This window comes from Rosa chinensis, chromosome 3 (assembly GCF_002994745.2).
Source record: "Rosa chinensis cultivar Old Blush chromosome 3, RchiOBHm-V2, whole genome shotgun sequence".
NCBI lineage: Eukaryota > Viridiplantae > Streptophyta > Magnoliopsida > Rosales > Rosaceae > Rosa > Rosa chinensis.
The window spans coordinates 4,960,964-5,079,299 of record NC_037090.1 but is presented as its reverse complement, the minus strand read 5'-3'; the positions used below and the strand labels follow the sequence as shown (position 1 = coordinate 5,079,299).

General features: G+C 37.8%; 12 protein-coding genes and 2 non-coding genes across 24 annotated transcripts; 4 read left to right on the top strand and 10 right to left on the bottom strand.

Moving 5' to 3' along the window:
• Nucleotides 1-11,156: 11,156 nt before the first annotated feature.
• LOC112192430 lies at nucleotides 11,157-16,170 on the bottom strand. Of its 2 annotated transcripts, XM_024332169.2 has the most exons (4): nucleotides 16,010-16,170; nucleotides 15,786-15,835; nucleotides 13,952-14,797; nucleotides 11,157-13,502 (listed from the first exon to the last, which is right to left on the bottom strand). In XM_024332169.2, exons 2-4 carry the CDS (start codon nucleotides 15,789-15,791, stop codon nucleotides 11,523-11,525), a joined length of 2,832 nt encoding a protein of 943 aa, XP_024187937.1. In that variant the 5' UTR covers nucleotides 15,792-15,835; nucleotides 16,010-16,170; the 3' UTR covers nucleotides 11,157-11,522. The 2 variants fall into 2 exon arrangements, with proteins under 2 accessions (XP_024187937.1, XP_040372481.1); XM_040516547.1 differs by lacking the exons at nucleotides 15,786-15,835; nucleotides 16,010-16,170 and adding an exon at nucleotides 15,309-15,722.
• A 2,750-nt stretch (nucleotides 16,171-18,920) lies between these two features.
• On the top strand, nucleotides 18,921-22,319 carry LOC112191712 (probable methyltransferase At1g29790). Of its 3 annotated transcripts, XM_024331114.2 has the most exons (4): nucleotides 18,921-19,115; nucleotides 19,300-19,396; nucleotides 20,128-21,612; nucleotides 21,886-22,319. In XM_024331114.2, exon 3 carries the CDS (start codon nucleotides 20,193-20,195, stop codon nucleotides 21,600-21,602), a length of 1,410 nt encoding a protein of 469 aa, XP_024186882.1. In that variant the 5' UTR covers nucleotides 18,921-19,115; nucleotides 19,300-19,396; nucleotides 20,128-20,192; the 3' UTR covers nucleotides 21,603-21,612; nucleotides 21,886-22,319. The 3 variants fall into 3 exon arrangements, with proteins under 3 accessions (XP_024186882.1, XP_024186881.1, XP_040371846.1); XM_024331113.2 differs by lacking the exon at nucleotides 21,886-22,319 and having other exon boundaries at nucleotides 18,922-19,115; nucleotides 20,128-21,813; XM_040515912.1 differs by lacking the exons at nucleotides 18,921-19,115; nucleotides 21,886-22,319 and adding an exon at nucleotides 19,178-19,196 and having other exon boundaries at nucleotides 20,128-21,813.
• A 13,096-nt stretch (nucleotides 22,320-35,415) lies between these two features.
• LOC112194863 (nuclear transcription factor Y subunit B-4) lies at nucleotides 35,416-36,136 on the top strand. The gene has a single exon (XM_024335109.2). It carries the CDS (start codon nucleotides 35,530-35,532, stop codon nucleotides 35,992-35,994), a length of 465 nt encoding a protein of 154 aa, XP_024190877.1. The 5' UTR covers nucleotides 35,416-35,529; the 3' UTR covers nucleotides 35,995-36,136.
• Nucleotides 36,137-39,820: 3,684 nt separating this feature from the next.
• LOC112191556 lies at nucleotides 39,821-42,030 on the bottom strand. The gene is made up of 3 exons (XM_024330919.2): nucleotides 41,906-42,030; nucleotides 41,557-41,617; nucleotides 39,821-40,203 (listed from the first exon to the last, which is right to left on the bottom strand). The coding sequence occupies exons 1-3, from the start codon at nucleotides 41,966-41,968 to the stop codon at nucleotides 39,980-39,982; spliced, it is 348 nt and encodes a 115-aa protein (XP_024186687.2). The 5' UTR covers nucleotides 41,969-42,030; the 3' UTR covers nucleotides 39,821-39,979.
• A 419-nt stretch (nucleotides 42,031-42,449) lies between these two features.
• LOC112191554 (cyclin-H1-1) lies at nucleotides 42,450-46,649 on the bottom strand. Of its 2 annotated transcripts, XM_024330916.2 has the most exons (14): nucleotides 46,491-46,649; nucleotides 46,029-46,079; nucleotides 45,546-45,615; nucleotides 45,274-45,392; nucleotides 45,096-45,169; nucleotides 44,698-44,818; nucleotides 44,548-44,616; nucleotides 44,388-44,429; nucleotides 44,100-44,177; nucleotides 43,674-43,732; nucleotides 43,405-43,489; nucleotides 43,040-43,128; nucleotides 42,870-42,945; nucleotides 42,450-42,692 (listed from the first exon to the last, which is right to left on the bottom strand). In XM_024330916.2, the coding sequence occupies exons 1-13, from the start codon at nucleotides 46,548-46,550 to the stop codon at nucleotides 42,873-42,875; spliced, it is 990 nt and encodes a 329-aa protein (XP_024186684.1). In that variant the 5' UTR covers nucleotides 46,551-46,649; the 3' UTR covers nucleotides 42,450-42,692; nucleotides 42,870-42,872. The 2 variants fall into 2 exon arrangements, with proteins under 2 accessions (XP_024186684.1, XP_024186686.1); XM_024330918.2 differs by lacking the exons at nucleotides 43,405-43,489; nucleotides 43,674-43,732.
• Nucleotides 46,650-46,752: 103 nt separating this feature from the next.
• On the top strand, nucleotides 46,753-50,376 carry LOC112193821 (cullin-1). Of its 2 annotated transcripts, none has more exons than XM_024334067.2 (9): nucleotides 46,753-46,888; nucleotides 47,396-47,576; nucleotides 47,744-47,840; nucleotides 48,398-48,583; nucleotides 48,721-48,768; nucleotides 48,846-49,049; nucleotides 49,131-49,208; nucleotides 49,442-49,528; nucleotides 50,123-50,376. In XM_024334067.2, exons 2-9 carry the CDS (start codon nucleotides 47,452-47,454, stop codon nucleotides 50,228-50,230), a joined length of 933 nt encoding a protein of 310 aa, XP_024189835.1. In that variant the 5' UTR covers nucleotides 46,753-46,888; nucleotides 47,396-47,451; the 3' UTR covers nucleotides 50,231-50,376. The 2 variants fall into 2 exon arrangements, with proteins under 2 accessions (XP_024189835.1, XP_024189836.1); XM_024334068.1 differs by having other exon boundaries at nucleotides 46,824-46,888; nucleotides 47,409-47,576.
• A 653-nt stretch (nucleotides 50,377-51,029) lies between these two features.
• On the bottom strand, nucleotides 51,030-51,452 carry LOC112193971 (serpin-ZXA). Its single transcript, XM_024334237.1, has one exon. The coding sequence runs from the start codon at nucleotides 51,450-51,452 to the stop codon at nucleotides 51,030-51,032; it is 423 nt and encodes a 140-aa protein (XP_024190005.1).
• Nucleotides 51,453-56,863: 5,411 nt separating this feature from the next.
• On the top strand, nucleotides 56,864-62,672 carry LOC112193569 (sucrose nonfermenting 4-like protein). The gene is made up of 13 exons (XM_024333759.2): nucleotides 56,864-57,679; nucleotides 57,813-57,900; nucleotides 58,170-58,352; nucleotides 59,154-59,261; nucleotides 59,368-59,427; nucleotides 59,617-59,706; nucleotides 60,207-60,341; nucleotides 60,673-60,817; nucleotides 60,889-61,062; nucleotides 61,434-61,497; nucleotides 61,603-61,672; nucleotides 62,096-62,213; nucleotides 62,309-62,672. Exons 1-13 carry the CDS (start codon nucleotides 57,555-57,557, stop codon nucleotides 62,404-62,406), a joined length of 1,458 nt encoding a protein of 485 aa, XP_024189527.1. The 5' UTR covers nucleotides 56,864-57,554; the 3' UTR covers nucleotides 62,407-62,672.
• Nucleotides 62,673-63,225: 553 nt separating this feature from the next.
• On the bottom strand, nucleotides 63,226-73,516 carry LOC112192434 (protein ALWAYS EARLY 2). 6 transcript variants are annotated; one of them, XM_024332172.2, is made up of 20 exons: nucleotides 73,307-73,516; nucleotides 72,590-72,690; nucleotides 72,403-72,501; nucleotides 72,217-72,279; nucleotides 72,038-72,115; nucleotides 71,420-71,585; nucleotides 70,729-70,970; nucleotides 70,269-70,641; nucleotides 69,809-69,886; nucleotides 69,127-69,428; nucleotides 68,949-69,011; nucleotides 67,783-68,100; nucleotides 67,513-67,691; nucleotides 67,121-67,403; nucleotides 65,875-66,075; nucleotides 65,381-65,539; nucleotides 64,715-64,849; nucleotides 64,387-64,599; nucleotides 63,895-64,185; nucleotides 63,226-63,728 (listed from the first exon to the last, which is right to left on the bottom strand). In XM_024332172.2, the coding sequence occupies exons 2-20, from the start codon at nucleotides 72,671-72,673 to the stop codon at nucleotides 63,564-63,566; spliced, it is 3,492 nt and encodes a 1,163-aa protein (XP_024187940.1). In that variant the 5' UTR covers nucleotides 72,674-72,690; nucleotides 73,307-73,516; the 3' UTR covers nucleotides 63,226-63,563. The 6 variants fall into 6 exon arrangements, with proteins under 6 accessions (XP_024187940.1, XP_024187942.1, XP_024187943.1 ...); XM_024332174.2 differs by having other exon boundaries at nucleotides 68,949-69,005; nucleotides 73,307-73,515; XM_024332175.2 differs by having other exon boundaries at nucleotides 69,145-69,428; nucleotides 73,307-73,515.
• A 1,296-nt stretch (nucleotides 73,517-74,812) lies between these two features.
• On the bottom strand, nucleotides 74,813-95,187 carry LOC112192063 (DNA polymerase zeta catalytic subunit). The gene is made up of 29 exons (XM_024331586.2): nucleotides 94,985-95,187; nucleotides 94,712-94,794; nucleotides 94,475-94,532; nucleotides 94,098-94,147; nucleotides 93,861-93,973; nucleotides 93,741-93,783; nucleotides 93,105-93,173; nucleotides 92,841-92,996; nucleotides 92,542-92,713; nucleotides 92,364-92,455; nucleotides 91,925-92,281; nucleotides 90,270-91,722; nucleotides 89,773-90,000; nucleotides 89,212-89,561; nucleotides 88,904-89,046; nucleotides 88,094-88,685; nucleotides 87,560-87,706; nucleotides 86,990-87,265; nucleotides 86,756-86,863; nucleotides 86,083-86,288; nucleotides 85,541-85,844; nucleotides 84,842-85,456; nucleotides 84,556-84,714; nucleotides 82,464-82,470; nucleotides 78,389-79,013; nucleotides 78,028-78,145; nucleotides 77,586-77,938; nucleotides 77,035-77,133; nucleotides 74,813-76,544 (listed from the first exon to the last, which is right to left on the bottom strand). Exons 1-29 carry the CDS (start codon nucleotides 95,082-95,084, stop codon nucleotides 75,137-75,139), a joined length of 8,484 nt encoding a protein of 2,827 aa, XP_024187354.1. The 5' UTR covers nucleotides 95,085-95,187; the 3' UTR covers nucleotides 74,813-75,136.
• On the bottom strand, nucleotides 82,663-82,853 carry LOC112195553. Its single transcript, XR_002934611.1, has one exon. It is a non-coding gene; the product is annotated as a U2 spliceosomal RNA (small nuclear RNA).
• On the bottom strand, nucleotides 83,458-83,619 carry LOC112195545. The gene has a single exon (XR_002934602.1). It is a non-coding gene; the product is annotated as a U1 spliceosomal RNA (small nuclear RNA).
• Nucleotides 95,188-95,934: 747 nt separating the features above from the next.
• Nucleotides 95,935-99,789, bottom strand: LOC112192269 (probable linoleate 9S-lipoxygenase 5). The gene is made up of 9 exons (XM_024331925.2): nucleotides 99,246-99,789; nucleotides 98,847-99,136; nucleotides 98,517-98,763; nucleotides 98,066-98,404; nucleotides 97,863-97,948; nucleotides 97,645-97,752; nucleotides 97,261-97,562; nucleotides 96,896-97,162; nucleotides 95,935-96,814 (listed from the first exon to the last, which is right to left on the bottom strand). The coding sequence occupies exons 1-9, from the start codon at nucleotides 99,634-99,636 to the stop codon at nucleotides 96,061-96,063; spliced, it is 2,784 nt and encodes a 927-aa protein (XP_024187693.1). The 5' UTR covers nucleotides 99,637-99,789; the 3' UTR covers nucleotides 95,935-96,060.
• A 3,003-nt stretch (nucleotides 99,790-102,792) lies between these two features.
• LOC112192081 (probable linoleate 9S-lipoxygenase 5) lies at nucleotides 102,793-108,075 on the bottom strand. Its single transcript, XM_024331613.2, has 9 exons — nucleotides 107,766-108,075; nucleotides 105,904-106,193; nucleotides 105,573-105,813; nucleotides 105,124-105,462; nucleotides 104,908-104,993; nucleotides 104,629-104,736; nucleotides 104,243-104,550; nucleotides 103,885-104,148; nucleotides 102,793-103,764 (listed from the first exon to the last, which is right to left on the bottom strand). The coding sequence occupies exons 1-9, from the start codon at nucleotides 107,962-107,964 to the stop codon at nucleotides 103,011-103,013; spliced, it is 2,589 nt and encodes an 862-aa protein (XP_024187381.1). The 5' UTR covers nucleotides 107,965-108,075; the 3' UTR covers nucleotides 102,793-103,010.
• Between the last annotated feature and the right edge of the window lie 10,261 nt (nucleotides 108,076-118,336).

The following is a 118,336-nucleotide window of genomic DNA, read 5'->3' as shown; positions in this document are numbered from 1 at the left end:
ACCCGACATGACCCATTAATAGTCCTAATTTTAATTAGCATCTCATTTCATCGAAGGCTGGAAGTCAAGCATCTCGACTTGTTATTTTCTATCTAAAAGTTGTGTTTATATTAGCAACGTACCCGTACAACTCAACTTGTTCAGGACTTTGGGGTTTCATCTTTTTTTGTATGTTTATGAGACGGTGGTGCTATATAAAGCGGTTTCAAGATTCTCAATCTTCAATAAATTTGTTATTTTTCGATAAAACAAAAGTAATTAGAAAGAAAAAGAAAGGGAAAAGCAATTTCGTAATTACAAGGCTAATGAGGGGTTTAAGGTGAGTCTACTTATGGTAATATTCTACCAATTTGGGTATATATTTGCTGTCAAAAGCCAGTGGCAGACAAGGGCTTCTCGCCGGGGAATTTGTCCGTTTGTGACGAGATTTTAATAAAGGAATTCTTGTTCCAAAAAGGTCACTTTCAATGAGACAAATTCACAACATTGCCACTGTACAATTTTTATTTTTAGCCGCCCCTGAAGCGTGGGAAATGACCATAGTAGCCTACCAGTCACGGGTGGGCACTGGCCGGGTCGCCGTCGAAAGGGACCCGACATGGATGGAGCTCGTTCTATACTTCACGTGCACTTTGGTGAAAACTGTAGACTGTAGACCACAAAGGTCAATTTACCCAGGGGTATTTTTCATTATTTGACTAATAATTGATGGTCATTTTGGTCATTTTACTCCAGCTTTGCTTCAAAATTGTGATAGGAATCTAGGATGATGACGTGTCGTCAACCCACTAATTGTGATTGGTGGGAAACATAGATCAGGGAAGATGGTTAGTCCAAATAAGAGACTAAACAGAAAATCCAAGATATTTTAAGATCTTTATTTTGAAATTTTTTTCTCTTTTAAACATGTTGGCCCCTTAAAATTTGTTATTGTTTTTTCTCGGTCGTTTGGCACACCATTGGTTGGCTGGCTACTGTTTTTTTTTTTTTCAATGATAAAAAAATAAAATTATAAATAGAAGCCTCTAAATTATACCAAATATGAATCTCAAATGACGTGGCAACTGCCACATAATCTCTTTTAACTTAGTAACTTCCAATGTGTAAATAAAAATTAATTTATTTGAGAAACTAATATAATTTTTGAATTAAAATCCTAATATTAGCAAAACAGAAGTGGAAATAAACTCTACACACAAACAATCAAATTCCAACAATCTCAGTACTGATAACACCGATTCTTAAAATCACAAGTTATTGTCATCAATTTTTTAATGCATGCAGCTCCTCAATTTGGATTCCATTTAATAGAAAGTGATAGCACCAAAAATTTCACTTGATCTAATTCAAGGAATCATCTAAGCTTTTTAATATTTTGAATGGCAACATGCACAATTGTAAATGAGACAGCTCCATTTCAAATGAAGATTCTTAATCAAAACACTGTTTGTATAATCTTAAGAAACAATTATTGGAGTTGGTCGGTTGCTAGCACGTTGGGGGATTTGGCAAGAAGCTTCGTGGTCGTTAGGGTTTTGAAAGCAAACTTATACATAGACATTAATATAATTCCATTTCTTTTAAATAATTCCAATGATAATCTAATTGTTGGGGCTTCAAGAAGATGGGACCTGAGTTAAAACCATATGATCGTAATTGGTGTGGTTGAGGTTCTTGAGGGTCTTAACACACCAAGGAAGGACGTACATCGATTGAAAATACTAGTTTGATTGCAGAGATTTTGTCCAAATTGGAGAAAATAACCCTAAAGGTTTCGCTCTCTAGCTAAAAAATGGGATGCAATGGAGGAAGTTTTGGTTGCAACTACTGTTTAATAACTAAACACTTTTTTTTTCTCTTAAGAAAAATATAATTTTACAAAAACATATAACATGTGGAAATTATAGGGTGATGATATGGCAAGTGCCATGTCATTTGGGATCTTATTTTGGTACAAATTTTTGGGATCTCTAGCATTTTTCCTCTAATAGTGATGGTATTTTCATTAGTAACATGTAAATTGAATTAAATTTTATCAATAAATTAGCGTGTGACGGTATAACTATCTTATCGTAAACAACGTAATAATTCACGAGCAACAAACCAATACATTGTAACATTATAGAGAATGCCGAAATTTTTTAACTATTTTTAATAAGAGACTAGAGTGGAAAAACTCTCAAATGCAAAATGACTAAATTTAGTTTGCCCCCTCCAGCTTTGGGGCAAACATCAATTTAGTCCATGGTCTTTTTTTTTAATCAATATCGTCCATGTGCTTTCAATTTTCACCATCCGCGTCAAAATCCTCTAATTGTGACGTCACAAATTGAGTTGGCCCCGACCTAAGGGCCCACTTTTCAGACTCTGACCATTAATTTGGACAAAATGTCTAAACTACCCTGCACTCCTCTCTCCTCCTCTCCTAAATCCCCAAACCTTTTCTCTAACCCCAAAAACCTAGATCCCTTCGTAGCTCCGCTCAATAGCCACCATGAGCGCAACCCAACCCTCCTTTCCTCTCCTACCTCACTTCCCGCTCTCAATTCTCTTCACCATCAAAATCAGTCTCCAACTACACTCTCCCTCATCTCTCCAAACCCACTATCTGTACTCTCCAGAGGCATCCCCACCACCACCCAAACCATTAAAACCATATTTCACTTCACCTTCGCCACCCAAATCATCAAAACCAGAATCCAATTCGCCTTCACCATTAAAACCAGATTTCTCCTCTACCTCCAAGAAGCAATGCGCCATACATGCCCCACGCCGACAACTCAACTCAGTCACTGGCCATGTCCACAAAAGTCCATAACCCAGATTCCATAGATGAGCAAACCTACACAAAAAAAAAAAGGCCAGAACCAAATATTGAAAATTTGGCCAAAATGAAAGAAACCCAGAAGAGAGATGAAAGCTTTAGAAATGGTTTACCTTGAAAAATTGATTGGGGGAGTTGTTGGGATTTTCGAGGCGAGCATCATCGTCGATCTAGGTCAATTGGGGCTGCTTGAATCTAAGAGTGGTGGAGAGGAAGACAAATATGAATCTGAGACCATCTTCATCTTCTTCATCTTCTTGTTGTACTGCCTGTACAACCATGGCCGCCTACACTACCACCCAGGAAAACAAAATCCCGCTCATAGAATAGGGCTTGGCCCATGCCCAGCTCGGTGGAAACCAACTCCTTCGCGTCATCTCTGCTGCGACTTCTCTGCTGCATCGTTTCCGCCGACAACGATTCCAACCACACAGATCGGATGGTCCTGCTCCTGGATAAGAGAACAAGATTTCAGTAATTTTCAGGTGTAGGAGAGAAGAGAAGAAGCTGATCATCGGCAGGGGAGAAGAGGAAAGGAGACAGAAAAAGTCGATTTGATCCAAGACCCATATATTATGGAATTTATTATTTATGATTAAATTCAGTTTACCCCCTCTGAGGTTTGAGGGTAACTTCATGTTAGTCCTTGTCTTCTCAATTTAATTAGTTTACCCCATGAGCTTATCAATTTTCCTCAACCGTGTCCAATTTCTCAAATTTCGTCTAAATCGAACGTCAAGTCTGATGATGGGCCCACTTTCAAGGCTAAAATGGTCATTTCAAGACAAGAAAAGTGAAAAAAAAAAAAAAAAAAACCTCGAAAAAATACTCATCTTCTTCTTCCTCTCCCTCCTTCTCTCTATCTCTATATCCATTCTCGCTGCTCCCCAACCCTCCCACGACCTCCGCCAGGCTTCACATGCATCTTTACATGTAACCTCCCATTTTTGGATCTGCCCTGGCAAACCCGTTAACCGCCCTAAACCCGCCTGCTTAACACACCTCGACGGAGAGGTGCTAGCCAAACCCAAGAAGTTTTTCCTCACAGACCGCTTTGGAACAGGACTGAGATTCAAATCAGAGAAGTCGACACCGACGCTGCCGAGATCGAGTATCTCGGACTGAGCAACCGTAATTAGATGGGTACGAAGATTGGACCGAGTCAACACCAACGCCGCTGAGATCGAATACCTCCGGCCGGGCATGTAACCATCGATATGTTGCTCCACCAATTTACCCAATTGGATAACAGGGCCGAAAGATTGGATGACCGCTGGCTTCATATATATATATATATATATATATATATAGATAATAGTACAAAAGAAGAAGATAATGGAGGCGCTAGTCTCTATGAAGATCTCTCTGATTCCAGTCAGTGTTCTGACTCCGACAGTGAGCAGCGTTTACTTTGTTCCCTACAGGTCTCTCTCTCTCTCTCTCACTTATTCACTCTCAAATTTCAGTTTCCGCTCATACTATCAATTGCTCCAATTTTCTGCAATTTTGAAATCAGGAGATAAAAGTTTGATTTGGATATCACAAAAAATTCAAAAAAAAAAAAATTAATGATGAGGTTCCCGAACTCTATTGGATTGATTTTTGGATTTTAGATTTGGGTGTGGCTGTATTTTGAATCGTTTGATTGAACTTATGGAATTGGATTTTTCAGTTGGTGGAGGGATGCACAAGATTCAGTTATGGGCGATTCAAATGGGAACAAAGGGGTTTTGTGTGTGGCATCCCCGACCGCTTTGTCTTTAGATTTAATTGGGCGTTTGATGTAAATGTGCACTGGAGATATTGTTTATTCGATTCTACTTGTGCATTATAAGTCTTATTGTTCTACACCAGTTTCTCTATGACCTCTTTTGAAACTTTGGTTCTGATTTTGGAGAGTCAGTTACATTTCACTGCATATGAGGTGGGTTTTGGCTTCAATTTACTCAATTGAAACATGTATGAGGTGGGTTTTGGCTGGGCGGTAAGGGGGTTCCTGGGATTGGGTTTTGTGAGGTTGAGGCAGCTTTGGGGAGTTTGGGGATTAGAGGAAGAAGAAAGAATGTTTATTTATTTATTTATTATTATTATTTTTTGCCTTTTCTTATCCTGAAATGAACATTTTAGCCCTGACAGTGGGCCCCATCGTCAGACTTAACGTTCGATTTAGACTGAATCTGAGAAATTGGACACGGTTGAGGAAAATTGACAAGCTCGGGGGGTAAACTGATTAAATTGAGAGGACATGGACTAACATGAAGTTACTCCCAAACCTCAGGGGGGTAAACTGAATTTAATCATATTATTTATTAATTTATTTATTGAGATTATTGGGTTTAAATGTCCATTATGCCCTTTTAAGGGGTTCAAAATATGCAAAGTGGGTCCTCATGTCGTGGCCAACTCAGTTTATGACGTCACAATTTGAGATTTGGACGCGGGTGATGAAAATTGAAAACACAAAGACGATCATGATTAAAAAAAAAGGTCAGTGACCAAACTGATGTTTGCCTAAAAGTTGAATGGAACAAACTGAATTTAGTCCAATACAAAAATTGTAGTGTGTTGCGTTTAATTATTTTTCATTGTCGAAAGAAATGAAATATTTCATTTGAAAGTTGAAGCCTAGCTAGTAGCTATGTATGAGATATTTTGAAATTAATGTTGGACACAATAATTGGAATTTGGCTACAGATCCCTAATGTTTGAAGTAGTCAATGATCTACTTTTTTTTTTTTTTGAATAGGTCAATGAGCTACTTAGGCTAGGCCAAAGAAATATTCTCAAATCTGAGAAATGAGCTAGTTCCAAAATCCCTTATATGTTGAAGTACCGACCAACAAAAGTTTGATTAGAAATTTTTGGAGGCCTCGTTTTCAAATGAGCTAGCTAGGCAATCCCTAGGGCTTTGTTTTCAAATTTATGTATAGATTGAGTAGACTCTGTAAGAATTAAAAGTTACCATGTATTATATGTATTTTAAATTTCTTTTTATTTCTAATACATATAGAATGTAATCGTTTGAACTCGAAATCTCATTCGTAATTATAAAAAATAACTATTAAATTGAATAGATCTCGATATATATCCATCTTTCAAAACTTGAAACTGCAGAAATATATGTGGTCAATGCGGCAATGCATGCACGTGAGTCTCTCGATCTGTGATACAGTAGAGATTAGTACAGTCTGAAAATCAAGGTTCGAGGGAGCAGGCCATATGATAAAAGTCTGCATTTGGCTCTGTATATTACATATTTACATTACATTATTACTGTTACTTCATATTTAGGGTTCCACATTTCTGCATGCATGTCATCAATATCAGCTGCAGTGCGTTCAGTAGTACATTTTACCATCGTACTAATTAGAGAACACTAATCCCTGTGATTTTTTTCTTTCTTGTTTTATGGGTCATGAATTCACTGTAATTCTAGCTACCGCAAACCCCAAAACAAATTTCACAAACTCTATGATTGATATTACTTGCTTAATTAGTATTCTATGCATGCATGTGGATAATTAATGTGTTTGTCTTTGACCTAATTATAACAGAATTTTATCGTGTATTTGTCTTGCATATATGTCTGTAATGTAATCTGGTAGAAAGATGAGTCGAAATCAGAGGAAGAGAGAGAGAGAGGGAAGAGAGTACCACGGTGTTTCAATTTTTATATAAAAATGGTGGTGACTAGGAGTACTGATTTTTATCACCAATAATTCTTATACTTTAGTAACTGGTAGCTGGTAGCTGGTAACTGGCTACCCCTGAAAATTTTTATGTTATTTAGTTAACGATTCACAGATGTGGATCTTTTCACTTTTCAACTTTTCACCTTTGGTAAATTACGTCCGTACTATATATTCATTATTCAACCTTTTTGTTTAAATGATTGCATGTGGATGATGAACAATCTTGACATGGTGCTCAAAAGTGTAAGGCATAATCAATCCCTCGATCAGTTTTGATCATTGCCCTTGTTTTCTTTCTGTGTGTATATATATATAAGTTGGTAGGTGCCATTTCAATTTCTAGGGTCGACTGCGTCAACCTTTTTGAATCATTATCTATCACAGAAGAACAGCATATGTAGCAGGCCAAAGTGCAAAGAAACTTTTCCTACCTAATTAGTTAGCTCTATATAAAACAAACCATTGTAATTAGGAAAAATTTCGCAAATAGTACACCAAGTAAAGACCACTAATAATTTTTATACACAAAGTTTCAAACCAAACATTTCGGTACACAAAATCTAAAACTCGACCCACTATTAGTACACGACGTCAATTTTTGACACCAAAATGTCCTTTATGCCCTCAGTTCTTTTTTTTTTAAATAATTTTTTTTCCTTCGTTTATAAATGACTCGAGTCATTTTTTATTTATTTTCTGTTATGCGAGGTGAGGAAAGCGGCGTTGGAAGCAAGGGAGTGAGCCCGGAAGAAGGAATAAGAAAGAGATAAAACGAAGGAAAAAAATAACAGAAAAAAAAAATTATTTAAAAAAAAAACTGAGGGCATAATGGACATTTTGATGTCAAAAATTGACGTCGTGTACTGATAGTGGGTCGAGTTTCAGATTTCGTGTACCGAAATGTTTTGTTTGAAATTTTGTGTATAAGAATTATTAGTGGTCTTTACTTGGTGTATTGTTTGCGAAATTTACCCTTGTAATTATATATACCAGTCTCTTCACACGTTTGAATGAGCTTTTGGATGAGTTGTTACACTGCAACACTGAGACAGACAACATTACTACAAACCCCTCTTGTATTATTATTACTTGACAATGAAATTTGGAGAGCTTCAAAGTGAAAATTACTGGTGATACGAAAGGCTTACTAGTATAATAAAGTTGAATCATAAATATTTAAAATTCATATAGTTTGATGAAATTTGTTAATATCTCGGAATATGATAAATTTTGAGTCATTTTATCGTTAAATTAGATGAAAAAAAAAACATATTTAACAACATAAATTTTTAAATATGCCAATTTCAAAATATAGTAGAAGATCTTGTAAACAATTATAGAGACTTCATAAAACTTAAGACACATTACTGCCCCCTAGTAAACAGATTATTACCCCCCAATAATGTAGTCAGAACTACCAAAACACTTCAGAAAATGTAACAAATTTGCTCTGAACACAAAGGAAAAAATTAAAAACCAACAATTATAGAAACTGAATAACAATTAAAACACATTATTGCCCCCCAATAGATAGATTATTACCCCTCAATAACATAGTCAGAACTACAAAAACACTTCACAAGCAGCTCAAAGTTAACACGAATCTCAGATTCACCAAAATCAATTTGAAGTTAACACAGAAATTCAAAACTAACACAATGTACACAAAAAGACCAAGAAATTCAAATTAGAATTACAAAAACACTTCACAACCAGTTTAAACTTAACACAAAGCTCAGATTCAGCAAAATCAGTTCGAAGTTAACACAGCAATTCGTACACAAAAAGACCTAGAAATTCAAATCAAACAGATTAAACCAAGCTAAAATCAAACAATTAGAGATCGATGAAGAAAAGAATCAAACCGCGATGGAGGAACACAAATAAGAGCTCGATCTCGCTCCATGTGATAATCGCAGCAAAGCTTCTCTCTCTAGAAATCGCACAGCTCCTCTCTCTCTCTCTCTCTCTCTCTAAAATGGCAGAGTTTCTCTCTCAAAACCTGGGGAGCTTCTCTCTTTAGAAATCATCTCGATCCTCTCTCTCTCTCTCTCTCTCTCTAAAATCAGGGAGCTTCTCTCTCTAAATCTCATCCGGCTACGATTTTTGAACGCTTGACAGTTACAAAAAGGCAAAATGGTCAACAAATTTGAAGAAAACAGGCCCTCTTTGAAAGAGTTGGGCAATTGGGGTTTAAAATTGTAACATGTTGTTTAAGTTGTCAAACTCTTAGAGTGTTTGGGTAAGTGTGGTTAACTTACCCTAAATTTGGATAAATGATCATTTCCCCTGCTTATACATCTCAATAAATGATATACGTAAAATCAATTTACTTTTATTTTATTTTCAACATTCCAACTTAATTTCTCCTAATGTTTGATCAATTAGTTGCTTTTAAAGTTTCTACCTAGAGGGTAAAGCTATGGTATGTTAACATTTCTCATACATAAACTGTTTTTACCCCTCTAAGGACTCATGTTATTACTTTGAGGACTAGTATTACTATTTTCACGACTCATATGGTAAACTAAGAAAATGTACCACTTTAAGGACTCATGTGGTAACTAAGAAAATTTACCACTTTAAAGACTCATGTTACTACTTTGAGGACTAATATTACTATTTTGAGAACTCATTTTACCACTTTTAAGACAATTATATGCATGTTATACGTTAACACATTGTAGAATTTTTCTCTACGTAGATTGACCTCTAATGGGTGATGCACAACATAAATTGTCAATAGTTAACACCCAGTCATGTAGGAAACTAGGAATTGGGGATGAGGTTTTGGCTAGCTAGGCATTTCACTTTTTCTCCAAAAAAGTAAAAATTGATCTGCTTTTTTGTGGCCTTTTTGGTATGGGAATCGGTACAATATAGCTGCAAAGCTACTTTCAAAACAGATCCCAAGATTTTGTTGTCTCACTATGGGATGAATTACAAAGTGGGGGTCTGATTCAAAAGGCCAGAAAAGTTTGATTTCGATCATTCACAAATAATAATGTATATGGTCAATTAGTAAACACGACGATTGCCTAGAGTCCCTCCATTCATGCATCACTAACAGTTGCAGTCTATGAGAAACTAAACACGGTTAATTAGTTTTTTCTTCTTTTGTTTAATGATATTAGGCGCTCTCTATTTTGACTTTTATTCGTTATGTCATTATCTTGAAGTTTTATTTCTAAATTTTATCAGATCTTCATCATAGAAATTCATTTGTTATATATTTAAATTTGAATTCTGCTTTTCCATACCAAACAAGAGCAAGATCATCTTCATTAACGAGTACTGTGTAAAATATAATCACGGTGCTGTAAATTCTCTTGTACAAACTGAAATCCCTAATTGGTTTTTAACTAGCTAGTACTAGTTTATGTTGCCGACAATTAGTGGAGATAAGAAAGATGTCAGAAGGTTTGGAATCATCATCACATCACTCACATGGTGCCCGCCGGATCGGGATTACTTACTAATACAAGTTATTATTATCAGTATATAAATGATAGTTGTTAAGAAATATGTTTACTCATGAACTATGAATTGGGTCATTTGTCAATCACCTGATTCGCAAATCGCAAGCATATGATCCTTCAGATTCTTTTTCTCTATTCTTCCAACTTATTTAAACTCAAATGTGCATTTTTCTTAATCTTGGAGTGGGAAAATCAACTCAAACTTAAAATCTTGAATTTGATTTTGATTTTGGCGCCTAAATGTGAGGCCAAAGATGAAGGATATCTATATAAGATCTGGGTCACATGATTGCAGAGAAAGGGGAGTTCATCCTTCACTTTCTTAAAAGAAATTACAAAAGAGAATATGCTTGTGGGCCAACTGAAGCTGGGTTTGCTAATCAATCACGAACAAACTCTCGTTCCATGGTTTATGTGTAGAACTATTTTTTCGTTTTTTCTTTTTGTCTAATTTATGTCATGAACGTGCATCGAATATAGGCATCAAAAAATCTACGACCTAAATGTGAACGCATGAAAGGAAAAAGGCACTATTGACGGGTAACTTGTTTCTAGAATAAGTTCAACGAAAAAGAAAATGTTTCTCAATCCTGAACTTGGAGATATTTTATTTTCACTATTTATGAATTTGTGATTCTCAAAAAAGCAAAAATATAAAAGATTTTGAACCTCTCAAATGTAACACTATAGATGGGCTTCTAGCAGGCTAGTGAGAATAGCTTTGTAACCTTATATGGAAGCCAACTCAAACGTATACTTCCATAGCACTGGGCCAATGGGTTAACTAAGCAATCCATTTACCACAAGGCAGGCCCAGTTTCTTTCTTTCTTTCTTTCTTACACCAAAAAGACCTAGTTCAGCTATGTTGGCCTGGTGGGTGTTTCATCTCCCTAGAACAAACTTCCAGTCATGTACACCACAATATACATTTTATGTTTCTTAATGTATAATAAGAATGATATCAAGACCAATTACTGAGCTTCGTTAAGACTTCAAGAACTATGATGTAAATAGAAACCAACATAAAAATGTCATTGTGAGGATATCCTTTCTGCTAATGTAAGGTGATAACAATTTTCTATCAGCACTCGATCCACTTCGGTAATAGGGATCCACTTCGGTAATAGGTAAACACCAGGGACATCCAAACGTGCATGGGATAACAATATCGAATTCCTTGTTCAAACAAAGAAGCAATGTATGATAGTATACCATAAAACCAATATATGAACCACTACAAAGATGATGAAGTCTTAAGAAATAAGAAGAGGCTGTAGTTATATGAGACAATATTACTTATATAAACTATTAAACTTGCTAGATAGCTAAAGCAGGTGCTTCGTCTCGGTATTCCCTCTATCATTGAACTAATTTTGACAATCCTAACATGAACATCTACACCTTAATGCGATCTGGAAGACTTGCAGTTACTGCTTTGGCAGCTTCGAGTTCCACTTTTCAAGTCAAACGGAAATAGTAGAATCTCACCAGGAAACTTCAAGATGAAACAAGTCTTCAAAGATCCGCTAGTAGCTAGTGAGCCACTTATCTGTCATTTGATCAAGAGGTTTCCTGACTGTATCTTTGTTAGCATTGCAAGCTTCATTGATTTCCATTTCTTCCTTTGAAGTCACAATTCCACCTTCAGTATCAGGAGGGCTTGAAGTTGCTTCGACTCTGCTGCGGACCTTGTGGGACTTGCGAGAGGGTCGTGACAATGAGCTTTCTCTCATACCAACATCTTTCTTTTGTCTAGTTTTAATACTTAAGTACCCATTTGCAAGAGCTTCCATTGCTTTAGTGGTTAGCGGTCGGTTCCTGGTGCTTTGCCTCCTAGAACTCATGTTAGAGATTCTCCGAGAATCATCAACAGGCTTTGTTCCACTAGATGAAAGGCCTGAACTATTTGCATTTGTCTCATGGCTGAACTCAACACATGTATCACCATCTGTTCTATCCACCAAATCCTGAGGTTGGCTCAGGTTAGATGATGTGTGGACTTGAGAAGTGTGCACGCCAAAACAATCTCCACTGCGAGTTTCCAAACTGCTCTCCTCTTCTAGACTACCTTCAGCCTCAGAAGTACTTGATGATTCCTTTTGTTTAGGACCCACTAGAGCAACAACAAGCGTTCCTGAATTTAGTTCGGTCAATGTTCCATGGAGTCCCACTTGTTCCGACTCCAACCCTTGCGAACAGTTTTCAATGAGGCAACTTGTCTCTGCCTTAACACAAGAAGTTAATTTTCGCCGTTTGATAAGAGGGCCTATGGAATCCGAATGGCTAGATTTAGCTCTCCGACTGAATTTGCTCAATGTACTCTCCTTTGGCTGCTTGTCATCAGACATGCTGATTTTCTGATCCTGGTGGCTCTCCACTTTTTCCGTAGTAGCAGATGTATCCTCATGGCAGTTGATATTGAAGTTATTCAATTCACCGTTCAGTGAACTATCTATAGCATCAGCATTACCTTTTTGCAGTAGATCCTCAGAGGAAATTGCTTCAGTTTCCCAGGAAGTACGTTTCGACTTGAGTACACATTTATCTACAGCTGGCAAGCATCTTATCTCTCTCACTGTTGATGATTTTCCTCCAAAGACTAGACTGGTATCAACAACGGTGAACCTCTTCAGATCACCGCCACTGCCACCATCCTTGGCCTTATTCTTTTTCAATGCCATTTCACCTCTTTGAGTAATATTATTCTGGTACGCCTTCAGTTTATACTCAGACAATTCTTCTTCACTGTCTGTTGAGGAATCGGATTGTACTGAATTAGTCTTCACTTCAACTGGTAAGTATCTCAGTTCCACTATGCCACGTGATTTTCCTCCATGGACCAAACTGGTATCAACAACAGTAAACTTCATATGGTTTGGATTGCTTGTAGAGACTCGGGGTTTGAGGTAGCAAGGACGCTGAAGATAAGATAGATCTTCCTGGTCTGATGTCACCTCTGGAGCCCACCCAACTTCTTCATTCCCAACAGGATCTTCTTCAGCTTCAAGCTGAATGAGTTTTGGTTCAGATGCCACTTTGTTCAAAACATCACTCACAGAATCCAGATAGTGATCTCCCTTTGTCAATTTTCTTCTTGAGTACTTCTTTATCCCAGGCAAAAGAAAAACCAAATAATGTTCGGAACTGACATAACCTCGGTCCTTGGGTTGCTCAGAGTGCCATCCATTTGCCAGCAAACGGGGCCACACAGCCTCCCAAAAAATGTCGTTACATCGAGCTTTGCTCAACCGAACTCCTCCAGTCAAAAGCTTCACTATTTCAGTAAATGTAAGAGAAGCAAAAGCTTTACCATTTGGTACTCTTGGAGCTGGAGAAATAGGAGTCTCTTGATTATTCTTTCCAGGCTCTATGGCAAAGCCTGTGAGGTCTTCTTCCCCTTTCCCAATTCCCACAGCTTCCACAAGTACATGAATGCCAACTGTAGATTTTAAAGAGGAGACATATTCTTCTAGCGAAGTTCTTCCTTCTGCAAACGACCTATAGCCCTGATAACAGATCAGATGGGAAACGAGAGTGAGAGACATAACGTTTACCTCTCAAATAGATCATGACTATATTTAGAAACATCTGTACAATGTCTATACGTAATTATTTGGGGGAAACACATTCACAACAAAGGTTAATTACATATGACAGAGAACTACTGAGCTGCTGAAAACAAACTTCCAACAGATAAAATCCAGCAGGACTTCTAGTCATCAATTGTTGATTATGTTGGTGAACAGTAAGGGAGCAATGGAGTGGTGAAACCATTGGTGTTCACAATGGTATTAACATATCTTGAGTGCACCATTAAAAGAAATATGTTTATTCCGGCATATATTTCATAGGAACGAAATTCTATCTTATAATTCAACTAGCCTAAATGCATTGCATTTCTAATCATATTCTAGGACAGACACAAAAAGCTGGACAGTGGTGAATTAGTAAGTACCTCCAACAAAGTGATTCGTGATTCCTCTTGGACATGAGGAATCATACGAGAAAACAATTCTTGTTGCCTCCACCCCGTAAAAATTTTCTCGCCAATAATGCATTTCCTTTTTCTACCTTTCTGACAATCTGACCATCTGTAGTATTCTTCAGACCTATAAAATATTCCATAGTAAAATGACATTATTTCTCCTGTGGTCTTGTGCTCCATGAATCTCTTCACCTGAATGAAATTCTTCCCAAAAATGTATAAGCCAAGAAGAAAACTATCAGCTTCAGCATCACTCCAGGGTTCCCTAGATGAATCAGGAACTAGAGAACAGCTTTTGCTTCTAAGCAGCTGATGTAAATGCCTTTCTTTCTGCAACAATGTTCTTAAACTTGCTGGTCTTGAATCTTCTCCCTGACCCAACCCAAAATCCAAGGGATCAGCATTGAGCTCTGAACTTTTCTTCCTTGATCTCTTATGAATCTTTTTTTTCTTTCTAGCTTCCAGAAACTTCTTTACATTAAGTGTGTCGTCAGGGTTAGTTGGAGAGTCCAACCCTTCAGCTTCAATGTTATTCACTCCTTTGACCCATGCAATTGGGATGGGTAATCCCATAAGAAAGGAATGGGAATCATTGGCAATTTCTGTATCAGCGGGATTAGTCAAAAGCTTAAGCTGCTCAGATTCCATTGTCTCCACCGTCATAAAAGGAATTTCAACCTGATACTTGCCACCAACTCGGGGAATAATATGTTGATCTCCAAAAACATTGCTTGTAGGAGTATCTGAATTAATCAGATCTTCGATAGGTGTTTCTTTGGAGGAATTACCCACAAGATCCGACTCAGCTGATTCCATCTGCCAAAGAATATAGAAACAAAGATACACCAATAAGGAATCGAAATGCCACTAAACCTTCTCTCCTTCATCCTAGAAGCTATCATGCAAAGTTTAACCTATGAAACTCATGTATCATAATAGTTAGAAATTACTTTTTTCATTGAGAAAAATATTTATGCATTTGCAATGGTACTTTCCAACCCATAAAATGCACAACCAGAAAAGAACCAGGTTTCTTAGAGAACAAGCTCAATGAAGCAGTACTAATTTCTCTCAACTAATGTACACCAACAATAACTATATCTACAAGATCTTTGTCTGGACAAGGAAAAATCTGCAAGCCTTTATATTTCCTTATTGAAATCTTATACAATACTGAGAAAGATAGAATCAAAATCCTCTCCCAATTAAAAGAAGCAAAACGAATAACTGAGAAGAAATATATTTGATCACCCACAAAAATTCACAAACTGCACGTTAATCTAAAAACCCATTAATTATCTATTCTCAAATAACTGGAAAACCCAACCTTCACTCTAAGCCAGCAAAACCCATCTGTAATACAATCAGAGGATTTCAATACCTCAAAACCAAAATCCATAACTGAACCAGATCCATATTCACATAAGATACAACACCAAACGCCAACCCCCATGTCAAAGCAATAAACCAGACGCTATGTCACAAAACAAAAGCCAATGAAATATCTGAAACCAAACGTTGAGTGTAGTCTCCAAAGCTAAGAGAAGCTAATATGCAATCACAAATTATACAACCAAACCAACACACAGCTTTATGGGATCGAAACCAAACCAAACCAACCACAACTCAAACCCCGACTTGTACATATAACCCAAACTTTGATTCCAAAATCTCATACCAACCACCAAAATTCAGCTCATATCAAACGGCAGAAGCACACAAACCATAACAACAATGCAAACAGTTGCCTCACGATGGAAACAAGCATTGACATAGAGAGAGATAAATTCAGTAATGAACTAACCTCCATTGAAGAGCTCGAAAAACGTCAAGAACCCACGTGAAAGACGAAGCCTGGGCAAATGGGTTTTGGTGTTAGGCTTTGATTCACATCAATTATCAAGCTTTACTATATATGGAACCGCATCGAAACCAAACCAAGTACAAGGCTACAAGCAATAAATACCAACAACAAAACAAGCACTAAACACAAACAAAACACAGAAGAGAGAGATAGAGAGAGAGTACCTGGTTCAAGAGAGTTGAACTCTCATAGGCGTGAAATCACAATCACGAGGTTAGAAGGAAGGAGGAGATGGACAGAGAGGAGAGGGAAGGTGAAAAATCGAAGTGTGTTTGTTTGCATAGAGAGGAAGAGAGGAGACGAGAACATATATATATGGTCTCGTGTCAACAAAGAGTTTAGTACAAAAGAGAAATAAGATGGCAACAACAATAGAATGCTTTTCATGGAAACGATTAGGTGATTTTGGCTATTCACACTCCTAAATTGTTATTATGCAATGCATGATTTATGATTTTAGTAAGAAAGTAGGATTTCCTTACGTTATAATACTTTGGGTGCACACAGATAAGTCTGGAGTGTCGATAGTATTGCACGAAAATAAATGTTACCAACCTCAAAACCGTAGAGACATTAACCTTTTATATGGTCATTGGCAATTACTCTGACATTCGAGAAAATCAAACCAATTAATGTTGTATACCAAAAATTGTTTTTCTACGGTGCATGATTTGTAATTTTAAGAATAAAGAATTTAAAAAGTAGCACTTTATTACGTCATAATACTTGGGGAGCACACAGATAACTCCAGAGTGCTCGTAATATTGCTCAGAAAAAATCAACGCTACCAAACCCCAAACTGTAGATACACTTAACTTGTAGCACTTTATTACATCATAATATTGAGAGCGCACACAGATAAATTTAGAGTGCCGATAATATTGCTCAGAAAGAATCAACGCTACCAACCCCCAAACTGTAGATAAACTTAACTTATATAGGTCATTGACAATTACTATGGTATTCGAGTAAATCTCACCTGTAAGTGTTCCATGCAAAAAATTATTATGTATATGTGATACGTTATTTTTAGAGATGTATTTATTTTCATAATTAAGTATGAAATATAATTTGATAATAATAATAATAAACAACTATCCAAATAATAAGGCAATTGTCGGGTTTGAAAAGAATCCATTTAATCACTAGTTGAAGCTGCTATTAGCAACATCAAAGTGGTATAATACATCTTAACCTCATGCAATTTCAATATTTTCTGCAATTCCTCTTGGTTAGGTACCCCATTAGAGGATGTTGTATACAACTATTTGCATGTACCCTCCCTCGAACTTTGATTTATTATTATTATTAGGTAAGTTTTTTTTAAAACAAATTATGTAAGTATTTTATATGATTAGTTTCAAAGCTACATGCAATGCGACCTTCAAACTTCTCAAAATTAGACTTGTTGGCGTTGGCGTTGGCATTTTAGGACTTTTTCTTCTCCTACAAACTACTCGAATCGCATAAGAACATGTGTTAGTGCGCTAGGGTTTTAAAAATTAATTTGGACGACCATAAGTTAATGCAATGCTAATCTTCCCATGACCCCATCCCTAGCTAACAAAGTGGCTTAAGCCAAAAGGATTAATGACGAGAATTTCAATAAATTTGTATCACTTATTTCCGGTGGTCAAGATTACTCGTGCGTTGGTAGAAATGAAACTTGTTATATGCAAAATATCTAATGAATTTGTCTAATACTTAAATATTGAAGAATATTCTTCTTTTACGATTGTTTTTTGAATTTTCTTATCTCATAAATTTTGCCTTTAACGGAATACTGAAATTTCAAACTAATTTTTTTATGAACTTTAAAAATTGTAAAAAAATAACAATTGCTTCATATTTTGAGTTCCACTAGTTTCAAAAATGTTCAAAAACCATTATATGCTGGTGGGAAAATTTTGGTTAGAAAATATCAAAATTATTCTATGCACCAACAGTACAAATGATCCAACACTTATAAGATGATCTCAACGCTTGATATTTATAATTAATATTTTTACTAATAACCTAATAGTGTATTTAATATAATCTAACCATCCATTTAGATCTGTGCAAGTGCACATCGGTGCACTGAATCCTCCCCCCAGAAAATAATGACATACAATTTTGCCCAAAAATCATCCGTTATAGTCCACAATTTTGGAGAGAAATCATAGTCTTCGAGAAGGTTTTTTTTAATTATTTATTTATTTATTTTGAGCAAGTTATGGGTTTAGCTTTCACACGGTTAAACATTAACTAGTAATTAGTGTAAAGTTTCAATTTTTTTTTTAAGCAAATTATGGGTCTAGCTTTCACACGGTCAAAGATTAACTAGTAATCAGTGTATAGTTTCTATTTATTTATTTATTTATTTTGCATTGAGAATGAATAAATAATGTTATATTTAATATTATAAATTACTAATTAGAACTTGAGTAAGAGTTTAAAAAAATTAGAGTCAATAAAATGACTCCAATTGCTAAAATGATGTTATGGAACGTGGAGCATCAGTACATTAGAGAAAGTATAAAATTTTCTAACACTACTAAATATTATTTATCAAGTGTGAATTCTACCAAAGGCACAAGTTTTATTTAGTGGCTTTAGCCTCTTGTTATATATTTTTTCAATGAAATCAATTACCATTTAAACCAGACTCTCAATCCAATTGGTTTACAGTTCATTCACTTTGACAATTTACTCAAGGGTTCATATAATGAGTCTGGTAAAAAAAATTCTACATATTTAGAATTAGCATCTATATTATTTCTCCATCAGTCTAAACAACACTCTTGTGCATATGTTGAAAGAAGTTAATTCCTTAAATATTACCTACATTTTCATAAATCACCCAAAACTACATCTTAAAATCTGTACACACACACATCACAAACACCAATCTGAGAAGGAACAATTTGTGGATGTATTTCTCTTCAAATACCAATTTGTGTCAAGTACCATCAATTTTTAATATAAAGGACATTGCATGTGATGATGTGAACAAACTCATCTCTTCCTGTCTCGGTGCCAACCCTCCTCCATGGAAATCAAACCCGATCCAAAATGTCACGCTCAAAAAAGTTCATCCGGGTCTGACGACCCGACCCGACCCCTGGTCAGTCACGGTTATTTGAGCTACCCGGCTCTCACAGTCAACGCCTTTCATACATTAAACAAAGCTCAGATTGTGCAGAAGATTTACTATTTTAATTTCTACACATTCATTTCTGATCACAATTCCTTCATGGAGATTCGTGCTTCAAAGTTTCTTACTCTTGAGTAAGAATCATGCTTCTTCATATATTGAATAAATCAAAATAACATAATTTATTGACCAATTTAATCAATTTTGGCAACTTAGTAAGCTTCAAGATTACGAATTTACAGCTCTAAAAGCTCAATTGGCAAGTGTATGTGGAGTGTTTTCCAAGTTTTCACTGAAAGATTCAATCTTTTTGTTTAGGTTCTTGTGGGAGAGAGTTGGAGTGTGTGTTCAATTTTGCACCGGAAGATGGGTTTGGCTCCAGTTTGATGCAAGTTCCTGGAGATTCTTCATCTGGGTATGTCTAAATTTAGATACTTTATGTCAATTTTGGTTTTACTAGTTTGTTTTTACCTCCATTCGCCTATCTTTGATTTGTTCAAGGAAGGAAGTTTGAGTCTTTTACTTTGTGTTTGATTTTGTTTTGGCTTTTGGTATGAAATGGTAGTATTGCAGTAATGTTGCAGTAATGGGAGTTGGTTAAGTCCTGAAATTTTGCAACTCCTTCATGTGTTTTGGCTTTATTGAGAGAGAAATTGGTTGATTCTTTATCTTTCCAGAAATGATTAGCTAATGTGTTGAAGATAGAAGTAGTCTTCATTCGGATTCATGTTGTACGAGACATACAGAGTAGTTTGGTTTCAATATCACTCTAAATCTTGGGTTTTGCATTCTCTGATCTCACATTATATGTCTTAGATACTAGAGTATTCAGAATCACCCTGAATCTTGGGTTTTGTGTGTTCTGATTTCACATTATATGAGTCTTAAATACTAGAGTACTGGATTTACTCCTCATATCTATTAGACTTGTTACCATGAGAATAATCACTTGGTGAGGAGATTTATTAGTCTCCACTCTCCAAACAATAGGACCAGTGCGCTGTCTCTCATTCTCTTTCCATAGATTGTCAGTAACCGAACGATACATGATTGTAGATGTGTAAATTGCAATGTGGCTTGTAGTGACTTTGAGATATTAAGCTCAGTTCATTTCATATAATTGCTGAGAATTATTTTCTTAACCAGGTTGAAGAACTGAGAACAGAGAGGACGGAATTAGAGCTTAGCTGAAGTTTTTTGCTTCATTAAGGATGAGGAGGTCGTGCCTTCCCAAATGCAGATTTGGTAGGATAATGGGATGGCTCCAGATCTTATTGGGAGGGCTTGTTATAATTGTCAGCATATCCAGCCTCTTCAAGTTCTACTCTGCTGGATTTTTCTTGCGCAATGAAGACATATGCCGACATGTTTATGGGGTCAGAGATGAATATGGGGGCTTCGACATAAAAGCTCTGTCTGATCGAGTGGGGGAAGTGCTAAACAAATTGGATAGTTTACAAGAAAAGCTTGAGTCAGCTGTGCAGCAAATGGAGAAGAACAAAGATGTCTTGCATACAACTAATATCACAAAACTGGAGTTCAAGAAGTATCTGGAGGAGCAAGTAATCAGGCCTCTTTATAGTGCTCACATTTCTCTGAGACTGATTCGGTTACCTAACCCAGAAGGTATTAGAAACTCAACAATGAAAGAGGAACCTTTGATTAATACTTTTGTGATTGAAGAGATAAAGAAGTATATAACCCCAAAGGAGAGTAGAATTGGGAAGATTAATATATATGGTACAGAGAGGATATACAATACGATAGGACATGCTTGTGTGTTGTACAAGAAAGAGTTGGAAGAGTACATGAACTATGACATCGGGTCTTATTGTAACGATGATTGGAACTTGGCTCAGAAGCTGATGTTTAATGGTTGTGATCCTTTGCCGCGGAGGCGATGTTTGACAAGGGCCTCAAAGGTCTATCAGAAGCCTTATCCGATCAATGAGTCTCTGTGGAAATTGCCGGATGACAGAAATGTGCGGTGGAGCAATTATCAGTGCAGGAACTTTCAGTGCTTGATGAGCAATAATTCCAAGAGGGGCTATTCAAAGTGCGTAGGATGTTTTGAAATGGAGAAGGAAAAGCTTAAATGGATGATTACCAATAAATTGCTACCAGTTGATTTCCTGATCAGTGAAATTTTGGCTATTAAACCTGGGGAGATAAGAATTGGTCTTGACTTTGGTGTTGGCACAGGAACTTATGCTGCAAGAATGAGAGAAAATAATGTTACGGTAGTCTCTACTGCTCTTAACCTTGGGGCTCCTTTCAATGAAATGATTGCATTAAGAGGTTTGGTTCCGCTGTATGTAACATTGAATCAGCGTCTACCTTTCTTTGATAATATAATGGACTTGATTCATACCGCTGGGTTTCTGGATGGCTGGATTGACCTGCAGTTGCTGGATTTCATCCTGTTTGATTGGGACCGAATTCTGAGGCCCGGCGGATTGTTATGGATTGACCGGTTCTTCTGCAATAAAAAGGATTTGGATGATTTCATGTATATGTTTCTGCAGTTGAGATACAAGAAACACAAGTGGGTTATTTCTCCCAAATCAAAGGATGAGGTCTACTTTTCTGCAGTGTTAGAGAAACCTCCAAGAGCAATCTGATCAATTCATTGTATGGAACTTTCCTTCTATTGGAATTTACTTTTGTCTAGTCATGAACATACTGGGAATAGGATTTCACTTATATGTGACTTGTCTTTGTTTTCCTAATTGACTTTTGGTTGATAGCTTGGATTATGAGATGTCACCTAAATTATGGCCATAAAGTGTAAATCAACATGTCATAAGTTGAATTGTAGTACTGTTAAATGCCCATGGTTTCTTATCAGTCCTTTTTTCTCCCCACAGACAAACATAGGAGTTTTAAATTCTTCTTCTTTTGCAGAATATACTTAAACACTAATTCAACATTTACATCCGGGCCAATTATATTATAACAGCAGGGGAAGTGGGGAACCTCTACTTTTTGCACCCTCACAGAAGAAAGGAGCAGAAAGACTGCAGGAAAATAGACCAAGTAATTGATAATGTATGCTCCACTTATCTTTTCAGTTGTTGATTCCTTTCTTCAACTCATGAGTTGTTTTTGTCATGGATAATACTTGGTGCACAACCGGGATCAAAGCATAATCAATTTCGGAGTCTTGGGTCATGCGTGATCAAAGAAAAATTGTCTTCACATGGTTTGTACCATAATTCAAACTCTCACCAGTTACCACCATGCTTGGTCAATAGTTTGAGCTATAAATTTTCATTTTCCTGAATTGAACCTTCTCAACATGAATCCTGTAAAACTGATAAAGAAATTCAGTTACGGAATTTGGATGTTGTGCTTCATACCACCTAAGAATTCAAGCATATACTTAAAAGAAACATTCTTTTGTTTATTCGCAGTACGTGTTGGGCCCAGGGCCGGCCCTGAGGGCTGCCGCCTCAGGCCACTGGCTCTTGGGGGCCTCTGTAGTTTTTGTAGATATGTTAAAGATAGTATAAATATGTTGTTTGCTTAAATAAACAATGGAAAGCATGTTGCTCTAGTGGAACTCTAATCAGTTTGTGTCCTCCCCACCAAGGTTCGAATCCAAGAATCTCATTCTTTGATTTCACTTCTCTTTTTTTTATTCAATCTCTTAAGTCAATTTTGTTGATTTGAGTTTGTTGTATTTTCTCTAGTTATATATCCCTTTTCTGTTTGCCAAATATATCAATATACTTAAATAGAAACGTTTTTTTTTTTTTTTTGGCTCAAAAAGAGGGATAAGAGAGGCAAAAAAACCCCCTTACCGCCCCATGTTATTAAAAAAAAAAAAGATACAAAAAGAGGGAGACGAAGCCAAGACCTCCATAGTAGAACACACCATTCATTAAAGAACAACTAGCTAACGGAAACGAAATTGTGGAAAACCTAAACCGTCACTATTGCAAGTCGAAACAATGAAAGGAGGAGTCACGTCCCACCAAACTAAACTTACTAATGTAGTACCATGATTTGCCAAAATGTCAGCAACTCTGTTAAATTCATGAAAGATATGTGAGGAACGAAAATGCATCTGAGAAATGGGGTGCAAGCAATTCATCCACTCTACTCTAAGTTGCCATGGCACCAAATGAGGAGAGCGAAGAAAATTAAGAATAATGGTAGAATCCAATTCTAGCCATATGTGATTAATTCCATTCTCGGACTCAATGTTAACTCAATAGCCTTAATAATTGTCATGGCTTCAGCTGCAACCGAGCTAGGGATGTCAAGATTTGAAGAAAAAGCACCAAGAAAATTTCCCTTACAGTCACGAAAGACGGCCTCATAACCACCAAGGTTGGAGGATTATTGCATAAGTGCTCAACCAATATATATGCTTTCTTTGATGACCCTTGCAATATATGAATATAAGCTTTCTAATAGTTGGCTCATATCAAAGTAGAAACTCGTAATCTCGGTTAGTAATCCAATTACTTCATCCCCCGATTGGAAGCATACATTCATGTTTTGGTTTGCGTCAAAATGCAGGTACTGGAGTAGGGTTGAATTATTAGGTACTTGTCTTGTCCACCCTTCAACACGGTAATGAAGAAATTATTATGCTCAAGAAAATGCGACTTTGTTGTCTCATTAGTCACTACTAGATGTCTAGATGGAGCTTAACCTAGGCAAAATAAAAATATATATCAGTAGTAGAAACCATCAAGTTGCTGTTCAACTTTGATCAACAATGCGCGCGAGACTTGCATCTTCTGTATTGTAACCCTAACAATGTAAATTTAAAGGCAAAATAATAGATAAATGCTACAGAGTTAGAGCACGATGACATTAAGGAGCTCTATTACGTACAGATCATCATCATAGGAACACACTTGTAGTAATGCTAGCTGCGGTAAATTGGCTAGTATTGAGCAATCGGTATTGGATTTCGAGAAATTTGGAGTTGGGATTTTCATATTCAAATGTTAAGGAGAAAAGCAATGCCTCCTCCGTCTTGAGAGGCGTAGAATCGATATCTGTGCACAACACAGCAGAGTTATTGACCTCCTAGCTAGATGGACCAAAACTACTTTTAGAAGACTCAGGAGGCAATTCCGGCAATTCCAGATTTTGTTCAGCGGTTGTTGCAAAGTGTCACATCTCTGAGACATGAGGAAGACCAGTGGTACAACGTGAGGTTCAGGTACTCAACGGTGTCTAACCCTAACCTTGCCGCTGCTCCTCTCAATCCCATACCTCAAAATCCAGTCGCTAAACCCCGCCGCTGATACCTAATCTAATCGAGGGTTTCAGAGTCCTGTCATTTTCTGCATGGCATTTCACCGAACTTCTTCCTAGGCAGGTTTGGCAAGCCAAAACGAACCCATGTGAATGCCCTAGGGCATTAACTTTGTGCTGCAAACCTGGCATTTAACTTTTCCTTCTGATGTTTAGTGTAGTAGGGAGGTGAGAAGAAGAGCAAGACAAAAACCCTCATTTTGACTTCTGAGGGAGCATATCAGAATGCATTAGCTTGGTTGGGATAGCACTAATTTTATTGTTACCGAATGCTATTTGAATTGTATCACTTGTTAGGTTGTTAGTTGTTACTATTATTAACTTTTTCCTCAATCACCACTATTATTCCTTCACTGACGAAGCACATCCTTTCTATCTTGATAATTATCAAAGAATGACCATCTTTATTAGTAAAATCTCAATAGTGGAAACCTAATTTCTTTATAACTAGCTAAAGCATAACTTAATCAAAAGATTCATAGAATCATAGCTAATAAAAAGATTCATAGAATTAGTTAATATTGCGCAAGTCATGAGCCCATATTCTTTCTCTTCTAATTAGTCGAGAACATGCAACCTGCGGTTCTAATGTTCAGTGAATTTAATTACATAAGCAACCATATCAATCTTAAATTCTTAATGCAGGTTAATTTGATCCATGCATAACATGCTTCATCAAAACAGGACAAGCTGTTCCATCAGATCAAGCAGAGAGAATAGGAATCCAATCAGGATCGAACATGACAAACACAAACAAACAGCCATGCATGATCTCATTGATCTCTCTTCTTTAGCAAGACTGAACCATTCATGAAAATGGCATATAGATCTCTGCACCTTCAAAGTAGTCTGTCAACATACTATAGTTACTACAATTATTCATTACAGGTAGCTAGGCTCCAACATCGATCCTGTATATCTCGACCGTCAATTATTACACTAGAAAATGAAAAGAGATCCTAGGGTTAGGGGGATGTGGGATAGTACAGAAATAGTTGATGCATAGTGGGAAAAAATCGATTTCTTTTGCAGTTCAATAAAACTGTTCGGTTGTCTTTTGCAGTTTTGCTTTCTAGCTTACAGATATAAGAGAGTACTACTAGGACGAGCACGATGGATACCTAGCCTCTTGGACATTTTAGTGTTTTGTATAATTGGTGATCGACCTCATATACGTCTAAATCTCTCTATAAGATTTAACGTTCATCGCTATGCTATTTCAAACTAACACACTTGACTAATTTTTATATGATTCAATGATGATCAATGCATCCAGAATCCTAGCTAGGTTAGTTGGTAGATTCTCAATCACATAATAGTCGGTATTGTATTATAATCCGTCCAAACACTTATCCTAGCTAGCTAGCATGGTTATATATGTATAATTTCAGAATCTGGATCAAGGAACACTTTATTTTACACATATTCTTACATCTTTTTTTACCCATTATATTTGATTATTTTCAATGGTATTGATTCATTATAAGCATGATGTGGCAAATGATATGGAAACTTTTATACACAGACACACATTTTCTCACACAAAAGAGAAAACTTTAATAAAATAATTTTATAAGGAAAATCAAAAATCAAATATAGGAGATGAAGACGTTTATCTTCTGGAAAATATGAGAGGTCTTGCTCTCTCCTTTCAGCACCATATTCTGTTTTTTTCTTTTTCTTGAATTGAACAATTAATTTTTTTCAATGGTACCTTATTGACATCATTTCATTTAGATTTCACACGATTTACTGCAATAAAACTTCTCACTCAAATCATTTTGTTTTTAAAAAAAAAAAAAAAAAAATTGAAGTTGATTGCATTAGATCAACAGCCATGAAAAGGCTAGAGACTAACAACACTTAAAGGTTAACGATATTGGCGGGGAAACAACCAAACCTTCACCCAAGTATCGCAGCTCATTACAAACCATTCCGCTCGCTTAAAGCAAGCCTAGTACATGTTATAATAACCTCGCCTCCTAAGGAAAAATCAATCATCTACGTCTCGCTTGCCAGGCACGTAATTGTGGTACAAGCGACACTTAGAAGCATCTCAGAAAGCTCCTAGAAGCTACCATCACATATGCTAGACTTGAGAAAATGCAAAGAAAAAAAACTTAAAATAGAACCAACTCCTTCCCCTGAGGGTTGGAGTCGCAAGCAGTTGCCAAGTCCCCATCTAAATTCTTTCGGGCCTTGGCGCCCTTCTTCTTCTCACTACGTGTCGCTGAGTTTTTCGTTCCCTTACCAGCAGTACCATATGGCAGCTTGTTAAGACTACCAGCAGGTCGACCACGCTTCTTCTTATTGGGCTTACTCGTAGCAGTTTCAATTAGACCCATAATGGCAGCATCAATATTGTGCTTACCAATTGCTAAACTCAGCCTTGGCTTCTTCGGAGACATCGAAACATCACCTGTTCTTTTCCTTCCGCCAGTGCCAACGACGACGCCAGTCTGGCTGCCATAGCGTCAATGTCCTCCATGGTACGAAGACTCTTGAAATCTCGCTGAAACTCTCTCACCAAAAGAAACCCTAACCCTAGAGCGTTGAAACCCTAGAGAAGTGAGAGAGAAGCGGCGCTAGATTAAACATATTGCTTTCTTAAGTGTAGGTCTCTACTGCAAAGGGTGTTGATTTTCACGGCTTCTCTCTTCTGCTTCGCTTTGCTTCAGAACAAGAGTCAGATCTCTCTCCAACACATACAACTTCTCTGTTCCTCTTCGCCAAACGTTTCTAAATGGAAGTATTTGATGAATATAGATTTACGTGCACATTTTTCTTTTCTTTCCGCCGATCTTGTATTTTTTTTTTGATGAAAATAAAATACTTAAATAAGGAAGCCTCTTGGGCAACCAATGTTTACAACGTCAAACAATAAGGCATTAGAAGCCTCACTAGGAACCCTATCATTCCAAGACATAGGAAAAGCAGCCCCATGTCCTAAATTTGCAATGGCATCAGCTACAAAGTTTGCTTCCCTATAGATATGTTTAAAGGAAATTTGAGAAAAGGAAGTTGCAATAGTTCTAATGTCTTCAATTAATTTGAGCAGCCTCCAAAGTGGGGTCACCCCTCCATTAACTGCATCGATAACCAGTTTCGAGTCTCCTTCAACTTCAACTCTTGTGAAACCTTTGTCTTTGGCAGCAACCAGGCTATCCCTGAGAGCAGTAGCTTCTGCGACAGGGGTAGTAGAGTTGCCAATAAACTTGGTGGCAACGATAACTGGTCTTCCATCATGGTCTCTAATAACAAAACCACTAGCAGCTAAATCTCTACTAACTGAACCATCAAAGTTGATTTTAACAAAAGAACTAGGAGGAGCAGACCACTTAATTGTGGTTGAAATGTTTGAAGTTTTTGCTCCGCTAGTACTAGTATTACGCCGATCTTGTATATTACAAACTATGTAACCAACATTGAATCACAAAGGCATTCTTGCAATTGAAAATTCATTATTTATGGTCGAGTGTCCTTTCTTATTTCATTATTTATGCTATAACTGATCTCAGTGCAATTACATTAGGTTGAGAGGTTGGTGAGGTTTGGCTTCAAGATTTATGAAGGGCCGGTCTAGCTACCATAGAGTTATTTGATGTTCGCAACTTTATGGCCAATTACTATGCTTATTTCCAGGGAGCAATGAGGTGTTCTGTCCTTGCTCTTACATCGTGTGACAGTATCGAAGACAAAAGTTGAATGAAGACAAAATGTACTCGCCCATGCATTCACTACTACTGTTGTATCATAAGGCTTTTGGATTAAAAAGATTCCCACAACAATTATCGATCGAGCTCCCCAAACTAGTATATATAGGACCCTTTGGTGAACCATTTCCCACACCATTCATCCTCTTCTCTTCTCTTCTCAGGCAATAGAGTTAGCTTAGATATATAGAGCGAGTTGAGTTTAGGAGCTAGAGAGAGATATATATCTCTGTGAGTTGTGAATGGAGCTCCCTTTGGTCCAATTCAGAGGGCTGAGTAGTGGTTAGAGCTGTCATCTCATGCATTTTGGCTACCCTTAATAGTTATGGAAAGTAATGTTAAGGTTTCCCAGTTGCATGATATGGGAGCAACTCCTTCCGCTTGCTTGGACCGCCCATTGGACTGAAGGGAGCTCCTGCATTAATTCATTCTAGCTTACTTTTCTTAGTTGTTTGATCTCTTTAAACATATCTATGCTGGTTAAATAGTTTGCTATTTATGGTATGCATGCATGTCGATCTGTTCTATTCTACTAGCTTCTAGCTAGTTCTAAAACAATATTCATATTTTGCAAGGTTTGGTTAAATTATAACTTTACAGGAAAGATGAAAGTAGGTACTGATATATAGAAGAAATACAACAGTAATATCTTGAAAATTGGAGCCTCTGATTTCTCTTGTTTATGTTGTTGTCAGAAGTTGATCCAAGTATTCCTCATTCAAGTTGGCGAATCGTCGACGGATCACAGATCACTTACCGGCTTAAAGTTAACTTTCACTGCTCCAGAGACTCTCTGGGCAGTAGAAAAAATATTGTAATATATGACTGTAATGAGATTACTGTTTCAATCAAAAGGCTTATGCTTTGAAACATGAAGCAAAATGTGAGATTGAGTGTTACTGTATTAAATCAGTAGGCTTTAAAACAGGCCAGACAATAACCAAGTCATGGGTCTCACACCAAATTGCCAACCCATATATTCTCAACTGGATTTGAATATGGGCCTGTTCAAAACAATCTAGTTACAAGATTAATCTAATTTGTTTTTAAATTACTTCATCAGAGTCATCAATTGGCATCAGATCTGATGCCAATCAAATTAAACAAAGGTATATTATATATGGCCTACAAAAAGAGGAGGCCGGCATAAAGCCCTTACGAGACTTCCAAGTATATATCTAGGGTTTTTATGGAGAGGTCCATTTCATTAATATCATTTGTGTTAGTGCACTGTACTAAACCTAATAAATTCCTATCTTAGATTTGTTTAATTGATAGAAAGAACCTTTGTATAACCTCAATTATTAATAAATAGACTTAAAGAAACATTCTTACTAGCTATAGCTAGGTTGTATAAGCTGATATTCTTATTATTTTAGTGAGTACGAAGATTCTAATGTTTAAAGCAAACCATATCAATTAGGCTCAAATCAAACTATGTTCTCTAACTAGTTTAAAGAATGAGTTTACTAAAGAAGTTTACAGAAAATTCTGGGAATAAAGAATACAGGGTATCTGCATACTTTGATGGTAAAAAGCTGGCAGCGTATCAGATCATTTTCGTTAACTAATAAATGCAGATATGTGATCAATTGGTGGGGGATAGCTTGACTGCAATATTGATATGGACTCCTCTGGAATCTGGATGCACTAGTTAACTACATTAGATCATAAAGTAGAGCTAGAGACTCGATCATGTGCATTAATCTAACTCCTTCGGACTTATCTGCTGTTTTGCATTTCAAAAATACAACTGAAATTAACTGTAAATTTTCAGCAGTTACATTAAAATTACCGTTTTCCTTCTAACTGTTGGTTACATTTCAATCCCAAGAGAGCTAGGTCTATCACTGATGACTAAAAGTTACAGAGAGAGAACCATGCACAAAAGAGAAGAAACCGATCATTGATGAAAATGTAAAAATGATGAATATTCCTCTCATATGATTAGATCGCGACGTTAACTTAGACCGTCAATAATAGAATTAATGTAAAATGGAAACTAACATCAAATTACTTCGTTTTTGTAAACTCTAAAGTAGCTTCTAATTCCTACTTTGTGTTTTACTCAGATGGACAAACTAAGTTACAAGCATATACACAAGAGAAGCATGTTATGAGAGCACAAAGATTGATTAACGAAACTCAATAGCAAATCCCAAACTGAAGAGTAGATCGTTCATACAGTAACATTTGGTCAATTCTAAACTTTCGTACCTCATGTTGAGAAAATATCATAACAGTACATGAGGTTCTAACCCCGACAGAAGATTGGTACCAAGAGCCGTTACCTTCGTTACAAAAACTGATGGCTGACATATTTTGATGTTTTTGTTTACTTTATTTTTTAGAAAATTACATACAACGTACTGTTAATTTGAAACTTAAATTAGCCATAAGGCCACCAATATTTTCTTGTATACATAAGGCCACTTGTAGCTTTAAATTATTTTCAACCTGACAATTTTACCCTTCCACTAACTCCATAATCATCCGGCCAAAATGAATAGAAATTCATTCTCTCTCTCTCTCTCTCTCTCTCTCTCTCTCTCTCTCTCTCTCTCTCTCTCTCTCTCTCTCTCTCTCTCTCTCTCTCTCTCTCTCTCTCTCTCTCTCTCTCTCTCTCTCTCTCTCTCTCCCTCTCTCCTTCTTCTTCTCTTCCCTCTGCAATCACCTGAAAGAATCAATCCCGACCATCATCTCTCATCACCGTCACCATCAATTGAACCACAACACAAACCCGACCAAAGCCCAGCCACCCCCGCCCCGATTCCGACGACCACTGCCTCTGATCTGGTGAGATTCCAATGGATCCAAGCTTACAAAACCTCGAAACTGCGCCGCTATGCCTGAAGACGACGATGACGACGAAGAAGCTCCGATCAGAGCTACCTCACTGGAGTCCAACTCAGATCTCTCTGATTCTATACTCATCTCCGATTCTTTCCGATTCTCTCACTAGAGACGATTCTCTACTCATCTCCGATTCACTCAGATCTCCAATTTCGACTTAAGATGCCTTACGCGCCTCGGCTCCGGCAGCTCCCTTCCTCACCATCTAGCTCGGTTTCCGCAGCACCCTTCCTCCACCGCCACCATCGCCTCTTCCTCCACCTCACCTGCATCGGAAACTTAAATGAGCATTGATTTTCCGGCGACGACGACAAGGCCCGCGGCCTCTTCATCTCCAACCGGAAAGTCTCTCCAACTCTTCGACATGGACTACAGGTCAGACAACGACTACCACTTCAAGGTCGTCTTGATCGACCATTCCGATATAGGCAAATCCGATTTGTTGTCCAGGTTCATGCGCAATGAGTTCAACCTCGAGTCTAAGTCTACCATCGGTGTCGAGTTTGCCACTCGGAGCATCCACGTCGATGATTAGATCGTCAAGGCCTAGATTTGGGACACCACCGGCCAAGAAATGTGATAAGCTTTTCAATTCCATTCTTTATTGTCATTGTATTTAGTTTAGTTATTGAGGTTGAGACCAAATCCTTCTGGTATTTTTGTTGAAATTAATTAGACGGCATGATTAGAATTTGTTTAGTTTGGTTTGATTTGATTGTGATTTATTGGAATAAATGGGCTTGGATTTGTTTGAATTCATCTGTTGTGGAATTTTGCAGGGGAGAGAAAGAGAGTTGTGCTCTTGTGTGATGGGGGGATGGTTTTGTGGTTGAATTCTGTTTTCTGATGGTGTTGTGATGTATTTTGATTAATGAATAATGAACCATTTTTTGTATGTTATTTGTTGCAGTTAGTAACTCTCTATAACTGTTATAGCGGCTTTTCAATATAGTGATAGTATCTTTCTATATCTATGTTAGTATTTTTTCAACATGATGTCAATAGCTTCTATTTTCATTTTCATTATTTCAAGACAGCAACTCTGTGTAATTGTTCTAGTGGCATTTCAATATCGTGATAGTAGCTTTATGTGTCTATGTTAGTATATTTTCAAGCTAATGTCAATAGATTTTTTTAAAAAAAAATCAGTAGCTCTCCGTAACTATTATAGTGGTTTTCCATCATAGTGACTGTAGCTTTTTGTACCTATGTTATTAGCTCTCTAATGTTAGTGAGAGTAGCTCGTTGTTGTTGGTGACATTAACTTTTGTTGTTGGTGAGAGTAGTTTTTGGTGTTGGTGAGAGTAGTTTTCTGGTGTTGGTGAGAGTAGCATTTGTTGCTGATGAGAGTAGTTTTTGGTATTGGTGATAGTATATTTTGTTAGGGGGGATAATAGCTTTTTCTTTTGGGGAGCATAGGTTTTTTTGGTAAGGAGTACCTTTTGTTGTTGGTGATAGTAACTTTTGTTATCTCGCGGAAGGTTGCTGGAAATCTCACCAGAGTAGCTTTTGTTGCTAGTGATAGTAGCTTATGTGACCTCGTCGGAGATGGCTAGGAATCTCATCAGAGTAGCTTTTGTTGCTAGCCACAGTAGCTTTTGGTGTTAGTGACAGTAGCTTTTGTGGTCGTCGGAGTTCGCCGGAGGTCGACCGGAGTTGGTCGGAGACCTCGTCGGAGAAGAGAGAGAGAATGATTGTTAATTTTGTACTCTAGTGGCATTTATGTAAATATGTTGGTTTTTAATATCCAAAATATAACACTTTTTTTAGTCTAGTGGCTTTATGAGGGAAAAAACTGCTAGTTGGTGGCCTTATGGCTAAAAAAAATCAAATATGCACTTATATGTAATTAACTCATTTTTTTACATAAAATAAAACAAGCAATTTTTTTTTCTATTAGTTTAAACTATTTTTAGTTTTGAAAAATTATTTAAATTTTTAGTTCGTCAAATTTTATCTTTCGAGCCTGTAGGATTAGAGAAATTTTATTCACACACTTCTAAATATTAAATACACATCCCTTTTTTCATACACCCAACATCAAATTTTATGAGTACATTAAATTACTAAAAGAGATATTAAAATAGCTAGAAACTATATTCCCTCTAGAAGCTGCAAACTTAGAACCCTATATATATGGCCTTCTTCCTCAATGGTGTCTCCAAGCTCCATTCTCGTCTTGGCCAACAATCTAGTCTCTGAGATTCAGTCAGATGGGTTCTAATGTAGATATCTTCCAATCTTGATCTTCATTCTCAGTTGTTGAAGGGATTGATCCAGAACAACAGGAATGTTTGAAGAAACTGAAGGTAGAACATGGCAAAGTACAATTGGGCACTATCACTGTTGATATGGTGATTGATGGAATGAGGGGAATGACGGGGTTGCTGTGGAAACCACTTTACTTGATCCAGACAAGGGCATTCGCTTAGGGGTTTGTTAATTCCAGAATGCCAATGAACATGTCAAAGTCTCAATAGAGCAATTATGAATAAAAGCTCTTAGTTGTGTTTTGACAAAAAAAAAAAACACTGATAGAGGAGAATTCATGGTTCCAAATATAATTAGAAACGGCATAATAACTAATGATATATGTATTTCTCAATCCTCAATTGAGGTGTTAGTTCTCCATCTTTGACATTTAATCTATTTGTTCTTGTTGAGTTTTGTTTTTCTTTTTGAATTAAGGTGGTACAAAGAAATAGGAGGCGTATTTAGTGAATTGGTATATATGGTGTATTGTGAATGAGGGTAGTTTAGGAAGTTTAGGGTTGTGTTTCTAGTAAAATGTTAAAATAAAAAAGTGATTAGGTGGTGTATTAAGTAAGGGATGTGTATCTAGTATTTAGGGATGTATATCTAGTATTTAGCAATGTGTGAATAAAATTTCTCATAGGATTAAACTAGATGTTGTTATGAGTTCGTATGAATTTTTGAAGGATTTTTCGAACACCCGAGTTATTTTTAATGATTTTTGGAAGTTGGTAATATCTAGAAATATAATTAAAAATAAAATTTTCAAGTCGGATACATCTGGACCGTTGATTTCAAATGGCAAAAGATTGAGACCTAGACCGGGTCCGCGCCGACCTGAATATCCACGATGGTGACCCAGTTATTATTATTTTTTTTCCCGGCCACTCCCAGACGTCGGACCAGCCTAGTTTTCTTCATCTCGATGTCACCGTCATCCTTGTGCTTTTGGTTTTTTCAAACGACGTCTGATGACAGAGAATGAAGGAGAGAAGGTGGCGGCTTCTCCTGCGGGTTTTTCTGATTTCAGCCACGTCATAGTCTCGCACCTATATAAGAAGGATCCTCTCAATGTTACCGACCTATTCATGGTATTTGTTTCATTCAGATGATGAGCCAAGAGACAGAATCGAGGAGAAGAAATTTATGAGTTTTCCAGCAAGTTTGCTATGTTTTCCGGTGAAAATTTGGTTTCGACTCAGGTTTCAAACTTGTTCCCTTATTGAGCTCTACCTCGCTAATACTTGAATTTCAGTTTGGAGGAGATTTGCAGAAATTAGAATTTTGAGGTGTTATGGTCACTGCGGGTTCACTGTTTCCCTTCTTTGTACATTCTGTTGTTGAGGGGAATCTACAATCTAACTGAGAGAGAGAGAGAGAGAGAGAGAGAGAGAGAGAGAGAGAGAGAGAGAGAGAGAGAGAGAGAGAGAGAGAGAGAGAGAGAGAGAGAGAGTAGAAAAAAGATATTTCGAAAGAAAAAAAATAAGGGATTAAGACATGAAAAGATGAAAATATACTCCAACTATCAACTTTCGTAACGGAGCTAACGACTACGGGTACTAATCTTCGGTCGGGGTTAGAATCTCAGGTACCGTTATAATATTTTCTCAACGTGAGGTATGAAAGTTTAGAATGGGTCAAATATCAGATATTGTACGGAAAATTTTCCAATGAGATTAATATAGTGCTTAGTTATATATATTAGCATCTAATCCATAAATAAAGTCAGCTAGTGAAAGAGTTTGGAAGCTAGGCCATGTATATCGACCAGAACCGAACATATACCGCCATTCACAGGGAAAAAGAAAGAAACCAATTAAATGGGACACTATGCCTCCAAATAGAGTGACAAAACCTCATAATTAAACCTAATGGCTGAGCTAATCAAACACTGATGTTGGTCATCAGTTCTTTTTAGGTAGTTCTTGGTTAGATCCATGCCTAAGCATGAGACGTACGTGCACGAATGTCATCCACTCAATTATCTCACTATATTACGAACTACAAGGACACTTTAAGCTTACATAACTATAATTATAATTAATCCAAAGTACTAATCAAGATCAAAGCATTAGAGGTTTAGTGGGGACCATAGTACTACAATCAAGGGATTGAGTCTTTCTACTGTTTGAATTTATTGGAAGATTATGTACTCCATCGAATTAGAAATATATCGATATGACTTCAAAAAAGTGTTTTTGATTTTTTCTCAAACGTTAATGTTATAATAGATCGTAACATTCACGCGCGCGCACATGCGTGTACGCTTGCGCGCGCGTATGCATAAATATACATAAGTGCCTATAAAAACAGGGGCAGGCGTTCTGATCTGAAGCAACGTGTCGGCGTCAGAAAAGATCAGTCCAATAAGAAGAAGATGACCGATATTAGCTAGCTAATCATAGACAATATATAGAATCATATATATAGAGAGAGTGAGAGCTAGCTAGGTATGGTTGATCATGAGGAAGAACAAGATCGGTTGCTGCCAATTGCAAACGTGGGGAGGATCATGAAGCAAATTCTTCCCCAAAGAGCAAAAGTCTCCAAGGAAGCTAAGCAAAGGATGCAAGAGTGTGCAACTGAGTTCCTAAGTTTTGTGACAGGCGAGGCTTCTGACAAGTGTCACAAAGAGAATCGAAAGACAGTGAACGGGGACGACATCTGTTGGGCTCTGAGTGCTCTAGGATTTGACAACTACGCTGAGGCCACAACAAGGTACTTGCATAAGTTTAGGGAAGCTGAGAGAGAGAGATTAGCTGCTAACCAAAGCAATGTTAATATTAATACTAGCTCATCCAGCCCATTAGAGATCAGAGAAGAAGATCAGCCAATCTATTTAAGTGGAACTCAGACTCCAAATCTGGAGTTTAGGATTCTTGAGAAGGGTGACAACTCCTTTGCCAAGCAATCTTGAAGATTAATTTCTGTATAATTACCATGTTAATTATAGGCGTAATTATCAGTACGAACTGACTTAGTATGCTTGCTAGCTAGCTTGGATCTGAGAGGTAATGTTGTATCTTTTCTGCTGGTGAAATGTTCATGCTTTTCTTCAACTTTTGGACCGCTCTCTTTTAGAAATTTCTTAGCTCAGAAGGGATTCGCTTGCTTATGGAGAATGAGATGAATTAACATAAAAATGTGTTTTTGTGTTGTATTTTAGCTCAGACTGTTATGCTATTTGAATTTTGAAACAGATCTGAGTTCATCATTTAGAGTGCAAAACTACAACGGCATATTGCACAATCTCAATTCATTTGAAATAATATTTAAACTAATTCGTATGCAATAGGTATGATAGATATTGGATACATAGATTTCTCACTACTAGAAAAATCTATATATCTATTTAGGGTACTGAAAAATCTGTGTTTCTCTCTTAGTTCAGATCTTAGGTAATCTGGATCAAGACCTACATTACTTGTCTATGGTTTCTTTTAATTTATTTCCTTCATTCCTTCTATTTTCTATAGACTAAAACAGTATATATCTTAATTAATGCAGGTATTAGGAAGATCTAGCTGGTGTTTGTTGTAATTAATTAATTCGATTATGAATGCTTAGCATTTCCCCCAACTCCAAAATGGATATATATATTTTTTTAACAATAACTCCAAATGAAATATATGAGCTTTTGCAATATAACTAGCTAATTGTATTAGTATAGATATACCTAATAATACTTCCAGGCTGATGAGTTCTTGAGACCTAGCCTTGATTAACATGTATAGCGGAATTAATTTCCTCAAACTACCATCTGTAGCTGACTGTCTTAGAATTTGTATGTGTTTATAGATACATTAACAATATATATGATCGATCAATCAGTACCAGGCACATTATTATCCACAAGACTAGCTAAGTTTGAAGTAAGATTACCACCAGATAACAAATAGTCCGGCCATACTAGTCTTATACCACAATTTTACAGGCTGATTAATGATTTTTGATACCTTGATATATATCTGGATCTATAATTTGGTATGCATGTTTTTACTATTAATCGTTTTGAAGTTAGTTTCCTCAAAGTACCATTTTTTTTTTTTAAGAATAGAAATTTTATTCAACTAGAAAAACGATTACAAAACATGAGACTGACCGGTGGTGGACATAATATCCCCACTCTTTTCCCTACTACTAGAACCAGTTACGGGTTTATCATCAACGATGACATCCATGAGCCAAGAGGGCCCAACCCCTAACCAACTATGACGCCCCTCTAATCGGGCTACACTCGTAGCTACAACATGTGCCCCGCCATTGGCCCTCCGAGTTATATAGTCAATACTCTGAGATCCAACGGACAACAACATCCGCAACTTCTCCACCAAAACAATCATCACTGTCATTCATCAATCTCATAGGCCATAGCCTCCAGACAATCCGTCTCAATGCTTTCAGGCTCCCACTCAAAGTACCATTTCTGAAACTTAAGTTAGTACTATATAAGCTTGATGATACAATTACGTACCCTCCCAAGTGTATCAGAACTTCTAATTATATTGGTATATATATAGCTATATATAATTCGTATGTTGTGCCAGGATTTTCTTTTTTTTTTTTTGAGAAAAAGGGCGGTGCGGCAGCCCTCAAGCCTTGATAGCCTTAAATAAAGAAACTGTCGAATACAAGGGGGGGACATAGAGCCTAAACCCCTGATTATAATAAGTAGAAACTCCTGAAATACTATCCTGATTTTCTACCAAATGCTTGTACTCAACAAAGCACCAACTAGCAAAGAGCGCACAACTGGCGACTCTATTTGCTTTAACTGCAGTAAAGCAGCGGTGACACAACGGAAAGATAACTTGGTCTGCAACCCGGCTGCAGCAAAGCATAACTACCATATGCACAGCTTTCCCATTATGATGCCACCGGACACTACATCCAGTGACACTTAAATTCCCTCTGTTACTAAGAGGCAGCGACCATTTGCAAGTGCAAGGAACTCGCCGCCAACCTAGAGCAGAGAAGGCACACAAGGTGCAAAGACTGGCACACAGGCCACTGGCACACAGGCCACTGCCTCCAACCGGAGCACGGTTGGAGGTTATTACCGACAACGCAATAACTGAAAGGAGAACAAACAAATAAGCATGAAATAAAAAACAGCAGCAAAACCATACAGCCGAAGCCCGGCCCATCCTCCATCTCTCCCAAACGCCCAATGCAGACGCCCACCAAGCGAGCAACGATCTGCCAGCGCTGGAGGTGTTAATTGCAAACAGCTCCAAAATTCACTAACCGTTTGTACGTATGACAATAATGGTTAATGGTTAAGGCAAGTTAGGAAATCTTTATTTCGGATTGTAATTAAGCTAATGATCATAACCCTCATATATATATATAAATATGTTTGAAATACATAACCCTCATATTTTGAAGTTAATTATTTGATTGTCAAATAACACTTCAACATTTCGACAACAATTTAGTTGAATAAGAAATTGTTTAATTATGTCATTATCTCATCGTACTAAGACAAACAATATTTATTTTCAAAGTGTACAACAATTCGATGACCAGATGATTTCTGAGTGTTATGATTGATTTTTGTAAGTGTAATATTAGAAATGAGCTTAAAAGATATACGGTTCTGATGATTGAATTATATTGTCACTTAATCGAGATAAAAATGTCCTCGTTTTTCTTAATTGTGTCCGCTCTTTTACTCTAGTATATAAGTATATAGTCCACAAGACTACAAGAATTAAAATATTTGTTGAAGTGGAGACATTATATGTGCTAAAGCCATCAATTTTTTCGACTAGAACACTTGGTTTTACCAAGACAGTTTTACTATACTGCAGGCTGGACAGTAAGACTCAAATGTACAAGTGAATCTTCCGTCAAATTGTAGTAAAAGATATTAACAATGTACTAGGTGTTTTACTAGGGTTTGGTTAACCCTAGAACCAAGGACCACCACAGTTGTGACTCTAGATAACATGAGTTACCATGAAAGTACTACAATATAGAATCTCAAGCATGCTTAAAGTAGATTAGAATAATCTTCCTATGAAGGATTAGTGTACTTAAGGTCTTAAGCCCTACTAATAGTAAACTAGAAGTTGTCAGAGTTAGGGTTTCAACATAATGCAACACATAGGGTTTCTATATCTAACTTAATTAGGTTGTTGCCTCGTTCGGGACCACTTCTCAACTAAGATGACAACTCTGATGAACTCAATTTGTTTTGAAATTTGGTAGAATTGAGAAACAAAAGCTGAAAAAACTCCAAGATTTTACACTAATTAAACCAATGTAGTACTATGTGATGATTTTATTGATATATAATTTCAAAAAAAAACCTTAAGCTTTAGTACCTAACCAACCACAGCAATGTAATGTAGTACCGCATCAGGCTCTTATATATATACATTTCGGATGTCCAAATTTGTGGCACCCCCTTTCCTCATACGGTACTGTGTGAAGGTTTTCTCTCTGGATTAAATAGTAAATGGAAGAGTGTTGTGGCCCCCACAGACATCGATAAGCGAGAGTCACTCTGGGTGTGATCGACCCTAGCATTTTCCAATGTCGAAATTTACTTAAAAAAGAAGTGTATATGTCATGGTTTGGTATTCTATATGGGGTGATATGAGATACAAGTTGTTTCAATGAACTCGAACATTGAATCACGGCATCGAGCTTCATAATAGTAAAACCCAATGGTCCATCCATAGTTTATTATTACAATACAAAGCCATTGCAACGGATCTGATGAACCCATTGCAACCGTCGGTGCGCTGAATAATTCTCGGAATATTAATCTTGTAGCTTACTTAATGGTCCAGATATGGTTATAATTGGTCCACCATAGTGTTAGATTATCCATCAGCTCTTTATTCATTAATATGTTCATAAGCAGCAAGAAAAGCAAGCTAAATAGTGGATTCTCAAGTAATTTGATTAACAAAAGCTTCCACATAGCCATAACCATCATCAATATCAGGTCCTACCCAATAACCAAATATGATCATGTGGCTACAAGATTCTATACTCCTATGACAATACAAGATTTCCAAGAGAGGTTTTGAGGTTGTTGTAAGAAGATGTTGACAGCTTTGATTCAAAGATGATACGGCTCCATTTGTATTGCATGAGGCAGAAGGCTTTGAGGCTGCAAATGTAATTCAGAGAGGTCAGCAATATAATCAAGAACAAAATTATCAATGTAAATATTCCTAATGCATTCAGCCTTATATATTGCATCTTTGATAAGCATTTTCTTGTTTTACTTTAAGAACAAAAATACCTGAGATCTACAGAGAAACTTTAAACGTACACTGAAAAATGAACAAACTTGGACTAAACTTTCAACACTTCACGATGAACTCATGTTGGAACACCCCAAGGTGACATACTCTTAGGAAGCTTGAGGTAATACTAATTCAAATAAAGCCTCACCCTAATGTAATTAATGCAGTGGATCACTAGGTGCGCTGAAAGCCTATAAACATTGACATGGCATCAGATCACTAATCTTTATATGTTGTTTCACCTAAGCATTTCACTAGCTAAAACTTCAACTTTAAGACAACAATGAATATTAGAATGAAGATCATCAGATTCCTTTGTCATAACAAAAAGAAGAGATTGTATCCTCAAAAACAATATGGATTCGACCAATATTAAGTAAATCTGATGAACAGACTATTAGGTTTCTGGTCTTGCTACATGTTTCTTTTATGAAAAAGCAGTCTTTGAATAAGATCATATCAGTATGGAAGAGCCTGTGCTCTCTAATAACCAGCTCATTAGATTTTAGGTTTATTTGTTCTATCCATCCCTTCCTCTTCTTCTTTCTTCTTTCCATTCTCTCAAGCAAGACTAAATATGGGCATATTTTGAGAAAAAAAAACTCCCATTACATCTTTACCTCCTTGTCCACTCATTTGCTTAAGTTCTGTTTGCATTTGCAAGGCAAAATGCATTCTAGACATGTCTTATTTAGGGAAATTATTGTCAAGTCACTAAAAAGACCATCAATCCGCAGTATGCGGAAACTCATTCATATTATGCAAACTTTGGGTCGAACGACGCAATTAAAAGGCAGGAAAACCTTCTGCTATATTAAATTATTAGACCAAAATTTCCATGACAGTAACATGCTGTCAAGTGGAAGAGAATCAGACAGAAAACCAATACGAAAGCATTTCAGATCACTAATATCTTCATAAAAGGTTATCCAATTTTCTGAGTGTAACTGGATAGCAAAACATGAATTGTACAACCTTTTATTCATCTAATAGGTTTAAGTAAACTTCTTTGGACAACCACCAGTATTGCTCTGAAATACGACTCAATGCAAAATTTCAAATGCTTCATTTAGAGCAAACAAAAGCAGTAAATTTCGACGCAAAATCAGTGAGACAATTAAACAGGAAGTTACTGAATACAAGAACTAATCATGTTTGAAGTTCCCTAGTAAACACAATGGAATCTAAGATAACGTAGGTCAAAGAAGTAAAACCTGATCCCGAAACTCTTCGGCTTGAAACTCTAACCAGAGCTGATTTTGCCAGAGGTACTTCCTAAAGTTCAATAATTAGCATCAGTAATACACACATTACTCATTTTACAAAACAACCCAAGCTATGCAATCAGGGCATCATTATCTAAATACCAACAGTTTGCATACAATTATTTCTCATAAACAAGGAATACCCAGGAACCAGATTGAATCATTGGTTGTGTTAACATCAAAACCCAAGTGTTCTAACATATTTCACAGCAGCCCAGATAGTGGTCTGAAGTAAATTTGGAGAACGAAAGCTAGGTTTTTTTTTGTTGGGGAAGAGGTTTGGGAATTGAGGACTTACATTAGTGAAGGTATGCAAAGCAGAGAGAGGTATAGAAAAGGTCATGGCGACGAGGCTCGCCATTCAAGCTTCCAACTTTGAGTCTCGCCCTTTCTGCTACTCGGGGTTTACAGGGTTTAGACTTTAGAGCTTAGTAGGGGACCAAAACGGCAGCGTTTTATGACTTTTACTAATTGAATCCCTTTTTTCTTTTCTTTTCATTCTAAACAACAATCCAGTGAAATTGACTTGATTTTGCTTTTGGGGGTACGTGCCCTTTTAGAGGCAAGAATTTAGGGACATTGTTAGTGCGACTTTACTGTAATGAACAAAATAATCACACCAATTGCGGCTAGCTTAACTCATGTTAATCACTAGAATCGGCCTTGATTTTGTTTTTGAGATGATATTCGATAGTCGAAGATTCGTCCTCCACCAGGAGAGCTTTCTCTTGAAAGATTTCATCTTTTTGCTAATTTTCCTTTGTGGTAATACGGAGGAATGTGATGCGGTGCAACAAAAAGTCTGATAACTTTCTTGGCAACGAAATTGATTTACATCAGTGGGATGTGCATCTTCTAAATGCCATAGATATAAATTATGAGTGAATATATTGCATCCAGAATTCGTTTCTCCCGCTCAATCTTAGCTGATTTAATTGATAGTACAACAAATACAAAAGTGAAATGGAAGTGAAAGGAGAGGTATTTAGAGAATGTTAAAATTTTCTCTCTGCTACAATCAAATCCTTGAGCGTCTCCCCGAGCAAGACAAAACAGTACGATGTGAAAGACTGGGATCAGTTTACCTGAAATAATAAGAAATAAGTCAGGAATCAGGAATCCTATACGACAAGAACAAGAAGTTGCTTAGGAAACTCAGGCGAATAGTATGTAACATATGCTGGTATCCAAAACTGAACCACTAAACAGGGGCCAAACCCACAAAAGAACTCCAATCTAAACAATGTCAGAAACCAACATACATTTTAAGTTACATTTTGTGCTTCATTTGAACCCCTCTTGGACTTGTGCTTCGATTTCTTATCCCGCTTCTTGCTTCTGAAAAACAATCAAAGTTTTCATTAGCACAGAAAGGAAGGGGCACCACATTAAACATCATTATTTCCAAAGAAGAAAAGGGCAGAGAAAATACTCGTCACGCGAACTTTGACCCCAACAAGATTTCAGTTTCCGATTGATGTGCAGGATTTCCTTGTCAGAAGGAAATTTGTATCTCCTTACCTGTACAGAGAGCCGTGAGAAAAAGCAGACTAGTTAATGAAATATATGTGTTTTTACTGGCTTGATAAGTAACATCAGATAAACTCTTTAAATCTGAGAGTTTCTTATCAGACACTTAAAATCTGAGAGTTTCTTATCAGACACTTAAAATCTGAGCTTAATTGTAGAGCTATATCATGAATAATCTTCACAAAATTCTATGCTGCTATATTAAAGTAGAATTAAGTTTTCGTCAATATTTTATGCAGATTGCAACAAAGTTATATGAATTTATACCCAAGAATCAATTGCATTAAGGGATTCAACTAGCTCTGAAATGGTATGTGCAGAACTCTTACGAGAGAGCATGCTCTCCAAGTATCTGAAAACGACGTACATGAAAAAAGGTTTATCAGTATCAAACAACAACAAAATCCAAACCCCTCCCTTTTCCGACATATTTGTTTATAAAGAGTAGAAACAGGGGGAACTCATCAAAGGGAACCTACATGGAAAGTTCAAAATAAGTAAACAAAACTCCAGAGATCCAAGTTTTGATTTAAAACCTGTCAAAGTCAACAACTTTGTGCACCTGATTTGCACTACGCAGCGCAGCCAAGGCCAACTGCATATAATTTAATTGGGAAAGTTAAAGAGGATGCATCTATATTTATCTCTGAGTGTACACATGTCTTTTGTGGGGAAAGAAAGAGCATGAGACAATATAAGTGAAAGAAGAAACGAGCAACAGTGCAGGTCACACTCTTTTACTTTGTCTTTCTGCAATATTATAATCAACATTTAAGACATGAACGACTTATTTCCCAACTTTTCTAAATCACCAACTGCTCCTATTAAGTATCCCTTTCCAACAAAAACCTAACACTCAAAAACCTGAAGGGATAGAGTTTTCCGGTTTAAAGCAAAATTCACCAGTTCAGTTGCAAAACGTTAGATTTTTTATGTTTAAGAAATAAGGAGCCAGGATATACCTGTCCAGGAGGGAATAGAAGTGGTGCATCTGTGAGCATGATTTTATCAACATCCATCTTTGCAGTGTCCCGCAAAGTCTACAAATCATTAAATCATACAGATAATTAGTTGGTTAAGCAAAAGCTAAAACACCCACATAAAACTGAAGTTTACATTCCCAATTATTAAGAACCATTATATTGCACCCACTATCAGATACAGGTGTTGGAACTTTTGTCTCTGACAAACCAACATACAACTATTACTCTTGAACAGAAAAAATTTGAAATCTCAAATACAAGAGTTACCTGAAGCATTGGAAGCTGGTCATCCTCTAATCCGCAGGATTCCTGAAAATCAACATTAACAACTTCGTAAGGAAACTATAATGTATAGGGAAAATTATCAACAATGCACTACAGAAAACCAAAAAAGTCTGTATCCAAAGAGCAGGGACTAGAGACAAACCTCCATATCATGGATAAAACCTTGAACTGAGCGATATGGTGCATAGACAATGAGATCAAATTCCAAACTCTGCAAAATAAGAGCATATTATATTGCAAAACAGGACAAAAACAAAATTGAACCAAAAAGAAATGTGTGGCACATCCATGCCTGATAAACTATCAACTCATTATTGAGTATCATTTGATGATCCTGTGAGATCCCCTTACCAAGCTCCTCTGCTGATACATGGCTTTCTTCTATCTTACAAGCCGCATATATACAGGTTAATCTGTGCAAAAGTGAATTAACTTGTCAATCATCCACTAATAGTAAATTAAATTAATTCTTGTCATCAAAGATGCTGTGAACAAATATAATGAAATGTATGATATCAATATTAATAACAATTATTTCAATGACATGATTTTCTACGATGTCTCAATATCTAACTAGATTTCTACCTTGAAGAATCAGAATTTTTATAGAATAACCTATGCATTAAACAGGGATATTAATGGATACAACCAAACATTCTTACAAAAACCATGGATATATGGAAAACTTACATTATATTTTTTGGTTCATGTTGCATAACTGACCATCTTAGATAAAACCTTTTAAAATATATGAGAGCTGTTGCCTGCAAATAACCCATTGGACAGCGATAATGTCAAAGCTGATCGCATTTCTACTTTTCATACTGATCAATCTATTATTTTTTTTATGTAAAGAGAGACGATGTACCTGAACTTTATGAGGGAAATGAAAGTTGTTACACACTTCTTGAAGTTTAGTTTCATAAAATACTCTCATCAATTGCTCCTCTTCAATGGTAACCGCTTTTGGACGAGAATGCTTGTCAGCTGACAATTAGAAGGGGAAAAAAAAATCAATGCCACTTAAAACAAGTTAACTATACTGAAGCAGAAAAAGCTAACTAACAAGTAAGAACCTAGGAGCTAAACTGAAAGAGAGAAACATTGGGGAGGTCGAACCAGTCACCAAAAGAGCATTACCATTCTCTTTGGCAATTTCGGGGTACGTTAATGACCCGTCATCATTTACCTTCGCTAGTGCTACTCCATACTTCAACAAAGAAAAAAAAAAATATTTCATTAGAAGCCAAGATTCGACAAATATGTCATTTCTAGTCTTTCTATGGAAAAAGACAATGAGGATAAAAAAAATAAAAAAAAATCTGAACCAACTAAGATAAATTAAAGGCCAAAATCAGTAGAAAAGTCTAATGTTATCCTCAATCAAATAACTAGAGATACTTCCCTGATTTCAATATAGCCTCTGCTTACCTAAAGATCATCTCTTCACTATCTATAAGTGGATTAAACGTACAATGAATGCATTATTATTATGCTCTCATTCCAGCAACTAAGACAACAACATAAACCAAATTGGCTTGTTTCAAATAGACCACAATTCACGTGAATGCACGAAAGGATAGTCATCTATACACAGGCAATGAAGCAAGACTCTGAACGTACCTTCTCCAATGTTTCTATTGCTTGCTGATTCGCAGCCTTGTATTTTTCCGCCTGTACAAGAGAAAAAAAAAAAAAACGAAAATTTACCATCACAGACAAGTTTTCAAGTCATCTTCCATCACTTCCAAACATCAAAACCCAAACTCAAATAACCCTCATACCCAAAAAAAAAAACACAAAAACTAACTCCTACACCCAGCTGCTTTTCCCTCTCGATTCACTTTCGCATTCCGCAAATTTTACATGACAATACCAAAACAGTTGCATTTTTATTTTTATTTTTATTTTTGGCTTTGAATCAAGCACACTATCGCAAGCAAGCAACTTTGATAAGCTGTCTATTTGGGTTTTCGTTCAATTTTCGCTTCCGGCTTAGTTGAAATAAAAAAAAGTAACATCTAATAACCTTGCAATCAAAACCCTAACAAACCCGAAAAGCAAACAACAAAGACGATCAATTACCAGCTGTTCGGGCGTGAAGATCCACTTGCTTCGGTGAGTCGAGGTCTGGAAATCGGCCATGGCGAGCGTCCAAAACCCTAGCTCAGTAGCCCTGCACAAAAAATGGGGGAGGGAGAGAGAGAGAGAGAGTAAACAGTGACCCAGAGAGAGAGAGAGAGAGAGAGCCTGGGGTTTATTTATAAATTTCAGCTTTCCTCCAAAAACGACATGTCGTAAATACTCTCCCCTCCCTTTTTCCCGCCCTTAAATTTATTTATTTATTAATTCTTTTTTTTTCCTGTGCGGACCGGACCCCCTTATATAGTAGTAGTGATGAGAGAGGCCCCAAAAATCACAGTAGAACAACAGTAGAACGCATCCTCTTCCCAATTTGGGAGATCCCCGATTTCTGAGATCCGGTAGGTCCAAGATTTCCATTTCCTTCTTCTTCTTCTTCAAATTTTGGTGTTTTTTGTTCTTCAGTTTCTTTGAAATTTGCATTATTTAGAGCTTGTGGCTCTGTAGAATTTTTTTTTTTTTTTAGGGTTTCTGGGCTCTTGTTTCTGTGCTGTATGAAATTCTGGGTGTGGTTTGTGAAATGCCCTAATTGGAAGTTTCTAGGGTTTTGGTTGAACTATGCGGGTTTAGTTTGGTTGTAAATTTCCGGAACGATTTTTCTGTGAAGAACACGGGATCATGTAGAATGTGGTTAGAAATCTCTAATGAAGTGGGTTATCTTGAATACCGAGCTTTATTGTCGCTTGTTAGTGAAAAAAAAAAGTTGGTGGTTTCGGTTCTGAGGATTTTTCTTTGGTTTTACAAGCGTAGAGTGATTTTTTGTTTCTGGTATTGTATGATGATGTAAGACCAGTGACCGAAGAGTGTGAAGTGAAGGAATTTACTAAGATCTTGCTTGATTGATGCAGATTGTTGTGACAGGGTTATTTCTGAAGTATTGGAAGATTGAAGTGAAGTGCCGAAGATGCAGTTTATACAACTTGATGAAGGATTGGTGATTATAGAAGAGGCGTTTCAGAAAGCAAAGAGGATTGTGGAAGGATATCCTGACACAAAGTTCACCTCTGAAGAATATATGAAGTTCCATGCGTATCCTTTATCGCCTGCAAGTTGTAAACCATCATGCAGACACATAGCAATGTGTGTGTGTGTGTGTGCCTGTTTACTGGACATAGTTGCATGCATTTATGCAAAGGAGTTAATATAATTTGAAAATGATGGTTGAATGGTGGATATTTCTTTGACTCGTTCTTTAGATGTGTTTATACTTTGTGCTATAAACCTGGGGATGACAACAAGGTGTTGCTCCACGAAAAATTTAAGAAGAGCTTGGAAGAGACCATTAATTCCACTGTATGTGGTATTCTATTTCTAGTTGATTCATGTTATTATAGGTGTAAATATTATTTGGCTTTATGTTCTTCAGGAGTAGTTTCTTCTTTTCTCCATATAAGATTCCTATTCACATTAAATTTTAATTAGTTTGGATCGCTTAAAATCCCACCAAATTCAAGGCATTAGCTTTAGTTAAACAACTTGTATGGAATATCAACTTTGATCCTTTGTTTTATCTTTTCGAAACTTGTCAGTGAGGTTGCTGAATAGTTAGTTCTTAATTACCTAGGATGATATTTATAAAAAAATAAAATAAAATAAAAAAACCTAGGATGCTGGTGGAGTCCATGAGTACTATTGCCATATTAAAAAGTAAGCTCCAGAAGTTTCTATTAGAATAAATGTGGATAGATACTATTTTCTTGTAGCAATTTCTTTATTAAAAAGACAGAAAAATAAAAAGAATAATTCAGCAACCTTTATATTGATTGTTGTCTTGCCAACTTCTCTGGTTATCACTTGTGCAGTAAGAGACCCCTGTCTATTTCTCTTCTAATTTTTCTCTTCTCTTTTAGGTACTCCCATCTTTAGCAGCCAAAGAAAATGAACTTCTGTTGAGGGAACTTGTGCTGATGTGGTCAAATTACAAGTTAATGGCTAAGTGGTTATGTAGATTCTTTGAATATCTTGACCGCTATTATAGCAGTTTTTGTTGTGGTGTTTCACTTGGTGAGACCTCTATTGATTGCTTCCGCAGTATGGTAAGTACTTACTCTTATACGTTTTAAAGCAGTTCCCTTTTGTTGATGCATAGCATAACTCTGCATACATTCCTTCTCTTTCCTGTAGTCTAAATTGAACTGATTGGATGCCAGAAGTAATTCTCTTTTTCTTTCAGGTCTTCAACGTGTTGCATGGTAGAATTCAGGCAGCAGCAATGTCTTTGGTTTGTTTATTTGCTTCTAATGGTTTAATAGCTTAAGTCATATGTTTGGAGTTGTGTTTAACTTATATTTGCTACAGATTAATGAAGAGCGTCATGGGAAGCAGATTGATCCAAAGCTGCTGCAAGATGTCATGACTATCTTTATGGAAATTGGCGAAAACAGATCAACATCATATTATGAAAATTTTGTACAGGCTATGCTTGAAGAAACTGCCGCTTTCTACTCCCAATCATCTTCTCAGTGGGTGGTTTATGACTCGTTGACTGATTATATTCAGAAGGTTTTTCTTTTGTTCAATCCTTAAGGGTTTAATAAAACTGTTGGATACAGTATATGTGATGGTTTACCCTTTATTCTGCAGGTGAACTGGTGCATAATGCAGGAAAAAGAAAGAGCTGGCCACTATCTACATCCCACATCCGTGAAAAAATTAATACAGGTACCCCCTTTTGCTTTCTAGTGTGTGTTAATTCTGTGTTGGACTCCATAATTGAAACCCCTAGAGCAGCTACTTCATTTTACTATTTGGATTTTGGCATACTATAAATAGTGGTATAGAGTGAAAGCATCACAGGGAACTAACAGGACAGGGTTCATGGTTATGAACTTATGATATTCAGTTGTGGTTATAGAATTGTTGCCATCTTGTGCTTATTCTAATTCCTAATGCAGGTTTTGCAATGCCAGTTGCTGGATATGAACGCACTTAAATTGGTTGAAAAGCTACAGTCTCAGAACTCCAGTCAACTGGATTATCAGGTGTGAAAAAACCTCCTAGAATTTCATTGCCACTAGTTGCTATGATTTGCAGTTAAGGAACTATGCTATATTCTTGTAGCTGGCTTATTGCTTATATAATTTACTATTTGGATTTGCATTGATGTCTCATTTGTTGCCATTTAAGCTTAACAACCTATATAAAGGCCCCAAAAACCATAATAACTGATAAAAGGAAAGGTGTCACTGACCCTTTTGCTCAAGCAGCGATCACCTGAAACAGATAACTAAAGAGCTGCTTGCTTATTTAACCAAATGGTTGTTGCACAATGTGTTAGTATCTGTCTCTTGTTTACTCAGATAATATGCTGAACCTCGATCCAAAAATTTACCACTCAATGATCTGCAATTGATGCTGCTGAGCTTGATTCTATCAGATTGATAAATTTTATTTCAGTTTCCGTGATGAATTTTTTCATCACTCATGTTCAAAATTGAGCATTGTTTACTGTCCTCATCATTAGTTCAAAGTACCTTTTTAAATTTATTTTTATTTTTATTTTTATATTTCAATCGGCGCATAAAGTTCCTGAACTAATTATCTGTTTCATATTTACAATTGGGGATCATTTGTAGGAGATATTGTCAAAATGTGCCTGCTTAAGTATCGGAGAGGAAAGCTCTACACCAACTCTCGCGGAACATCTTTCTGCTTTAATGGCGAAATCCGCTCATATTCATTGAGTTTGTTCAGAATGACTAGGATACGGGTAGAACCGTAGAAGCACTGATATTATGGGGAGAGGCAAATAACCCCTATTCATTTGTCAGATGTAGAATGGTTTTATGAAACTTTTGATCTTGGAATAAATTATAGCTCTCCTTAATCAGATGACAACGGTAACAGCAGGTGGGCCGGATAAATTATAACTTCTTGTTAAAGGAATGGGCCGGATATCAGACTAAAGTCTTTCGGCTATCCAAGACTTTCCCATTTGTCATAGCCCGTGCTTGCCTATTTCTGCCCAACGACATGCCTTTGTTCTGTGATGTTCTGGCCTGCCCAATATGAGGCCCACTATTGTAATACTTGTGCCAATTCGTTCTTAAGCATCCACCTCAAAACCAATGAAAGAAATGAGACAGTGATGATTATTGATGTGTGCGTCATATGTAAGCTCGAATCGTAAGTGGTTTAGATGTTGCATTTGAGATGACACTCCACCTAAATATATCATGAGATATCTATATACTTTGGATACTATTTTGAGTGCATGGGAATCAGATTCCTTAACCGCCGACAGAGGTCTAACATGTAATCCCATCATGTGTGGTAGGTAACAATTGTGAATCATTCTTTCAAGGCATGTATGAAAGCAACAGCGAGTTCACAACGAGATAGTTTCATCATGAGAGAACAAAGTAAACTAGAAAATAAAATATCCCAAACTAGATGAGTAGAAAACATTACGAAAACCTAATTAACATGCTTACAAATTGGAACTACAGTGAAGCTTATCTCCAAATTAATTTACAATAATAATCAGCCTGCAAGAGGATTGAGCACCTGCCCCATGAACATGACCGTTCCGGTCAGGTCTTCCCTTATGAGAAACATGAAGGTGTGATCAGCCACAAAGTCTTCTTCCTCATCAGGCTTAGAGACCTCACCATCGCCAAAATAACTACGAGCACAAGTAGCAGCTGCAGCTTTTGTGCCATTTTCATCGACCTCTATTACAGCCTCATGAACTATGGCCATTAAATCACAACCCAGCCCTAATTTCTTCGTAGCACTCGAAGCTTCAAACCCGGAAGACATCTTAAACTGTGGGATCAAGAATTTCCCAACCCTAACACGCCTGCAACAACCATTAAGATGGTGATCTAGAAACCCCGGCTCCGACCCAGCTCTCTCAACCAGAGCCGGCAGCCAATCTCTTGCATCCGGAAGTAACCAGAACATGGAGAAACTTCGGGGGTCTTATTTATACGTGTTGGCCTTGAAGTCTTCAGGGCATCCTCTCTAAAATCAAATCAAAAGACTTTGAAGCCGGCGAAGGAACCGATGGAGTGGTAATGACTGCTAGTGATGAAAGGCATTCTCTTAACTGAGTCCCCATTCAGAAGGTGAAACTCACTGTTGATTGTTTTCGATGCATTGAAGTATCGAACATTCCACGTTGCTTTGAGTATAAGGCGTTTGCAAAGATGATCATCGTCGCAGTGTTGACTGATCCGGGAGGAAGAATCTGAGGGATATGAGGCCATTGGTCTCTTTCTCCACCCATGAATTCACTTTTTTTCTGACTAGTTCCGGATTGGTTTTGAAATCGACTTGATTTAGAGCAGCCTTGTAAAATCCAACTCCACCTGTTTGTAACATTCTTGATGACAATATGGTCGACCCAAACACTGTTTGTGAAGTTCAAACGTGGCCCATCTCGGCTGGACGAATCGGCCAAAACCGAAGTGACGAGATTGGAGGCGAGGGAGTTGAGGGCGTCGATGGACTTGGACTATAGAAAAGAGAGAAACTGGCCATATGTTCTATGTTCCAGCCACTGATTTGGCACCCATAGTCACTATTGTCCTATGTTCTATATACTGTTTATACTACACACTGATGATCAATGACAGAAAAAAACAAACCCACCAAATTTTCAGATCAGTGTGATACTATTCAGTATTGGCACTGATAGATGTGTGGTGGCTATTGAAGAGGTGCAATTGGGGAAATTTCTAGTAGTGTGGGAATGACTGCTAGGGTTTAGGGAGGCTATTAAGCTCGGGACGATGTGGATAGATAGCGGTCTTGTCCTTGAATTCTGTCTGAATAAGTTGCTTCATTGGCATCAGTGCGACGTCAGTTTGGTTGCTGATGGGTTCTTTTAAATTTAGATCTTTGAGATTCATTTTGGCTGGGACGGGAGCGGTGCTTCGATCGATTTTTGGTGTGAGTTGAGCGACTCTATATATAAGAACCCTAAACTGTTTAAATAATAATCTATGGATATTTCAGTAAGGAATGGAAATAGTACTACGGATTCTCAAAATTAAAATTAACCATTAGTTTTTTTAAAAAGAAAAAAAAAACTTTTCTTATTAGTCACGTAATACATACATTCATATATATATATATATATATATATATATTTTTGAAAATAAATAATGAGGCGACGATCAATTAAATGGTCTCAACCTCTTAGTGTCAAAATGAAACTAAGTTGTCGTTGGAATTATTTTCCGACAGCAACATAGTGGGAAATCTGTGATTTTAGTAATTATGTTTCGTTGTAATCGAGTTATATTTCATGTATGTCACCGTAATGTCAAAACAATTGGAGTAGCTAGTATCTTTGCTAATTGGTGCTTGTTAGAATACATGTATTTTGTAGAGACTCCTGATATTATTTCGGGAAATTCTTTAGATGTTTATTGTAATCAAAGATTTAGGCTCCAAGTCCCCCCTTGAATTCAGTTTCATTAATCAAGGCTTAAGGGTAGCCGTACATTCATATATTATTAGGTGCTATAGTTGGGTCAAAAATTAACATTTAAGAAGTGCAGGGTTGAGTGCTCTTCAACTTCTTGAGCTACTACTGAACTTATAACCCCAACTTTCTTCTTGAGCTATTGAGAAAAGTATGTACGAAGAGGTTCAAATTGATTGAACATAAACCTGAACTGTCATGCCTGTGCCTAAAGCCCTAAATCATGGTGGTGGTTATCCATCTTTGATTGTAAGAGACCAGACCGTTTGCCTCTCACAAATTGACACCTACCCACCTCTGTCATGTTATCCAAGCAAGCCTGTTGGTCTTTATCTTGACAATCCTCAATGATTTCTTCCTGAATAATCAATCCCTTTCGTTGAATGTGCTGCAGATGTAATTTTGGTATAGCTAGCCTCGTAGAGTCAGCATGATGTTCTAAGACGGTGCCAATATTGCACGGTCTTGATGTGTCTAAGGTGGCCGGCTTGCCGGAGGAGTGCGGCAGCATCTTTGTTCTCTCTCGCAACCTCTTGAATAATTCTGTGCAGGCGGATGTAGACATTTGGTGTGGTTGCATTTAGATTGATCTCCTTTTCGAATAGGACTGTAGCCCATATGAGTTGCATCAATAACTTGAGAAGAAAATAGCTAGCAAGCAGAGGAGGAGCAGCATTTCAAGGGAAAGAGGACCATGCTTGACCATTTTCCTTGGGTGAAGCCATTTACATTGAAGTTGAAGTTTTGCAAATGAAAGGGAGACTGTGATTTTAAGTCGGTATTTAAAAATACTCGCGCTACAATTAATTGATGGAATAGTTCCTTCCTGGCTATATTGTTTCTATGCAAGCATTCCTATAATGATCAGGTCCTTCCTATAAAAACATTTGATATCTCTTAAATATACATCAAAGCCTTAATTTCAGATAGCAGCTACCATTTCTAATTGCACTGTTTCTAGCTATATGCATCAATACCTATTCATGGCATCTAAAGCCTGGCCTCAGTATTGTTTAATTTTGATGTTTAAGAATCAAATTCTCATGTAAATTCCAACATTTTTTTATATATATAATTGTATCCAATTTAATTGGAGATATATATATATATATATATATCTCCAATTAAAGAGAGATCAGGTGGTGGTACCATGCGCGCTGAGAGAGTTTGATCTCAAAGAAACATGTTGCGGATGAACTCAATCATTTTCTGTTTTTAGTTTATGAGTAATTATTATATGGTTTAAGATCAAGATCACTAAGCAGCGAGTCAGCAACACGTGAATAGAAGGGTCAAAAATAATTGAGAGGAAAATAGACCAATACTAATCAAAATAAGGTCTTATAGACCAATTAAGTTTATCTCAAAATACAGACACGTGGGACTACTTTTTTGATTTGTCAATCACACGGTGTCCTCAAAGACTTTTTTGATTTGTCAATCACACGGTGTCCTCAAAGGCTCTATAGGATCAGAGACTAATCCGTGCTCGGGGGATCTTGTTAGAAAACTCCCTCCCCTCTGGTCACTAAGAATATATTGGAATTTAACTCCAATAAGCGTCGGCGGGATTCGAACCCGGGTGTGGGGGTTTCATACCTAGAAGCTCTTACTAACTCAACCACCTGTGGTGGTTAATTCTAGACTACTTAATAATTTCTTTGAGATTATAAGCAAACGAAAATGTTCACTTGGTCAGTTATTGACTAAGAAAATAATGCTCAACCACCCTTGCATGTAAATCCAATGGTAGAGAGAATTATTATTAAGTTGAGGTGTTTTGTTTTCAAACCTTGGATGTAAATCTAAGGGTTATTGAGCATAAATTCTTTGGTCAGTAACTGACCAGGTGAACACCACTGTATAAGCAAATAAGGGTAAATTGGGTAAGTTACAAAAGAAACTAAAGAAGCTGTAGTTATACATAATTGCTGACATAAATGCTTTTCTGCCACAAAATCCCAGTACAGTTTTTGTTTCTGGGATGAGTCTTTGTATGGCTAAACTCCACAGATAAATTCTCGGGAAGGAAAGAGATCCTTTTCTTCTTTGGGCCTCTGGCAAAGGGGACTGGAAAGTAATTTCACATGGCGTGAGCAGAGAAAACAGTGTTCAACAGAAAAAAGAAAGAAAAAAAAAAGGGGGGATTCCCACGGTGGCGGAGGATGACTGGCAAATGATTGGCGGGCAGGAATGGACCCAACTCTGATGGCAGTGATTCTGTGGGCCCCAGAGACACATCACCTCAGTCGTCAAATCGGAGGATTGAACCCAATACCCGACGGACGGTCCCGACCCGTCAGATCTCATTTGAAAAACCAGTCCATACTCCTCTTGATTGAATTCATGAAAATAGAACGACACATGTTTCCATGTTTTTTTTTTCTTCTCAAAATTTGTCTTTTTCCTTTTGGTTCATGGTACTGTAGTGTAATTCCGACTCTAATTTGTTACGTAATTTTTTCTTATTTAAAAGTTGTGAATTGTGATACGTGTAATGGCGCGATCTTGTTGTGTGAAAGCGGTGAAGACTTTTAGGCTTATGAGTTGTTTTAGAGTTTCTTTCATTTCTCGTGTAGACTTTGATGAAGTTCTACTAAAATCATCGCGCATTCTGTTTTTATTTTCACTATCTGTATTTTCTTTTTTTGAAATTTAGAAAATAGAAAGTCATTGAAGTTGATATTTGTACAAGTCGTTGAAGTTAGTGGAGAGGCATGACGCGACATGATTGTAAATGGCTGAGCGCCTTTTCATCGTCGAGATTAGAGCCTTATTTTATTATCACATTTCATTGTAAATGATCACAGTTTCTGACTTTTTTTTCTAGTTCTGGCATTAAATTTGACCTGCTAAATAGCATATAAGTAGCTATTCAAAGATGTTGATTGATGACAACTCAATAACCCATATTATTTCGTTAATGAAAATTACAGGATTCTTTTGATACTAAAAGCGATCAAACATGACCTACTTTTACTCATTATTTATTCAATGTAAGTTAAGTGGAGCACAGATCTCGAGAGAAATCGGTTTTTCAGTATATTTAATCTATCCGTTACGTAATTCTCTTAATGAAAAGTCGTGATGAAGAAATAAAGTTGTCACGTAATGTCCCCACAATCTTCAATTTCAGTTTCTTTCCCTTCAATTGCACATAAAAGTTCTCTCTCTAGGCTAACAAAGGTTGGTTCAGTCGTCCTTACGTGTTGGAGCTCCCATCCAAGTTCAAATCCAGCTGCTGACTATCATTTGTGGGTGGGTAATCTAGAAAATGTCTTGCATAATTTCATAACAATGGGCCAGGCTGAGACACTAACCAGTTTCGTAAGTCCTGTTGGGTCAAGGTCGTAAGTTTGCCCTGTCCCTGATAGTGTAGGACTGTAGGGAATCCTCCCTCTTACTTGAACTTTTCTTATCTAGAAAAAAAAAAAAGGTTCTCCCACTAGTCTAGTCTTCTTTCCTCATCATAAGAGAAAAAAAAAAGAGTTGACAACTCAACAAAAAAAAAAAACAGCCTCATTTTGATTACAGTGATTAGTTGATTGTTACCTTTACCCAACAGCAGGGTAAAATCATATTCTTGTTAACTTGAAAACAAAATTTTCAATTTTCAGACAGGTTCATTCTGCAAAACACTTGATACTTGGAGGATGCATTAGCCAATGTTTGGTCCTTTTGGAGTGAAAAAAGAGAGAAAAAGGACGCAATGCTGCTTTAATAATAATGGGTGTAATGGAAAAATTTCCCTTTTTTTGATAGGAAGAAATTTCCCCTTTTCACCACCAAAGAAAAGAAAATTTCTTCTTTTGTGTCACCATCATTAAAAACTAACCTACTGCCACCATAATAATTGTCCTCTCTGTTTTTCTTTCTTTTGTTTTTGGGGTCTGTTTGGAGGTTTCCCGTAAGATTCTTCACTTAGAGGACACTTTTGAAGATCCAAACCAATCCCATAAGGCCATAAATACATACATACCCTCTTTCACAGTCTTACCCATTCCTTCACAATTAGGTTTTCTTCTTCTTGTTCTTCATCCATGTCTCTCTGTTTCTCAAGCTTTTGCACCTCACCCACTTCCATAGTTGGGTTCTGAACCAAAGTTTGAGTCTTGGTTTGGATTTGGTGGTAAAGTTTGAGTCTTGGGGTGGATCAGAGATCGAATTTGGGGGAGAAATCAGAGGCGTTTGGTTGACTTTTTGGAACAGAGAGTTTGATCAGTGAGAAAAGTTTTCAGATTTCGTGGAATGGTGCATGAGGATAATAACAGTGTGTGTGAATTAAAGTGAAAAGCTTTTGGGGTTTTGGGATTTGAAGTCTGGGGTTTTGGTTTTCAGGGGACTTGCATGTGTAAACTTTAAAAGGGTCCTCTGCTCAGCTGTGGAGGATCCCCTATTGTACTAAGCAATACCAACAAAAAAAAACAGGGGTTGGGGATTTGATGTTGGATTTGAAAAGAGATAGTGGATTGTGATAAACAGTAATTGGTTGGTGGAGTTGGGTTTTGAGTTTTCAAGTTTGTGGATTGTTTCTGTGAAAATATTGTAGTAAGGTTTATCTAAATTGGTGGGAAATGTTTGGTTCTGGTCACGGTACGGCCTACCAGAGCAGTGGACTTCCAGGACCCATTTTAATTCCGACCCGGTTCGTCTGGCCTTATGGGGGAAGAAGGGTGTTCCTCAGTGGCTCTTTTACAAGGTGTGGGATTGCAATGGTTTTGTTTTTGACTCAAATTTCACTGTTTGTTCATCTTGTTTTGTTTCCCTTTTCATGTCAGAGTTGAATGTATGATTAATTTAGTATGTGATATGGGATTTGCTGAACCTTACAGGTGGTTAGAACATATACCTATGTCTCCAATGGAGGGGTGCCCAACTGCGTTTCAAGTTGTTTGGAACTTAACGCCTGGATATCACCAGGTTTTGTATATGCTAATTAATTGAAGCTGTTATTACTAGGAGAAACACTGTTCTTACTGTCTTAGGCTACTAGTACTGTAATGATTGGCTTTGCTATGAATGTCATTACGAAACAGGATGCCGGATTCATGTTCCAACACTGTTTATTTGTGTGCTCATGATCTGGTCTTTAAATTCGCTGAAGTGGAATAAGACACTGTCTCTTTACTAGCACCTGATATTTTATGAAGAAGTCTTGTGCTGATATTGGGATCTGTTGTTTGTTTCAGTACAAGTTCTTGGTGGACGGAGAATGGCGACATAACGAGCAACTGCCTTTTGTCACTGGGAATTGTGGAATAGTGAATACCGTCTTTCTAACTGGGGAGCCAGATACAGTTCCTACTAGTTTCAGTCCCGAGACTTCTGGCAGATCCAATATGGATGTAGATAATGAAGTCTTTACGCGTATGGTAAGTTTGTGTTTGCGTGTACGTCAAGGACCTATGAACTGTCCTGTTTCTTACTTCCTTTTCTATTGGGTAACCAATGCTGTCACCACTATAGTGGATGTTTCCATCACCATCACTCATCCACACACGCACAAATAGAAAGATTACTTTATAGAATTTTGTCAAAGATGTGTAAATAGGACATGAATCCTTCCAAATAGATTAATAGGTTATGTGCCCTATTCTCTGATGGAAGTCTCTCATAATGATATTCTTTAGTTCATAGAAATGGATTATTGTAGACAGATTGGCAATGTTGACTATCTTGATAAAACTCGGATATGTGATAGGCTCTCCAATTTCACCAAATAATTAAGGAACAACCATGAAGAGAAGGCCGCATCTAATTAAATGACTTCATTTTTTATAGATCCTTATATTTTTATTTTTTTTAAAAGTAGAGTAGTTACCTCTGTTTGTTCTATAGAAAGTTATTATAGTTCAACTTTCTTGAGAAACGGTACACTATGCAAGAGGTAGTATGAGTTAAGTTCAGTGTCTGATTGGACCTTTGGACAAGGATAGAATGCCAAAATGGTGATTTAAGATTTTAGAAGCATCATCACAATACTTAGATCTCACAGTATTGAAGGGTCCAAAATATTAACCTCTTACAAGACAGATAAAATGCTTTGATAGGATAAAAGACTGATAGGTAGTTACAGAGAACTTCTGATGCTATTGTTGATATTTATCTTTGTACTTTCTTCACTATTGTTTTGCAAACAGAGTGGGTCATGCTTGTTAGTTGGTATCTTGCAGGAAGTAGCTCCAAGGATCTCAGCGGCTGAATTGGAGGTCTCTCGGCAGCGTATATCAGTATTTCTATCCACACATACTGCTTACGAGTTGCTTCCTGAGTCAGGCAAGGTTTGAAAGCTTTACCCTTCTTTAGGCTCTGTTTGTGGTCCTGTATTACGATTTGACCACTTTAATAAAGTAATTATCATTTTTATTTCACTTGTCTTAACTGCAGGTCATTGCCTTGGATGTCAATTTACCAGTGAAAGAAGCATTCCATATCCTACACGAACAGGTGAATGTCTTATGCACAACTTACAGTGCTCCCACACAAAACCACAAAAGACAGGACAGAACTCCAAGTCCCCAGCTGTCCTAATTTAATTGTCTTCTTCTTTACACAAAATTTTCTTGGATTTCTGTGCTGTTTAAAGGATTGTGGCTTGTACTATAGTTTTTGGTTTCTAATTTCATTTATCTTCAGGGAGTACCTGTGGCTCCTCTCTGGGATTTTGAAAAGGGACAATTTGTAGGAGTTCTTAGCGCATTGGATTTCATCTTAATATTGAGAGAGGTGTGTTTTAATTAAATTTCTGCCATTCCTTTTTAATTGCAAATTTATACTTGTGCCAGTATTAGATGAATTCAAGAAAAATTGTAAATACATGTATATGTAATCATATATGAAACGGGCATCGTGGGTTGGTCTCCAGAGTAACTAAGATGCTTCTGAGCCTCAACTATGTTTGAAGTTGAGGATATGCCACTTTCTCTGTTGCAAACCCAAATGACAATTGCTTTGTTGTGAAATTTTCTTTATTGAACCTTCATAAATTCATCTATCATCTGCCTGGCACCACCAACGACTAACCTAACAAGGGATCTATTCTCTCCTTTCCCAAATCTTGCTAGAGTCAAATTATATGAAAACTAAAAGTTAAAGAAGAGTCAGAAAACTAATGCCACCTTTCCATGTACCTTACCTTTTCTCAGTTACACATTTCCTTTACCACATAAACCACTCTTCTCAAGTCTCCTTACCGTGAAAAATGTTTATAATTTGTGCACCTATAGCTTGGGAATCATGGGCCAAATTTGACGGGGGAAGAGCTGGAGACTCATACTATAGCAGCATGGAAAGAGGGAAAATTAAATTTGAACAGACAACTTGATGGAAATGGGAGATGCTATCCGCCACATTTGATCTCTGTAAGTGCTTCTCGAGGTCATATTTTAAAATATACTGCTATCCCCTGCAATTGAATCATTTTTTTATTTATGCCATCGAAAAAAGAAAAACTTATTGCTATATGCTGTCTATCTTTTGAAAAAACTGGAAATGTTGTACTTTATTTTGTCTGGATTCATATGTGGAGCAAATACTTCTTTTGAAAAGTCTCAGATTTTGATATGTGCAACACATATGTATTAAGGCCCTGGAGGGTAGTTAGAATCTGCATTGTCTTTTCTGATTGGTGCTGAATTGTGAAACCTGGAGATCTTTGTTTCAAAACTCATATATGTAGTGCTTTGCATCTAGGCCGGGCCTTATGATTCTCTCAAAGAAGTTGCTGTCAGAATTCTGCAAAACAAGGTGGCCACAGTTCCAATTCTTCATACTTCCTCAGAGGATGGTTCATTTCCACAGCTATTGCATCTTGCCTCCCTTTCGGGAATATTAAAATGTAAGCTTTTCTCCATTACTTTAGTCAAGGATACATGAATATTAATTACTAACCTGTGATATAATTTTCAGGCATATGCAGGCATTTCAGACATTCTTCTACCTCCTTGCCAATACTCCAACATCCTATTTCAGAATTCCGTATAGGTACATGGGTTCCAAATATTGGGGAGTCAAATGGAAGGCTGCTGGCTATGTTGAGACCAAATTCATCTCTTGCTGATGCCCTGTCTTTGTTGGTACAAGGTTTTTTTTCTCTCTATATGTCTTCTATCTTATCGCAGATTTGTTATCTTGAATTGTTATTCTAAATCTTTCATGGCTACTAAAGTAGTTTCTGTTCTTCCCGTCCCTCCTCCCTCCTCATCTGGCAGCCAGTCCTTGTCATTAGCCTGTTATGTTATTAGGTTCTGTTTTGGAATGTGCTACTGGAAATTAGGGAAATCACATCCTGTTGAGGTTGTGATACTTTATGCTATTAGGTAGATGGAATTTTATGAAATGTGCATCTTTATTACGGTTTTTATTACACTTCGATTCTAGAATTAGACACATGTTTTTATCTACAACCAGTCTTGGTTCTACTTGGCTAATACTATTGCATATTCCTTTTGCAGCTGAAGTTAGTTCAATACCCATAGTGGATGACAATGATTCATTGCTGGATGTTTATTCACGAAGGTGATTTGATGTTTTCATTTACTATCTTGACCAAGTCTTATGTACATGTAGTTACTTTGTTCCTTGACTAATTGTGGGATGTGCCATATATATTATCCTCCACAGTGATATTACTGCTTTGGCAAGAGACAAAGCTTATGCACAGATTCGCCTTGATCAATTGACTATCCATCAGGTAATTGCTAAATATAAACGACTGATGAGGCTTTAAAATGTGGGATTGTGGTGATCAGCCTTTTCTGTAAGATAAAAAAGTAGTATACTTGAAAGTGCATGACCAAATTAGGTTTATGTGGTACTGTAAATGATGGAATTTCAGGATGGAATTCTAGTTTAAACATAAACATATCACAACCTACTGCCAGGGACTAGGGAGATGCTATATAAGTGAGAGTTTACAAGAGTCTAAATACCAATTCCAAAGACAACATTAATTGCTGCAAAAAGTTGGTAAACTTTTGCATCATTAGAACTGTGCACACACTTGCACAAACTTTGAGAATATAAGTGCTTGGTGATAATAAACTTTAGGCACAGTATTGAAGGTGTCTGCATTTCACTTCTCTGAGAACTCAATGTGCTTGTCTGCATTTTGTAGACCTTGCAACTTGGGCAAAATGCAAATTCTCCTTATGGCTTCTTCAGTGGTCAGAGATGTCAGATGTGTTTGCGATCTGATCCTCTGCATAAAGTGATGGAGCGGTTGGCGAATCCAGGTCTCATCGGCTTTTGCTATTTTAAGACCCCTATCTTTTGATTAGCCTATTAGACGCAATTTTTTCAAACTCCTTTGTGCTTGAAATGCTTTCAGGTGTGAGGAGACTTGTGATCGTGGAGGCCGGAAGCAAGCGTGTAGAGGGCATCATTTCATTGAGTGATGTGTTCAGGTTCTTGCTAGGTTTAGCTTGAGTCTGCTCTGCGGCGGTGAATTTGGAGGCCATTTTTTTGTCCTCTGGACACTTTTTATGTGTTACACATGCCAAATGGGTTCCTTTAATCCCTCAAAAGTTATGAGGCCTATGTTTCTGAGCCCCACTTTAGGATAGGAATTTCAAGGAGAAAAAAAGAGAGAAGAATCTGTAATTGTGAGATTCAATTTTTTTCCCTTTCATTGGTTTAAACCTATAATTATCAACTTGGGTGTTAATATCTAGTTTGAATGGCCTTTTTCTTTCTGGGCAAAGTTGAAGTTACCCTAAAGAAAAAAGAGATGAAACCAGTGTTGTGCTTCTAAACTAATGTCTTATATTCTTCGATAGTCACTGCAATTGCCACTTTTCAAAAAAGTTGTAGTATTAAAAAAAAAAAAGAAATTTTAGTTGTAAAAGTGTTTCACACAAACTGAAAACTCAACTTTCCTCCTATTGCGTTATGACTTATGAGCAGAAGATAGTTATAGTTGAGGACGGACCTGTGTATTATAATAAATGACATTTGGCGACGAACCATTCGAGGGTAGAAATGATTTTGCAGACGACAACTCGTTGGGACTTGGGAAAGATGCTATTATCGGTAGATGTATATATATTTTTACGTTTTAATAATGAATGACTTTTGCCTACGAACAACCATAGGTAGAAAACTAGAAATGGTCTCATAAAAACACATTTAAAAATGCAAAATTTCCCAATAATAAGACAAAATTTGAAGCACAAGACAAAACACAATATGAGCTTCTGAAGGCTCATATAACCGAGTGACAAATTGAGTGACAACCAAACACCAAGATGAGAAAACCACAAATTTATATTCAAAAGGAAATAATAGATTTCAACATAACTGAATTACAGTTATCAATGGCGGGATGATTGCTCGCATCTGTTGATATCATCACCTTTTTATTTTTGCCCAGGGCATATCGCATACAAGTTAGAGAAGAAAAAGGAAAAAAAAAGTTGAAAACCGAGATGTAAGACCGATATTCTATAGTCATATGTATATACAGGAAGGTGCTTCTAATTCACAGGTTTCTTGGGAATAACCAAGCAATTCTCGAGTTGCTTTTGGCAGCTGGTAATAACTTAGGGAATCAGAATGACTCCAAGGAATCGATGAGAGTCTAATACTCAAGTTGGCACGAGTGCTAATATCTGGGTCTTGATTCTGCCCATGCACATTTGAATTTCTCTGTACATTCCAACATTTTGGGGACAACGAGGATGCAAGCTTGTGACTGCATAATCTAATACTTGAGCCACAACAGCCGGAGGATATTGTCGTTCAGTACATGTCTGCAAATGACAAGTGACAATTTCAGCATAGCGAAAGATAGAAACTTTACCTTTGGAATTTAAAACCAGGTTGTGAGACTAGATTTTTCAGTTAGTTGAGTTTCATGATGAAAAGTGATATATTGAGTAGATAAGGCCAAAGAGAGACTATAATTTCTCAAGTTACCTGTATCATGTGCACAGCCATGACACAAGCAGTAATAACCTCCGAAAGCATCTGTGATTCATTTTTATCCGTCTCGGTATGTAACTTGGGACCAGATGCATCATTACTAAGGTTGGGCTCTGATGCACCAGAAATCAACTGATTGCGATGGCCCAAATTACCATTGACCTGCTCTTGAGTCCTGCTCACTGCTGACCTAGAGTCTGATGTCATATTCTGAATATCGATGGAATCTAGAGCCCTTCTTACCCTTACATAAGCTTCTTCCCCTTCCTTCCTTGATGACATTGCCTGTAATGATTTGATGCATTATTATGTTGAAACTATATTTATTCTCACACCAAAGAAAATGGAAGAAAAGAGATCTAACTAATTACAGCCATTGATACACAAAATAGTAGAGGACCAGCTGAAAAAAGAGTATGGTCCACAAAAGTGGATACACAAACCAAAAATTTTGACATCCAATTTCATACTGAGAGACCCCCATACCTGAACAGCAGCATTTACCAATGTATGTGCTTTCAATCTTGAAACTTCGACAATGTCAGCAACGCTGGATCCTGACTCTTGAGAAATAGATATATCAAAAGAACTAGGAAGACCGCCATAGACAGTGGAGTTTGTTGGGTGTTTCATCGAAGGAGGCAAGGTATTTCCAGGGTAGGTATTACGTTGCCTCAAACTAAGCAAAGCAGAAGAAACCTGCATATGAAATCAATCATTTTAAGACCAATACAAAGTCATACCAGAGTACAGTACACCAAAAAAAAAAAATGCTACACCAAAAGCTTGATATAAATTCACGGAAGCCACATGCCTGGCCACTGGCTTCCTTTAGCTGTACAAGTACTGTGGCGTAATGCTTCTTATCGCAATCTTTTAAAGAGCATTCTCCACTGTTCTGGTTTTCCAGGATGTTATTAATTGTGCTAAGCTCCATCAACAATGCTTTCTAAAATCCAAAAACAAACCCTTTTCGAGCATCATTACTAATGCAATTGAAGGAGTATATTAACAAGATTATCAAAGAGGCTTGATGCGGAAAGTGATTGAGTAAGACATAACAAGAGTAGATCTAGGTGACAAAGGATAAGGCAGTGGCTGATTCCAAATGCTGAATTTTTTTTTTCCAGTGGGTTCATCAGTTTATGCAAAACCACCAACAGACCTAGATCTCTGGTGTCCAGCAGGTGAGTGGTATAAAAGTCCAAAACACTGATGCCACAAACTTATATATGTGAGAGAGGTTTTAAACCAACAGTTTCATTAGACTTGCATTACCCATGGTTAGGGGTGGAAGGCTGATGTGTTCTTAACCAAATGAAAAAAAAAGTATATAACAAAAAGACAGGTTAACCAACTAAAGTTACAAGCAAAGTGCATGGTTTAGCACCATTGCCAACCCAAATCTAATACAACACAAAATTTTAATATTAAAATTTTGCACATTTATAATCAACTGCAGGGATACAAGGATAATAACCTTTTTATCAAGAGCGCGATTCAGGTCTGAAAGAGCTCGTATATCAGCTTCCCTTGCTTGATTGTGTGCCACCACACCAGGTTGACTACTCGCTGTCTGTGCACCAGCAATATCAACAGATGCTGCTTTTGGTTGTGAAATTATATGGTTTGTATCCCCCTGTGCAAATTTAAAAGAAACTTGAGTTTATTAAATGTTTGAAATTAGCATCTAAAGTTCTGTGAATAATCTATGTCACCAGGATCCCCGAGACAGAACCCTTGAGAACTATACATGATCCACCCATTTTTAAACAGTGAGACGCACCAACTATGCAAGAAAGGAAACTTGTTTCAATATAATTTTCCTCATATATATTCTTTTTTTTTCTTCCCCCCTAATCCATGAAGGGAACATGCCAATTAAAAATCAAAATGCACATAGGTAGTACTTCTCTTAATTGCATGTCTATTGAAAAAAAACATTCAAACTTTTTGCTTAGCATGAGATCTGACCTTTCCCTGCTGTAAGGAAGTATTCATGGGGCTGGGTTCTTTCTCCAAATGCCCACTTGAAGCATTCATCACAGGTCTTTCAAAATTTAAATTCCCATTCAGATGGGGTAATGTGAGAGGGAATTTGTCAAAAGCAATATTCTGTCTCTTAAGTGCTTCTGGCATGTTATCCAATGGGTTTGAAGGCATACAATCCACATCCTGCAGTGAAATTTGGTCAGGTCATATCTCAAGTAAGAGAGATTATTGTGATGTAGGTGTAGCTGAGTTTTGCTAGAGTGAAAGTAGGAAACGAAAACAGTTCAGAAAAAATAAATCCATCAATCAGCAGAACAAAGAAGAGCAACCTGAGCTAAACAGTATAATTTAAGTTTGCCTTTCTACTTTTTTTTCTTTAATACCTATGAACCTCCTCAAAACCCTCTTCATGGAGCCCAACAGTGGAACCTCTAACCAGGGTTCACCTTTCTATTTGTTACTCTAAATTCCAGAATCAGTGTCTAACTTTTACATTCTAACATTCATGATCCATAGATAACAAATCCCTATCTATCATGTCTGTACTATATTTCACTTGTTATTTGCATTACAATGAGATAGCATCACCACACAGATCTATTAATAAAAAAAAGAAAGAATAAGAAAGGGAAAAACAAGGAAGAAAAAGGGAGATGAACACAAATGAATCATTAGATATAAGAGTTAAGGGGAAACTGTCTACGTTTTTTTTTTTTGGTTGGAGACGGGCCATTACTGGTAACTATTATAGACACAAAAGACGCTAAAAATCTGATATGTATGTGTGTGAGTGTCACAAATACTGGAGAGAATACAAAAAAATAAGGGAGAATTCCACAAATGGTCACTCAACTATGACTCATTCGACACTTTGGTCACTGAAGTTTCAAATATATCACTTTGGTCACTCAACTATTACATTGTCAATCACTTAAGTCACCCAAAGAGTATTTTTTATATTTTTTTTCAAGGAAAAAAAATTAACAAAGTGACTTAAGTAATTGACAATGTAATAGTTGAGTGACCAAAGTGATATATTTGAAACTTCAGTGACCAAAGTGTCGAATGAGTCATAGTTGAGTGACCATTTGTGAAATTTTCCCAAAAAAGTAAAAAAAAAAATAAAAAATAAAAAAAAAAATAAAAAAAAAATACAGATTGCTCAGATAATATGAATATAAAATGGAAAAGAAAATGAAACGAAGACAGGTTAAAAAAAGCCCAATACCATGACGAATTCTACTCCTATCTCTGGACGATCAAACTGAACCCTGCACTTATCATGATCAACGGTGAGCACACTTCCATCGTGAACTTCTCTTGTTTTCGGATGAAGAGCGATGACACGTTGTCCAACTGATAAAGGTCTTGCCAAATCTGTTGGGAGTCCCTCCCTAACACCACTGCGGAGTTCAGCATAATGTTTTCTCACAGATTCCCGATATTGTTTAAGTTTCTCTCTTTCTTCACATAGGAAATGCTCAGAAAACCTCCGAGGTTTTCCCAGGGAGCTGTATTAACAAGAATTCCAAAAAAAAGAAAAGAGATATTATATTACATGTTTCTCGGTACCAATTTCTAACTGTGAATAGTAGATAGAACAGGGACTCAACAAAGTACCTTCTAATCACACCCCATTCAACGCGAGTTAGCCTCGGAATGTGTCCAAGTCCAACATGATTTAAGTACTCCTCAAACTCTCTTTTGGCAAACCAAGGGTAATCAATCGCACTATAAAACCACTCAAACGTACACCATCTACGTACCAAATGTGATGACAAGCAACAAGACATCTTCTCCTGTGTTTATTGAGAGAACAATATATTGGTTCTAAACTTAATATAGCTGAAAACTATTCATATGAATATAATGAAAAATGCATGTATTTACCTTTAGATAGAGAACTCTGTCCTGCACTGAGTTGGAGTGTTTATGAAGTTGAGTTTTTAATATGTTCTCAGATGACTTGGGCACAGCTGCTCTGGGTAGATACCGTTTACGTCTACTTCTTTGTTTAGTTGGGGAATGAACTTGGTTTGGAGTGGGACCCTCTGCCGTTACTGGCATTAAATCACTCACTGTTTGCCCAAAATCACTATTCAAAGAGCCGTCCACTGGTTTGACCGATTTCCATTGTTTTGAAGGAGTGGAGATTTGACCAGTACGTTTCCCTTTAACCACTGGTTTAGTCTCTTCTTGACCAAAAGCCTACAATTTATCACAAGGAAAATGAAGTAAAATATTAATAATTTCCACTGGTTTATTATCTTCAGAATGTATAAAATTCATGTTTTCTATTAAACAACCACGCTCTGAAACCACAGTAGAATCCTAGTAATTGATGATTAAGGTTATATGCATATTAACAACTTACCAACTTTGGACCATCCAAAGTGACTGTATGAAACATAATAGAAGTGAACAACTTAATTGAAGGAGCTTGACGACATTCGACCAACTTACTAGCAACTTAATATGATATATTAATGTCCATATCCTTATATGTTACTCTTTCAAGAAATTCCATACTGTTTTATCAGTGCCATATTTTGGTCCATCTTCCTACACAGCAACATAGCCACAATACTTGAAAGCAACAGAATGGAGGTGCGATATCAATTTAAATCATCTAAAGTAGATAATCTCCACAGAGTGCCAGAAGTTTTTTTTTTTTTTTTTTTCTTTTCCGGACACACCTAAGGAGAGAGAATAGGGGGTGGAAGTTGAAATTTCTTTTCTTCTGAACATGGGAATGTGAGGAGTGAGGAGAGATAAAGTGAGAGGGAAAAGAGGAGGAAGTGAAAGAAAAAAAAGATAATTAAAAATTTAAATTATTATAAAATTACTGTAATGTCCTTACTTTATTTAATTCATTCAAATGTGAAAAGGGTATGGGATTAAATGGCAAAATTTGGGAGACAAAGTCTGTTCTCTTAATATATAGTAATAGACTAATCTTCAAAAAGACCACCTCCTTGTCATCAACGTATAAGATGATGTATAAATCATTAACAATATTCAATGAGATATAAACATACGTAGAATGATCTATATACCTCGGAATTTGAAGGCTCATTTATAGTAGAATCAACGTTTGCTTCGGCATTTAATATCTGCAACTTAAACAAAAAAAAATTGTTTATCAGCAATCAACCCAAACATTAAACTCAGATTAAATGAGAAAGAGAGAGAGAGAGAGAGAGAGAGAGAGAGAGAGAGAGAGAGAGAGTCAACCTTCATTTCTATGTTTACCTTTGACACTGAGGGTTTCCGCCTCCTTTTCAGTAATTTATTGGTAGGCTGGAGCTGTTCTGATTCGGAGACAACATTGATATCAATGGGTGTCGAGTCCCTTGCAAATTTGGACTTTTTGGCATTAGTACCCTCAGTTCGAGAATCTGCAATGGGTTCTCTATGTTTCCCCCCAGGGAGTTTATTTTTGTTTCTAAATTGGCTGGTAGATGTGGATTCAGGTATATTAGATTTTTCTTCCATTTCAGAAGTTGTTCTTTCATCCTTCAACTGCAAAGAGGATCCTGCATCCAACAAAAAGAAGAGATGTGATGATTTGACCACACATGATAAAAGTGTAAATTAGCACGCATTGAACTTATATAAAAGCATTGAACCCTGAAAAGCAATTGTAACTTACAGGCTGACTATATTTTTATGTAATCATAATCAATTCATCTAATTCAATTTCCTAAAAAAAGATTTCACCTCTCAGAAGTTATTGTGAAAATAAATGTGAATGTGTGTTCAGTACGGTGAAATTCAAAAAGCTGCCCCTTTGTTCCATTTCATTCTATATATATATATATATATATATAGAGAGAGAGAGAGAGAGAGAGAGAGAGAGATTTCAACTGCATTGCAAATAAACCCATATGATAGAATAGAACCACAAAATACTTACCAGATTCCATTGTGGATGCTGGCATCATCAGTGACAAATCAGCCAAAGTTTGCAGAGCATCCAGTTCTGCGCTATCATCTACATGAAGGGCAGTTGCAATATCAATATATTGTAAAATATTGTAAAAAGGCATACAGAGCAAAACCAGAATTCACATAGGAGGTTGTTTACCCATAGCTACAGAAGCTGAAAGGTAGTTCTTGACTTAAAAAAATAAAAGAGAGATGAAAGATAAAACATATTGCTACCTTATCGTTGTTCAATAGTCTTCAACAAAGAAGAAAAGAATATCATGGAAAAATTCCTTAACAAGAAAAGACTCCAAAAAAATAACATCACTCCAATTATTTCAACTTTCAATTTACCAAGAGACAAGAATAAAGGAACAATCATATGGTAATCTCCCTCTGTCCTAAATGTAGGACAGGAACAATACACTTATGTGCAGTACCAACATTACCTCCAAAATATAGTTTCTTGCTTTCATTCCTTTGAACTTGTGAGGAAAACCAATCTCCTTTTGCATCTGAAACTTCAATATCAACTTTTCCCTTGGCACTGACATTTAGTCCTCCTTCAGTGCCACTACATGCTTCACCACCATCATCAAATTGATGGTTTCGAATGTCTTGAACTTTCTCCTTCTTCCCATAAACTTTCTTCCCCTTCCTATTAATTTCTACAGTACCTACACCTTCCATGTCCATCAAGGAACTACTGTCTCTGGCATAATCTCCAGTTTCAGCCCCTCTACTTCCTATACTACCTTCCAAACAGTCTTCGTCCATTGAAGCATCACGAAGGTTGGCTTGAGCTTTCCCTGATGGTGGATGCTACAGTACAATAAAAAAAATTGGTTCATTTTTGCAAGATAAAGTGAAAAGGGTAGTGACACAAGAAGTGAAGGCATAGTTATGTACCATTCTTTGCGAGCTCTGACCAGAAGATCTTCTGTATGGTGTTTGAGAAAGTTGAGGAGAGCCTCCTCTGTGAGAAGCCTCAGTCAATAATGCTGCAACCTGGGCAACATCATAATCATTATCTGCCTCTGATTTCCGACCCCTTCTAATTGGAGAAGCATAATTTTCTCCATCATCTTTCTTAGATGAATATTGAACTGGGAAGCGAGGTGTCCTCTTCCCAACTGCACGAGGCTGATTACCTAATCGAAATTTGAAATCAGACAAGCAGAACTCAGACTTCAGATAATAACCACTTTTAATATGTATAGCACAGGCAGAAAATAGTATCCAGCTGAATATCCACAATCAAAAAAGACATTCAGGTCCCAATTATTATCAATTGTAATACTTGTAAGCACTGATGGTCAAGCATAACTGAACATTTCTATGCTACTCTAAATCGATACGAGTACGATCATAGAAGCCACAGTGAAAAAGAAATAATCCTTTTCCAAAAATCATTTGAATATCAGTTGAACAGCAATAACATGTTCAGTGTGAAATGGGGACACATCTTTTTGCACTCACTCTATACATGATGCTCCTTTTGATTTATGGACATTGCATTATATCAGAAATAAAACTAAACAGAAACATCAGTATGTCATAGAAAACAATGACTGTGATGTCTTCATGTAGAATATCATACCATCAAGTCTTCTCCGTTTTAAGTATGATAGGCATCCATCTACTGAAGCCATTGAATGGGACTGGAACACGTCTTTTGAGACGCTATCTTTACCAAGCTTACGTTTCTGGGGTCTCCGGGAATATCTTATAGCATCATTGCTCTCCCGTTCACTTTCACTGCCTTCCTGTCAATCGATAGACATGGTATCAAGTTACAAAGAGATCCCTGGTGAATACAAATATTTGAATTCATGCTAAAATAGCACTATACATCTATCATGCAATTTTTGTTTTGCCAAGTTTCTCTCTACAGTAGTATCACATGTTAACTCATGTTACCTCAAAAACATTTATATCAGACATACAAGCAAATAGAGACACAGATTCAGTCCGTCACACACATGTGCGCATATACACACACTTGACATAGATTTAATATGTAATCTGAAACAATTGACTTAATACATGACTCCTCTCCAAAACAAGTGCAGAAACACATACAAGCAAATACTAAAAAGGGACACAGGTTTAGATACTAGAACACCATCTCCAAGTACATAGCTCAAAATTAATTCTGGATAGAAGCCAAAAATAATAAAAGTTCAAGGGATGACATGAAATTGTAATCCAATCTCACCATAACATTATAGTGGTCTGTCATCATCGCTATAAGGCCAACAACAGAAGCCGTGCCCTCTGGCAATGACAAGTATGCCTGACATCAAATGAATTAATGATGGCTATAAGTCAGAGATGCTATAAGATCACCTTATAGTCAATGTTCAATAGGGTTAAGGTAGCATAATGGACACATACTCGGTTCATATTGTAAAGAGCCTCCACCATCTCAATATTTCTGTTGCGCACTACAGCAGCCACCTAGAAATCCACAGAACTCAATATTCAAAAACTTGCACTACTTTATCTAGAGGCTAAAACAAACAGATTATAAACCATGAAATGACAAAGCCAACTGAATCAGGACAGCATATAATGGCCTACCTTCTTCCAATTTTGCCCATATTTCCGGTAGGCTTCATAGAATCGCTGAAGCTCTCCCTTGCTCCACTGCGGTCCTAATTGATCGGTAAACTTTCTCTTCTATACATTGAAAGTGGAACAAAACATCAAGCAATTCACATAATACCGATTCACAAATACTAAAATGGAAAACCAATATAAGACTTACCCCTTGCTTATTTTTGCCACCAGGAGAGGCCTCACTCAAATTTGAATACCGTTTCACGGTTTTAGCTTTCCTGGTGGGTGCCATTGAAACTCTTCACCTATCTGAAACACAATAAAACCGCAAACTTTACTACCAGAATTTCCAGGACTGAAATCAAACCAACTACAACACTAAGCCCTAGCACCAACTAAAGCCAAAACGATAAAGTAATCCTCACAACAACAACCCAGAACATACAAAACCGCATTCATCCACCCAAATTAAAAACCCAACAAGATCTATAAACCTCAAACACTGATCAATGACTACACCCACCAAAGCCCCTTCCTTCTGCTCCTCCCTATTCCACAAAACCAAAACCAATTTCCACAGCACCCACACAAGTTTATTCTACTCTCAAATTCAAAAACGCATACCATGAAATTCAAAAATAAAACCTCACACACCAAATTCAAATTCCTCCTAAAACCGCCTAATTCCCCCAAAAACCAGACCACATTTCAAGATCTCACCCCAAATTTCAAAACCCCACTCTCCCTTCAACCACTCCAAGCCACCAAACCCGGCCGCCGACACCTAATTTCCACAGCCACTTCACCAAAAAAACCAATTCAAGCAAAACACAAACCCTCCACAGCAATCAGCACCGAAAACTCAACTCAATTCGACCAATCCCGGCCACCTAAACCCTAAAAACGACAGATCGGAGGTACTCACTCGCCGGTAGGGTTTATGCAAACCCGAATTGAACCATCAGAGGGGGCACAGATGGAAATACCGAAATAGTTGTAGAGAGAGAGAGAAAAGTGGATTTCTAGAGCGAGAAAGGGGTGGAAAGAGAGAGTTTTAGAGAGAGAGGAGGCGTTGCCGCGAAACTTGAATATAAAGGAGAGAGGGTGGGCCAATGAAATTTCACAGAGCCTTGAGCAATGTAGAAGATGAGGGTCTTAGGAGGGAGACTGCAGGGTTTGTAATTTTTGGGGGAGGATCGCCGTACACGTGGAGGAAGGGAGGGAGATGGATGGTGTGAGGTTGGTGGGGGTGTTTGGTAGTGTGGGGGTTGAGCGCAGGGGATTGGATTTGAAAATACTCTGGGATGTGGATTATTATATTAGTGCCCCGTGTGGTTTTTGAAATGTTTTGGTGAATTTACGGGGATCTCCTTTTTGGGTTTGGACTTTGGAGGAGTCGGTTGGCTCGGGATTTGGGCCTGGCCCAACTTGGGATGGTATCACTAATTTGAAATTAACAGAAAGCAAGAACCCAATTGATCGAGAAGAGCAAGAACGTGGCTTTTTACAATGAATGGTGGAAAAGAGCAAGAACCTAATTGATTAGGCTTAAGTTTGGGATGGTATCACTAATTTGAAATTGTTCTGTTAATTCCTACTTTCTTTCATTTTCTTATTTCTATTATTTGTTATTTCACGTGCCACCTTAACTAGTATATATATGGGCCGACAGTGGCGGATCCAGAAAAGTTTCTTTTTTTGAAAGGTTTCTTAGGTAAGGCAAGATTCAAGATAAACAAGAAAAACTCAGTCTAGGTAAGGCAAGATTCATCTGGTTTTGCCATTTTCTGTTATGTTTTAAGTAGCTTCCTTCAGCCAACATATATAAATCAAGGTAAACAAGAAAAACTCAGTTTAGGCAAGTGTCAAAGCTGGCCTATATGTAGCTCCGCCCCTGTGGGCCGGAGTCTTCTTAATTAGCAGCTAAATTCGTGTTTAAAGAGGAGGAGCATTTGAAACTTTGAAAGCAAACATCCAATGGAGGTGGAGCAAGTCCTTCACATGAATGGTGGATATGGGAGAACAAGGTATGCAAACAACTCGCTTCTTCAAGTTACTCTCTCTCTCTCTCTCGTTTTGTTTCTTAAATTTTCTGAGGAGATATAATTAATATCGTAAAATGAACCTTACAATTGAACTCTCTCTCTCTTGAAATGAGGATGTGAACGAAAAGTGAACCTTACAAGTAATTTCTTAAAATAACAAAAAAAAAAAATTAATTTGTGAAAGGGCTACCTATGTTTTATATAAACGCCATTTTACTAAAGAATTCCTTATTTCATATTTCATTTTAATTTTTTTTTTTTTAAACCGTACGCGAACAATCTTTACGTGTGTTCTCTAGGTGAACGCCACTGAAATTGTGCTGCAGATGACTGAAGATGATCATCCCAAAGGTCATGCTACGGAAATTTGGAAATAAGATACCAAGTTCATTTGCAAAAATTTCTGAAGAACTTGGATTGATATTATATATGAGACATAATGCTATAGTCTGAGGAGGCAAAGTCCGGCTAAAGCAAAACTACCAGTTACATATCCCAACCTTGAAGAGATCCTGCCTCGCAATGAAAATGATTTCTGATTGTGAGAATTCAAATTCGTAAAGGGAAATCTGCTCCGACGTGCGCAAGGGTGAACTGACCATACATCCTCGTGTCCTCGGTAACTGTTCCATTAATATGAGAGGCAGCTTGCTGCATCACTGCAGGAACAAACAATGGCGGTTCACCACACAGCAATTCTTATCATGGATCTATCTTTCAATAACGCGTCGACTATTGCTAAAGTTACCAAAGTCCCTGTCCTTGTCCCAATCATTATTAAATCTTTCACGCTGCTGCTTTCCAAATCCTTCTCTTTTAGGTCCCTTAAAATCGTGTTTATCAAAGCCACGGTTACTCATTCTCTGCCCATCAAAGTTGTTTTCCCGAAATCCTCTGTTATTACCACGAGATACTTGTTTAGATCTATCAAAATCGTCACCAAAAGAGTTTCTCCTACCACCATTTCCAAATGCTTCTCTTTTAGGCCCCTTAAAATTCTGCCTATCAACACCTCTGTTACTCATTCTCTTGCCATCAAAATCATTCCCTCGAAATCCTCTGTTATCACGAGACCCTCGGGTTGGTCTATCAAAGTCATCATCGCTGAAAGAGTTCTTCCTGCCACTCTTCATTCCGCTGGATTTAAATTGTGCACCTTTGAAACTGTTTGGTTTATTTCCTCTGTGCCTATTTTTATGAGAATGAAAATCGTCATTCTCTGAATCTGAACCAGACATTGAATCATCTTCACTATCAAAATTTCTTCTCCTCTGAAAGTCTTTTCTCCCAGAACTCAATTTGTTCAGTTTACCTTGTCTGGATCTAATATTTTGATCTAGATCATCATCCACATCAGAGTAGAGCCCAGCTTCATCATCAGATACAAAGCTTACTCTCTTTGATGGACTAGTTGAGTTTCTACCCCTACCTCTTGATCTAGAATCAGCAACATGACTTGATCTTCGGTTGCGAAGAACTGAAAGGTCTTTGTCAGAATTTAAATCAATTTCATCATCATCTGAGACAGATAATGCTGCCCGTCGATGCATATACTTAGATGGCTTATTGTAAGATGGAGAGAGTGTTTTGCGAGCATGCAAATTATTGTCTGGACCTTCACTGTTTTCTGATTCAGATCCCTCCAATTCAGAAAAATCAATTGAAGAAGTGTTCTGTGCTGTATCTTTAGGACGAGTGTCCAACTCGTAATTGTCAATATCATCATCTTCATCATCAAAATCATCAAACCCTCTGCCTGGCTTAATAGTGTCAGCATCAGAATATTCTTCATTGTCAACCCTTGACACTCTCCTATTTTTACTGAAATCGTATTCAGGACGTCGAAAATTTTCCCCTTGAGCCTGGGTGTCGAGAGACCCTTCACTCATTACTGGATCCGCATACTCAAAAGCAGCAACATCTGCCCCATCTGACTCATTGTCATCAAAATCAAAATTCCAGGCATTAGAGGCCTCAGGCCGAATCGCAGTCTTATCCATCCTAGTCCTAGGGCCACGTTGCTTTTCTTGCATGTTGTTCTCAATATATTCATCAGGTGGGCGCTTGCAATCACAATGAAAACATGCCATATTTCTCCTGTAATTTAAAAAGTTGCACCTGCCATATAACGGAAATACATAAGCAAAAGCAAGCATCTTGTAAACCAAAATGAGCTTAAGTAAAGATGTGAATGTGTCTCTAAAGGGCCCATATAAAAGATCATGTAAAGATGTGAATGTGTCTCTAAAGTGCCCATATAAAAGATCATGGGAGAGGCCAAGAACCAACATATGCGAGGTTTGTAAAGGATGTCAGCCTGTGGGACAAGTTTAATAGCCATCAAGTAAACTTCATCTATTCTGCTAAACCAATAGAATCTAGACGTAAAAATGCTTAATTAAATTCCCTGATGAACATAAAATAAAATGACAAACATTACTACTATAATTATAGGACAACAGCACAATCTAAAATAACATCCCACCGTAGGTACTATGAACTCAGTGAAGGCATGAAAACTACAACTATTCATCATCTATTCTTGTCTCAACAGAAAATGAACAATCCCAAGAGGGAGAAAATGTAAAGTACTAGAACGATATCTTACTCTGGGCACTCCCATTCTCCTGGAAGCAGCTGTCTCTTTGGACGCTTGGCATCACACTGCAGGCACAGGCTGTTCTTGGCAAAATTCATGAAGTCGCACCTGATACCAATATTCAGCATGCTCAGCAAATTGTAGAAAATTTCCCAAAATAAAAATTGACTGACAAGATAATGAGCTCTTTAAATTCATCTATGCTTCTTAATTACACAGAAAACTTAACAGTATCAGTTAGTTAAGTATTTCTCAAAGAAAAAGGGGAAAATTGTGGTGGTGGAGGGTAGCAGAGCAGATTTTACAACATATCATAGCCAAGGCCACAATCAATAAATCATTGCTATTTGACACTTAAATCTAAGTTGTAGATACTTACAAGGGTGCTTTAATGCATCATGGGTAGAATAATTTAAGTTTGACCTGGCAGCTAGGAAAGGAACACATAAAACTGAAATGCATCATCAAGTACATTACTAAACACGGTACTAATGATAGACAAGAAAGAAATTGGCCATGAACAGAAAGAAGAAAATGAAAGATAATTAGAAGAAGCATACTTAGAGCATAGCCAGTCCCCTTTTTTCATCTCAATGTCATCACGTCCAACTCGTTTTCTTGGAGGGGGAGGAGGCTGCTTCACTTTTGGGGGTGGCTTTTTAATCACCGGAGGAGGTAGACTAGGATCTATTGGAACTGAACTCAGCTTGACAACCTGATGAAGCAACTTACGGACTACAGTTTTAATGGTTTTTTGTTTTAGAAGTGACCTGTTTTGTACTGATCCATTTATAGGATCAAAGCCATAAGTCAATAAAACACGCATTATATCAATAGTCCGCGCCTCATCCTCTTTGTTAGTAATCAAATATGCTCTTTCACAGGAATTCCTTAAACTGCAGGAACTACATACCTGGCATAAAAAGAACACATATTACTTGAAATGCTAAGTCAAGCAACATAAAACACTAAATACCAGGAATTAGTCTAGGTAGCACTCACATCTCCTTCATCGAGGTGGGTGTGCTTCCTTAACAGCTTCGAAGAGAAAACCACCTTCTTGTCCGTACTCGGGCATCCAAAACCCACCAAAATTTGAATATCCTGTCTCGACAAGGACCTGAAATTAATTATACGACTCAGAATCTACCAACTATACTAACACTAAACACAACCAAATGCTACCCAGCACAAGCATTAGCAACAGCTACTTCGACAACAAAATGAGAAATTACAAAACTCATTCAGTAAATCAATCTAAAACGAACACACTCACATTTTCGAACTACATACATTTCGGAACTACAATGCAAGCTAAAGCGTTCATATTTCATTAGAGGAAACAGTGAACATTTCTACACACCTGAAAATATCAAACCGGTCCTTCCCGAAATTAAGACAGGCAGTATGAACAGCCTTGAAATCCCTGAAATCCAAACCCTGGGAATCATCATGGATTTCAGAGGCATCAAAGCCCATTTCTTGGACCATTCTGTCCTCGTCCTTCCTCCTATGGTCAAAGTAGTTCTGCTGCACCAGCCTCTCCATCAGTTCAATCCACTCCGGCCACGGGTGCACCACCTCCACCTCCTTCTTCACCGCCGCCGCGGGTTTCTCCGGTTCCACGTCGGCGGCGGCGGCGGAGGGACCAATCGAATCGAGGCGGGCATTTTCGAACCCTAATTCTGGGGATTGGGGGTTTTTGGATTCGCGCCAAGCCCGGATCTTTTGGAGGGTTTGGTCCTTGTCGGAGCGGTCTTTCTCAATGGCGTCGATTTGGTCGAAGACGAAGCTGAGGCGAGCGGAGAGAGAGGAAGGGTTTGGGTTCGAGGAGGAGGTAGAGAAGGGTTTTAGGAGAGAGAAGAGAGGCGGAGAGGGTTTGGGGTTTAAGGAATAGCGAGAGATCAAACGCCTGAGGAGGAGTAGAGAGTACGGAGATTGTGCCATTTTAGAGAGAGAGAGAGAGAGTGTGGTGAAGTGCCTATGCTCTTAAACCCTCCTTGGTTCTTAAGGGTTTAACACCCTTGTGCTAAGAAACTACTTTGGGAATTTTGATTAATTGAGCATTTCTCAACAAAAAAAAAAAACAAAGCTATACTTTGATTGATTAATTATAAGTTTAGTCTAATCTTTGTTCTTCTAGCACACTAAATCGTTAAAATGAATTCTCAATAAATTTCCAATAAGGCCAGCTTTTTAATACTAATATCACATAATTGTCATCACTCATCATCTTTTGGAGAAAGAGCAAAAAACAATTACAAAATAAAAAGAAGTTGATTGGTAGAAAAACATGACCGGGGTTTAGCATGGGGCAATCAATTGAGGACGGCAAAAATATTTTCTTTTGTTAATTACATAACGTATAGTTGAAATCATGACATCTCATTTATAAAGAGGATAATTTTGGTGTCACGAAGACACCGATGACAACTATAACAGACGTTGAGATCGACGACCAACAGAGACTCTGACGACGACGACTAAAGAAATCGAGAAACAGTACGTAAAGGCATGCGCACTTTCAATTAGGTACTTCGGGCCAGCAAAAATATTACGCAAACAAATTGGTTTGTGATGACTTCACTCCCGTAAATTAAACGGAGCCAGACTTAACATGCATGCCGACCATTTCCTTCCAGCCATTAGGTCAGTACTATTCAACAATGACGTTTCCTAACTATCTAGTTACTTACCCGCCACCTACCTATAATAATTTCCATCTCCAGGCTTCTGAGTTGCAGTTCTATATATTTAATTCCAATTGGTCCACTGCTGCATTTGCTCTTAGGAACCGTACCTCATATCATTCTGGTCGTTCCCTCCCTCCCTCAATTTCGTTTAATTAGCTCCCTCCCTCTCACTTTTGCCTTTCATATCATTCTGGTTACTCTCTCTCTCTCTCTCTATTTTGTCTAATTATGGTTCGTGTATGTATCTTGATTCGTGGATTTATGGTAGATTTGTATGATTAGGTTATAATTTTTTCAACCCGTGCAAACCCAAAAACAAAAAAAAAAAAATTATTATTGCACGGTCTGTTCCGCTGCATACTTTGTGATTGTGTGATATTCCTTCTATATTATTGCAATGGGTGGTAATGAAAGAGAAAGCCAGAGTTCTAAGATCAATGAGGTCCAGAAAGTTGAAGTTTCTGTCCGAAGTTCAGACGATGGTTCTTTTGAGGGTATGAAACTCAACGGTATCAATTTTCGAACATGGAAGAAGATTATGTCTGTCTATCTTCGTGGCATACACAAGATAGGACATGTGACTGGAACAACCAAAGCTCTTAGCGACGAGGATGTGGATGCCTATACTAAGTGGGAGGATGATGGTGGATCTGTGATGGCAATCTTATTCAAAGCCATGACTGATGATGTGCTACAGTTGGTGGAAGCATGATCGTACTAAGCATGTGGAGGTTGATCGTCATTTTATAAAAGAGAAGCTTGATGCCAAGCTTGTCAGCTTTCCTTTGTTCCTTCTGAAGAGCAACTCGCAGATATACTTACCAAATGAATTTCTCAGAAGGCATTTTATGACTCACTAATCAAGTTAGACATTGTTGATATGTATATGCCACACTAATCAAGTTAGGCATTGTTGATATGTACTTGCTTCCACCAACTGTAGCACATCATTAGTCATGGCTTTGAATAAGATTGCCATTACAGATCCATCATCATCCTCCCACTTAGTATAGGCATCCACATCCTTGTCACTAAGAGCTTTGGTTGTTCCAGGCACATGCCCTATCTTGTGTATGCCACGAAGATAGACGGACATAATCTTCTTCCATGTTCGAAAATTGGTACCATTGAGTTTCATACCCTCAAAAGAACCACCGGCTAAACTTCGGACAGAAACTTCAACTTTCTGGACCTCATTGATCTTAGAACTCTGGCATTTTCTTTCATTACCGCCCATTGCAATAATATAGAAGGAATATCACACGATCACCGAGTATGCAGCGCAACAGATCGTGCAATAATAATTTTTTTTTTTTTTTTTTTGGGTTTGCACGGGTTGAAAAAATTATAACCTCAGAATCAGAACAAAGTGGAGTTCTGGTGCACGGGAAGATGGAGGCAAGTGAAGGCCGAGTCTGGGAACCGGCGAGTGAAGGAGATGGGTGGGTTCTTCAAGGGCGGCACCGGTGAGAGGAGAGAGCGACAGCGGGCTGCTAGAGCGATAGGTGGGCTGCTGGGACAGAGATGATCGGTGGGCTGCTGGGCCAGAGCGACAGCGGGCTGAGCGAAGGAAAGATGAAGCCGATCTGATCTGGGTTGGTCGATCTGGAGGCTTGAGTGACCGATCTGGAGAAGGAACACGACCTGAAGACGAAGACGGCGATCTTGCCGACGATCTGGGTGCTCTTCAGTGACGCCGGGATTGATTGATGGACGATGCCGGACCGGATTGATGAGAGGATCAGCAGCGGTCTTGGGCTGAAGACGAAGCCGACTGGACAACAGAAAGTGATCGATCTGGAGCCTTGAGGTTTGAGATTATGATGGTGTTGTTCTTCAACTGGAGAACTTGATAACTTTTCAGTGAAGTTGCTGAGGTTTGAGATGATCTGCAGGTCTAGGCGGTGCTGCAGTTTGCTGGGTTGGATGAGTCCGATACCAAGTTAGATATCGAGTAAATGGGTATATTCTATTCATCTTACACTGAAGTATAAATAGGATTACAAAAGTAGAGCATACAGCTCACTACACTGATCTATCACTAACACTACAGCTCAATGAATCATTAATCCTAGTTGTAGATTGGTTGTCAATTCTGAAAGGTAGACATAATCATTCCGATCTAGTGCTGCACACGGTTGACAGCTCACGACACTGAGGTCTTGTGCAAGGGTATTCCTAGGAGGGTGGATGGCTATGGCTATCACTTATGGACTCACGGATTTAATTTGTTCTTCTACTTATCTACTACTATATACTAATTAATAATGATTTGTAAGTTGTTTCTCTTCGTTTATGTATTCTGTGAGAATATAACGTCAATGTATTTCCTCAAAAACCAATTCATACAGTCCTAGAGGGAACTTGAGTGGGCGGCCGCAAATCCAATCTCGAGTTCCCTCTCTGAGTTCCACGGTAATCTTCTCATCATATTGCCGAGTGTTCGTTGCTTGTCACAACAACTCTAGGGTCCTCAGCGCTGCATGAAGGTTATTTAATCTCCGCATGTGGTGCAGCTCATAATCCTTGTAAGGGTGTTGTCTCATCGACCGCCAACCTTGTGGGATTTGGTTTCATTAATCTGGCACAGGCTTCAGGTGGCCTTGTGACTCTGCGTTGTGGTGAGGTTCTTTCATGTCCTTGTTCTTATCGGCAAAGTTGGAGAGGTGCCCTGCATATATAGCCTCATGTTGTGCTCAGCCACTTCAGACTCAGAGATTGCGGGTCTAGTGCAGAAAGTTAAACCATGCATCTAGCACCTTACACTTGAGTTAGTTTAAGATATGTTACATTTGCTATAAACGTTAATCACTGTTCAAAATTCTACCATCTAGCACATTACACGAGTTAGAATATGTTATATTTGCTATGAACGTTAACCATGCTCAATTTTCTACCATCTGCATACTTTTTGAGTTAAAGCCCAATATTTGAACTTAATTTGTTAGGGTGCACCAAACCTTGCAATAGTGCAAGACAAGGATGACACATATGAGCCCCAATAGCAAGCTATTACAGTGAACTCACTTTTTAAAAAAATTAATTTAATATTATGTAAATTATTGATCTATCAGATATTAAACTAATAAGAACAGATATTATACTTGATCTTAGCCAAAAAGCCGAGAAAGATATGGTTAAATTTGTGGTGGGCTTCAGTTTTTATCAGCAACCTCGCTCACCTCAGTTCTATTTCACCACAACAATGACGATGTGGGAGGCACAACGTTTACAAAGAGCAAACTGCACATTTGCCTACGTTTATAAACCTGTGTCCCTCAGACCTATTAATGATACTTAAATCTCAGGCAAGCATGGCAATTAATTACTACTCTACCCCAATTCTTAGTCTTGTAAACCAATAGAATCCATGGCTGTTTAATCATCTCCTGTCTGCAAAGAACAGCTGCGGATGTTTGTTTTACTGTTACCATAACACAAAAGTGATTTCAACTCCTCGCTACCGTAGAAACCAGAAGATTGACTTTTCTGGGCAAGCAGCTTAGCAGTTCTTACAGAAACATGAAAAATTACTATTAAGGTTTTCATGTTGCATTAGCTTCGAACATTACACTACCATGCTTTTTACATCTCACTGAGTCACTTAGAATATAGTGTGGATATAATAATATCTTAACAATTGTCAAGATACAGTAACATGTAGAAAAACCAAGTTCATTAGAGCAGTAAAAGGTAATCAAGTTACCAAACCAAGTGAATTTTTGAGATAGTATTTGCGGCAGGGGCTGCGCGAACGCAAGCCCCCACAGAAAGAAATTATGACGTTGGCTCTCCTACTATGAGGAGACCATAGGCGAGCACCCCTCCCAAGTGCAATGGAGGTCACAAACCTAGGCCATGAACCTTCTTGATCGTCCATTGACCCCGTCCAGGTAAGTAATTGAATAAGTGCATCCTTTTGATTTTTATACTCGTCTTTGAACCTTCTCAGTCACTTGACACCGATGTGGAACACAAGCACCACTGACAGAACCCTGTTTGGGCAACAAAATATATGCTTATGTCGCTGGCTATAGACCCCAAATATCGAAAGCTAAAGCTTTGAGTTCATCTTCTTACTTGGAGTGGGATCCCAATAATTGTCCTTTACCTTTTTGGTCACAGATTGAATACCCATGCAGTGATTGAGCCACGTATAATAGCTGTAGAGCCTTGCCATTTCATTCATCACTGGTCTATGCATTCTACTGATGAACTGTTGGGGACGAAATACTCAAATGAGCAAACTTCAGATACTAAAACAGTGGAAGCCTCGGAGAGATTCAGAAAGAAACTGGCTGAAAGGGATCACAGATTTGACTTTACAAGCATGAACACATAAGTTGGACCAGTGCATTTTCTACTAGTGAAGGCGGAGTTATTGCAAGGGGATTCCGAGTTCTCAACTGTCAGCCTGAAGCTACTTTAGTTAGAATTGGAATTGTTTATATAGATAAAACTTAAAAGTTAAAACTATGCCAGCTGCGTATTAAGATGGCTGCATAAATGGATAAACTAAAGCAAGATTGAAAAACTGATATTAAGTTTGAGCTACAGAAAAATCACTGATGTAGGGAACCTTTTCTACAAACTTGTTAGCTGTATTTTGCCAGTATTAGTTAAATATGCACTAGCTCGAGTTAACACAAACTCTGAGCATATCTACTTTGTTCATTCGATTGCATTTACAAGATGAGGGAAGTGGAAGAACGTAATAATGTACATCTATGCTACTATACACCTTTATACAACACCACATTTGGAAAATTTCATCAGGGTAGTCTTCAGATTTCAGCAATCAAGTCGGGTTTAGTTGTAGTCTTCAAAACCACTCAACCAAACATTGAGGGTACAAACCTGTTTCTGCAGCAACAGAAGCAGTTCCCTGCAGTTCTTTCTGAACTTTGCGTCTCTCATAAAACACTAAGCATGCAAGAGAAGTGCATTTGATGCCATTTCCTTCAAGCGCGTCCCCACCTCCACAATGTCGACAGATCTGCAAGACAATACATATCAGTAAAACTAATGTCATAACAGAGCAGAGAGAGTCTGAAAGGAAACAAGTTGCATGATCTAATATCGTTCAGGACTTCAGTAAAGGATAAATCAATCAGAGTGCTTACAGCAGCAAGGTGTTGCATCTCTCTCTCCAGCTTTGAAGTTCTTCCGATTATAGCTGCTGCTGCAGCAGTTTTGTTTTCAGCACATTGATTGCATAGATGGGCTGATCCCTGGACCAACTCACCACACAATATGCAATGCCTTGAAAGATAGTAATAGTCAATTCTGGTTCGGTGTGGATTTGAAGCATAAGAGGGGCGTTTTCCAAAAGCTTCCCTTACTGGGCGGGGCATATCTGAAAACCACTGCTGCAGGTCAGCTCCAACAAGCCCAAACACTCGCTGCAAAGCTGGGATTATCTGCTTTTGGATGTAATAGATATCATTTAGTCTATAGGGTGAATCAGTGGCCAGGAGGTTCAAAGGATCCACAACCACATCAGCCAGACGGGCCCCAGGCTCCCCATGTATTACAACGTAAGGTACTCTCTCTGCATAACGTGGTTCTGCCCTAGGGTCAATTCTCATAGCTTTCGTAGCAACAATTGCAGCTGGTGGAAGTGATGAACCACTAGCACGGTAAGTTCCTAGACGAACCTCTTTTGCAAATACAAAATCCTGAAGGGACACTCTTCCAGAAAGAATTCGCTTCCACTGGCGCTGTAAGTATGCTTTGACCTGTGCACAAAAACATAGGTGATCACCCAAACTAGTAAATGAAGCATGTACCCTTAGAAAGAGCCTTAACGCATGCACCTGTACCTCAGGCATGTTTTGATGTTCAAAAAAAAGTCTCAGAGACTGCTCCATTGTCTTGGCAACAGCCCCACATGTATCCCTGCGAACTGTCTCAATGCCTTTAGCATCAAAAATAGGTTCACTCTGTCCAGGGCTTTCATAACTGTAACCAACATATCGCTTCTTGGTGAGGAGGAAGCATGGCTGATAAACTTTTTCCATCTTCAAAGCAACTGGAGTCGGACTCATAGCACTGATTTCAGATGCAATCTCCTGTCCAATCTGAAAAGACTCTTCCCTAGTGCGGCCTTTTAGAAGGACAAACATGCTGCAAGGCACAACGCCAGTAACAAATTTACTAATCATCAAAAACGTGCAAGAGCAAGAGAAACAATTGATTAACAGAAAAATCACCCAAATAGACCACACCCAAAAAACAATCAAGTCTAAAGACTAAACTATGATATATGCTTTGTTGCTTAATATACAGAAAAATGAAAAATCATGAAAATTCCGGATTGGCTCTAGATTTTTGTCCCATTTCTAATAACAAATTTACAGCATACCTGTCTGTGTCGCCATAAATAACTCTAGCCTTCCACCTGTCATGTGCATTTACATATGAAATAGCCTTTTCAAGTGTGCTACGGCCACACTGAACAACACTGTCTGCAATCTCTGCACAAGGCATGCGGCCACTAAATCCAGCAGCTGTATAACCATATGTCACGTTTGCTATCAGCTTTAGTGCAAGCTGTCTTGCATTAAATATCTGGAGAAGAATACCTGGTGAGTAGGATGACTCAAAGCTGGGGGATACTTAAAACAACAATTATTGAAAAATAAGGTCCGTTATTTGAAGAAGTGTTATTACAGATAAAATCATTGAAAGACCAATGTCCATTCTTTCAATAAGCATTATTAAAGATGAAATCATACTTTGAAGCCTCTTACATACATTAGGAAACAATAATCTTGTAATTCAACTGTCTCCTGTGTTAAGAGAGGATGACCAATAATCAACCTTAAAAGATATATATCCAAGCTTCAAAGGTTTGGTCAACAAATTGCTTGCATCAATTTTAATGCAAGTAAAGAAAGATTCTAACGACGGAATACGATAAGAATGTGAATAAGTAAATAATCCAAGCATTTGCATATGAGATCCTTATCCAAGAACCAGCGCCGAGAAATTATGATTTAAGAATGTACAGAATTATATAAATTTTTATTCCATACCCTGTGAAGAACTTTCTGTGATGGAGACAATTTTTTCATTGCTTGTTTAACCATTATTCTGGTTGACAATATTTCGTCCAATAAGCGTGGCAGTACGCCTTTACGGACCTGTATCACATCAAGGAAGGATGTCACTCTCTATCTCATCTCTCTTCTGAGTGCATGCTAACATACAATGCATGCTTTTTATATGCAAACAAAAACTGTAAAGCATAAAACATAGAATAAGAATACCTTTGCTGGCACACACATAACACCATTTGGAGTAAGCAGTATTTGCTCTTTTAAATCATGCAGATCATGTGGATCTGGTGAAAATGAACTGACACCAAGTGTATTTGGCTCTGATGGCGCAACTTTTCCAAGGCATGTAGAATAGCAAAGGTTGTATGCAATTATCATTGATGGATAAAGAGACTGAAAATCCAAAACAACTACTGGATCTGCATAAAAACCAGATTCTGGTTCCATTACAAGAGGGATGCATTCCATTGCTGGCTGCGAAGCTACCTACATCAAATAAGTCATCATACAGTCAATCGCAAAACCTAATGTAGAGATAAGTGCATTATGCAAGTATCATCTCACGCACTAGAACCCAATGGCAAAGCAAAGAAACTAATGAAAAATGTTGAGAAATTCTAAAGAATTTACAGAATGAAACAAATTAACCAGGTGACAAAAATCCAGTTACGAAGACCAAATACCATTATATAACAAAATACAACTCAGCATCATGCATCAGTCGAGAGAGAGAGAGAGAGAGAGAGAGAGAGAGAGAGATTGAAATTAACTCAGTGCAACCTGTTGTTTCCCAGGGGAAATGGCAAGATAGTTTTGTGTATGTGCCAGTCTCAGAACCATAGATTCAACACGGTATTGGGAGCCTCTAGAGAGAACAGAAAAAAAGTCAATCCCAAAGACACGTGCAAGTTCTGATGTTCGATTTATCTGCAAAAGCAAAGTCATAATGAATCTCATTACAATCGGAGCAATACGAAATTTTTATAGAAGAATACATGATACTGTCAACATCGAAATATTGTATTGACTAATCCAGGGCAACAGAAATAGCATCATGAGTCTTGTAAAGACAAATGGAAGAAAGATCAGAACAATTAGAATACTTTTAGTCATGCTTCAATAGAAAAAAGAAAAGAAAAGAGAAGTTTTAAAAAACGGCACTTAAAAGACAAGCAACCTCATATCTCACTTGACATCCAAGTGTACGCACCTACAAGGCATAAAATTCACCCTAAAGTCCACCAAACACACACACACACACAGAGGAAGCAGGTGACAGCCATATACATTCCAAAAAGAAGTATATTATCATACCATATCTAATTGATTCATCATCTCAAGGTTTAATTCTGCTCGCTCCTTCACATATTCGATACATCGGTATCTTGCTCTTCCAGGACCACTTAAAAACCATTTTGTGAGTAGTTTATTAGGAATATATGGGACTTTCCGCCTCAACACAACTTCAGAAACAGCTTCAACTGTGTACATATTAAGCTTCACTTCACTGCGCATCAGCCGCCAGACATTCAGTACAATTCTACCACCAACATGGACACCGCTGGAATGAGTCCGTCCCCATTCATCCTCAATTATTGGATCTTCTAATACAACTGGATCAGCAACAATTGAGTCAGCAGCCAGGTTATCTTGTAAGACTTTCTCCGGAACTTCTGAATCCTCAGCCACCATCTTGGCTTCAGATGGTGTTCTAGATATCTTGTTGAGTAAACCTATACCAAGATGTGATGCCCTTTCAGCCAAAAAACCAAGGGAACCACCTTGAATATCCCAACCCATTAATATATCAGGGTCCAACGAGCATACAAACTTGATAAAATGATGAAATAAGTACTTCTCTTCATGAAACACAAACAGCTTGCAGTCAGAAATCCCGTCATGACTCCTGGAAAAACAAGCATAAAACTCTTCTATAAAATGTCTAGTAATAATACCTAGAAAACATCTATTGCTCCGTACTATCTTCAGGGATCTTACATATTACAAAGGTGCTTATCGCTTTCCAGTGATTACATCATATTTTCCTCAAAACTAGATAATGTAACAAATTACTAAATCTTGAAAAGTACATTAGATCTTCAATATAGGAATAATGATTTCTACCTCTGACAATTTTCAGCATCGCTGTGCATAAGTACATGAACTTCAACGATGGAGTCACAATCATTCTGAATAGCAAGCAATACAATATTGATAGCATCAAACTGAGGATCGGGTCGAAGATCACCTCTAGATTCTGCTTGAACCTGTCAAACAATGTTCCACTTTCAAGCTGGACTGTGTAAATGTATATAAATTTGAACCAAGTGATTTTAATTGCAGCATATATTCATATAACTTTCCGGAAAAAGCGTTGCTTTAAATTACTAAATTCAAATAAAAAAGAAGGAAACAAAATTGGTGGAATATACCTCTATACTTAACAACGTCAGCTGCTGGCCACTGCCAACACTTGCCGGGTCTCGAAATCCAGTTTGACTAAGCGGAGTGGATTTTGATCTCCCATCTGGACCTGAAATCTGAGAACTATCTTGTGAGCGGTCAGGGTATGTTTTAACTCTTATAACATCGGCTTCTCTTTCCAATACTTCTGTCATGTCATTACAAAAAGGAATCCTTTCTGCTTCAAGATTTCTATGATCTACTTGAGGTCCTTGGGGTAGATTAGGTTGCACATCACATACAGAATCATACTTGAGTGAAGGCTCGTTCAAATCATTAGGCAAAGAATTCTGTGAACCAGTCAAACTCGCAGAAGATCCTGCATGATTTATACACACTTGGTAAGAAATTCCTACTTTCCAAAGTGTAAATTTTATTTTCCAGGAACACATAACTAGTTTACTATTTTCAGATTCACACTTCTGATGGCACTGTTTTCTGAAGTAGTACCTAGAAGTCAATAACCAAGTCTCAAGAGTTAAAAAGTTCCAAAATGTAATAGGCCCAACAAAGAAATGTCTAGCAGGTACCTTTGTCACCTCTTGACAGCCAGCGGTATACATTTTTGGCAGAAGGAGGTGAAATTGCAGGTGTTAACAGATACAAACAAGAGCCATCAGCTTGATAGTGAGTAGGGACACCTAAGGCAGATTCTTGATGAGAATGAGACTCACTATTTCTAACACAGTTGTTCTCGATGTCTGTCTCATTTTGGCAGTCTCTCACAAAAAATGGGAGAATATCATCCAAAGCTCCTTCTAGAATAGAAAAAATAAATGCTCATCAGCAATAATTTCAAACAAGCATTACAACATGACACTGGAGCAATAACAAATAAATGGAATAAGGTCTGATATTAAGCATGTTTAACCAATAACTTAACGTGAAAGACAGAACCAATGGTTCAAATTTTTTAAGGGATGCATAACAAACACTAATGCAAATTTCATGGGTAAAACACTCACAAAGTTTTCAAATTCCATTCCAACGATTTTAGTTTATCAGATTTCAAAAGCTAGTAAATTACCCTCTTGTAAATATGAAGAACTCAGAAATCCCCCATCCTTCCAGTCTGCAATTGGGGGTTTCCTAGAGAAGGTCATGCCAATTAAGTCCTTATCATCAGACTGGATGATCGAGGGCAACAAGTTACTAAGCCCAGATAAAAAGGAATCTCTCCCCAGTTTCTGGCTACCACACCTTTCATTGTTTAAAGCAGTTTTGTCAGTTGTGACATTTGTGCCAATCTCAAAAGGTATCTCGGATACTCCACTTCTGGAAGATAAGCCATCAATGCCCCTTCCAGTGTGACCATCTCCACAAGAAGCTTCAGGGTCAGCAGCAGAACTATGAAGACTCTCATCAACAAAAAAGTTTTCCTCAGCACCTGACTTGGAAGTCTGAGCATTAGATTTGTTGAAAGTTTCACAACAGCCAAGGGAAGCTTCAGACTCGAGCTTGTCAGGCTTTAATTGCCAGAATCCTGTATTCACAGGTGGAGCTTCAGAAGAGCCTGTGAAGATGTTCCCATGTTGAGCAATTGCTCCAGTGCCAACTTCCGCAGCAATTTTGATATTTGTGTCAAATTTTCCATCTAACGTACTTGCATTTAAAGAGTTGACACTGCCAGACAAAAGTGGAAGTTTACCATACAAGGAACAGCCAGAATTGGTTATTTTAACATCATCAGCCTCATGACTTACTGAGTGTCGGGCTAATGATAGCCTGTCAGCTAAAGAATCACGAGACTTCCCATTAAGTTCGTCAAAATGCAACATTTGATAAAGTGTATCTTCTTTTTCAGGTGGCTCAATTCGATAAGATCGCTTTCTCCTCATCAAGTCCCGCAGAGAGCATCTTCCCAACGTACTATCACAAGCATCAGTGCCTGCATGTTTTCTCACTTCACTTTCAGAGGAGGCACTTGTACCAACAGGATCCTTAGTTTCCTTGTACAAACTGACAGGTTCACTCTCAGTCTTCAGCTTTTGGGCCGCAGACAAAGGTAAAGAGCCCCATAATAATTTTTTCCTTTTGTGTTTATGATTGGAGCTTAGACCATCTTTCGTAACCTGGGGTTCAGGAGTCCTAAGTTCATTCTTCATCTCTACTTCAGAAAAATTTTCGATTGATCCGGCACAAGGAGATGGAGTTGAGAGAACATGATCCCCGGTACCATTCACCTGGAGAATCATACATGCAGGTTCAACTTTGGAAGAACAGTTCCGATCAGTGGGATAAGAATCTTTTTCCTTTGATCCCTCAAAGTCACCAACCGAATCAAGGATGTCCTGACATTCCTTTTGGGATTCACTCTCATAATCCATATTAGCTTTCTCCAGAACTTTGTCAATAGTTGTTGCAGGCAACAAAGGACTCAGTATTGTCTCCTGAACAAGTTCATCATCGGAGTTCAAATCATCAGCTGCCTGAGAAGTGGCAAGCCATCTAAGCAGAGCTAGTGCTTCATTATCTGCAGCCTGAAAACATATGGCTTATCAATGCAGAAGACAATTTCAATAACCACATTCTTAATTGTTGAAAATAAGAATCAAAGCTCCAAATAATTATCTCCATGACTCCACCACAGTAGAAACTGTTAGTTAAAATCCATCAAGACTACTTATAGCAGTAACTTCAATAAGGAGCAATACCGCTAACTAGCCAGAGCTAGTTATATACCTTCATACTTAATGTCTGAATCGCTTGAGATGCTGGCAGTTCTTTATTCAGTTTTGCATCCGTCTCTTCAGTAGAACCTTGTGTCAACAGAGATCCCATCATCTCTCCATAATTGAGATTATCAGTTCGAAGTCCAACAGAATTTCCTCCATCTTTTGGAGAGGTCATTTGGTGCATAGACTTTACATCTTTCTTTAATTGAGTTAAACGCAAAGAGTTTTCTGTATCAAAATGCAATTTGACAAGTTTCTCATTAAATTCTGGACCAAGTGATAAAGTTTTCAAAACATCTTCTGGAAGTGGTTTAGCAGGATTAGAAGATATTGCTGCCTCGTGTATCCCATTTCTCTCAAACTCCTATAAACCAACAGAAAGCCATAAGAATTATAATACATCTAAAAACACATGGAAAGATAGCAAATAAATGATGACAACAAACCTCCCAAATTGGTATAAGCGATTGAACCATTTTCACGTCAGAACGAGTTTGCGAGAGGGATGTATACATTTTGAACTGCTGATTGAGTATCTCTGCAAAACCATAAATTATCTTGATCATATGAGAAAAGAAAAATAGTAATTAAACTACGAAGACACCATTTGTGCATTTAACAAACCATCTACAGTAGCATCCCCCTCGAGTTCACAAATACTTTGTCGCTTAGTGCAGTTAACATCTCTATTTGATGAAGCCTCAACATCACCAGAAGAAAGCCATGTCCAGTCTACTGGAATTGTGGACGATATCCAAACCGGTGAACCAAAAAGCAGATGGTCACTAATATCTGCCTAAAGCAAAGTTCCCAAACATCATTCAACTAATGACACATAATCCTCATTAAAATATCCTAGTGAAGAGCATCAGCCTGCTAATGCTTGTCCAAAGTCATTTGGAAAGGGAAGAAACAAACTTGACCTGGACATCTGTAGACATCCCAGTTAAATTATCTATGTCCTGACCGGGCAGTCCATTGTAAAAAGATCTCCTAGGGGTAAAAGCATCTGGCATTGGATGACGAAACTTCAGTTTTGATAGATGCAGATGACCCATCCCATACAAGTTGTAGTCAATCTACCAAGAAGAGAAGCTTGAGTCAGGACAGAAAAAAGATCATTCTAATGATACTCTTAATAAGAAACATGCAAAGATATCCCAATAACTAATGCGCAAATCTCATACCATAAATTGGAGAATGAAGGGAATGTGTGATTCGTGGGGCTGTAAGCATTTATCAAGAACTGCACCTCCCTGAAAAGCAAGTAATGGTATTCATGCATAGACTCGGTTATGTATTATGTAAAAGCTAAACCAAGACCATAAAAAGTGTGATTCACAATTTCATATGCATATATCCATATATGATAACTAAATTTCAAATTCATAATAAGGAGGCTAGAAGTGAAAACGTATACAAGAACTAATAGGAACTTTATGCAGCGGATTTGATAATGATGATGTCATTCATCAAAAATTCAATTTTGGGTTTCTAAAGAGAATCTGCAAGTTTGATTGATAAGAGAGTTTTGAATAGCAGGCCAAAAAAAAAAACTATAAACTTCAAAAAAGTAATAAGTAAAAAGAATCAGAAGCTTCGAATCAATCCTAAGAATTTATGACCTCATGTCATTCAACGTGATGCTTCCAGAAAAATAGAGTACCAAAAAGATCTTAAGTAGTATGTTACTTAACAGCCAAAAGAAGAAAAAGACCACAACATGCAAGCAGAGGTAAAATATAGTTCAAACCCAATATCAACTAACAATAATTGATCTCAAACAGTAATTAAAACATAAGAAAGATGTTCAAGAACAGCACCAGAAGAAGATTGGCGGCGCGAGTCACATCATGTGGATAATAGCTTAGTTTCTTGTCAAGGTGTCACATAAAAAACTCCTGGACCGCTAAGAAAATAAATCAAGAATGACTGAAGGATACAGGTATATCTTCACAAACACCTCCTCTGATGAATGGTAACCGTAAAGCTTCCTTGCGTGGACAAGGCTGCAACCATGTACATGTTGTCGCTTTGAACCAGCACTGCTTTTGAGCTGTAAGTGTTCATACAAAGTTCATTGATTCATACTTTCAGTACCAGCTATGTCAAGCAGAACACCACAAACACATATACAACATTATTGCAGAGAGCACCCTCTCTACAGCAATGAGCCATACCTTCAAAGCTTTCTCTAATGCAAGAGATATATCATATGTGTACGAATCACCTGCACATTTAGGGGAAAAAAAGAGAGGAAGCATTCATGCATCACATCTGTTTTCCAAAACAAAGGTACCTAAATCATAATCACAGCAAAAATCAAATAAAAGAGCTTCAACTGCAATATAGAGGAATTATCAGAATGCTGACGGGCCACATCCTAGGTACACAAAATAACTCAACAACTCCATTACAGAAATTTGCAAAAGGACACTAAGCCTAATCATAAATACAAAACTTGCATTATCAACCTAGTAAGGCCTTAACCCCTTCTTACTAGGAGTCTACTCAATCCATTTTTCAATATCACCCTAGCTCTAAACATGCTATATACCTTTCTGATGTGGTTGATTCGGTATATCTTTGCACGGCACAAATAGGTATGGTAATGCCTACAAAATAAACAACAAAAAATTAGCGCAAAAAAAAAAATCAATAAAATCACAGCACAACTGCACTACTTTTAACAAAGATGTTATATTTCTCAACCATTTTATGCAACAGTAAACTAGAATTAGACCTAAAAAAAATAAGAATTTTTCAATGAAGAAGAATAAAGTAACAATCTTACTCTGTGAATGTGCAGACAAGCTTTCTGACCGGCCGGAGTAGAGCCGTAAATTCTTATTACAGGTACCTCATTCACCTTCCCACCTTCACAAATATTTCAAAAAATAAATAAATTAAAAGCCATAATCACACTCACACTTGTCACTTGTCACAAAGAACTATCAAATTCCACAATTTTAAGAGTAAACAACTGGAAATCCAAGCAAGTGAGCTAGGACAAAAATCTAAGCGAATTGAGTGAAAACGGCGTCGTTTTGGGGTAGGGATTTCGTACCGTGGAAGCTACTGTAGGAGATATCGAGGCCAGGGATGGGCGGCGCCATGTAGAAGTCGACGGAGACGATCCGGACGCTGAAGCCGTCGGAAGGCGGCATCGGATTTTGTGCGAAATGACGGAAATGGACCACGAGAGAGAGAGAGAGAGAGAGAGAGAGTGGAAGGGCGGGGCGGTTATGGAAGGTTTTAGAATTATTTTGGAGGGGGTTTTGATTCGAGCGCAACGAAGAGAGCGGTTACCCGACCCGGTTTATTTTTCAAAGAGTTTGGTGGGTGGGTGGGTCTTTTGCAGATTTGACCCGAAGAAAGTCCGATTTGGCGGAACTAATCGGGTCGACCCATCTCCTCCAAAGCTACTTTGGATTTCAACAACTTTTAGGCCCAATTTCAACTTTTTGAACCAAAAGTTGATGTCAATTGCCAATTTGTCAATTCACTGTTCATCCAAAAAATTGGTACTTGCCTTCAATTTGTCAATCAATACAGCAATCGAAAGAAATTATGTTGTCAATTCAATATTTAAAGTTATGATTAAATATTGTATAATTTCTTGTCAACAAATTATGTATGTATAATTTTTTCCAGAGCATCATAGAGAAAGAAATACGGTGGCAGACATCTTAGCGAAGCATAGCTTGGACAATGAACTAGGAGTTTGCATAATGGACACAAACCCTCCATTTATGAATCAAGTTTTGATGGATGATATTGATGGCCTAGGATGGTTGTAACAGCTTCAGTTGAGTAGTAGTAGTAGTTTTTTTCCTCTTTTTCTGGGCTTAATGTCCCCATGTAACCAAAAAAAAAAAAATTCTTCCAGAGCATGTACTTTCTAATCTTATTCTGTTAATGTGTTTATAATAAGACAAGTGAAATTGCTTCGAGATTGGAAGGCATCTCATCTCTACAGACTCTACTTTCCTTATTGCACTTTTGTCGCTTGTCACATGATAAAGCCATTTTCCATTTATTATGGGCCAACATGAGGACTTCCTGGATATTATTCTCAAACCAATGCACTATCTAAGATAGTCACATGCTAAGAAACTTATGTAATAACCACACTACAGGGCACTAAATTGAGACACTGTTGGGAATTCCCTTGCCGGTAAGTCCAGGTTCGCTGGTAGGATAGAGCAGAGTGTAAGGCATCTTGGCCGGTCCGGTCCGGTTCTTCAACTTGTCATCCTTGTTCATCTTTGTCACTCTTTCCTCAACTGCTTTGAGCTTGTTTCTGAAATTCTCAAATGCTTGCAAGACTGGTGTGTCTGTTGTCCATTCTTGACTGTCTCTCTCCCCCAAGTAAATCTCATCAGCCGAGTGCCTTGACAGTATCTCAATGGAGGCCATGCCAAGGAGGGTCTGAAGCTGAGGAGTAACTGTTTCCAAGAAAGCCTTTTCAGGGTTGTTCTTGAGTTGCTCGTACTCAGGAGTGCCTTCCTTAGGCATGAACCGCCGGCTTATGCTGGGGCGGTTTGCAGGGTATCCTCCATAAGGGTACTGCCCGAAATTGATTGCAGCATGGTAAGCTGAAGCAGTCCATATGATGATGGTGCATGATTCTATCAGCTCTTCAACAGTCTGCATTTTAGGCCACCAAGGCTCATCTTTCTTGTCGCCATGACCCTCTTCTCGGAGTTCCTTCCACCAGGACTGGAGCTCCGAGTCCTTTTGAACCATTTCATCAGTTTTGAAGTAGAAGGAGCAATACTCTTCCACCCATGTTTTGATTGCAGACCAGATTTCAAGCCCATCAGCAGCATATGGATAGTCCTCTATTAGTAACCGCACACCGTGTGAGGCACTTGAATCCTCAACTGCCATTCCTCTGAATAGAGAAAAAGGAAAGTTATCACATTGTTGTAGTGTTACTTTCTCTAAATAAACGTCTTCTATGATAAGATTTTACCTTTTGATCAGATCCTTGGGGAGTGCTTGTTCAGGAAAAACCCAGCTGTCCTTGTACATAACAGATGACCATTCCATGGAATACTTTGCAGGAAAGACTGTGTTCTCTAGCACTCCACCAGCATTAATGAGAATCTGTCGCGCTACTGCGTTTACATTCATAGTGTCACGAAAGTGAGGATGCAGAAGCTTGTGAATCGGGTGAAGCACGCTCAACTGCCTGTTTGTTGCTATTATAACTGGCTCAATCACCGCATGAGTTCTCAACCTGCAACAAAACTCGAAGATATTCAAGATGAATTTAAGAAAAAGGGAACAAAGAAGTTAATGATCTAATTTGCTAGGCTTTATTTGACAGAGTTATACCAGTGGCTGACAAGCTGATGATAGCCTGAGTCGTTTATAGCTACATAAGCTTTCGCGAGCTGCCAAATGTGACTCTCAACGCCTTGGCTAGACGGAGTGTAGACTTCACTAGTGCAACCGACTCCACCAGGATGTGGCAAGCTCAGTTCAATAGCTATTGGCTTCAAAGTCCCATCATTTGTTAAGAAAAGGAGTGTCCTGCTTGCATAACCTTTTACCAAATCAGTTAAGTTTATACGCTCCAGGTAAGGCATCAGTGAATCATGGTGGTCGAGTATGAATAGCTTGTTCTTGTTGATTGCCTGTTAAAGTAAATACATTTCAGTAACTATGGGACTAGTTGCTTCAAGCTCAATAGTGAAAGAAGTAAGCAAATAATATTACCTCATCTATGCTGAGTCCATCTAATTTATCTGCTATGTGTTCTTTGGTTATTTTACTGGTTTGATCTCCATATACACTTTGGTCTAGCTTGCTAGCTGGTGGAAATTCCTGTAGTACATGTCGAAACAATTATGACCAAGGATGAATAACAATGACACTATAGCACTTGACTGTTGCATAAAAAATGTAGACAATAGATAATGAAAGCTTCAAATTACCTGGAGACGACGTATGCTGACAGGGTTTAGACCAGCCAACATTTCTCTTGCAAACTCCTCATCAGTTCTCCATGCCGACTTATCCTCTAATCCAAATTATTAGAAGACCACAGTCAGGTAAAACAATTACAATAGTATTGTTCTTAAAATGATGCCAACAATTGAAATTAATTAAGCGGCTGCATTACATGTTAAGTACACACCTTTGATCACTTGAGGCACTGGAAACTTTAGTAATCCTTCACCATCAGTTCGGAAAAGTTCCTTGACCGTCTCAGCAGGGGTGGTACTCCTAACAAACTTCAACAATCCGTTTGGCAACTCTAATCCTCCTTCATAGAGTTTAAGTACATCTTCCAAGCTGTTAAACTCTTTTTGATGGCCAAGTAGAGTAGCTAGCTCATCAGGTTTAAGTATCTGAGATATGGATTTCAGGGCATATGCAATCAAGTCTGACATCTTTAAGTGACCAAATCTTTCGTCTCTTGGAACATATATAAATAAGCTCTCAATAAGAGGCAGAGGGCTCTCACTGTTGGGATCTATGAACATAAAAGCACAAAAATTTCAATGACTACAAAAACCAAATTTTCAGTAGTAACTGAGAAAAGACAAAAATCTCATATAATCAAACACCAACTTCAATCGACTGACCTTTCTTGGTTGCTGGTCTTCCAGTTCTTCCTCTTCTAGGATAAGGGAACTTGGTAGACCCTCCGAGAATTGGGCGAGCATATTTTTCACCCTTATCTGGACTCCCCAAATCATTGTAGGTTGCATAGTCATAAACCCTGTCCCATGTCTGAAGCTTTCCCTTTTCAACACCATCACCTCTCAAGGTCACTAGCTCTTCTTCTCTAAATTTCTTTAGTCCAACAGGCGTCTCACTCGAAAGATATGTCTGCACATTAGTAAAGAATCTGTTAACAAGTTCAACAAGAAATTTACAGTGGTTTCTTCATGATAAAATCTCGAAATTGTTACCTTGTTAGTGAAGAAAACACGGTCTTTCTTGTACTTGTGAGCAGGGTACACCCATGAGTTGCAATCAAAGTGGACTTTTCCTTCTCCGGGAACGTTTCCGAGTGTGAGGGATTTCAAGTAAAACTCACTGCCATGTTCATTTCTTATGATGAAAGCTCCTGGAACTCCAATCTTCTCATCCCAATCAAAATTAACCTCAAACGCACACTCTTCTGCTGTCAAGGGAGTAAATTTGGTGATCCAATTCTCCAAATAAGCGGGCTTCCCAATTTTTCCTTGATTCCCATTTCCTACAAAAACACATCAAATTCGAAAACCAATTCAAAAACGGATAAACTAGTCCAGAAAACATTGAAATAGCGAATGTGCAAAAATCAAATAGCAGAATAGTATTCTCACCAGGGCCGGTGTTAACAGCACTGATGAGCCGGAGAGAAACAGATTTCCCGAAAAGCTCATGAACACGGTCGGTGACAGATGCTGTGAGGTCGTTGAGCTCCAGAAGATTCTTCTTCATCAAAACCACAGTCCCTTTGATCTTGGTGTCATCACTTGGAGGATCAATGGTGGTGGTGCTCTGGGAAGACTTGGCAGCTGACACAGTCAGCGGCCGAGATCGTCTCACATTGGCCATGAACAAGGACCCAGCAGAACGGAATAAGAGCGCTAGTGGTCTGCTATTAACTGCAACAGCTGAGCTCAGGCGAGCTGCTCCACACGGAGATGGAGGAGGAGGTTTGGTTCTGATCAAGTTGAGAGGAGGAGTATGATGACACTTGAAATGAAGCATCTGTGTCTTTTAAACTGAACTAAAGTTCTATTCTTTGGAATTTACCCCAAGAACCAAAGTTAGTTTAGAGATTGGGATTGAGTTTGAGGAATGTGAGGAGAAGAGTGCGGGGTATTTATTGGACTTGAACAGTGATATTTACACAGTTCAATCTTCATTGCATTTCTTTTTCTTAGAAAAAGACTTGGGGAACTAGTCGCTACTGGACAGTGGTCACTTTTTTATTCTTTTATGATTTGGGGTTGGCTTGTCTAAACTATCAAGTAGGAGGGTCTTCACCAACTTATCAATGTACTCACGAATTGTTTTGTAGGGGGTTGACTTGAAAGACCTTCACTTTCAAGGTGAATTCAAAGCCCTGTTCTTCGTAAATCCTCACCACTTTCAAGGTAACTTCAAGGACTCTTCTTTATACAAAGATGTTTACCAACTCAAAGGATGTGTCCAAATTCTGGCAATACTAGATTTTGCAAAATTGCAAAGCAGCCACTTGACTTGTATGCATGACGATCTTCTTCTGCTTTGCTAATACCATCACATTTCTTTACAAGTTCATTATTTGCTGACATGCTAAAGTTTAAAACTTGGAATAGGATATTGAATAGACCGGGTCAACTCAATTTAAGAAACTCAAATCTCCTATGAATACGATTCTTATTCTATGTTACACCATTATGATACTTAAAAATTTATACCCGAATTGAGTTCATAAATTCGAGCAAACAAAAGGAACAAATCCCCAAATTTTGCACCCTATACTAATTAGGGCGGTGCTTTAAATTTCATTATTCTTCTTGTTCATAATGAGAAAGAATAACTGGGATTATGATCCAAGCAGGCCCCATAGCTTTATATCATATAGAATTACAAATGTTCAATTCAGATAAGTAGGTTCTTCTGGTTTATGCCCCAGAAACATTAATATATGCAGATTGTTGGTAGTGATAAGATGGTCAATGAAATGGTGGAGAGAGTTTACACGGTTACTGGGCATGAACATAAAGCAAAAGTCTTTCTTTTATTTTCTCTTTTACAGATCTGTCGGTCAAATTTGGTAGCCAAGTAGACACAGTCTTCAGAATATTTACAAGGAAGGTGCTTTGGCCTGGATGTGTCATTTTCTTAATTAAACTAGTTGGTGATTAAAATTGAAGATGATGGAGCACCTTCATATTTCACATTGAAAAGTCAGCACCCACATGGTAGAAGACCTAGTAATGGCCAATAGATCTCAAAATACTAATCTTTTTTTTCTGTTTTTGGACAGGTTAAGGTTGCCTAGCTAGGGATGGACTACCAACTATTGCATCTTAGAGGTCTTGCATAGTCAAACCTAAACGAATAATTCTTACAAATGGGGTGACACAAAGTTCTTCTATTGGGATTTTCAGACTCTTAAATGTGTATGACACTCAATATGGTCCATCTCACATTATGCGCAAAAGTCTTTAACACATTATGTTAAAACGTATGCAAGTTTTTGACGAAATCTTCAACTTTATGGCACCTAATTTTACATGTTCAACCACAAGAACAAGAAATTTGAAATTGAGAAGAAAGGCAGTCATGGAATAGACTTGTTCCTTGTCTTGGAAACAGATTCATTTGATTCGGTATTGTTAATGCATATAGCTATTCTATTGATGGTGTGAAATTGACATTGACTTCAAAATTTCTTGCCATTGGTACACATGGTCATTTAATAGATAATGATAATGAAACCCTTCATAAAAAAAATGAAAATGATACAATACATGTTGATCTTATATCTATACTATTATTAAGGAAAGAGGTTTTGTTAGCCATAATTAATTTTTTTTACTGTTATACCCTTAAAATATTAAATAACTTTATATATCTAATGAAATGACAGGGATAAAAAAGTCAAAATTTAAATTAAATATTTTAAAAAAAAATCTAGAAATTAATTACCCATTTTTAAACTGATAACCACCCACTTTTCCACACCCAGAGGGTGTGAGCAGTTTCTAGTATCTATTATATTAAGTCAATTCATCTAAATATGGTTAAATATTTGAAATCTTAGAGCATCTCCAACAATTATACTTATATTCATAGCTAAAAAGTGAAATATAACTAGTTAGCTATTGAGTTATGCTCCAGCAGAATATCTAAATCTCAAATTAAATTTAGGTTTTAGTTAAATTTTCTATCATCCTAGTTAAATATAGCTAGAAAATTTAGCAAAAATTAAATTTAACTTTTATTTAAGTATTCTGTTGGAGTAGATTTTTAGCCTAAAATTAGCTAAATATTAAATTTATTTTGAAATAAATAGTCTGTTGGAGATGCCCTTAGAATTGTCATTTCCTTATTACAAAAACAACTTAGATCCAAGGACATAATAGTACATCAACAAAATCAAATTTTTTTTGCCGCATATTTTCAGTTTTTTTTTTTTTTTGTATAATTTTTTTGGGTATGAAAAAGAAAACAAAATTGATATTGAAAGCAAATTAGCAAGGACATAGCAGGTGCTAAAAGACTAGTAGATAATGATATTGAAAGCCTTCATGCTAATGTTAGTATATATGAAATGGGTAGTATGCACTGACATAGCAGGTGCTAAAAGACTAGTAGATAATGATATTGAAAGCCTTCATGCATGCTAATGTTAGTATATATGAAATGGGTAGGTATGCTCTATCATATTTAGACCAGAACCAAGCTGTACGTTGAAAACTTGAAATAGTAGCATTGATGTAAAAGCAAAGACCATACATGACAATGTATCACACCATACAAAAGGGAAATGAAACCAGATTGGCAGATTGGCATGGATTCCGGGTTGAGTTTAAAGACACATACAAGGCTAGTTGACAACTTGAAATCTTTACATCGTTTTTGTTGTTGTAATTTCATTTCCAGGATTGGTTTTGTTAAAGACCAGATGAGTTCAGATGATCAATGTACACTACTACGTACTTGTTGATTTCCGAATTCAGATGACCAACCTAACGCCTCCCATGGATATGTACATCAAATAAGTTTTTTTAATTTGTTGGGGTAAAATATATATAATATCCATATTACCTCAGCAGCTCACCTGCATCTTATGGTAAATAGCAACAGGAGGATCCTATATGAGCAAATTAAGAGTATATATTCCATAGTTTCTTAATTGAAAGGGGACAATTGAAAAAATGCAGCAAAGAGTATATATTCCATATATTATGTTGTACATTAGTAAAGCTCAGTACAGCCTTTTAGCTTCTTCTGCTGTAAATCGAGTTATTAATTTACATGGCATTATTGAAAAACAAATTTGTAGGTAATTCTCAAATTACAGTAGCTTGATTTAAAGATATGTTACTAGCTTTTCAAAGGCTTCCCCTTTTCTAGTTGAAAGGCTTTTAGATTGAGACACTGTTGGGAATTCCCTTGCCAGCAATTCCACTTTCACCAGTGGGATACAGCAAAGTGTAAGGCATCTCCACCTTTCCAACCCTATTCTTGAGATTCTCATCATTGTTCAAGTTTGTAATTTTCTCTTCGATTTCAGCAAGTTTCTTTCCAAATCTATCAAAAGCTTCCAATGCTTTTGCGTCTGATGTCCAGTTAGGAGTGTCCGTCTGGCCCAAATACACTTCATCGGTAGAATGCCTTGACAGAATTTCAATGAGGGCTATGCCAAGCACTGTCTGGAATTGAGCAGTAATTGTTTTCAAGAAGGCCTTATCAGGGTTGGACTCAAGCTCATCATATTCAGGAGTTCCCTTTTCAGGCATGAATCTTCGGCTTGCAGTGGGGCGGCATGGGAGGTAGCCTGCATAAGGGTACTGTCCAAAGTTGACAGCTGCATGGAGAGCAGAAGAAGTCCATATGATGATAGTGCAAGTTTCGATTAGCTCTTCACGAGTCTGCATTTTAGGCCACCAGGGCTCATCTTTTTTGTCACCATGACCCTCCTCTACTAGTTCCTTCCACCAGGATTGGAGTTCTGTGTCTTTTTGAACAATGTCATCAGTCTTGTAGTAGAATGAGCAATAGTCTTCAACCCAATTTCTTATCGCAAACCAGATTTCGATCCCATCAACACCATAGGGGTAGTCCTGTATCAGTAGGCGTAGACCATGTGGGGAACTCTCATCCTTGACTGCCATTCCTCTGCATTGATCAAAGGCATAGCAATGTCATCAAAACAATAATGTGAAGTATGCTTAAATTTATGATCACATACATCTCATTTTGAAGCACTTCTAGTCCCTTCTCAAAGTTTGTGCTTACCTCTTGATAAGATCTGCAGGGAGAGCTTGCTCAGGGAAAACCCAATTCTTGTAAACAACTGATGACATCTCCATGGCATACCTAGCTGGAAACACTGTCGTCTCCAGAATGCCACCAGCATTGATGAGGATTTGCCTGGCTAGTGCATTTATGTTCATGGTGTCGCGGAAGTGAGGATGAAGAAGCTTGTATATCGGGTGAACCACACTCAGTTGCCTGTTTGTTGCTATTACTACTGGCTCACACACAGCATGAGTATTCAACCTGTGACCAAAACACATAAAATAAATACGATCAAAAACCGATTCCAAAGTATAGGATGAACTTGTTCCCTAAGGATTGTTTGAGAGAGTAATACCAGTGACTGATAAGTTGATGAACTCCAGAGTCATTTACAGCAACATAAGCTTTGGCCAGATGCCATATGGAGCTTTCTACACCTTCCTCAGCTGGTGTGAATACACTGCTAATGCGACCGAGTTGATCTCCATCAGGATGAGGCAAGCTTAGTTCAATCACCAATGGCTTCAAAGTTCCATCACTTTTCAAGAAAAGCAGTGTCCTGCTAGCATAGATCTTTGAGGAAGTATTTGAGTTTATACGCCTCACGTATGGCATCAATGCATCATGGTGGTCTAATAGGAATAGCTTGTTGCTCTTGAGTGCCTGTACAACAAAATCCATCATTATTAATGGTATGAATCAGCATAAGCTAATTGCTAGGTAATGAATCGAAGATATTACCTCCTCCACTGTCAGTCCATCCAAGTTATTCTTGATGTGTTCTTCTGTTATTTTACTGGATTGATCACCATAAACTTTTGGGTCTAGGGTGCTTGCTGGCGGAAATGTCTGCAATTAAGTTAGAACCATGTATCAGTAAAGATAAAAGTATTGATGCTTCATTTGGATTTAAAGAAGGAAAAGGAAAATCAGTTAGACACTCCTTCAAGTCTTGTTTGTTTCCTGTCCACTATAGTGCAAAAAAAAAAAAAATTCACACAAAAGTTATGTTGAAATTACTTGGAGGAGACTAATGTTGACAGGGTTCACTCCAGCTAGCATTTCTCTGGCAAATTCTTCATCTGTCCTCCAAGCCAACCTATTTTCTGCTCAAAACCATTATAACATCACAATTAGAGAAAATATCAAATAATGTATGATATTTTAGGGCCATAGTCTCTTGCTTAATTAGAAGCCCCAAATTAAGTTCAAAATGTTCTCAGATATAAGTCATACTTTTGATCACTTCAGGTGTTGGGAACCTGAGAAACTCTGCACCGTCAGTTCGGAAAATTTCCTTGATCATCTCTAGAGGGATGTTATCCCCAATGTCCTTTAAGAAACCTTCAGGCAATGGAATTCCTCCTTCATAAAGTTTAAGTACATCTTCGAAGCTGTCAAACTCGTTGGGAGTCTTATCAAATACAGCTTCTAGCTCAGGTCTGATGAATTGAGCTATGGATTTCAGTGCATAAGCAAGGAAATCAGACATCTTCAAGTGTCCAAATCGTTCGTCTCTCGGAACATAAATGTCTAAGCTCATGAGAAGAGGGATCCTACTCTCACTGCTAGGATCTGTTAGAAAAAGATCAGAAAATATTAATGGTCATAAAATGTTAAGTTAATTAAAACAGCAAGTGAGTAAATCAACTATGATAACAACTTAGTTCACATAAATGGCTAACCTGACTCGGTTGGTGCACGGCCAGTTCTGCCTCTTCGAGGGTAAGGGTACTCACTAGACCCTCCCAGAGTTGGACGGGCATAATCCGGACCCTTGTCTGGATTTCCCAGATCATTGTAGTAAGCATAGTCATAGACCCTGTCATACTCCTGGAGCTCTCCTTTCCCATCTCCTCTCAAGTGTACTAGTTCGTCTTCTCTGTACTTCTGTAGTGGCAATGGTGTTTCACTTGGAAGATAAGTCTGCACAAATATATAAACTTTAGCTTAGTATGCAAGTCACAACCTCAAAATTCTACCAGATTTGCCATCTCTATCTTCAGGCATCATTACCTTGTTAACAAAGAAAACGCGGTCTTTCGTGTATTTTTCTACAGGGTACACCCATGAGTTACAAACAAAGCGAACTGTACCCTCACCAGGAACATCTTCGAGTGTGATGGTCTTAAGGTAGAACTGACTGTGGTGATTGTTTTTTATTAGGATTGCTCCTGGAACTCCGATTTCATCTTCCCAGTCAAAGGTAACCTTGTATGCAGAATCCCCTGCTGTTAAAGGAGTGATTGTGGTGATCCAGTCTTCCAAATATGCTGGCTTTCCAAGTTTCCCTTTCAATCCATTCTCTATAAAAAACAGGATCCAAAATTCAAAAACTGTTTGTACAAATTCTAACTTGCAAAATTTTATGTTATATGTCTTTTAGCAATTAACTGAAACTATTATTGAAATTTGTACTAACCACCTCAAGTCACTCATGAACACAGTTTTCTCCATTATTTGAAGCCACTTGATAAAGGATAGGTTCATTTTCTAAAATTTTACTAAGAACAAAGAACGTTAAAAGTAAAGGAATTTGCATCCGACTGAAAATATTGATATATCATAAGAGATCGAGAAAAAGCTATTCCCAACTGCTTGTTTCCATTTTCAGGTGAAACTGGTAGATAAATAGACCAGTAGTTGAGACTGGGGGTTCAAAGGATTTGTTACCTGTCTTAATCAATTTCTTTCAAGACTCATCATGAAAACCCACAAGTGGCTCATCTCATATTCATTCTTTATCGTATCTTTCAGAACCTATGAACCAAACCACTTTTATCTCTTTTGCTATCAATTGAAAAAGATGCATCTATATATATAACTACCACTTGATCAATTATAAGATGCTTCCTCCAAATGATAGAGACCCCCAAATCATAGCACGTGCCAATCCTTATTTTTTCATAGAATAACTTCTATAAGCCGCTGACGGCTTGACTAGATCGAAACAGACCAAGTTGTTTTAGGCTATTAGCTTAGAGTAATGTATTTGAGTATTTGAACCCAGTTGCGTGGCTGCTTCAATTACAATAATAAAAGGGGAGCAAATAATAGAACTACAAGTTGGTTAGTCAGAATTGCTTCTAGGATCTAATCCCCTAAGCTCAAAAAGGCATGAAGTGCATTACTGTGAGATCTATCTTAGTGTGTATGTATTTATCTATCCCACTATATACTTGTGACTTCTGGGGGTAATGAATTGTAGAAATTGATTTCCTTGATGAATTGAAGCTATTACATTCGATACATTATATAGCTGTGAGTATTGACAGTTAAATGAATCAATAATATTACATTAACAACAGTATCAAAACTGATGCATAATCATAGGAAGCTGTAAACAAGCTGTGACAAACTATTCAATGGAGGAGATTCTGGGCATGATTGGAGGAGGAGATGAATGCTCTGTAACATTAATGGTAAAGTAACTCCCACTTTAACTTTGAAGTAGTAAAAAGTAGGGTTATAATCTGAAAACTAGCTGGAAAAGTGATAGAGTTAATTGTTTCATGATCAGGAATTCATGCTTTTAATCAGAGTTTCATTATTATAGGATGTGATCAAGCCCCAAATGACTAAACCAATCTCTGAACCCACCTCTAAACTCAAAATGCTTGTGACTTCTAAGGGTAATGAATGGAAAAGTAAATGCCACTTTAAGTAGTAAAAAGTAGGGTTACAATCTAAAAACTAGCTGGAAAAGTGATAGAGTTAATTGTCTCATGATCATGAATTCATGATGTTAATCATAGTTTCATTAGGATGTGATCAAGACCCAAATGACTAAACCAATCAATGAACCCACCTCTAAGCTCAAAATGCTTAACAGGAAGTTATAAAGACTAACGGAGTCATATCAGATTACAATAAATTACCAGAATCGGCATTGACAGCACTGATGAGCTGCAGAGAAACCCTTTGGCCCAACAATTCATGCACGCGATCGAGAACAGAAGCATTGAAGTCATTGAAATCCAACACATTCTTCTTCATCAGCACCACAGTCCCTGTGATCTGTTTCGTACTACCGCCATTATTATGGCCTGTAATTGCACCAACCAAGTTATGCAACATCTTGAGTAAGCTTGCTGGATTCCAAAGAAGAAAGCAATGAATATGTTTATGTATGAAAAAGTAGTTGATATGAGAACTTAGATTGAAAGTTGGTTTGGTTTGGAAAGAGTGAAAGAGGGGCTTGGGGTATTTATAGGGGGGGAGGGAATGTAAGGTGGGACAAATATTCATAATTCTGAGGAGTTTCAGGACTACTTCTGGATATTGGCCACGTTCCATTTAGCTAGATTCAATTTTCTTTTTCTTTTTCTTAGGATATAATCAAGAAGCCGAGTCATATTCTTCCATATGGTTAAAGACAAGTCTTCCTTAACTTATCGTCAATGAAAATCATTCTTGGACAGCCTTCTGGGGACGACTTTGTAATGATCACGACTCCAGACGACCCGATCCATATTCGATCACTTGTAAAGATATTTTCAAATACAAGAGCAACTCGCCAACTCTTGTGAAAGATATTGAAAATAACTCTCAAACTTCCATAAGTAAAAATGTAAAATAATTTACCCATATCCACAGTTCGTATAGCATTCCTTATCATATGCATGGAACTCTTCTTGGGACGACTTTGTAACGTTGACCGCCAGCCCATTTGAACCGATCAAGGGCTGCAAGAATACATTTCTTGACCATTTTCAAATGCAAGAGGCCCTCGCGAAACTGCATGTGGAAGTGATGTACATTGAAAAAATCAAAGACAATATATATATATACATTGAAAAAATTTTAATTGGCCAATACCCAAATAATAATTTTTTGTTTGAACGAAAAGTAAACCACCGTTACAAGAAAATAGAAGGAACCAACTTACCGAATAAAAGAAAAGGTTACTAGCAAGCAAAACGATTATTAACATAACATTTAAGGACACTTAGTTTGTGTGTCTGACCCAAACTCTGATTACTTGTCTGAGTTGTAATAGGATCAGTCTTACAGATATTCTCGAATATATCTTATTCAATATATGATTCAGTTTCCTTGTAAGACTCTTATTATTTGATTGTAATTATCTATATAAAGAGATCCTTATTATCAATGAAAGACACAGCTTATTCTCTCCCAATTCAGTTTTTACTAAAACATGTTATCAGCACGAAGCCCTAACCCTGATTCAAGAAGCCAAAACCCTAAATCTGAATACAAAACCTTGAAAAATTTTCTGCCTCAGCCACAAACCTTAAAGCCCTCAATCCCAAGAGTCCATAACCGACGGCGAAACCACCAGAACCGACCTCCAAAAGCTCCAAACCATCTGCCGCCAATCCTCTGCCGGTTCGTCGCCTTCCATACTGTCTACGGCTGCCAAATTGGCCACCAGTAGCGCCTCGACGCCAGGACTTAGAAACCGGAAGCAGATTTTCAAGAACCGGTCTAAAAGTGACTAAACAGGGCACCTAAGTTACTGAACTGCAAGTAGAAAAACCGGATATAAACTATTTAGGGCAGTTTCGGCCAGCCACAAGCCAGAAGCATCTTTTTTAGGCCAACTTATGGCCAAAAGTTCCGGCAACCCCTGTTTGTCATTTTCAAGGTGATTTTTCATTAAAGTTCCTGCTTTTGTATACTTTTCTTTAAGATTTCAATTCTTTTTCATTTTCTTAGGGATTTGCAACCTCTCTTCTTTTGCCCATCTTCTTCTTTCGTGGGGAGACCTAAACCGAACTGTGGGAGTTCGTGCTGTCTCTAAGCTTGGAGCTTGTTAAGATCTCCAAACTTAGAGTTTGTTGAGAATTTATGATCGACCACTTACATCATTGTTTCAATCTAATCTAATACCTCTTGGAATCGAATTTCTTGGGGGCGATTACGCTCGGAAATTCTTAATTTCTTGGGAGCAACTACACTCAAATTTTTTTATTGCTTTCATGGTAGCCTTTTTTCTCTGAAACTAACCGTTTTTTCTTATTCTCTTTCAGGATGAGTAAACTGAACAAACTGGACTTTGCTCCATTGGAACAATTGGCTCTGGATATCACAAGTGGGTTCGTGATGTCTGCCAGCATCTCAAGGTCCAAGGAATCCTAGATACGATTCTTGAGCCTAGCCAAGACATGTTAACTGTTGAACAAGCTTAAGCTTTGGAAGCAAATAGAGCAGCCTTAGAGGTAAATAAGGCGAAAGTCATCATCCTAATGACTCGTCATATGGATGATTAGCTCCAATACAAGTGTATGAATGAAGAAGACCCTAGAAGGTTGTGGGTCTCACTCGAAGAAAGATTTGGCAACGTCCGTGACTCCTTACTTCCTGACCTAGAAGTGAGATGGCATAGCCTCCGCTTCTGTGATTTCAAATCAGTTATTGACTACAACTCAGAAGCACTTAGCATTAAATCCTTAATGAAATTCTATGGAAAAGATATCACAAGTGCGATGTTGATTGAGAGGACTCTCTCTACCTTCCCCGTCTCTGCTTTGATGGTTGCTAAGAACTATCAAATCGATGTTACTACAGGACATGTCACAAGGTTTCATGAGCTCATTCGAGCTATGAACATCGCTGAAAAGTATCACAACATCCTTGTGAAGAACTATAATTTGAGACCTGTGGGAACAGAGCCTATTCCGGAGTCCAACTATAGTCGCGCCCCTAACGGAGGGTGCCAAGAGCAAAACCCTAAATCTAGGGACAATTCTGGACGTTCTGGTCTATATTCTCGCTCTAATGAGGAATGTAACCGGCAAAATAGGCGGACACATAACCGAAGAGGTCAATGTGGAAAGAGAGAGGGAGACAACGCCTCTGGCCATGTTGGTGGCACCACCAACACTAAGAGCCATCCTAATGACGCTTTCAAAGTGCCTTAATCAAGGGAGCATGAGCATAGAGATGTATGTTCTCGATATGGAGCATCCAGTCATTGGGCACACATTTGTAGAGCTCATAAAAATGTTGTCACTGCCTACAAAGCATATTGTGAAGCAAGAGAAGCTCCCTACATGGAATAAGAAGATCAAGAAGGTGATCTCGAACTAAGGGTTGAAGACTTTAAATCAGGCCAAGATCAAGAGACTTGCGATTCTGAATGAGTCTTTATTTTTTAAAGAAATGTAATAGGCAATTGCCATATATTTTGTACTAATTGCCATTGGTTTAGTTTTTCTTCAGCTAGGCTCATCCAAAGTGAGTATGATGTCTATGAAGGTTTTGAGATAAGTGGTACTTAAGCGAGATTTGCTCCACCGACATCTCTCTACTCATTTGGTCATATTTGTTTTGGAGTTACCGAAAGAAATCAAAAGACTACCTTTGTTTTGCATTAGCTAGTATTTGGATTACATTCTCTTAATGGTTAAGAAAAAATGATGTACTTCATTGGCTTATGAATAAATTTTTGAGTTCTTTTCATTATGACTCCAATTGAAATTCTGATCATATTACTTTGTGACTACAATGGCTAGGCCATCAGAATTAGTTCAAGGACATGGGATGGACCAAATTCCTCCTGCCAAATGGCACCCTGATTACTGTCACAAAAACTCACTACGCTCCTAGAGCGAATCGAACCCTATTGAGCTATTCGAGCCAACGGATTCCATGCAGAAAAATATGTAGAGAACGGAAAATAGTTCCTTTGCAATATCTCTAATGATTGCGAATAAAGATGCATATTAGAAAAACTTAGGTGTCTTTCTAGTGGATTTTATGTCACACTATTCGAATTAAATCCAATAGAGTTATGAGAGAATATCTCTTGGTTTTAGACATATATTGGCTTTGTCACGACATGATGGGTCATCCTAGTCATGATATGATGATCCTTCTTCTAAAAACTTCACACGGACATCCATTCTTTCGAGCAAAAAAAAGCAAGAATCGAAGGTTGATTCCTGGACTAAGGATGACTGCCACCATCCACCGCCATCCTAGGGCTGCCGCAGTTCATATCCATGACTCTAGGTGATGCAGCAATCACCAACTTTGCTTTAAATTGCGTTTCAGATGCTCAGAGTCAACCAAAATCCTCATTGGTTGTTTCTAAGGCCTCCCGCTCGTTGTACAAAGCATGTTCCTTATGAAAATTAGTACTGAGACCGTCCTATGAAAATGATACGAAAATACCCATTCTGTTCTTACATAGAATCCAAGGGGATTCTGTGGACCGATTCAACCAACTTGCGGACGTTTAAATATTTCATGATATTGGTTGACATGCAAACATGTTGGTCACATGTTGTGCCATTGTCCACTTGTAATGCTGCTTATTCTACACTCCTAGCACATATTATATGGTGACGGGCTCACTCCCCAGATAATCTCATTTAGTCAATTCGACTTGACAATGCTAGAAAGTTTACATCGAAGATTTTCAATGATTATTGTATTGGAACTAATATTGGACATCATATTTCCATTTATACACCCAAACGGTCTTCCAGAAACGACTACGATGGTAGCCCGGACATTGGTAATGCGCACCAATCTCCTTATATCTGCTCGGGGTGATGCAATATAGCATGCAGTTATGCTAATTCGTCTACGACACACAGACACTCAAAAAATCTTTGCTTTACAGCTAGTGACTAGGTACAAGTATCTCATAATTACGCATATTTGAGTGCATCATTTATGTGCCTATTGCACCGCCACAGCGCACTAAATTGGGTCCTTATAGACGAATAAGGACGAATGGGCAACTATGTTGGATTTGAGACTCCAACTATAGTCCATTGTTACTTTGATGAGACAGTTTTCCCGTTGTTAGGGGAGATAAGAACACGGATGTTTAGTAGGAACGACAGGAATTGTCGTGGCCTTGATCGTCGCTAAAGTGACGAGATCACACATAACTGCTGCAAACATGCCTATAAGGATGGACGTTCATACGAGAGGACATAGCGCCACCCTACACGAAGGTAGGCATGGCACCAACGCCATAGAGAGTGGCACTCTAGCGTCACAGGCCATGGTCCCAGCTAGGATGTGTGGAAGACCTGTGGGTTCGAATGATACTTTGGCACAACTCAATCATTTGATCATCGACACTCAAAATCTGTCTCATGGGAATGTTCTGGATTATAGTTATCATTGGGGGATGCCTCAACGTCAGAACCTATTCATGAGAATATTGAGCTCTCTAAAAATTACACTAGTGTACATGAGACTCAGGATAGAAACTCCATCATGATTGATGATGTATTCACTCATTTCATAACACATGAGTTTGTTGAATCTGATGATATCAAACCACGCTCCGTTGATGAATGAATACCAATGTAGAGAAATTTGGCCTAAATGGAAAGATACGATCCAGGTTAAGTTGGATTCTCTAATGAAGAGAAAGGTTTTTCGAGCTAGTGATACCAACACCTAACCTCGCATAAAACCTATTAACTAATGGGTCTTCTTTAGAAAGCGTGATGAGAAAAATAAATAGTAATCTCTCCTTATGGCACAAGGCTTCTCACAAAACGCCCCGGAATCTACTATGAGAAGACATATTCTCTCGTAATAGATGTCATTGCACTCCATTACCCTGTCAATTTGATAGTTTCTGAATAACTGAACATGTATCTTATGAATGCAGTCACTATGTATCTTTATGGGGATCTAGATATGGAATATACATGAAGGTTCATGGTGAACTTCATTTACCCAAGTCAAGTGCCTCTAGACTATAGAGCGCGTTTGCAATGAGATTGAAACGCTCACTAAGTGACTACTTGATTGGGAAGAGATATGTGAATGCCCTCACGTTTCTAAGACAAGTTTAAGATTCTATCGCGGTTCATGTTGGTAACATGATCTTTATTGGAAGCCTTTAAAGAGTTAAGGGAAACCGCTGAACACTTAAAATCTGATTTTGATCGAAATGAAGGATCTTGGGAAAACACGATTTTGCCTCGGTTTGAAACTTGAGCACTGTGTTGATGGATGCTTAGGCGTTTTGATAAGGTTAAGCCTTCAAGCACGTTTATGATCGTCCATAATCTTGATCCTAAAAGGATCCTCTTCGTCTAAAGGATGATGACGAAGATATGCTAGAGGCAAAAGTGTCATACTTGAGTACAATAGGCGCATTATTGTACTTGACTCAATGCACAAGACCTGACATCTCATTTGTACTTGTTTGCTAGATATAGCTATGCATCAACGCGACACCATTGGACTGGTGATATGGGCTTGTTCTATCCCTACAGAGAGATGATGGATTCAGACCCATCACACACCAGGAACGCTGCCAACATTGGCATGCGTTCTCTATCCCCATCCCAAAATGACATTAGTGTTTTGGAAGGTTTTAATGATGCTAAGTACCTCTCTGACCCATACAAAGGACGTTCCCAAACTGGTTATGTGTTCATCATGGGTAAGACCGCGATATCTTGGAGGTTCACAAAATAGACCATAGTGGCTATATCTTCGAACCATGCAGACATTATTACTTTTCATGAAGTAGTTGAATGTTTATGGATTGGATCCATAATTACCCATGTTCGAAGCAATTGTGGTTAGAAGTCTACCACAGATGAGCCTACGAGCATTTATGATGATAATGTTGCTTGCTTTGAACAAATAAAGCAAGACTATATCAAAGGTGACAACACAAAGCATCATCAGTAATAACAGACTCTCCTTAAGATCAAAGTAAACAAGGTTCGATCTGAGGACAATATAGCAGATTTGATTACAAAATCATTACCTAAATCTACTTTCGAGAAACATGTTGGTAGCATGGTTTGCGGAACTTATCTGAACTCCCATGATCGTAGTTATCAAGGGAAGATGCAGACATTAGAGGGAGATGCCTACATGTATGGTCTCGAAACGTAAATGGTGTGTTGTACTCTTTTTCTCCTCCGACCGAGGTTATTTTTGTCCCACTGGATTTTTGTTACTCGGCAAAGTTTTTGATGAGACAACGAGAGGAGCACCACATTTGGGCGACACAAGGGGAAGTGTTTAAGGACACCTAGTTTGTGTGTCTGGCCCAAACTCTGAGTACTTGTCTGAGTTGTAATAATATTAGTCTTACAGATATTCTCGAAGATATCTTATTCAATATATGATTCAATTTCCTTGTAAAACTTTTATTTTCTTGTTTTAATTCTCTATATAAAGAGGCCTCTATTATCAATGAAAAACACAGCTTATTCTCTCCTAATTCAGTTTTATTAAAACACATAATAGTTTTAAAGCAAAAAAAAAAGTTTCAAATAGCACGTCCAACCCACATATAACAGTTTTCTTCATCAAATACTCATGTTCGAAATATTCCTGTAATTATATAGTGGAATGTTCCTAATTTCATTAATTGCTTCAAATTGTAACGAGAACTATTTGGGTCTACCAAAGTTTAAATTTGGGCCCTTGACTAAAAGACCCAAAATGAGCTAAAGTTATCACACTTACCCAGCAAGAGATTTTTATTCCCACTAACCCAATTTAAAAATAAATAACTATTCTGCCCTCAATCTAATTAATGAATTACATGCCATGCCACACTCTCTCATCCCAATCTCTCTCTCTTCTCTATTCTCTCATCTCTCCTCTTTCTCTCTTTCCAGACAGGTCTCTCTCTCCATATAGGCGCCGACGGCTTGCTGCATCTCCTGCGAGCTGCTTCAGAGCTCCGACGACAGAGATGGGCTTGGATTGCAGATCATTGTCGATGCAATCTCTCTCGCAGAGCCGCCTTCTCCTCCAGCGAGGATTTCCCTATAACCGCGACTTCTTCGTCGAATTCACCCTTATTCTCTGGCCACACTATCCGATCGAGGTCTGAATTTTGCAGAAACTATTTTGTTGAAACTTTGCGAAATGGAACCGTGGAAGGGTTACTATCACTCCGACCCAGGCCCAACTCAAATCCATAGTCGCCGAGGAGAAGCTAATTGCCCCCTTCGACTTTAAACGCTTCCTGAAGCTGATGGGGATGGACATGAAGCCTAAGCCCTTCAATCGCCAGCTCTGCGATGCCTTCAAGGTCCTCGACAAGGACGCCACCGACTTCGTCTCCGTCTCGGAGCTCCGGCACATCCTCACCAGCATCGGCGAGAAATTGGAGGTCTTCCCTAATAATAACTTTGGGGCCGACGTCGTTGTTGGTGGCGCTAGAGACGAGTTTGTCGGTAGAAATGCGCCAGTGTCGTTGTTGGATGGCTTCTTGGGTGCCTAAATATATATATATTTTTTTAAGTAATGGGGTTGAAGGAAAGGGAGAAAAAAAAATTGAATGTCTATTGGGGGGCAATAGACGTCTATTGAGGGCGTTTTGAATTGATACAATCTTTTTTTTTTCTTTAATCAAAGTTTTGTCTAATTTTAGGAAGATTAGTTCTCATTTCGGTAATTGAAAAGTCTATTGGGGGGTAATAGACGTTTATTGGGGGCAATAGAAGTTTTCGGAAAAATCCGGTGGGTGGCAGCGGGTGACCGGATTCCTGCGAATGAGTGAGGGGCTCCGACGAAGTGTCCTACGGTTTCTCTCTCTTCCATTCTCTCTCTCTCTCTCTCTCTCTCTAAATAGCAAATGAGTGAGGGGTAAAATTGTATTAAAAAAAATTTAATCTGGTATTAGGGAAAACTTCCTTAGAGTGTTTTGTGTAAGAAGGAATTAAAAAAACTTAACGGGGTTAGTGGGAAAAAAAATCTTAGCAATTAGGTAAATGGACAAAAATTCTTTAAATTTCGTTAATTAGTTTTTTTGTTTTTTGTTTTTGTTATTATGGAGGTTTTGACTTTTTTTCCCTACATTGTAATATTCTCTAATAAATTTTTGAGGTGTCAGGGGTCCTTCCCTCGGGAGAGGATCCTCTCCTGAGCTAGTTTCCTAGCTGAGCTTGCTGACCTTTTCACCATAAACTGGCACGTGTCCAAATATACATCCAACGGCTCCTATGTTATATTGTACTTATTTGACCTTTTGCATCTTAATCCAACAGTTGTAACATGACCAAAACATTCTCACTCTCACTACTGCTCTCTTTTCTTCTTCGTCTTAATCAACTTCAGTCTTCCACCTGCATTCCACTGAATCGATCTCTTTCTTCATGATCATTCTGATATTTTTTTCCTTGCTCTCTTCCATTTCATACAGACCCAAAAAATAAAAACAATCCTTGAGTTCTCAAGAACTCGGGTAACTGAGATTGAACCTCAGTAATCCAAATCTCATTCTGATTTGATTTGTTTCTGTTTATGAGAAAATAAACCAATTTCTGGGTAAAATCTGAGATTGAACCTCAAGTCATCATCAACATAAAATCAAACCTTTGGTAAAACTATAATCCTTCAGTTCAATCCATTGAACCTCAGCAAAATCAATTCTAAATGAAAATTGAATCTCAGATTTCACCCTTGGCATTCACTCTTTTCTCTTCTTACCCAAGTACCCAGACCAAATTAATGTTGTATTTTCAATTAAATATCAACCGGAATCTCTAAGAAATAGAAGATGAAAATTGAATCTTTTGAGGTTGTTCTTTCGAGACCTGGGTTATCTACTTTGTTTTCTATTTGATTTCTCCAAGGGGTTGTGAATGGGAATTCGAAGCCGGAGCAGGTGCAACAACATGGCGGTTATGGGTGCTCTGAGTCTCTGACCACATATACAAGTGAAAGAGCGAGAGAGAGAGACACAGAGAGAGCATGTGCCTCAACTTGTATTCTGGGAAGATAAGAAGATCGAGATGGAAGAGAAAAAGAGAGAGGAGATGAAGGTATGCTCCTCATAAATAAATAGGAGCCGTTAGATGTGTTTTTAAGCGCGTAGCGAAATAAGATGAAAATGTCATGAAGCTCAGCTAGAAAACTAGCTCAGGAGAGGATCCCCTCCCCCTTCCCTAACCCTACTTCTGTGCTTCAGCCGAAAAAAAAAATGGAATGTCATAAATACCACGTCACGTTCCAGGTTCGCTTCGATCACTAAATACATTCTCGTGAGTCGTGACGCCAAAACCGCCATTAATCGACATCACTGACACAAATGACCCATACCCGCACATAGTATTATTGAAAATGAATTGCCCAATAATGGAAAGTTGCAAGTTGGGCAATCGTTAGGCTAAATTTGGTTTGCATAATTGACCATATAGGGATGAAAAATTACTAAAATTGCATAGGGAAAAATTCACCAACGGTGTCTGGACACTTAGGGGACTTTCAGAATGATACCTGAACTTTCAAAGTTATCAATGTGATACCTGGACTCATTTTTTTGTATCAACGTAGTACCTACCGTCAATTTCCGTCACGGAACAGTTAACCAGAGGCACGTGAGGCGCACGTGATCAAAAAATTGAGGGCAAAACAGACTTTTTCTCCCAATTTCCCCTAAAATCGATCAAAAATTCAATTCCTTCCAAAATTTGGAGGATATGAGGTTCGAAACCCCAACCTCTCTCACAACAACTCAACTCTCCACCACTGG

Excerpts from the sequence above, each read along its gene's own strand:
- LOC112192430 (XM_040516547.1), bottom strand. The coding sequence starts at position 15,434 with ATGGGGGTTGGCGTTTGGTGTTGTATCTTATGTGAATATGGATCTGGT. Across the intron at positions 14,798-15,308 it reads TTTGCTGGCTTAGAGTGAAG|ATGGAATCAGCTGAGTCGGA; the intron begins GTTGGGTTTTCC and ends ATTCTTTGGCAG. Across the intron at positions 13,503-13,951 it reads CACGAATCACTTTGTTGGAG|GGCTATAGGTCGTTTGCAGA; the intron begins GTACTTACTAAT and ends ATCTGTTATCAG.
- LOC112191712 (XM_024331114.2), top strand. The coding sequence starts at position 20,193 with ATGAGGAGGTCGTGCCTTCCCAAATGCAGATTTGGTAGGATAATGGGA.
- LOC112194863 (XM_024335109.2), top strand. The coding sequence starts at position 35,530 with ATGGTTGATCATGAGGAAGAACAAGATCGGTTGCTGCCAATTGCAAAC.
- LOC112191556 (XM_024330919.2), bottom strand. The coding sequence starts at position 41,968 with ATGGCGAGCCTCGTCGCCATGACCTTTTCTATACCTCTCTCTGCTTTG. Across the intron at positions 41,618-41,905 it reads CTTTGCATACCTTCACTAAT|GAAGTACCTCTGGCAAAATC; the intron begins GTAAGTCCTCAA and ends ATTGAACTTTAG. Across the intron at positions 40,204-41,556 it reads CCGAAGAGTTTCGGGATCAG|CCTCAAAGCCTTCTGCCTCA; the intron begins GTTTTACTTCTT and ends TTACATTTGCAG.
- LOC112191554 (XM_024330916.2), bottom strand. The coding sequence starts at position 46,550 with ATGGCCGATTTCCAGACCTCGACTCACCGAAGCAAGTGGATCTTCACG. Across the intron at positions 44,617-44,697 it reads ATGAGTTGATAGTTTATCAG|AGTTTGGAATTTGATCTCAT; the intron begins GCATGGATGTGC and ends CTTATTTTGCAG. Across the intron at positions 42,946-43,039 it reads GGTCAAAGTTCGCGTGACGA|AAGCAAGAAGCGGGATAAGA; the intron begins GTATTTTCTCTG and ends ATTGTTTTTCAG.
- LOC112193821 (XM_024334067.2), top strand. The coding sequence starts at position 47,452 with ATGCAGTTTATACAACTTGATGAAGGATTGGTGATTATAGAAGAGGCG. Across the intron at positions 47,577-47,743 it reads GAATATATGAAGTTCCATGC|ATGTGTTTATACTTTGTGCT; the intron begins GTATCCTTTATC and ends CTCGTTCTTTAG. Across the intron at positions 49,050-49,130 it reads TGACTGATTATATTCAGAAG|GTGAACTGGTGCATAATGCA; the intron begins GTTTTTCTTTTG and ends TTTATTCTGCAG.
- LOC112193971 (XM_024334237.1), bottom strand. The coding sequence starts at position 51,452 with ATGTTCTGGTTACTTCCGGATGCAAGAGATTGGCTGCCGGCTCTGGTT.
- LOC112193569 (XM_024333759.2), top strand. The coding sequence starts at position 57,555 with ATGTTTGGTTCTGGTCACGGTACGGCCTACCAGAGCAGTGGACTTCCA. Across the intron at positions 57,680-57,812 it reads CTCAGTGGCTCTTTTACAAG|GTGGTTAGAACATATACCTA; the intron begins GTGTGGGATTGC and ends TGAACCTTACAG. Across the intron at positions 60,342-60,672 it reads ATCCGCCACATTTGATCTCT|GCCGGGCCTTATGATTCTCT; the intron begins GTAAGTGCTTCT and ends CTTTGCATCTAG.
- LOC112192434 (XM_024332172.2), bottom strand. The coding sequence starts at position 72,673 with ATGGCACCCACCAGGAAAGCTAAAACCGTGAAACGGTATTCAAATTTG. Across the intron at positions 72,116-72,216 it reads CTCTTTACAATATGAACCGA|GCATACTTGTCATTGCCAGA; the intron begins GTATGTGTCCAT and ends ATTTGATGTCAG. Across the intron at positions 64,850-65,380 it reads ATCGCGCTCTTGATAAAAAG|AAAGCATTGTTGATGGAGCT; the intron begins GTTATTATCCTT and ends TTTGGATTTTAG.
- LOC112192063 (XM_024331586.2), bottom strand. The coding sequence starts at position 95,084 with ATGCCGCCTTCCGACGGCTTCAGCGTCCGGATCGTCTCCGTCGACTTC. Across the intron at positions 94,533-94,711 it reads CTTGTCTGCACATTCACAGA|GCATTACCATACCTATTTGT; the intron begins GTAAGATTGTTA and ends TTTATTTTGTAG. Across the intron at positions 93,174-93,740 it reads GCGCCGCCAATCTTCTTCTG|GGAGGTGCAGTTCTTGATAA; the intron begins GTGCTGTTCTTG and ends CTTGCTTTTCAG.
- LOC112192269 (XM_024331925.2), bottom strand. The coding sequence starts at position 99,636 with ATGCTTCATTTCAAGTGTCATCATACTCCTCCTCTCAACTTGATCAGA. Across the intron at positions 97,753-97,862 it reads TCAGCATACGTCGTCTCCAG|GAATTTCCACCAGCTAGCAA; the intron begins GTAATTTGAAGC and ends CATGTACTACAG. Across the intron at positions 97,163-97,260 it reads CATCAGCTTGTCAGCCACTG|GTTGAGAACTCATGCGGTGA; the intron begins GTATAACTCTGT and ends GTTTTGTTGCAG.
- LOC112192081 (XM_024331613.2), bottom strand. The coding sequence starts at position 107,964 with ATGTTGCATAACTTGGTTGGTGCAATTACAGGCCATAATAATGGCGGT. Across the intron at positions 104,994-105,123 it reads AACACCTGAAGTGATCAAAA|AAAATAGGTTGGCTTGGAGG; the intron begins GTATGACTTATA and ends GGTTTTGAGCAG. Across the intron at positions 103,765-103,884 it reads CCTGCAGATCTTATCAAGAG|AGGAATGGCAGTCAAGGATG; the intron begins GTAAGCACAAAC and ends TGATCAATGCAG.